Genomic DNA, 120,567 nt, shown 5'->3' with positions numbered 1-120,567 from the left:
TTATTGCTTTCTACAAGAGCACAACACGTGTACATTTCAAGACATCTTTGGAAAGCTAGTCAGGTAAAGAGAATTGTTTTGTCTTAAAGGGGCAGTGTTGTATTTTGAGACAGGCTCGAATAAGCTAAGTAGTCAATATGCAGAGGGTAGCATAACAAGTCTGATTATCTGCAATAATGGTATGGGAATAATCATGCATATTATTATTATATTTATTTATTAAGTGGTTTCTTGCATCAAACAACACAACATTTTCAGTCACCTCCTTGTCTGAAGGACAAGTGGATACACGGGTTAATGTCAAGCCCTGCATCTTTTTTTCAAAAGTATCATGGAATGAAGGCCTATGTTGAACACCACACATTGGCTGCTACTGGAGGCTGAATGACAGAACAGCTATTTCCATGTTAAAATGTTATGGGATACATTTTATGCATTGTTCTTTTATAGTAGGACACTGGTAGGCCTACATTATGATCAAATAGCCACAGTAGCCTACCTGACCACTGTCTGAAACTGTAACTTAATGCACGTACAGCCTCAGTGTTCACAGTAAATACAGTGTTCACAGTAAACTTTCATGTTTGCGCTCAGCAGACCTGAAATTTGCTCAGGGCCTAAAAAAAGAGGGAACATTGTATATGACCCTGGTAAATACGGTGCATTCGGTCTCCCAAGTGACGCAGTGGTCTAAAGCACTGCGTCGCAGTGTGCCATTAGAGATTCTGGGTTACGACTCTGTCTCAGCCGGCCGCTAGCACGATTGGCCCAGCGTCGTCCGGGTTAGGGCAGGGTTTGGCCGGCAGGGATGTCCTTGTCCCATTGTGCACTAGCAACTCATGTGGCGGGCCGGGCGCAGTGCACGCTGACACTGTCACCAGGTGTACAGTGTTTCCCCTGACACATTGGTGCAGTTGATTTCCAGGTTAAGTGGGCATTGTATCAAGAAGCAGTACGGCTTGTTTGGGTTGTGTTTTGGAGGACGAACGGCTCTTGACCTTCGCTTCTCCCGAGTCCGTATGGGAGTTGCAGCGATGAGACAAAACTGCATCTACCAATTGGATACCACGTAACTTGGGAGAAAAAGGGCAAAAAAAATAACTAATGAAAAAAAACGGTGTATTCGGAAAGTATTCAGACCCCTTGACTTTTCCCATATTTTCTTATGTCACAGCCTTATTCTAAAATAAATTAAGTATTGTCTAAGTATTATTAATGAAAAACTGAAATATGAAATTTAAAAAAGTATCCAGACCCCTCAGATTCCTCAGTACTTTGTTGAAGCACCTTTGACAGCAATTACATCTGAGTCGTCTTGGGTATGACACTAGAAGCTTGGCACACCTGTATTTGGAGAGTTTCTCACATTCTTCTCTGCAGATCATCTCAAGCTCTGTCAGGTTGGATGGGGAGCATTGCTGCACAGTTATTTCAAGTCCGGCCTCTGGCTGGGCCACTCAAGCACATTCGGAGACTTTTCCTGAAGCCACTCCTACGTTGTCTTGGCTGTGTGCTTAGGGTCGATGTCCCACTGGAAGGTGAATCTTCGACCCATTCTGAGGTCCTGAGCGCTCTGAAGCAGGTTTTCATCAAGGATCTCTCTGTACTTTGCTCCTTTCATCTTTCCCTCTATCCTGACTAGTCTCCCAGTCCCTGCCGCTGAAAAAAATACCCACAGCATGATGCTGCCACCACCATGCTTCACCGTCTTCCGTCTGCCTACTCTACCATAAAGGCCTGATTGGTGGAGTGCTGCAGAGATGGTTGTCCTTCTGGAAGGTTCTCCCATCTCCACAGAGGAACTCTGGTGCTCTGCCAGAGTGACCATTTGGTTCCTGGTCACCTCCCTAACCAAGGCACTTCTCCCCCGATTGCTCAGTTTTGCCAGGCTTCCAGCTCTAGGAAGAGTCTTGGTGGTTTCAAACTTCTTCCATTTAAGAATGATGGAGGCCAATGTGTTGCTGAGGACCTTCGATGCTACAGACATTTTTTGGTACATTTCCCCAGATCTGTGCTTCGACAAAATCCTGTCTCGGAGCTCTACGGACAATTCCTTCGACCTCATGGCTTTGTTTTTGCTCTGACATGCACTGTCAACTGTGGGACCTTATATAGACAGGTGTAGCCTTTCCAAATAATGTACAATCAATTGAATTTAACACAGCTGGACTCCAATCAAGTTGTATAAACATCTCAAGGATGATCAGTGGAAACAGCATGCACCTGAGCTCAACTTCGAGTCTCATAGCAAAGGATCTGAATACTTACAGTGAAGTCGGAAGTGTACATACACCATAGCCAAAAAACATTTAAACTCAGTTTTTCAAAGTCCTGACATTTAATCCTAGTACAAATTCCCTGTCTTAGGTCAGTTAGGATCACCACGTTATTTTAAGAATGTGAAATGTCAGAATAATAGTAGAGAGAATTATTTATTTCTCTTTTATTTCTTTCATTACATTCCCAGTGGGCCAGAAGTTTACATGGACTCAATTAGTATTTGGTAGTGTTGCCTTTAAATTGTTTAACTTGGGTCAAATGTTTCAGGAAGCCTTCCACAGGCTTCCCACAATAAGTTGGGTGAATTTTGGCTCATTCCTCCTGACAGAGCTGGTGTTACTGAGTCAGGTTTTAGGCCAATACCATTTTGCTCACCACACGCTTCATTTCAGTTCTGCCCACAGTAAAAAATGTTCTATGGCAAAAGGATTGAGGCCAGGGCTTTGTGGAAAATGGTCCAATCCAATTGTTGTCCATTAAGCCATTTTTGCCACAACTTTGGAAGTTTGTTTGGGGTCTTTGCCCATTTGGAAGACCCATTTGCGTTTCTTTTCATTTAATGCATGTTATGGGGATATTTTTAATTTCCTGACTGATGTCTTGAGATGCTGCATCAATATATCCACATCATTTTCATTCCTCATGCTGCATCAATATATCCACATCATTTTCATTCCTCATGACGCCATCTATTTTGTGAAGTGCACCAGCCCCTCCTGCAGCAAAGCACCCACACAACATGATGTTGCCACCCCCGTGCTTCACGGTTGGGATGATGTTCTACGGCTTGCAAGCCTCCCCCTTTTTCCTCCAAACATAATGATGGCCAACCAGTTCTATTTTTGTTTCATCAGACCAATTCTCCAAAAAGTATGATATTTGTCCCCATGTGCAGTTGCAAACCGTGGTCTGGCTTTTTTATGGCGGTTTTGGAGCACTGGCTTCTTCCTTGCTGAGCGGCCTTTCAGGTTATGTCGATATAGGACTGGTTTTACTGTGGATATAGATACTTTTGTACCTGTTTCCTCCAGCATCTTCACAAGATCCTTTGCTGTTTTTCCGAGATTGATTAGCACTTTTCGCACCAAAGAATGTTAATCTTCCTGAGCGGTATGATGGCTGCATGGTCCCATGGCGTTTATACTTACGTACTATTGTTTGTACAGATGAACGTGATACCTTCAGACGTTTGGATATTGCTCCCAAGGATGAAACAGACTTGTGGAGGTCTATAATTTTTTCCTGAGGTCTTGGCTGATTTCTTCTGATTTTCCAATGATGTCAAGCAAAAGAGGCACTGAGTTTGACGGTAGACCTTGAAATACAGTGGGGAGAACAAATATTTGATACACTGCCGATTTGGCAGGTTTTCCTACTTACAAATCATTTAGAGGTCTGTAATTTTTATCATAGGTACACTTCAACTGTGAGAGACAGAATCTAAAACAAAAATCCAGAAAATCACATTGTATGATTTTTAAGTAATTAATTTGCATTTTATTGCATGACACAAGTATTTGATACATCAGAAAAACTTAATATTTGGTACAGAAACCCTTGTATGCAATTACAGAGATCATACATTTCCTGTAGTTCTTGACCAGGTTTGCACACACTGCAGCAGGGATTTTGGCCCACTCCTCCATACAGACTTTCTCCAGATCCTTCAGGTTTCGGGGCTGTCACTGGGCAATACGGACTTTCAGCTCCCTCCAAAGATTTTCTATTGGGTTCAGGTCTGGAGACTGGCTAGGCCACTCCAGGACCTGGAGATGCTTCTTACGGAGCCACTCCTTAGTTGCCCTGGCTGTGTGTTTCGGGTCGTTGTCATGCTGGAAGACCCAGCCACGACCCATCTTCAATGCTCTTACTGAAGGAAGGTTGTTGGCCAAGATATTGCGATACATGGCCCCATCCATCCTCCCCTTAATACGGTGCAGTCGTCCTGTCCCCTTTGCAGAAAAGCATCCCCAAAGAATGATGTTTCCACCTCCATGCTTCACGGTTGGGATGGTGTTCTTGGGGTTGTACTCATCCTTCCTCTTCCTCCAAACACGGCGAGTGGAGTTTAGATCAAAAAGCTCTATTTTTTATTTTTGTCTCATCAGACCACATGACATTCTCCCATTCCTCCTCTGGATCATCCAGATGGTCATTGGCAAACTTCAGATGGGCCTGAACATGCGCTGGCTTGAGCAGGGGGACCTTGCGTGCGCTGCAGGATTTTAATCCATGACGGCGTAGTGTGTTACTAATAGTTTTCTTTGAGACTGTGGTCCCAGCTCTCTTCAGGTCATTGACCAGGTCCTGCCGTGTAGTTCTGGGCTGATCCCTCACCTTCCTCATGATCATTGATGCCTCACGAGGAGCCCCAGACCGAGGGTGATTGACCGTCATCTTGAACTTCTTCCATTTTCTAATAATTGCGCCAACTAGTTGTTGCCTTCTCACCAAGCTGCTTGCCTATTGTCATGTAGCCCATCCCAACCTTGTGCAGGTTTACACTTTTATCCCTGATGTCCTTACACAGCTCTCTGGTCTTGGCCATTGTGGAGAGGTTGGAGTCTGTTTGATTGAGTGTGTCGACAGGTGTCTTTTATACAGGTAACAAGTTCAAACAGGTGCAGTTAATACAGGTAATGAGTGGAGAACAAGACGGCTTCTTAAAGAAAAACTAACAGGTATGTGCGAGACGGAATTCTTACTGGTTGGTAGGGGATCAAATACTTATGTCATGCAATAAAATGCAAATTGAATTACTTAAAAATCATATAATGTGATTTTCTGGATTTTTGTTTTAGATTCCATCTCTCACAGTTGAAGTGTACCTATGATAAAAATTACAGACCTCTACATTTTTTGTAAGTAGGAAAACCTGCAAAATCGTCAGTGTATCAAATACTTGTTCTCCCCACTGTACATCCACAGGTACACCTCGAAGTGACTCAAATTATGTCAATTGGCCTATCAGAAGCTTCTTCATCCATGACATTATTTTCAGGAATTTTCCAAACTGTTTGAAGGCACAGTCAACTTAGTGTATATAAACTTCTGACCCACTGGAATTGTGATACAGTGAAATAATCAGTCTGTAAACAATTGTTGGAAAAATGACTTGTGTCATGCACAAATAGATGTCCTAACTGACTTGCCAAAACTATAGTTTGCTAACAAGAAATTTGTGGAGTGGTTGAAAAACGAGTTTTAAGGACTAAGTGTATGTAAACTTCTGACTTCAACTGTATGTAAATGAAGTATTTCAGTTTTTATTTGTAATACATTTCTAAACATTTCTAAAAACCTGTTTTCACTTTGTCATTATTGTAACGGCCGTTGTTTGTGGAAGAAGGTGAGGACCAAAGCGCAGCATGGTATGTGTTCATGATGTTAATATTTAATGAATCAACCTGAACACTGAAATTAAAAACAACAAAGTGAACGAACGAAACCGAAACAGTTCTTTCTGGTGCAGAATACAAACACTCAACAGAAAATAATCACCCACAACTCAAGGGTGAAAACAGGCTGCCTAAGTATGGTTCTCAATCAGGGACAACGATTGACAGCTGCCTCTGATTGTGAACCATACCAGGCCAAACACAGAAATCCCAAATCATAGAAAAAAAGGACATAGACTGCCCACCCCAACTCACGCCCTGACCATACTAAAACAAAGACAAAACGAAGGAACTAAGGTCAGAACGTGACAATTATGGGGGTATTGTGTGTAGATTGCTGAGTTTTTTTATTTAATCCATTTTAAAATAAGGCTGTAACGTAACAAAATGTGGAAAAACTCTAGGGGTCTGAATACTTTCCGAAGGCAATCAGAGAGCTTAGAGGGGGGGTTATTGAACACACTGTCAGCCTAATGGAGTATATGGGGTATTGGCCCTATATTGATTGTCTAGTTGTGTTATATTCTACACTGAGTGCACAAAACATTAGGAACAACTGCTCTTTCCATGACATAGGCTGACCAAGTGAATCCAGGTGAAAGCTATGATCCCTTATTGATGTCACCTGTTAAATTCACTTCAATCAGTGTTGATGAAGGGGAGGAGACAGGTTAAAGAAGGATTTTTATCCTTGAGACAATTGAGACATGGATGGTGTGTGTGTGCCATTCAGAGGGTGAATGGCCAAGACAAAATATTTAAGTGCCTTTGAATGGGTATGGTAGTAGGTGGCAGGCACACCGGTTTGAGTGCGTCAAGAACTGCAAAGCGGCTGGCTTTTTCATGCTCAACAGTTACCCGTATATAGGACATCCAGCGAACTTGATGTCAATATGGACCAGCATCCCTGTGGAATGCTTTCGACACCTTGTAGAGTCCATGTCCCGACGAATTAAGGCTGTTCTGAGGGCAAAAGGGGGTGCAAATCAATATTAGCAAGGTGTTCCTAATGTTTTGTACACTCCGTGTACATTTACCTTGTAGCCTATACTTCATAAATCTAATAGTGCACAATATGCTGGTGGCATTGTTGTTTTCAGACTAAATATTATGCATTAATATAAGCCTAAATGTGAATAAAACTATGTAAAGGAAAAAGGTTATTCTTGAATGATAATCAGATTGTATTGGAATGCTTGGAATGTGTGATGCATTATTTAAATCATGTAATGTAAAATTATGAGGCTTCATGGGTGTTTCACTATAACATTGGCCGAGTGAAATACCATAAAGTATCAGGAAAATTATAGCCTGAAACATACTCCCATTCATAACCATGTATGGACCCCAATAGGCTGACAGTGTGTTCAATAACCCCCCCTCTATCTCTCTGTCAGGGCTGGGGCCAGGCAGGCAAATGCTATAGTAGAACATTATCCGGACCAGATGGTTGCCATAGCACAACCACTGTAAATTCAATTTAAGGCATTTACATCATGACATCATCCAACCAGCCGTCTATATATACACCCCTCCCCAATCTGAGGGATTGAGAACGTTTGGTGGGTCTGGACAGGTACAATCCTAGATAGGAACCTTTTACGGAGGACGTACAGTTTAGGTGTGTACGAGTTTGTGTGGGAGCCCTTTGGACTTTAGAAAACCCCTTTTGGCCCTGTGTGACTGTTTTGGCTGATAAGGTGAACCATGTGCTCGGGTAGCTTTGCCAAGTCCCTGGGCATCACCTTGATCCCCCTGGCCATCTTGTGTGTGCTCAGTAACATCCTGCTCTTCTTCCCTGGGGGGCTGGTCGCTGACGACAATGACCATATCACTAAAGAGGTGTGGTACTTTGGGGGCATCATGGGATCTGGGGTTCTGGTAAGTCAGCTGTTATGGAAGGGATGGAAAAGGGCTTTTAATAACTCTCTAATAACTCTCTAATGTACACATTTCTAATTTCAATGGTTTTACTTGAATATCTCTATTCAACATGTGGAGAAACATAGAAATGTACCAATATTGTCTTGAGCCTTTCAGATAAACAGTTGAACAGTCAGGCAGACACATACAGTTGTGGCTGTAGCCTATGCGGTGTGTTTAGGAGCCCGTCTCTGCCTACAAGACAGCTTTAGTGAGATGAACGGTCCTTTTGAAAAGCTTTGTTTCCTACTGCGAACTAGACTGTGGATTTTGGTTGAGAGGCTGGGAGTGGGTCAGATGTAAATCATTTATAATGTATTATAACTGTATAATAGTATGAGGTACAATATGAAACGATCAAAATGAAAGACTGAGGTGGGCTTGAGCAACATGCTTGTGTTATTCCAGCATTATTAGAATGTGATGAAATGTTCCCAGTGTTCAAAAGACAGTGCCACGCTGTTTTTGCTTCTTTAAGCCAGCCTGCCGTTGTCCTTCCTGTTGCCGATGACAGACACAGTAGCCTCCCTACTATTCGGATACAAGCCAATATGATTGTCTGTGCTAGAGTGAGCATTTACAAAATGGAGAGCAGTCTTCCTGGTCCTATCTAAATGGTTGTATGATGTCTTTCTGTCCAGATCTTAATCAATAGTTGTGTATCCGAATGGTTGTGCGTATATTGTTGCGGTCTGATCCTAATGATTGTGTGCTGTATATCTTTCTGAACAGATGACCCTCCCAGCACTGGTCTTCATAGGACTCAAAAACAATGACTGCTGCGGTTGCTGTGGCAACGAGAGTTGTGGAAAGAGATTTGCGGTGAGTGACGTTACATGGAGAGAAAAAAACATGCAACTTAATAACATATTTATTTAGTTAAAGCATGGGGCATCCAAAGCAGTACACTAGCAATTCACAGGACTCCTATAGACAAAGCCCTCATTATACTGGTGGCCAGCAGATAAGAGAAGCGTACAGTTATGACTATAATTACTGTTCCCTGAAGAAGGCAATGGGGAGTTTGCACACGACCGCCCTCTACTGAAGAGCATTAGATCACGGCTGACAAGGCCAATCAACATCGTGCCTGTGCCTTGTCTGTGTTTTACAGATATCCAGCCTAAAACCTATAATGAATAGAGGGTGCAAACACTTCAAGACTGTAAGGTCAGGTGGCTTTTCATGCTTTAGGAAGTCAGGGTATGTGGGTGTGATGGTAAGAGACATGGCAGTTAGGGATCAGTTCAGGTCACACCAGGTAGTCAGCAGCACGGGAGAGGCAGCCCAACCAGGTGGATTGGGGACAGGCACAGCCAGGAATCATCAGGCAAGGGTGTCCTCAGGCGTAGAGTGAGATAAATGGGCTAATTAGTGGGGGCATTCAGATCCAATGTTTTATTGATATTCATTCTTTATTGACTATTAATTACACTTCATATTGCACACGTTTATGAACATATCCTTTAATAAATCTCATTAACATAATTTCACTTCATAAATGTAACATTTTTCTTATTAAAAGTTGTGAAAGGCTTTCTAAACAAGTTCATGCCAAGAACTGCATGTTCAGTAAGCAAAACTTTTATTTTGAAACTATCAGACCAGCTGTGAAGAAAAAAAAGACTGCTGCAACCTGATTGGCTGAATGCGATAAGCAACATCCGGGACTAAGCATTAGGCACTCAAGTATGGTGGTGGAAAATTGTGTTTCACAAAGAAAGTATGGATATTTTCCCACCATCTCGCTATTAAATTGATTTAAGGAGGAAATTGACTCCTTTGCAGCCTGAATGGAGAATGTTTTATGTATGAACCTGTGCACGGTGGATAGGAGTGTACAGTAGGCTGCATACATTCACTTTGGACGGTAAAATTATGACCCAATATCGCCATCTGTCGACCTTTGGCTAGATGCCGCCAGACCCCTGGTCGATTGGGCAAGTACACAGTTAGGTATTTCCTGCCTTTCGCTGTCATATGCTGGAGAAACAGCTTCCACAATCCACTGGGAGAGACACTGTTTAGAAAGCGCTCTACCACGAGCCGGATTAGAAAAAAAGAATTTTAAAAATTGGTCACACAAACTGGTCCGCTCAAGTCTGCTTAATGCTTATAGTATGCTTAATGCTCTTACCGGACACAGGGCATGTACCGCTCTGCTCTTTAGAAGAGGGAAAAAGCTCAAAAGCTAGAGACCTGTAGGACATAGTCATGACCTTGGAGGCGAAGGTCACAATGTGACTTTAGAGTTGCCAAAGGAGCACATTATACAGGAGGGGTGAACAGATAACGGGTGGAGATCTCCCACCACCTGTAGCTGAGGCCAAAGCCACGAGTAGAGCGGTCTTGTAGGAGAGGATCTTCAGATCCACAGACTCAAATGGGGCATCAAACAGCACATCCAAAACCCAAGCCATATCCCATATAGCCGCAATAGGTTTAGAAACCGGCCTGAGACAGTGCACACCTTTTAAAACCGCACTGCCAGGGGAAGAGCGCCCCAGGAGTGGCATCATCAATTCTCACATGAAACGCTGAATTAGCTGCCATATACACCTTCAAAGGAATTAATCTGCGTTTCGTGGTTTATCGCTTGTGGAAGGCGTGGCTTCCGGTGAGGCACGGTGTTCATTGGCCTTGTCAGGCGTGATTCTAATGTTCTTCATTAGAGGGAGTTACCACGCGAACACCCAATGTACGGAGTTCACCGACTGAAGGGAAACAAAGAGCAGGCAGTTAGCTACAGCGCTCTCTTACCACCCGACTAATAGTAATTATTGATCTCATACTGGTACCATACTGCAGCATTGTTTAGGACGGTGCCATTGCTTTCAACAGATTTTGGGGCAAAAGGATCAATTGATTGATTGTCCATTGTTGCATTGGTTGGCTCAAGGAAATAATTATTTTGAACTGTTGCTGATATATCAAGCTGATATGCTCACAGAATAAGTAAGACCTAAAGTCCATCCTGACCTAGGATCAGGAGCCCAGACCTGTCCATATAATCTTATCAATTATGGTCTGAAAGCCAAACTGATCCTTACTCAGACGCTGTATGGACACGGGCCCTGAACACTAGTGTTAGTCCACTGAGTTAAAAGTAGGAGGGGCTAACGAAGTCTATTTGAGTCACTTGGATGGCCTGGGTTCAATACCCAGATTGATTGAATTTAACCTCGACCTGTGATCTTTATTTTCATCAGATGTTCACCTCGATCATCTTTGCTGCGGTGGGGGTTCTGGGGGCTGGCTACTCCATCATTGTGTCTGCTGTTGCCATTCATAATGGACCAATGTGCCTCTATACCAATGGTACAACAGAGTTATGGACCAACCCCTTTGTTGACGGGTAAGAACGGTTTTACCACTCAAACACATTGTTGTAACCTCTTGAAGCTAGGGGGCACTATTTTTATGTTTGGAAAAATAACATTCCCAAAGTAAACGGCCTATTTCTCAGGACCAGATGCTAGAATATGCATATAATTAACAGATTAGGATAGAAAACACTAAAGTTTCCAAAACTGTCAAAATTTGGTCAGTGAGTTAAACAGAACTGATATTGCAGGCTAAAACCTGAGGAAAATCCAATCAGGAAGTGCCCCTGTTTTTGAAACCTCTCTGTTCTTATGCATCCCTATTGCCCATTTAAAGGGATATCAACCAGATTCCTTTTTCTATGGCTTCCCTAAGGGGTCAACAGCCTTTAGATGTAGTTTCAGGCTTTTATTTTGAAGAATGAGCGTGAACGACCACATTGAGTAAGTGGATAGGTGGGGGCTCTCAGTGAGTTGTGAGCAAAAGGCGGCCATTGTTACTCCCGGTCCTAGTGAAAAGCCAACTGTCCCGGTCGATATATTATCGAATAGATAACCCTGAGGATTGACTATAAAAAACATTTGTCATGTTTCTGTGGACATTATGGATATAATTTGGAATTTTTGTCTGCGTTGTCGTGACCGCTCTTTCTGGTGGATTCCTGGGCATAACGCACCAAACTAATGGAGGTATTTGGATATAAAAAATATATTTATGGAACAAAAGGAACATTTGTTGTCTAACTGGGAGTCTCTTGAGTGAAAACATCCGAAGACCAAAGGTAAACGATTAATTTGATTGCTTTTCTGATTTTCGTGACCAAGTTACCTGATGCTAAGTGTACTTATTGTTTTGTCGGGCGATCGCTAAACTTACAAACGCTTGTATTGCTTTCGCTGTAAAGCATAATTTCAAAATCTGAGATGACAGGTGGATTAACAAAAAGCTAAGCTGTGTTTTGCAATATTGCACTTGTGATTTCATTAATATTAATATTTTCTAGTAATATTATTTGACTGTGGTGCTATGCTATTTCCCTCATTAAAATGCAAATTAATTTAACATTTTTGGACATACATTTTTTCTGGATTTTTTTGTTGTTATTCTGTCTCACTGTTCAAATAAACCTACCATTAAAATTATAGACAGATCATTTATTTGTCAGTGGGCAAACGTACAAAATCAGCAGGGGATCAAATAATTGTTTCCCCTCACTGTACCTCTGTCACTCAGATAAGATTCAGCACACTGCAATGTATTTTACTTTTTGCTGAACTTCACCATTTTCACCAGTGACTACCTGAATAACCACACCCTGTGGAAGGACTGTACAGCACCTGAGGGCATTGTGACCTGGCACCTGACCTTGTTTTCCATGCTGCTGGTGATGGGCCTGCTACAGGCTGTACTCTGTGCCATCCAGGTCATCAACGGACTCATCGGTGCCATCTGTGGAGACTGCTGTGGCCGCTGTGGGGTAGGAGGACCAACCCTCGTCTTGAAACACCACAATCTTAAATAAACATCTAGCCCATATGCCAAATTGGGGTCACAAATACTTTTGCTCTAGTGGAACATACCTTTTAACTAAATTGCATTCTAATGCCCAGAGCTGGACTGGACCTGCCCACATCTAACGCTCAATAAGGCTAGCCCCCTATTGACATTTTCACCCACCTGTGTCACTGACGTCTCGGGCCATGTGTTGTCTGACCATGAACTCCAGTGAGCTTAGCAACAATTAGCTCATCCATGATTGTCACACTAATACACTGTATAAATATGTTTGTATTTGAGTAAGAGTTGATTTGAAAGTTTTGTCCTGTGTTTGTCTTTCAGAGTACTGATGGTGCAGTCTAAGGATGTTTGAGCCTCTCAGAAGACTTGTTATAACTGGCTTTCTATGAACAATTTCCTACCTACCTAACTTGGCCTTTTGCTATATAGAAAATATTAGATTTATTTAAATGAAGATGATACTTTTCACGTAATCAAATGTATTATTCAATATGTTTAAAACATGAGCAGTTTATTATAATTTCATATTATGCACCGTAAGACATGTCCAACAGAACACTTCAATTAAATATATCAAATATGTATCTTATTTCATTGAAAATCATTTTAGCTATTTAAATACACGAAAACAAAAACTTCATAAAAGTTTGACAGAGTGAGTCGACCACACCTGCGTTGGCCTTATTTTAGTAGGCCTGTGGGTTAAGTTGCGCGGTACCATGGTGTTTATACTTGCGTACTATTGTTTGTACAGATGAACGTGGTAACTTCAGGCATTTGGAAATTGCTCCCAAGGATGAACCAGACTTGTGGAGGTATATACTTTTTTTCCTGAGGTCTAGGCTGATTTCCCCATGATGTCAAGCAAAGAGGCACCGACTTTGAAGGTAGGCCTTGAAATACGTCCACAGGTACACCTCCAATTGACTCAAATTATGTTAATTAGCCTATCAGAAACTTCAAAAGCCCTTACATAATGTTCTGGAATTTTCCAAGCTGTTTAAAGGCACAGTCAACTTAGTGTATGTAAACTTCTGACCCACTGGAATTGTGATACAGAGTGAATTATAATTGAAATAATCGGTCTGTAAACAATTGTTGGAAAAATTACTTGTGTCATGCACAAAGTAGATGTCCCAACCGACTTGCCAAAACTATAGTTCGTAAACAAGAAAATTGTGGAGCGGTTGAAAAATGAGTTTTAATGACTCCAACCTAAGTGTACGTACACTTCCGACTTCAACTGTATATGTGTGTCTGTTTGTATACACTCACTAACTCACAAATTATTTTTTATATTTTCTACATTGTAGAATAATAGTGAACACATCAAAACTATTAAATAACCCATATGGAATCATGTAACCAAAAATGTGTTAAATCAAAATAGATTTTATATTTGAGATTCTTCAAAGTAGCCTCCATTTGCATAGTCTTGGCAGTCTCTCAACCATCTTCACCTGGAATACTTTTCCAACAGTCTTGAAGGAGTTCCCACATATGCTGAGCACCTGTTGGCTGCTTTTCCTTCACTCTGCGGTCCAACTCATCCCAAACCATCTCAGTTGGGTTGAGGTTGGGTGATTGTGGAGGCCAGGTCATCTGATGTAGCACTCCATCACTCTCCTTCTCGGTCAAATAGCCTGTACACAGCCTGGGGTACAGGCTAAAAACAAATGATAGTCCCACTAAGCGCAAACCAGATGGGGTGATGTATCGCTGCAGAATGCTGTGGTAGCCATGCTGGTTAAATGTGCCTTGAATCCTAAATAAATCACTGACAGTGTCACCAACAAAGCACCATCACACCTCCTCCTTCATGCTTGGTGGGAACCACACATGTGGAGATCAACCGTTCACCTACTCTGCGTCTCACACAGACACAGCGGTTGGAACCAAAAATCTCACATTTGAACTCATCAGACCAAAGGACAGATTTCCACCGGTCTAATATCAATCACTCGTGTTTCTTGGCCCAAGCAAGTCTCTTCTTTTTGGTGTCCTTTAGTAGTGGTTTCTTTGCAGAAATTTTTACCATGAAGGCCTGCTGTTTTGGGGGAACTATTTAATGAAGCTGCCAGTTGAGGACTTGCGAGGTGTCTGTTTCTCAAACTAGACAATAATGTACTTGTCCTCTTGCTCAGTTGTGCAACGGGGCCTCCCATTCTTTCTATTCTGTTTAGAGCCAGTTTGCGCTGTTCTGTGAAGGGAGTAGTATACAGCTTTGTACAGTTTCTTGGCAATTTCTCCCAAGGAATAGCCTTCATTTCTCCAAACTATAGACTGACGAGTTTCAGAAGAAAGTGCTTTGTTTCTGGCCATTTTGAGCCTGTAATCAAACCCACAAATGCTGTTGCTCCAGATAGTAAACTAGTCTAAAGGTCAGTTTTCTTGCTTCTTTACCAGAACACCAGTTTTCAGCTGTGCTAACATAATTGCAAAAGGGTTTTCTAATGATCAATTAGCCTTTTAAAATTATAAACTTGGATTAGCTAACACAACCTGCCATTGGAACACAGGAGTGACGGTTGCTGATAATCGGCCTCTGTAAGCCTACAGTACAGCAGCCCATTATCAGCAACCATCCCTCCTATGTAGATATTACATTAAAAACAAAAGTCATTTACAATATTAACAATGTCTACACTGTATTTCTGATCAATTTTAAAAATTGACAAAAGAAAGTGCTTTTCTTTCAAAAACAAGGACAAGTGACCCCAAACTTTTGAACGGTAGTGTGTGTGTGTGTGTGTGTGTGTATATATAAAATATGAGACGTTAGCCAATGTTACCTACAGTGGTTCCTCCTTTAAAAGTTGTGATCTTACACCGCAGAACTTAGAGGTCACGGCTTCATTGCTCCAGACTGCCGCAAGGGGGAGTTAGAGCACTCATTATGCATTAGGGTCCCAAGGTTTTTATATGACCAATCATATTGAGTGGTTCCAATGACGAATATGACAAGAGCCACCCGTCGCTGGTGACTTTCTTCAGCAAAGATGGCTGACAAAACATGATGGAAGCAAATATAAGTAATTATAAACGCCATTACGAGTCAAGCAAAAACTGTACATTTGGAGAGGAATATGTTATTTAATATGGAGACAAACTTTTGTGCACATTTGTTTGTCAGCAAGTTAATTTACAAAAATCGCAACGTGGGTTGTGTTATTAGTGATCAAAAGTGAACTTCTGTATTAAATGACATCAACAAATAAGATCCACGGTTCTGACACCATTTTATTCATTTTTTACATGTTATACAACTTTAAAATGATCAAAGACTCCTTGCCCAGGTTACATTATGTAAAATTGCCTCCACACTGCCAGGATACAGTATACGGCCATTTTGTTGGTGTGTGATTTCCACAACCAATGAGCATTCCAAGAACACTGTACCTACTGACAACATACCCCCGTCTCATCCAACCATGCAGCTGTAGCCTAGCCACTGCGCTATATATTGCTACAGAGTTATCCTTTCCAATCCATGTCATGCCACTCACTATGCACAGCTGTAGTCAAACGTGCTCCACACCAAACCATTTCCTCAAACTCTTTATTCTGTAACACCACCGCTGTGTTCATCCCCTATCTATGGTCTCAAAAGGATCCATCTCTTTATCAGGTCTTGTTAACCCCCAAAGTACAGACTTACAAAAAGACATTCTGATATAAATGCGATTATCCATTTTCTTGAACTTTTAACTTGTGCCCTTCATACTGGTGCAACCTTGATCTTTGTTCCCCCAAACTGGTGCACCCTTGAATTGTGTCCAGTAACAACGCACAAACATCCCTGCCCAGTGTCCCCCCTCAGTGCCCCTCTGGCTTGTGTTATTAGAGCTTGAACAGCAGGCCATTCAACAGAAAACAGACAGGAAACCTCCCTGATGCACACCAGGAGAGGAAGCTGTGCGATTGGACAGTGTTAAGCCTCATCCAATCCCCTTGTCTGATTCTCAAAGGACCTCATCACCTCTCACTGGAGCGGTTTTCATCAGCTAGGCCTGGGCATAAGTTAGCATGTTGCTAGCCCTGTCAGAGCTAGCCTTCTTAGGCCATGCTTGGGTCATAGAGAGGCCTCCAATCTTTGGCACTAATCCACACCATTTCCCCCAATCCACACCTCTCCAATGAGACGTGGTAACTGTGTGCCCCTCTCACCCCCCTCTAGGCCTCTCTTCACCTTGACGTTAGGACGTCATGAGCGCGGTGTTGGCCGCTGCGTTGAAAAGCAGCGGGTTTTGGCGTGCATTTAACCCCCTCTCCTAAACTCAACCCCCCTCCCTCCCATCGATTCATTGCCCCTTCCCAGGATCCATCACTTTCTCGCCTTGTCAGTCCTAACGTTCTACACAGTAACCAGACTCAGTATAGTCACAATATAAGGTCGGGCTATAGAAAACCTAACGCTAAGAATAACAAATATGTCATTCAACATGCAAATACAAAAACTGAGGCAAATGTAGAAAAAAAGATTAGAGCAGATTGTGCTGAGGGGCTGGCATGTTAAAACAAGATCATAATGCCAACCCCATGTCAATCCAATCTCACAATCCAGTAAAAATCCTTTAAAAACGCATTAAAGGCCATATAAAATACTATTGTTGCATATTTCCCCGCAGAACAGATATTAGAAAAGTTATCCTTTGGGTTTTCAAACCGGCCCAACTGAGGACCAAAGACAGAGTTTGCTTATGAAGGATTATCAAGCCTCAACGCACATTGAACCAAAACGTCTAGTGGGAGCTTCTGGTGATCATCTAACTTCAACATTCACTTCATGATCAGATATCTTTGAATCCCTTGCTGATTTGCAGTGCTTTGAAATCTCAATTGCATTAACAAAAAAAAAATCAAAATGTAAGAGACATAGCTCATGATAAATACTAAAAATGCTAACTTTATATTATAGGTCCTACAATGGCACCAGATGCAAAGAACCCATCTGGGCTATTTTACAGTAAAAGAAAAAATAATACTTGTAGCACGATATAAAAAGTACATGGTATAAAACACAATTCTACGTATGCACGTCATCGCATAACCGAGGCATGAGCTTTTAGTGTTATAATAACTATATTGGAATCAGCTTGAGTACAATTAATAAAATGACAAAAAACAAAAAACAATGTTTACAAAAAAAAAAAAATCAAACAATACAATTTTAAAGTTTTAAAGCTTTTGTAGTGACATTGTAGCGAACCACAGGAAACATTATTTGGTATACAACACACTTTGCTCTCATGGCCGCTAACGCTGATATATAAGTGAATCCAAGATGGTTGTCTTTGTGAACAGAAGCAACAGTAACAAAGCCAAATCGGGTTTCTTATTCTAACCCAAACTGACAGTTAGGATACTGTTGGTGATATAGAAGAAGGTTTACAATGCTGTTGCCAAACGAGGTCCACTTTATACAAAGAACCTACAGACTGGACAACCTTGTAGCCAGTAAAGATCCATTTCATAACTGCAGTAAGTTAAGCAATAGCTCCACCTAGTGGTGAAAAAGACTCCCTGCATACATTTTGACAGTCACGTCAAAGCAATACCATTGGAAGCCAAATGTATTGATTTTCACCAAGTACTTGTTCCACATAGAAAGTCACCCCAAGAAAGAAAGGAAAGCTGTGGAATTGCTTTAATCAATTGTGATTCCAAAACCAGAGTGGGTTATCGGAGGATGTCTTATAGAACATACAAAACCAAAAGTACTAACGTTGTTAGTTTACCATACAGTAACTTCAATAGTGAAGTATACTTTAATACGTGTCATGTTTTGATTTGCTTTTGTTCTCTCAAGGCTTTGATTAATATTCGATCTTTGATCCAAAACTGAACTCAGATTGACGATATGTGGTCTGGCAGACAGAGGTTAGACAGACAGAGCATAATATTACTGTACACATGGAGAAGTGGGAAGAAGAGATAATGCTGATTTGAAAAAGTAGCAAAACGTAGTCTTTAGATATGTGGAGTGAGTCTTTCATCCTGCTTGTATGGCTGTGAATATATGTGTATAGAAGTGTGTGTGTGTGTGTGTGTTTACAGCCAAGTGAGGAAGGGCTCGCTCTTGTTGAGGACTGACTCCACGTCGTTGAGGATGGGGATGAGGTCTGCTCCCTCCAAGGTTCCCAGGTCCACGTTGGTGCCTGGCAGCGAGTCCAAGAAGTCCGGGAAGCGGCTGTGCTGGGGCACGTTCATATTGCCCGCCTGAGCCATGCTCTCACCTGGAGGGGGAGATGAAGGTCAGTCGAGGGGGGGGACAGAGAGATAGAGAGAGAGAGAGAGAGAGAGAGAGAGAAAATGTTTGCTTTGGCAATGTATGTGGTAACACTTTCCATGTCAATAAAGCCACGTGGGAGAGAAGGTGAGAGAGAGGGCGAGAGAGAGAGTCCTACCTGTGTCCATCTCCTCCATGTTATTAAGGAAGTCCTCTGGGGTGGTGGGGATGCTGTAACAGCCCAGCCCCAGGCCACTGTCTGTGCTCTGCTCCCGTGAGTGCTGGAAGTGACCACTGTGGATCACATACATGACACAGACATTAATACACTGATCCCTTCTGTCCACAAACTGAATCACACTCTACAGTTTGAAAGCTGAAAGCAGAAGACAGGCGAAGGAGAAGAGAATAGCCAGGGGATAAGAGGGAGAGGGGGTGTTGAGAAAGAAGGGAGAGGAGAAGAGAATAGCCAGGGGATAAGAGGGAGGGGGTGTTGAGAAAGAAGGGAGAGGAGAAGGAGAAAGAGGGGAATAGCCAGGGGGGGATAAGAGGGAGAGAAGGGGTGTAGCCAGGGGATAAGAGGGAGGGAGTGTTGAGAAAAGGAGAGGAGAAGGAGAGAATAGCCAGGGGATAAGAGGGAGAGGGGTGTTGAGAAAGAAGGGAGAGGAGAGAGAGCAAGGAAGGGGGGGGGGGGACTGAGACAAAACAGAAGCAAAAGAGGAGGGATAGGTAATATATGGGAGTCAGGAGTGCACTTGCCTGTTGAGGAAGGGGTCGGATCCATTGGTGGGCATGTTGCCCTGTGTCATGGACTGGGCAGGATTGCCACCGGGGGTGGGCACTGGTGCCATGCTCTCCGAGTCCATGGGCAGCTGTCTACACAGCGCCACCTCCTAGGGGGAAGCAATAGGCAGCAGGGGAAGGGGGAGGAGAAGAGAAGGAGATTGGGAGGAGAGATTCAAGATTACTGAAACTATGTTCATTATTGTTATTATTGAACATGTGCTACAGCACAACGAGGAGAAACATTTGCTGACTCCAGAACAGGGACAGAATCTGCTTCTTACAACTATTACAGAACAATTAACCAAGTAGTGTTTTTCCAGGCCACAGGCATCAGAATAGCATAATATATTAGTGAGTGTGTGAACTTCACAGCAATTATCTGATGTGAAAACACACACACTTAACAGTCTTAAAGAAAGTGGGCCACTGGTTAAGTAATAGGTGTGTGCTTTCTGATGTACAGATAACCCTACCCAAACACACACACAGTTAGGCACTCGCACGGGATGAGTGTCAAAGACAGACCTACACTGGTGGGACTTGGAGGAAGGGAGAGAGAGGGGGCTAACCTTTGCCGGTCCCACTGCCCTGACACGGTTTCTGGGGTTGGATCAGTGCCAGCCTCCATGCCTCAGGCACTACTAACTCCCAGTGCACAGTCACCGGAGAAACACCAGCTTGCCATTCCAATTCACTTTGAATGGCTTCCCCATTCATCTGATGGGCTGTGTGTGTAACAAAATGGCTGTATATCTAAAGGCAAGGGGCTTTCCAGGCTGCTGAATACAGCTTTATAACAGTTGATAGGTGTGAGTGTGACATTGGAGCTGGATGGACTGAACACCACACTGTATGGTAGTGAACAGAACGGTTAGAGGAGGAATACACCAGTCTATATGGATCTATTTGCAGACAGTCAGACCAAAGCAAAGTCTAGGGGACGACAGTGGAAAATAGAGACGCTACTGCTAAGGATGGGCCTTACTGACACACCACACACACCTCCCCTCTCCCAACCCTTGGCCAACCCCAGGCCATTCAGTGCTGCTCAGTGCTCAGGGTGGGCCAAATGTGTGCCAAAGAGTTCTGGGTAAGATAAACACTTTCTGGATGAGGTCACTGGCTGGATGTTGAAGGCAGCCATTTTGTAAACAGACTGGTGTGCACATCTCTGACACACTAAAGGCTTCAGCATGCTTCAGTTCGGCTAGCGCCGAACAAGCGTGCTCGCATACTCCCTGAAAAGACCTTTGCTTCTGAAACAATAGTACTGTTTGTGCATTTTGAGATGCCGTAGCCAGTATACATTTCCTCAAAATAGTCAAGAAAGGAGATCTTAGTCGTAATTTTAGGTGCAGTATTTCTCAATGAAAAGGAGTCGTCTCTCATTGAATGACAACAAGGATTTTATTGAAGAATCCCTACTGTTGACCAATCACTGACAATTGGCTACAGACTTCCGCTTACCTCACTACAATTTTTTGGTGTGCCCGAAAAGCCGAAAATCTGTCGAAGTCCAAAACGTCACAAAATGTTGTCGAACTCCTCTGAATTGTTTCTGCTAGGAAGCATACGGACACCTTAAGAGTTCAGTGTGCTCTCTCTCTCTTTCACTCTCAATGTAAACACGGCTCTTAAACACTACCCTGCCTTCGTGCAAGTGTAGGAGCAGATGGCTTAAAACAGAGAGTAGCTAGTAGCTAACCCTTTTCAGCCACCAGGTGATGCTAATGTTTAACCCCCAACCCCCCCTGCCACACGCCAGCAAAAGGCCCAAAGCATGCGCTCAAAAGAAACTACTGTCGAGGTAAGCGGTCAATTTCCTGTCTTTCTGAGAGTCTGAGGAAACCCCCGAAGACGTGATGCGTTGGCTTGTGGCCAGTGTGTATGTGTATGCGTCCATGCTAATGTGTGTTTAGCTTGAATAAATTGGGTCGAAGTGTCTTTATGAGGAAAAGAGGAGATAATGAGTGATTAGCGATATTGTGAGCAATAAACAAAAGAGTGAGACTTGAAGAGGAAGACCGAGAACAGAGCAGTCTCTCTGTCTGTGAGACCAAGGCCATAGGGGCAGACCAGACTGGGAGGATGAGGGAAGGGGGAATGTAATACATTTGTGTGTTATATGGCTTACTAGAAATAGGGGGCTGTTGCTTATACTGTACTAGGCCGTATCTACTTAACCATGGCCTTTCTCTCATGATTAGAGCTTAGAGGACTCATACGGGCTCATACTTTAGCAGCTGGGGGTTATTTTTGAGGTCCAGACTGCCTCACCTGTCTCATGAGCTCCTCCTGTCGTCTCTGGATCCTCTCCCTCTCCAGCTGGATGCGCTGCAGCCTCATCTTCTGCTGGTGCTGGGAACTGACCCCCACGCCCAGGGGACTGGACAGGCTCATCATCCCAGCCTGGGAGCTCTGCTGCTGGGGGAGTGAGCCAGGTGAGCCCAAGGCTTGGGCCTGTTGGGGCTGCTGCTGCTGGGCGTGTTGCAGTTGCTGCTGGTGATGGTGTTGGGACATCACTGTGGAGGGAGAGACAGAGAGGAGGGCGATAGGAGGGAGAGGGGGGAGTTGTTATTAAGGCTAGAAACAACGAAACACAGTGGAGGACAGAGAAAAAGGGGCGAGAGGGTTATCTTGAAGCTTACAGTACTGTGATAAGAACGACTGCGCTAGTATGTACACAGTACCACTACAGACACTTCTATCAGGTCTATTCAATCAGGTGAACAGCAGCTGATTCGGAACACTTTGAGCTCAGCTCACTTCACTAGTTCCACATCACCTCTTTTCACACCACTGCTCTGGGGTAGGAGACAAGCTCCAGATAGTAAGTTAGGCTGGAAATGGATCACCCACGCATAGGCTACATGTATTCATTTGATTTAACTAGGCAAGTCAGTTGAGAACAAGTTCTTGTTTTACAATGACGTCCTTTTGTACGTGTACAAAAGCACTGTGTGCGCGCGCACTTACACCACACAGGTGTAGACTGTCGGCATAAACACTGCACATGTGATAGAGCTTGGTCAGGTTGTTTCTCACTGTCAACAGAGCCTATGACACATACTTTAAAGCACACCTGCAATATGGATAGAATACTGCTCCTGCTCTTAAGGGAAACCAGATGGCCAGGACAGACTAGACCTCCAGCAATAGCATCTAGACTTGGCTATTCCAGACAACAGCCAAAAGGGGTTGGTAAGGTTGGTTTCAGAAAAATAAAAAACAAAACAAACAAATCAGAGAACATTGTTTTTGGGACTTGTCTACTGTCTCTAGTCAGTTAATCATCAGCTCATTCTTTCGAAGACTGTATCATCATTATCAAGCAGTGACGAGCTGCTTTTCTTTGTTACCAGTGGGCGTTAATAATTAGCTAGCCCCTATGTCTGACTCTGTGATCCCAGCCAGCTCAGTCACACAGAGTGAGAGAAGTGTAGCTTAATGAAGGCCGTTCCGTTTTTCCGGATGCAGTGTTCCGTTTTTTTGTCTCAGGACAGGACAGACACACGGTCACCCTACTCTCACAGGAACAACTAGACTGACAGAAAAAGAGAGAGAGAGAGAGAGGGGGGGGGGTGATCCAAGCACAACAAGCATACAGTATTTAGTTACTGTACTGGACAGAGCCTGCCTTGGGTCTGGACAGGGAGAAATGATGTGATCATGATTTGGTCAGTTCATTCACTTGGTCAACATTATTCACACCTCAATGGAAGTCTTTAACTGCAGCTTCACCACTATTTTTTCAGCAGTATCGAATAAAACCTTGCTCAAACTTTTAATGGATTCTCCAGAGCACAAAGTCATTGTGTGTGTGTGTGTGTGTGTGTGTGTGTGTGTGTGTGTGTGTCGTAAACTAATCACACATGGCATAAATGTAGCAGTAAAGGCCCGATTTGGAGCCGAAAAGGCACATGGCACAAAAAGCAGACAGTCTGGTGGTTTCGGTGTGGACAGTCTGCTCTCTCTCCTTCACCCCATCTCTTTCCTTCTATCTCTCTCAGCACATCTGTTTCTCTTTGCCTCCATCTCTCCCCTTTGCCTCCTCACTCCATCTCCTCCTCCCCTCTCCCCCTTGGCAGTTCAGTGTACCTTTCTCCCCCCCTCATCTGTCAGCTGGACCCGTAGTTTACGTGAAGTCTGGATGAAGAGCAAAGAAGGAACATAGTTTACCCAACCTCCTTTCCCAAATCACAACCAAATGAGTTCAACACAGACTCAGTGTGTGGGGAAAGTTTGACTCACGTAAGAAAAAAATGGTTTTGGCCTAGCTGTCATGCAATGTATGATTTCATCTTTCTATCTATAAAAGCAACACATTTGTGGAGCATAAGGTGTTCCTCAGAGCCCCCTTAACGTACTTCACAATTCGGCAAAAATAACCATCCATAATCGTCCTATTACACTCAATGACGTAATTCCCAGAGGCTCGATGCACGGCCATTTTGGTTCCAAAGCTATTCATTGCAAAAGTCTTCATGTTTGGTGAAGGGGCCAGACAGGAAACCGTCCATTAGACATTCAAACATATCAAATAGATTATGCTGACAGCTATTAAGAGGCCTGGGCTAAAGTACATGACAATAATGGGAACATTTATTTATTATACCCTTGTTCTGTTAGAACCAAATAGCTTGAGCGGAGGCCCTACGTTTGGATTTGGGCCAAACAGACAGAGACACACATGCATACACATGGCATGCATGCATGCATGCATGCAATTGCACACAGAAACACTCAAAGCAGCATGTTTAGGTTTGGGTCTGGGACAAGCTTACAGGGCAGGACACACCCTGTCAGAGTGTGCATATTGGGGCTAGAGAAAACAGACTGCAGGCTTTGCACAGCTCCACACAGCCTCAGTCACAAGTAAAATAACACTCCTCTACTCCCTCCTGTTTTACCCTCTTCTCCCAGGATCTCCCTCGCACTTCCCCACCTCTCTAACCTCTCCGATAGACTAGAGCAACAAGACGACGAGCCAGCACACTACAACCCCTCACAACTCTGTCACAACATCAGGAGAGAAATGGAGACAGAGAGAGATTGAGAGAGAAAGGAGTAGCAGGGAAGTTGGGGTCAAAGTAAAAAGGGAGGAGGTAAGGGCGTTGGGAGAAAAACAGAAAGGAAGAGCGGGAGGATGAGAAACAGGGGGACACGGTAGGTACCGAGTGGCGCTGCTCTGCTAACAAAGACCTTGTTTTGTTTACTTCCCAGAAACAGTGTCAGCTAACACGTGGAAAAACAGAAACTCATTAAAACCTCCACCATCTCCTGTGTGTGCGTTCGTGGGTGTGTTACATTTGATAAGAGACAGCAGAGTGATTTAACTTCTTGGATATAGGGGGCGCTCTTAATTTATGGATTAAAAACGTTCCCATTTTAAACAAGATATTTTGTCACGAAAAGATGCTCAACTATGCATATAATTGACAGCTTTGGAAAGAAAACACTGACGTTTCCAAAACTGCAAAGATATTGTCTGTGAGTGCCACAGAACTAATGCTACAGGCAAAACCAAGATGAAACTTCAAACAGGAAGTGAGCCAGATTTTTGAGGCGCTGTGTTCCAATGTCTCCTTATATGGCTGTGAATGCGCCAGGAACGAGCCTACACTTTCTGTCGTTTCCCCAAGGTGTCTGCAGCATTGTGACGTATTTGTAGGCATATCATTGGAAGATTGACCATAAGAGACTACATTTACCAGATGTCCGTCCGCCTGGTGTCGTCCGTCGAAATTGGTGCGTAATCTCCAGCTGCATGTATTTTCCCATGTGATTCAGAGGAGAAACAAAACTGCCACGAATGACTTATCATTGAATAGATATGTGAAAAACACCTTGAGGATTGATTCTAAACAACGTTTGCCATGTTTGTCGATATTATGGAGTTAATTTGGAAAAAAGTTTGGCGTTTTGATGACTGAATTTTCGGGGGGTTTTCTCAGGCAAACGTGATGAACAAAACGGAGCGATTTCTCCTACACAAATAATATTTTGGGAAAAACTGAACAGTTGCTATCTAACAGTCTCCTCACTGAAAACATCTGAAGTTCTTCAATGGTAAATAATTTTATTTGAATGCTTTTCTTGTTTTTGTGAAAATGTTGCCTGCTGAATGCTATGCTAGCTATCAATACTCTTACACAAATGCTTGTTTTGCTATGGTTGAAAAGCATATTTTGAAAATCTGAGATGACAGTGTTGTTAACAAAAGGCTAAGCTTGAGAGCCAATATATTTATTTCATTTCATTTGCGATTTTCATGAATAGTTAACGTTGCGTTATGGTAATGAGCTTGAGGCTATAATTACAATCCCGGATACGGGAATGCTCGTCGCAACAGGTTAATATCATATAAAAGGATATGTGGAAGTGACACTTGTAAGGATCGAGTTTTGTGTGTGTGTTTGTATGTGCATGCTTGCACGCGAGTGTCTGTGGTCGGGGATCAAGCAGGCCGGCAGCACTCACACACAGCCAGTCTTTGAGGACAGTGCAACAGGACCCGTTTGGGCAACTGGCTGGGGAATGAAAGACTAAAACTCTAAAGTAAATGCATTATTTTAAGGTCAGTGCCAACTAAAGATAAAGCGGACTATAAGTTAATGTTTTCCATATTCAAAGGAATTTTTAACAGAGCAATTTAGTGTTGATATGTTCCTCTCCTGGATATGTTTCTAAACCAGTCCATACTCCAGGCAGAAAACAATTCCCATTTTAAAATCTGACACCAATTAACTCTCCTCTGTCAAAGAAAGCTTCTGTTTTGCCTCGTTGGTCTTACCTCATCCATCTAGGGACCCGACAACATCCATCTAGGGACCCGAAAACATCCATCTAGGGACCCGAAAACATCCATCTAGGGACCCGAAAACATACATCTAGGGACCCGAAAACATCCATCTAGGGACCCGAAAACATCCATCTAGGGACCTGATAGTGCAGAGGTTATCCAGCGCACAGAGCTCCTGGGTACTCTCCTGTTGCTCCCCCAGACACACACCTCATCGACAGGCCAAATCATATACACACCTCGTCCACGCATAAACACATCTCCCACTATTTCACTCGCATCACTAACTAACTAAACAGACTATAGTTGAAATACAAGCACCCAAATGTGTACGTCAAATACACACACAAAATCAAATCATCATGCAAGGATAGGAGAGCACTGTCAGGACAGGAAGTGACACAATCACATGTAGAAATCAGGAGAACCATTGGTCACTGGTGGGAGGGAGAGGCAATCATTTTTATTGGCTTGGCACTGTCATTGGCTATTGGAATCAGACTTGGTATCCAGATAAACATGTGATTGGGTTTCTCAGGAAGATTTAGCTGACTCTAGTCCAAGCAAAGCATTCCTCTAGCTTCTCACAGGCAAAGCTCAGTCCCAGGAGGCAACAGGGGGCAAGGGGTCAATGGCCAGGTATGAGAGATCAAGGGGCATGGTTTGATTAGTTTAATGCTAGTAATTTTGGGGATGATTGGTTGGTTGGAGGTTTGAGCAAGTTGAAAGGGTAGCGATTTGGGGGATTTGCGGTCCACTTGCTGTCCAGGGGGTACTTACTGAGGCGAGCATCCACACGCGGGTCGAGCCAAGACGTTCTGTGTGTTTTGTGGTCAATGAAGTAGGTTTCTCCACTAGGGTTTTCAGCCTGCTCCCAGCCATCAGGTAGCTCTCCTGTTCACAAGCAGCAGCAACACCACATCAGCCAGAGTACTTCACCTTAACCAAGCCTGACTGATGCAAGTTTCTTGTGACCAAATTTCATACCTTACAGTATATGTTCATTTGATTGGACAATAACACTTTTGGGGTATTTGATTCTTTGGAGCGGAAACATACTGGTGAACAGTAATCTAACTAATTACAGTTTAACACATTTTCAATGTTTCTCCCCCAGTCACTCACCTTTTGTTTCATCAGGTGATTTGACTAAGAATAAAGTCAAGGGGTTGAAGTGGAATGGAGAGGAGCAGAGCGCTTTCTCACAAGTTTCATGATGAGTCAACATGTCTAACAGGGGAGATGAGCCTAGTCATGACTAGAGCGAAATCTGAAACTCACTGCGTTGCCATGGGAGATAAAGTGTCAAGGGATGAGTGGGAGGTGAAATTCCACCGAATCTATTCTAGAACTACAGAGACAGTGGTCAAGATCACCAACGTAGTAGTGGAGAGATGCCAGGTAGCTAACAGTATATTTCTAGTCGTTTCTTAGAATCAGGTGTTTTAGTGCTGGTCTGAAACAAAACCCTGCACACCATCACCTCTCCAGAACCAGGATTGGCGATGATAACTCTAGATACCCGTACAAGAATCAAGCACTTCTCATGGAGTAGACAGAATCTACAGTAAGGGATCAAGACCTCTAACTGGCAACCATAGACCTGTGTGTTGTCTGTTAAAACCCCAAAGCAGAGTGTGCTAACATGTCCATCTGAGAGGAGAGAAGAAAACAAAGGGGTAGAACACAGCCATCAGGACAACAAAGACAAAGATAATTCCCCTTCAACAAAAGACTGGGGCGTCCGCAAGCATTGTTCCAGCAAGAAGGGGGGGATTCAAATCCAGTTCTGAGATTTGAACTTGTGAAAACTTTCCATGGAAGATTTGCACAGAAGTTTGAATTAGGCCCACAGGCTCCAGTCGGGATCAGTCCTGATGCGCTTTAGGAACAGCCATCAGAGTTATTTTATAGTCATAGGTTTTAGAGAGTTTGTGTGTGTGTGTGTGACATCACTCCAATAGAGCAGTGGTAAAAACATCCCAGTGATGTTTGAACAAGTCGAGCAGGGCGGTGTATATACAACTACTCAGGTTGAGCGACTCCATTCATACACTCGCACACTAGGCCACACACACACACACACACACACACACACACACACACGCGAGCGATCCCGCTCCATTTCTGTCCGTCCTAAATTTCCTAGGTCTCTTGACATTTTCCACTTGTTTGGCTCTCACTCTTTCTTGAGTTTACCCCTCCACTGCACAACTCAGCCCATCCCTCTCAAACTGCAGACACCTTTTTTCCCCATGTCATCGACTCAAATGGCATAAAGCGCGCACACACCCTGTGCTGAACAAGGCAGTGGTGATGGTCTGCAGGCTGAGCCAGGTGGCTGTGATATGGGTTAGCTAGGTCTATTATTAGGTGCGAGCTAGGCTAATGCCAACGTGAATGAGATTAACCAGTCAATGCCAATCTGTGTTATGAAGGAGCTGTCAGGCTCTGTCAGACTAAGTGGAGCATAAGAGGGTGGGGAGGGTTTCCTTATCTCACCTTCAACACAATAACATGCCTCTCTCAGGCAACACAGATCCTGGCTTTTGGTTGGTTCACACACATTCCTTTGGTGTTATTGTGGAAAGGGACTGCGCATGTTATTGTGGTAGTTCCCCAGGGTGAAACACGTCATTGGTCAGAGTGATAATGGGCAGTGCCTTGTGGCAGATATGTCAGCACATAGGCGTCAAGAAAAGTGGGATATCAGTGTGTTTTGGTAAGCTACTAACTCACGGTGGTTGGCCCAGTTGAGTGTGTCAGGGTTTAAGAGCGGGAATCGGGTTGCCGAGATTCACAGAGATATCCTGCCCAAAGCCACTACCGTTTCCCGGGATAAATAACTGCGAGAAACCAGTAAATGATTATAAATGAACTATATGAACAGCATGATGTGAAATGGAACTGTTAAATGATATGCGACGTCTAAAAATCGGCCTCATCTGTTCTGCTATGTGCACGATCAAGGCAACGTTCAGGGTGGGGACAGACCGCGCAGTTCACAGTGCATGTATCACCTCATCAGCCGGTAACTTTTGTCTTCTTCTTGTGACTGGTACATTTGCTGCAGCATAGCCTACTGTATGCTACAGTAATATTATAACCAATATATCTGAATGCTCGTCTAATTTAATCTCCATCTGGCTTTCGGGAGTCATACGCACTATACACACACACCAGTACACATGGGTTTTGTGTTGTAGATATGTGGTAGTGGAGTATGGGCCTGAGGGCACACACTTATTGTGAATTCTGTAATGAATGTATTGTAATGTTTTTAAATCGTGTAACTGCCTTAATTCTGCCGGTCCTTGGAGCAGCTAATGGGATCCGTAATTTATACAAATTAAATACCTTATTTTGTGTGTGTGTGTGTATGGGGGGGGGGGGGGGGTGTGTGACTTCATTAAAATTGCAGCTGCACTCGAATATTGTTGCTTTAAGTTAGTGCTTACGCGAGCATGGTCTTTCTCTCACCGTCAATTCCATTCAAATTGTATCCAAAAAACGATACAGTATCGATACATCGATGTTGACGATACAGTATCGATATAGATATACTGTAGATAGATGTCCTAGCCTAGGTAATAAATTCAATGCAGCATTAGCCCTTATATTTAGCTAATTCATTATGGGGTTGGGTTCTACTAAGTTAACATATGGAATTGTTTTAAGGTGTTCGTACCATGGATCATTTAGCTATTTGATTTAGGAAGGTATAAAAAATAAAAATAAATGATTTGAGAAAATTACTACTAAAGCCCATAGAAACACATTGAATAACACTTTCGTAAATGGTAAAACAGACTATCAAAAAAATGTATAATAAGAAATACGTTTTTTATATAGGAGATAAGAAAGCTCAAATATATTTTGGGGGACAAATATTTAACATTTTTTGTTGGCACAAAATGACTTCTATACTTCCATTCATTTTTTAAACAGGTACTAGGTTACCTTCAGACCAAGGTAAGAGGGATGCAAGCTTGCTCTTGTTTGCTGAAAGTTAAATACAGCAGCCAAAAGAACCCCAAGGAAAGGAGAAGACGCGCTATGGCACAGGGGTACTCAACTACTATTTGAGAAGGTCCAGTGACACAAATTTCCTAGGTGGCAAAGGTCCGGAGGGATATCGTCGTTTATCGGCGCTATGGTACAGCGTAGTAGCAAACATAGTCGTCTACGACTTAGGAAACATGTTATAGAAAATGTACATTAAATACATTGAGACTAAGAACTTTAATTACTTTAATAACTCCTTTAGCATGTAAACGTGGAACATTGCTGAAGAACAAAAGTGGTTGCATAATTGTCTATAAACAAAGTGCACTCTGAACCGTTGTACACGGGCCTTGAATTAACTTTTTACAATTATTATTATTAAATAAAGTGCATGTTTTCTGGAGAACAAAGAAAAATAATCTGAATGCACAGAGTGTCACTGTGGGCCATGCAATATTCATGTATAAGTCACTCTGGGCCTTGCCGTCGCATCAATGAGAGAAATTAAACTTGGTCTCCCGGCCAATGCTTTGAACTTTGGCACTGAGAATAACTCCGAGACACTGGTGCAGGTGTTCATTGGTGAGCCTGGTGCGGTATTTGTTTTTAATTAAGTTGATTGTGGAGAAGGCTGATTCACAGCTGTATGTGGAGCCAAACATGGTCAGGATGTATAATGCCAGTCTCATGAGAACAGGAAAAATCAGTTGCAGGCACCATCTTTCCCCAGAAAGTGACAGCGTCACAATCACCAGCCTGCTCCTTCAAAGACACATTTGCTTGCAGCTCAAAATCAACATCATTTCAGTAATGTAACATCTACCCATCTGAAGATCTGGTTAGCTTCTTCTGACAACTTGGTTGCAGTGTTATCTGATGAATCATCCACAGCTAATGAAATGCATGCTGCATTCTGAATGGCCTCATCAAGTTGTGAAGTTAAATCTTCAGCTAATGTGTTTCAGTTCTCTTCATTACAGTGGGATCTGGTTGATCTTTCCCTGAGCTCATCTTTTTGTTGACCTTCAAGGAAGGTGTCAGCAACTTCACACATGCATCCTTTTACCACTTCAGCATCTGGATTTTCTTGTGCGTGTTTTCCCAAAACCAAAGCTATCCTCAGTGAACACTCCATTGCACGCTGTTGGGCTGTCAGGGAATTGACAAGGACTTTGATGGACCACTCGTATTGGGATTTGTGTTGGTTAATCTGGTTTGTTATCACCTCCGTGTTCAGGGGCTACATCTAATCAAATGTACTATGCCTGGTGTCATAATGGCGCTTAACATTGGCACTTTTCAGGAGAGTTATGGACTCGCTGCATATCAGGCACATTGGTTTTGTGTTAGTTGCGGCAGAATGAATAAATACTGTTCCTTCCATTCGTCTTTGAATATACGGTTTTCAGAGTAAACTTTTTTAACAAGCCATTTAACAAAGATACTGGTAACTAAGCTTCTTCTATGATACTGGTAACTAAGCTTCTTCTATGATACTGGTAACTAAGTTTCTTCTATGATACTGGTAACTAAGCTTCTTCTATGATACTGGTAACTAAGCTTCTTCTATGATACTGGTAACTAAGCTTCTTCTATGATACTGGTAACTAAGCTTCTTCTATGATACTGGTAACTAAGCTTCTTCTATGATACTGGTAACTAAGCTTCTTCTATGATACTGGTAACTAAGTTTCTTCTATGATACTGGTAACTAAGCTTCTTCTATGATACTGGTAACTAAGCTTCTTCTATGATACTGGTAACTAAGTTTCTTCTATGATAATGGTAACTAAGCTTCTTCTATGATACTGGTAACTAAGTTTCTTCTATGATAATGGTAACTAAAGCTTCTTCTATGTGTGATATTACCAGTTGAACCGCACTTTATTTCTGCCTTCTTGTCCCAAGGTCCCGCAGAGGATATTTGGATTGGTGTGATTGGGTAAGCGGCCTCTTGTATTTGCATATAACCACGCGATTGTATTAGACGGGGCACTAATAGGTGGGCGTTGCTTCGAGAGAGAGCGCGAGAAAGAGGATGCTGAGAGGCCGCTGAGCCCAGTTGATGTTTTTTTTAAAGCTGTCTAAATATAAATTGATTGACATTTTATATAACAAATGTTGTCCGGTCCGGATTGACCCTTCTCTGGGTTCGGACCCAGACCACGGTCCGCCAGTTAAGTTTGGCTGCTATAGCAGTTATTTATTCAGACCCATAAACATTCAATCTTCGTGAAGAGAAAAAGCCGTACGCATCTTATTTTAGTCCTGTATTATTCAAGCATGTCATTACAATGAAGATAAGGACAACGAAACTAATTCATATGTACCTGTTGAGGAAGGAATGAAGGTAATACACACGTCGCACAACATGAGGGGAAATATTGTGAAAGGTGAGTCAGCCTACTAATTATCACCTTTTGAAATAGGCCTATTATATTTCAGAATGAAACTAATTCACTAGCCTATAACTGTAACTTTGTAGGCCGCATGTCCTGCACCAGCATTGCATGTTCCCTCCCAGCTTCATGGTTTGAACGAGGTGCGTAAATCCAGTCCATATAATACAGAATAATAAAATCCACATCCAAAAAGACTACAGGAGGCCGTTTGATTTATTTACCTAAGAGAGCATACAATCGATGAGCTTTCATGTTATTCTGTTGTGCGTAATGTGCGGTGGCCTATAGCCTGTCAGAAGTACGCCTATTGAATAACGGCACAATCATTGGAGCTTTATGTAGGGCTCATCTGGCTTTTAGGTGGCATCGGCCTTGAATTTTTATGCCGATCAAAGCTCTGATCAAAGCTCTAATCAAATCCAGAAATTTGCGTATGTTTTAGAATTAAACTTCCAGTTTTGGTGGGAAATACCAGGTTACCCAGGAGAAAAGTGATTTATTCTTCTCAGAGTGGAATATTTGTAATATACCAGGAAAGTATTCAACCCTAGGGTGTGTGTGCGCGACACTAACCGAGGTTGGGCTGGGACAGGGCCATGTTGCGTTGCTGTGGGGTGGCGGAGGGTGGGGAGCGTGGAGGCTCATCTGATTCATGGCGGCCGTCATGGTCTTACGAGGGTCATGCCAAGTAGTGATCTTCTCCACGTGACTACAGAGAGACAAAGAGAAGAGAACATCAGGTTAGACAGGAGAAGAAAAAAAACATGTCAGAGATGGTTTCCAGGGTAACAGTCTTCAATTCCTTCCTCTACTCGTCTCCCTTTCAGATTCCCTGTCCCACATCCACATAGTGATTGGGGGGACAAAGACACAGAATATAGCAATATCATATCGATTCTATGACTCCAAGTATGGCTTCTCAAAATAAAACAAAAAACATTAGCTGGTTCTAGTCAGTTGTACACCTGCACCAAACCTCGTATTTCTCCATCTCTAGTTCGTTATCAATCTTCTTTTTAAATGGTGAACCTACATGGTTTTCAGCACTTTTAATTCCATGACTGATCAAATTCATTTTCTCGCGGCACTCTCTTGTCCCTCTGCAGCAGCGTAATATGTTCGGAACACCGAATTGCAATGCATATAGAATCGTGAGAATCTCCATGCATATTGTATCGGCACCGTGATAATATTGTATTGTGAGCTCACTGGCATTTCCCAGCCCTACACCCATAGCTAGCCTGACGGTAGATAAGCTACTGTACACGATATTCCAGCCCTGCTGCATTCTTCCATAGGACCACATAAGAAGCAGCAGGCCTAACAGGTGGTTAGTTACCGCAGCTCAGTGGCTCATAACTATCACTGATCATTATATCATCAGGGATTACGCAAGTTTCAGTTCCTACAGACCTGCCCTAATGCAAGTGTAATACACTACATGATCAAAAGTAAGGACACCTGCACATCGAACATATGGAGTTGGTTTCTCTTTTGCTGCTATAACAGCCTCCACTCTTTTGGGAATGCTTTCCACCAGATGTTGGAACATTGGCAGCAAGTTCCCACAGAATTCAGCCACAAGAGCATTAGTGAAGTCGGGCACTGATGTTTGGCGATTAGGCCTGGCTCGCAGTCTGCGTTCCAATTCATCCCAAAGTGGTTCGAAGGGGTTGAGGTCAGGTCTCTGTGCAGACCAGTCAAGTTCTTCCACACAGGTCTCGACAAACCATTTCTGTATGGACCTCGCTTTGTGCATGGGGACATTGTCATGCTGAAACAGGTAAGGGCCTTCCTCAAACTGTTGCCACAAAGTTGGAAGCACAGAATTGTCTAGAATGTCGTCGTATGCTGTAGCATTCAGATATTTTTGTATATATAGTGTACTGTACGTTGATAAGAACATGTTTCTGGTGTAATGTTTTTTGTATCATTGCTAGGCTTTTGTCTTAAAAAGGAGAACAACAGTTTTCAGCTGTGCTAACAATTGCAAAAGGGTTTTCTAATGATCAATTAGCCTTTTAAAATTATAAACTTGGATTAGCTAACACAACGTGGCATTGGAAAACAGGAGTGATGGTTGCTGGTAATGGGCCTCCGTACGCCTATTTAATTATTCCCATAAAAAAAATCTGCCATTTCCAGCTACAATAGTCATTTACAACATTAATGTCGACACTATTTCTGATCAATGTGATGTTGTTATTTACATGGACAAAAAACAAGGATATTTCTAAGTGACCACAAACTTTTGAACGGTAGTGTATGTATGTATGTATGTATGTATGTATGTATGTATGTACACACATACATACATATACAAGATCAACAGATTCATATCTGTATTCCCAGTCATTTCATATCCATAGATTAGAGCCTAATGAATTTATTTAAATTGACTGATTTCCTAAAATGAACTGTAACTCAGTAAAGTCTTTGAAATTGTTGCTTTTATATTTTTGTTCAGTTGCAAATGATAACAGTTCCTCTCTCAATTAAAAAAAATCTTGCCAAGACTTCTCTTTCGATAACCACCAAGCCTCGGTGTGAAATAACATTTTCATGCTCTTATCCCATATCGCTATAAGGTTTTGCGAACAGGCGTACATGATGTGGTTTACGATCCAAGTTACCTGCTGCATAACTCTGAGTTCCGCGCGCACATCTTTTGCCACCATTTGCCGCCAGTGTATTCATTATAGCTCAGTGGGTGTATTATACAATGTGTCCATATGGCAGAGGGAGACACATTCATAACAAGAGTGCAGTTGCCTGCCTGCCATTCCGTGAGAGATTGTGTGCAAAAGCCAACCATTCGTTCCCATGGAATCAGTTTTTTTTATCAATATAGCCACGCAGCACATAGAACATACCCTGTGCAGTTTCATGCTTGGGAATTGTGAGATAGCGCAATATGTCCTCGTGAAGAACATCCGACAAGAAGAACATCCGGCGAGCAAGAGTCAATGCATGGGCATCTCGGCCCTCGCAGCTAACGTTCATTTGGAGAAAATAAGGTGGGGAGATTTAGAGTTTCCTCTTGATTGCGAAAAATAGCATCAATTTTTAGTTTCACGGAGTTATCTGACAAAAGGTATTGATGTGAGTTTCTGTGCCTCAGCCTCCCCACACATTGTTTTCACATTATCAATTGCGGGCTGGTAAAACCAAAGTCTCTGCAATCGGTGTGGTTTCATAGCGTAGCGGGCTTAGCCATTCACCGTGGAATGATTGAAGTGCAAAGGTCAAGTGAGGCCTTTCCCATGATCTAAGGGTGCTCTCTGGTTGAATTTGAACTTTTAGATTTGAATCATTTAAAATTGAGAGGTTAACCACATTCCAATGATTTGAGAGACAAAGACGATATTATAATATACATTTTCGTAGTTTTTTTTAACCAGGATTTTGGAAATTCTCCTATCAGGTGACCCCTAGCTTGGAAAACACTGCTCTACACTACACATAGCTTAATTTCAGTTTGTGACAAAACAAGCAAACTATTAGAATTTTAGCAACCAGGAAATGGAAGAGCGATTTCTGCATATTGCACCTTGAAGACATTCATGACCTGTAGCTAGTTACATTGTCACTCACGAGATCAGCCAGGCTGGAACATGAAAGTACACGCAGGCACGCCAATATGCACACACAGGAAATTGTTGAGTTCCACAAAATGGAAGATATCGTTGCGGATAAAGTTCGGAATGACAATTTCATGTGTACAGCATCTAAAAGACCTGCATCACAATGCTGAGACCTTTGGGTGTTTTTGGAGCCTTTGTTCGTGTTTTTGGACACCCTGGAACTCCAGAATGACGCTCAGGATGTCAATCGCTGCAGAGGTAAGTTTGTCAAAAAATATATATCTACACCAAGCCATTTACATCAAAAATACAGATTAAGTTCCAAATTTTTAAAATTCTCCTTCAAAATGTTCAAGACTAACCATTTCCCTTAAAGAGCAATAAAAGTTATATATATGTATCCATCTATTATACTGCCATCTCAGTGCGAGAGATGTCATACTAGTTTGTTTAAAATACAAGGGCCAGGAAGAAGTCTTGACGGCACTGTCACATCACTGCATGGGACAAGAGACCTGTTCATAGTCTCGCTCATTCCACATTTATATACACCCATAAATGCAGCACAAATGAACTTTTGCATGATGTGAAAAAGAACTGGAGTGTACTTACAGTACCAGTCAAACATTTGGACACAAGGGTTTTTATTTCTACCCTGTAGATTAATAGTGAGGACATGAAAATGATGAAATGACACATATGGAACCATGTAGTAACCAAAAAAAGTGTTAAACAAATCAAAATGTATTTTATATTTGAGATTCTTCAAATAGCCACCCTTTGCCTTGACAGATTTGCACACTCTTGGCATTCTCAAAACGAGCATTATGAGGTAGTCACCTGAAATGCATTTAGATTAACAGGTGTGCCTTGTTAAAAGTTCATTTGTGGAATGTCTTACCTTCTTAATGCATTTGAGCAAATCAAGAACAGCTCAAATAAGCAAAGAGAAATGACAGTCCATCATTACTTTAAGACCTGAAGGTCAGTCAATTCGGAAACATTTTAAGAACTTTGAAATTTTAAGTGCAGTCGTAAAACCCATCAAGAGCTATGATGAAACTGGCTCTCATTAGGACCATCACAGGAAATAAGACCCAGAGTTACCTCTGCTGCAGAGGATTGCAGCCCAAATAGCTGCTACACAGTTCAAGTAACAGACATCTCAACATCAACTGCTCAGATGAGACTGTGAATCAGGCCTTCATGGTCGAAATGATGCTAAGAAACCACTACTAAAGGACACCAATAAGGAGATATGTATTGGGCCAAGAAACACAAGCAATGGACATTAGACAGGTGGAAATCTGTCCTTTAGTCTGAGGAGTCCAAATTTTAGATTTTTGGTTCAAACTGCTGGGTCTTTGAGACGCAGAGTAGGTGAACGGATGATCTCCGCATGTGTGGTTGCCACCGTGAAACATGGAGGTGGTGTGATGGTGCTTTGCTGGTGACACGGATTTATTTAGAATTCAAGGCACACTTAACCAGCATGGCTAACACTGCATTCTTCAGCGATACGCTATCCCATCTCGTTTGTGCTTAGTGGGACTAACATTTGTTTTTCAACAGGACAATGACCCAACACACCTCCAGGCTGTGTAAAGGCTATTTGACCAAGGAGAGTGATTGAGATGGCTGAGATGGTTTGAGATGAGTTGGACCGCAGAGTGAAGGAAAAGCAGCCAACAAGTGCTCAGCGTATGTGGGAACTTTTGGAAAAGCATTCCAGGTGAAGCTGGTTGAGAGAATGCCAAGAGTGTGCAAAGCTGTAATCAAGGGAGGCTACTTTGAAGAATCTCAAATATAAAATATATTTTGATTTGTTTAACACTTTTGTTGATTACTACATGATTCCATCTATTATTTCATAATTTTGATGTCTTCACTATTATTCTACAATGTAGAAAATTGTAAAAAAGAAAAGAAAAACCCTAGAATGTGTAGGTGTGTCCAAACTTTTGGCAGGTACTGTAGATATATACAATCAAGAGAATAACACTAAAAAGCTAGGTTTAATAAACTGTTTACAATGGACACTAAATAGTCAGTCAGAGTGGTGCGGTGTGAGGGCATAAAGGGCTTCCCACACCATGTTGTGACTCACAGAGGCACACTGGGAAGGTAAAAGCCACTTCCTGTTACTCTAACCCAGTCAGGAAGAATCCACTGTGGGGTTAGTCACCAGAAGCAACAGGGCCCCAAAAAAACAACACCGAGCTGAGATGTAGATTACCAGACATTGCTCTGTGATTTACTGCAACAGTGTGAAACATTTTGTTGAGTCAGTATAACTATGTTTACTCTGAAAAAAACAGTGCTCAAAAGCCTTTGCTAATGTAGAGAGAATACCAACAGACATGCTTCCAAAAAGTGAAAGCGTATTTCAATATCAAACCTCAGCTGCAGACACTCCAGATGCTCCATCATAACACAGAGATGGAGGCTAAACACCAAACATGGTAATAGGCCCTAATCTGGGTCAGGCTCTAAATAATTATTGTGGCCTGCAGCTCTAAGTAACCACAAGACTCCAGTAAGACAACCAGCTGCGGTGCCGAGTGTGTGTGTGTGTGTGTGTGTGTGTGTGTGTGAGAGAGAGACATCAGAGGAAAGGCTGATTAACGTTTTTAAGACTTGGGGCGGCAGAGCGTCGCTCTTCAGGGCAGATTTATGAAAGGTCTGTGGGAGAGTTGGATGAAGTTGCCTCTAGACACTGATCAAAGGTCAGTTTGTGTTTCCTCTAAATAGATAAGGGTAGAACTTGGAGAGGGTAAGCTTATCCTAGATCTGTGCCTGGGGTGGGGGTTGCCTGGTGGACGTCAGATCACCGCAGGGCCTCCGGCTGTGTGGAGTGGATGGGATTGACCCCTGAATTAAGGCCCATGCCCAAGCCTTTTAACTAGGTCTCACTCTGGAGGAGTTATCGTCATCTACTCATTGGTTTCCACATGGGTGATTGAAAGCTCTACGAGGAGAAATTAATTAAAGTAATCAAACTAGGTTTTTATCTGTGGATGAATTGTCAGAGTAGAGAACACACAATTTTGTACGACTCAAAATTCTACAAAGATCAAGCAAAAAAAGCACCATATGCATTTCAGGTAAAATAAGAACCCAATGTTTATCTCCCAGGACAAATTAACTAACAACATCAAGCTAGATAAATGTCCATGAATGCTCCATGTGTTTTAACCTGTCCCCAAATGAATATAGTTGGTTCACAGTTGGTTTTGGTATTTTAACCTGCGTGTCATGAACGCGTCTGGGTGGGAATAGACTAAATCAACATGCGCACGATTGTGCACTCGCAGTGCCGGTTTCGTTAAGGTGTTAGTGGGAATATCTCACCAGGGGAGGACCATCATAAAAACTATAAACTACTATTTATCCTTTATGGGATAAAACTATACTAAAAAAATTAAATATTCAAGGCCACCAAATCATTTATTAAAACACACTGTTTTGCAATGAAGGTCTACAGTAACCTCAACAGCACTCTGTAGGGTAACACTATGGTGTAGCTGGAGGATAGCTAGTTTCCGTCCTCCTCTGGTTACCTTTACATCAATACAAAAACCTGGAGGCTTGTGGTACTCACCCCCTTCCATAGACTTACACAGTAATTATTAGAACATCCGGAGGACCTCCCCAACACATCAGAGCTCTTAGGGGATAGACATTGTCCACCCAATCAAAGGATCAGAGAATTAATCTTGTACTGAAAGCACAAGCTACTTCTAGCTAGCACTAGAGTGCATAATATGTGGCGAGTAGTTGATTCAAAGAGAGAGAGAAAAGACAATAGTATAACAAATTCATTCATGAAAAAAATGGAGAAGCGACCGAGAAAGAGCGATCTAGATTTCATAATTTTTTAAAACTTTCACATGCAGCTAGCTAGTTTAGCCTACTCAAACAGCCGGCTCAAACAGAGAGGGATGCTATGTTAGCTAGCTGGTTATGGCTAACCAACATTGGAACTGTTCTAAGTCAAGGAAAACATTTGGTTTTATTAAACCGCGGCACAACTGTGTAACTGCTCAACTGCTTGCTGACTGTACACTGTACTGCATGTTTGTAGCGTGTTTACTCCAACCATGTTAGTTCTAGTAGCTATGTTGACTATGACGTTAGCTAATATGTAGGCTTATGATATGAAGGTTTGGTTTGGAAAGGCTTTTTCACCTGGTCATAGACAGCTGATGTGTTGTGCACTGAAGTCCACAAGTGAATGGAAAAGGTGAAAGTAGGAGAGCTCAATGAAAGGAATCATGCTGTTTGTATGTGGCTGCTATGAAAGCCAACCGTGTTTGTGTATGATCAGGATTGTATTCATTCTGACGATTCTGTTGAAAAACATTTCTTAAAAAGGAAGCAAACAGAACGAAAGCCTGAATTTGTCTAATAGAAACTCTTGTTTGCAACTGTTGGACCAATGATTACACCCTAGATCAGCTAGATGCAGGCAAGATGGTATTGAATGTGTCAATGTGTGTAAACTTTCATTTAAAGGCTAGGATGTAGCAACCTCATGATGGGTACAGGGAACATTTGAATATGAAATCAAATATGAATGACAGTCATCCAATATGCTCTAAAAGAAATAAGGCCACGCTCATTAAAAAACAAACATTGTCCTCTCTCATCTTAAACAGCACCAACCACCACTGCTCCTCACCTCTGAACAGCAGTGGATCAGCTCTCTTTTCCCTTTTCTTTCAAAGCAGAAAGCAGGTGATCCTGTCCTCTTGCCAAGTTGAACTGGAAGATCCGGCATTAAAGCCATCACCAGGATGGCACAGTGTCAGAATCAGGAAAACACATATACAGGGGCTTGCATAAGTCTGCAGGGGGCTGAGATGTTGGGTAGGCCTAGGGGGCTTCGTGTGGCGGTGTTTGGGAAAGAGAAGCACATTGTTTACAGAGGAAATGGGAACAATGGCTGGAGCAAAGGTAAGGGACGGCCTTGCAGGCTGAAACAACAGTCCCCATCTGTTGCACGCCACCACACACAAACTATCCCACTGCACTCTGCACTGTCTCTAGCACACCTCATAACTCACAAGACTTCAGCATAAACAGTCTCTCCGTCCTCTTCTCCCCCTAGCCTCCCTGTTTACGCCAGCGCTACACAGACCAACAGGGCCTTGTGTGTACGTGACCCACTGAGGGGCTGGATCTACACGTAACAGCAACACACTATGGTACTCATCTTACCCATTCATTTGAAATTGACGCCTGCAATGCATTTGAATCTCTACCTGCATAACAATGTATGAGAATGTGAGGAAAGCCAGAGTGGTTAAGGGCTAAATCACAGCAGAAAAATGGCGGAGCTCACTATTTACTTTGGGAAAAGTGGGGCGGGGGGGGGGATCCTAGCTCCTCTTCTGAGTTGTTGTTGCTGAGTGTTGTCCTTTTGTGTTTCATATTTACGGTATGGGAGGGAGGAGGGAATGAGGGACTTGAGAGGTGCTGGGTTGTCCCGTCCGGCTGCCCCTCACATGCTGGAGAGCCAGCAGTGTCTCTATAAATACACTGCCTACGCGGCTGGCAAGCAGGCAGCTGCTGCTCACACAGACACACACACTTATTGTGCATTCATGGTACACACACACACACACACACACACACATTAGGCCATACAAGGCCAGTGATCCAAGTTATGTAAGTGATTAATGTGATGGCTCTATGATTGCCACCATGTAGTGTTATGGGAGGTGGAGTACATATTGTAGGTGGTCTAACTGCTACATGGCTCAACATCAGACACAGTTCAGACACTGTTAACAACTCAACCTGAGCTCAGGGAATTTGTCCGACTTGGAGCCATGGAGACATCAATAGACACCAGACATTGTTTGGTTCCCTCCACGACATTGCCAGACAGGCACTGTAACTACAGTGATACACACTGGGCAATATGGAGAGCCTTTAGATTTACACAGTTAGGCAAACTATCCTCCATACTGGTGCCAAATGTTTAATCAATCAGCACAATACCATTCTGATTCACATTCTCACTAGAATGTAACCAGTCTTAGAACGTTTAATGTCAACATGGAACCTGAAACCCCAAAACATGGTTTACCATTGTTTCCTTGTGTAGGCGTTATCTAGGTCTCGTCTGGTGTTATGTTATGTGTACATGTTAATCCATCCTTTGCCTCTTACATGGACATGAACAAACCCACTGGTTCATCAGGTTAAGCCTAAAAGTTGGCTTTTCTCTCAGTATACAACCAGAACCTGCTCTGATTGTTAGACAAGAAATTAGCAGAAGGCAGAGCAGAGAGCTTTACAGGCCTTCTCCATATCACATTCAACTTTCATTAAGGCAAAACACTAAAGTTTCTCTATGGCTGCATGAACACAATAGCAGAATGAGTGCAGGGGTTATGATAAGAGACCCCTATGGGGCCTTGTTGAAGACCATGATAATGCAATGTAAGGTAAAATGGTGGAGAAATGGTTACAGTAGAAGTATGTGTAAATATGTAATATGGAGATTGGGTGGCAGCCTACATTATAGACCTATAGCTGAATTCTAAGGGCTGTTTTGTGTGAAACCACACTGGATTGTGTCTGATTGTGATGTTGTACGCTGATAAACCCAGAGGCACAGATTGTGCTGCTTTCTGAGATTCAGTGATAAGAGAAATACTGAGATGGACATACAAAAATGGTACAATAACTGCCCTGCCATAGAGACTGCACTACATCCTACACCCTCTCTATTATACAAGAACAGACACGGGACGACGGTTTAACACAACATCAGATTTGGAGTTTAGGAAGGCGAATGGTTACAACAACAACACACACACACACACACACACACACATTATGGTGAAACAATGTCCTATATGTAATTAAAAGGTTGTCTGAATCACTGAACCACACCAGAAAGTGACCGGGCCTTGTTGGACTGAACAGCATTCCCGTTCCCTCCCTGTAACCTTAAGAGGCCGGGAAAAAAAAGGAGAGGATTGCTTTCCCATTCTGCCCAGGCTCTAGAGCTCTGGTTACAAGGAGAATCCCCCAAGTCATCCACACAATGGAAACCCAACACTGACTGTAGAGGACTGGGTCTCAATGGGAATAGGAGTCTCTCTGTCTATCTATGGCTAAACACTGTATTTCAGGGGCTGAAGACTTGCCCAAACTATTAGGAAACCATAGAATTCTAACAAGAATAGCATTAGCTATAGATCTATGGCAGTGTTTCCCAAACTCAATCCTGTGGACCCCAAGGTGTGCATGTTTGGGTTTTTGCCCAAGCACTATAGCAGATTAAAATTACAAAAGTTTGATGAGTTGATTATTTGAGTCAGCTGTGTAGTGCTAGGCCAAAAACCAAAATGTGCATTCCTTGGTGTCCCCTAGGCCAAAAGAAGCAGATCTTACGGTCGCTTTAATTCTCTGTAAGGTCTGGTCGGCAGGCTGCCATGATCAGGACACCGCGGAGCCGCTTGGAGATATGGCTTGGAAAACATACCTCGAACCAGAGATGGGAGAGTGCACTGTACTCTTAATTATCCCATTATCCAAAATGATACATTGAGAAGATTGAAATACTGAGTTTTTAATTAAACTGCAGTTTTTGTCAGCATGCTAGGCTAGCTAATGCTAAATCAACCCATTGGATTCGACAACACTTCCAGCAGCAACTCACCCCAATGCAAGATGTTGCATTTTCTTGGAATCCAAAGGGCTGCTATTGCATAAGATGACAAAAACGGCATTTTAATTTGAAACCAGCAGTACTCCAATCTTCGAGTCACCATTCTGGGATAATTAGGAGTACAGAGACACATTCCATCCCTGGATTTTCCCAGCCATATACCGCGCCGGACTAGAGTTGTCCACATTGTGGCATAGCACCATTTTGACTAGAGAGAAGAAACTAACGAAAGTCACATTCTGGCTAGCGGTCCCCAGAACCAAGTTTGGGAAAAGCTGATCTCCGGGTTTCTAAGGGAAAACATCCACAGATAGATAGCCTTAATGGCCTTTCATCAATTGGAGGGTTTCTTGAATTCCAACAACCCAAAAATGACAATGTCAGAAGGGCTCGGATTCAGAGTTCTCCGGGTTTGTTGTGGAATGTTACACGGGACAGCAGCTGGAAATCGTATTCAATTAAGTTAGAACAAAGAGGAGAGGAGTGGCAAGGGAGGAAGTGGAATGTGACTTGCTAATAATAGGCCTTCCCAATCGCCAGGCCTGCCTGCCAGCAGGGAAGAATAGTGCTAGCTGGCTTGACACAGGAAGAGACCAGACTGCCATTTTCCCTGAGACATGTTAGGGCTAGCAGTGACTAGCCCCGACTGACCACAGTCAGAGATGCACAGTAGGTTAGCACAAAAACCTCTGACGCTCTAGAGAATGACCAATATGGATTTTGTTTTAGGGCTGATGCCAAAACCTATTTTTGGGGGTCAAGATCGATATTTTAGGCCGATATTCAATATCATTACATTTGAAAATTTGGATGACAACATTTCCCAGAGACAGCCATGTCATTAATGCATCAATATGAAAATCAAATAATACATTTGACTTTGTTTGTACCAATCTAACTACATGTCTTGAATGTCTTGACAAACTGGGTAAATTAAGATGGCATAGGCCTACTCTAAACACAGACGAAGGCATTTTCAATAGGAGTGTGTGCATGCATTGAGTTATTGGATTTTCCTGGCTGATCAGTGGAGTCTATGGTGCTACAGATGACAATCTGTTTGCCTTCCATATGCATTGAAGCATCACATTATGATGTTCTTCCAAACAGGCGTGACGTGCTGGAGTGATGCTTCAATGCAAATGTTGTTGACCATAGGCTCTGCTGATAAGATTGAAAATATAAAATAACATCTACTCAATGCAAATGGTTCCAACGTAACGTCATGACTTGTGTTCACGGATGCTTATGAAACTAGTATATGTTGTCATTTTCCATGATCGGGATTTTTTTTCTCTCTCCAGCTGTCACGACGCAGCTCTAAACAACTCAGCTGCCAGGACGAAATTCGAAATAACTCAATTGGCTAGTTCAGCTATCTGTCAAGAAATGGGTGGGCTGTAACTAGGGCTGTGGCGGTCGTGAAATTCCGTCAGCCGGTCTCATGAAATAGCAGTCGGTCTCACGGTAATTAACAGTAAATTAACAAAAACACACTTAGCATCTCCTGGCTTCCACACATGATGGATGATGATTTGAGGGAGTGCGCGCATGTGGCTATTCTGTGTTGAGAGGTTAACAAAGAAATAGGTACTCCTATATGCTCAATTTAGAGTTAATGTAACTTTAGTTGTTCTATAAGTTTAGATTTGTAATACATTGTAAGGCTGCATCATGCAGTGATGATTTGAAAAAAGTTGCTTGAAGGCATGAGCTCTGCTTTGTTTTTTTGTGCAGGCTGTACACACTTGATTAGTCTCTCATTCACAATTTCACAAACACTTGATCACTTTTATTTAACCTTTAGACAGTTAAGAACAAATTCTTATTTTACAGTGACGGCCTACCCCAGCCAAATCTTCCCCTAACCCGAATGACGCTGGGCCAATTGTGTGCCGCCCTATGGGACACGGCCATTTGTGAAACAGCACGGGATCGAACCAGGGTCTGTAGTAACGCCTCTACCACTGAGATGTAGTGCCAAGTGCCACTCGGGAGCCCCCAATAATTCCTTGTCTTTACATATACACCATTGTTCAAAAGTTTAGGGTCACTTAGAAATGTGCTTGTTTTTGTCCATTAAAATAATATCAAATTGATCAGAAATACAGTGTAGACCTTGTTAATGTTGTAAATTACTATTGTAGCTGGAAACGGCTGATTTTTTTATGGAATCTGGCACGTTGTGTTAGCTAATGCATATTTATCATTTTAAAAAGGCTAATTGATCATTAGAAAACCCGAGGTGCGTTCTGTCTGAATGACTCCAATCTACCCATAGTTTGAGAAGTGAGAACACACACGAGCGCTGATCTACAGATTTTTGGTCCATAAACATGCAGGAAGATTCTTTAGGTAGCTAACCCTATTGCCAACCTTTATTTAAGCATTTTAAAAAACACTTCCATCTTTCCCTATTATGACAATCGTCTAATCTGACTATCAACTGTCGATTTACGGATACGATTGCGGCTGGTCAGATCAGCACACTAGTAAATAGCTAGCATTACACCGCAAGTCAGATGGCTTTGTTGCCAAAAACGGTGCATGTTCAAAATGATAACTATCTAAGGGTAGCTAGCTATGTTAGCTATTAGATCCTATCTGATAGCTTAGTACCATGTTTACCAAGACAGCTAGCTAGCATAGTAGCTAATATAGCTAGCTAACACCACATAAAAAGGTTAGTTATCGTAATCTTTGCTAACCGGTCACATAGCTCTCTGCTTAGCTATCTTGTTAGTGAATGAACTAAACAAATATTTGCAACAGGAGGAGTTTGAATTTGGTCACTGTCAATTCATCCATTTCTCAATAATGCACCTTTCTGTTGGAGAATGAGCTAGCTTGCTGCTCCTGCTGATTTTCTCACCTAGACATTCCTCAACAATGTGCAGTGCTCGTAGCTCAGGCGGTGAGTGAAAGCTGTCATAGTAGCAGCTTAACTATGTACATGGACTATGAGAAGGGCCGATAGCCAAGAATACAAAAGGCCAATATATCGGACAATTACAGTCGTTCTCTAGTTAGCACCAAATGTGATGAAAGAATGGTAATTTATGGTTAGTTGGGGCAGTTCTCTTATTGGAGCTTTGGTGCCAACATGGCGCCCGAGAGAATTCTACATCTCAAACAAAGTCTGCCAATGTTTGAAACAACAAATTAAAATGGGAGGAAAAGCCTTATGTTGGGCAGCAACAGTCATTTGTGTATCAAGGTCAATATTATGGTGATATTAGTTGGAAATTATATTCATAAATATCATTGGTCGAGTGGAAAGTTTAACCAGTTCCCCCTCATCTGTGGCAAAGCACTATGGGTGGCGCCTCCTTGTTACTGCTGGGGACAACTGGTGGTTTGGGAGAGGTGAGAGGGGAAAGAGGGGTTGAGTGTGGAGGGGTAGGGGGCGAGTGGGCGCAATATAATGGCAGCTGTTGATGGGCCGTCTAACTATAGACCTGTAGCTGGCTAGGCTTGGTAGTGCATGGGCGCAAGACACACTCTCTCTCTCACACAAACACACCCCATGGAGGAAGGGGGACCAGACCTACCTTCACCTGAAAATAACAGTATTTAACTGTCCACCTACACACCCCTACCCTGTATAAACACTCATATATCATCACAACTTAAGAGAGCAAAGTTGTGACTTCAAGGCTGTTGAGTCAAGGCTCTAAAACACAGACAGGCAGACAGACGGAGAGCGATCAAGAGTGAGAGAGGACCTTTGCTGGATGACAGATGGATGTCCTCAGAGAAGGCCAATTTGGTCTTTCAAACCTAATAATATGAATTACAGTAGTTTGTTTTCCACTAGGGCAGAGGACATCCAGACATGACAAGTTCTTCTGGTGCTACGATCTCCCTGGTCAAAATCTGAAAGAAGTACAAGCAAAAAAGTTCAGCTAAAATTATTCTAGTGGTTTCAAAAGATATGTTGATAACTGCACTGTGATTTAAAATGTATGTTAATGACTCAATTTTGTTTAAAAGATATGTCACATGGCAGATTTTTGTTTACGAAAATGTCTGTCGCTTCCAATGTCCAAAATCACCACATCCCAAACCGCTACATCAACCCTTCCGCTCATTCTCGCCTTGACCAATCACAACAAAGATCAGAGCAGCATGGGTCTCTATGTTCCCTGGCTGTGGTTGATGTGATCCTGATTTATCCTGTACTGAACAGCAGGAGACAAACAACATTCAGACTGGTCTGGGACAGGCTTCATTAGGCCTTCATGTGCCAGGCCTGGCCCACATCCCAGTATGTTAAACCAGTAACCAGAACCCACACTGGAGTCCAACAACAGACATACTGTGATGGAGGGCAGCGATACTGGATGTAAGAGTCTCTCTCTCTCCTACGCCTGTAGCGCGCACACACACACGCACAGCTTCCTCAAAGAACTCCATTAGAGGAGAGAACTCATGCATATCAAGAACGCTGCACTCGGACGAAGGCCTGGGTCTATACAATTACCTCTGTATGTGTTAGTGTGAATGTTTTAAACGTTAACACGTTTAAAATGAAATTGAGTCATTAACATTTCATTTTAAAATCACAGTGCAGTTATCAAAACGATCACTGATCATCATCATAAAAGGGAGAAAAAAAATTCAACAAATAGGCCTACCTAGTTAGTAAGAGGGGATTTACATCTTTCAAATGATTTGCCACGGATATAAAGCGCTCTGCACCTCATTGTCATCAACAGTTGATTTTTTTTTTTTTTTTTAAGTGCTGGTTACAGAAATTATTGCAGTTGATAGGCAGCCATTATCAACGGTCTACTTTAGTTGAGGTAATTTGCTAAATGAAAGACAAAGCGCCATTTGAGCCGTGACTCGCGCTACTGAAACAGGTGCATCTTTCATCCATCTCCCTGTTCACCTTTTACAACCCATTTCAAGAGGTGTTATTTCTTTATTATGGGAGTTGAGACACTTAACAGCATTAGAAAGCAAAAATGAGGGCCTCTCGGGTGGTTAAGGGTGCTGTACTGCAGCGCCAGCTGTGCCATCAGAGTCCCTGGGTTTGCGCCCAGGCTCTGTCGTAACCGGCCGCGACCGGGAGGTCCGTGGGGCGACACACAATTGGCCTAGCGTCGCCCGGGTTAGGGAGGGCTTGGTCGGTAGGGGTGTCCTTGTCTCATCGCGCGCCAGCGACTCCTGTGGCGGGCTGGGCGCAGTGTGCGCTAGCCAAGGTGGCCGGGTGCACGGTGTTTCCTCCGGCACATTGGTGCGGCTGGCTTCCGGGTTGGATGCACGCTGTGTTAAGAAGCATTGCGGCTTGGTTGGGTTGTGTATCGGAGGACGCATGACTTTCAACCTTCGTCTCTCCCGAGCGCGTACGGGAGTTGTAGCGATGAGACAAGATAGTAGCTACTACAACAATTGGATACCACGAAATTGGGGCGAAAAAGGGGTAAAATTTTTAAAAAAGAAAAAGAAAGCAAAAATGATTCCCTTTTTAAACAGTATATACCCGCATTTGACGTGTTTTCTTCAGCCCTGTTTTTTGTTTGTGAGTTTATACTAGGTGGGCAGGCTTTTATTAAACATAAAACAAATAGTCCCCTACACTAGGGCCCTATGATTTCTGCAATGCGAAAAACGCGGACGGAATCGCAGAATTTGGTAATAAAAATGGAATCAACTGTAAAACGTGGAATATTTCAGAATGTTCCATAATTCCAGAATTTATTTTTTTTTATCATCAAAAGTAGGCCTAATTATTGTAGTAACCTAAATTATTTCATGATTGTAAAACTACAGACGAGTAGGCCTAGAGAAATAATTCAGTTTTTGATTGGGGTGTTTTGAGAGGGGGCGGGGGGATTCGTTCGTGGGACCATTACGTCACTTTGAGAAACATGAAGAGTTGTCAAAAAAATGTTTTAAAGACCCCTAAATTCAGAGCAGAGCAATATCCAAAGGACTTACGAGTCAGGCGATAAGCTGTTTTGCAAATTCTGTCAACATACTATTGATTGGACCGTAAAAATACTTGTGATGACCACTTAAAGTCTAAATCCCATGTGAAGAACAAGGAAAAGCACTGTGTTAGCCAGAGCATGCCTCTTCAAAACGGCCATTACTAGTGCAAGCGCATCAGCAGATTCAAGACAAGAATTTATTCAGGACTTTGTGGCTGTGCGCACCGAGTCTGGGATCCCCTTAGAAAAGCTAAGAAAGCTACGGCCGTTTCTAGTGAAGCATTGCAAAACAGTGAGGAGTGTTGGCCAAAAATGAGAGCAGCCTTCAAACTCACCTGCCCCATGTGTTCGACCAACATATGACTGCCGTTCTACAAAAGATCCATGGGAAGAAGTTTGCGGTGGTTGTTGACAAGACAACAGATCCAAGGGATTTCAGCGTTCTAAACATGGTCATTGGGGAGTTAACAGCCTATTAATATACCGTTGCAATAGCCTACATTTACATTCTGCAATGTGAATTGTCCACATGCAAATTGTGATATTCCAAACGACGAGCTATCGTGGTGAAATATAGCGATGCATAATGTCAGCAGTTGTCTGCCTCTCCATCTAGCTAACTATCGCTGTATCTATATTGTTAACACTTGGAAAAAAAGTGACAAAATAAGTGTTAGGTTAAAACATAATAGAAGTTTTCCCATGTCTTTCATTGCAGGTATTGAAAACCACCAGAACGTACTGCTTGTTGTCATTTTCATGGACAGAGTTCAAAGTTTTCCCAAGCTATACTAGCCTCCCTCCACAGCAAATATCTGAACCTGAATGATGCCTGGGCAGTCATAGATAATGACTCCTACTGCCTGAAGGCATACAAGGAGATTCTGAAAGGAGTGATGCCCAACAGTGTCCATGTAACCCGTCTCTGCCATGTCATCAATCTGGTGGGTGAGACCTGGCAACACTACAAACACCTCTCTGAAGTTGCAACACTTGTGAAATGGATGAGATCGGTCTCCTTCAAGAAGCCTGCCAGAAAGAGAAGATGGGTGAGCTGCCTTATTATGAAGGAGTGTGTGCAGGCCAAGGCTCCTCCTGAAGCAGTGAGCTCCAGAGGAAATAGCTGGTTTGAGGCAGTGAAATACCATGCTGAGCATGTTCATCTGTACAGAGAGTTTTGGTTGGCAGAAAAGTCAACATCCCAGGCAGTCCAAACATTCTCAGCCAGCTGAAAACAGAGGTGGTGCAGGCCCTCACTGTTACACTAACCTTCATCTCGGAGGGCTGCTCTAAACTGATGACAGCTCTGTCAATCCTGGAAGGAACCCACCGTCCCACAACAGTGTCTGCATACAATGTCATGGAGGATCTGGGCTCTTACCAAATGAATGGAAGAGCAAAAACATGTGGGTGTGGTACCAAGACAGATGAGCTATTGAGAAAGATTGGGATTGGAGAGAGAAGGGTGCGTGACCATCTCCACGATGCATTCCACTTGGCCTTCAAAGTTGTCAAAGCACTGGGACACCCATCCAGCCAGAGGTCTACAGGCCGGCTAGGGTGTTTGATCCTAGGCAGGCTCCAGCCATGGAAAAGCAGATTAAATGCAACGTTTAGTTGTTGTTGTTTTTTACATAAGTAGAACTCTAGGTTTTGCCTATTGCTTGCTGCATTGTTGCCTAGATTCTTGCATTACTTTTTTTCTCCATTTATAATCAAAACACTTAGTAGAACTCCGTATTGAAGCACTTGCCTTGATAAAAAAAAATTGTGCAATGTTGTTGCATCATTACAAATTTACTGTCATATCGTATTAAATTGTAGCCGTTTTATTCGTTCACATTAAACACTCATAAAATTAGCGTAAATCGCAAAACACAGAATTCAGAACATGTATGGAAAAAAATGCAACGATGCAGGCCATGGTTGGAACACATACTGTACTTCCCTACTTTAATTCAACCAGTCCATTTTGAACGTGTGATAAAGCGGTCATGAATTGGCAAGGAATATAGCTTGTCTACATTTTTTTGTGTATCCTATCAGTTAGATACGTTTTAATAGGCCGTCATTTCTGTAGGCCTAATGGGACCTTGGTTGCGTAGCACGTGTGTGTAGAGGGAGCTGTCAGATTCTAAATTTAGTGAGAGACACGTAGGGAAAAGAGAATGTCGGGAAAATAACTTATCACTTGGCTAGGGGTCTTTGTTGTGAGTCGCTAATGCACATAAGATATGGAAGGAACACTAGAGTCAACGTGAATTAACAGTTGCCTTTGGGACAACATTTCACCTGCACAAAGCAGATTCCAGATGCCTAAACGCCTGTTGCACGCTTTCCAGCTGAAACAGTTTGTGCATATATTGGTGAAGACATTTTGTGATGTTTTTGTTCGTTTTAGTGTTTGGCAGGTTTTGTTTTTTCCTTCAGCTGTTCGAACCCATAAAAGGATTGAGGCAAGTCGAAGTTTGGTAGCCGAAGTCTACACCTTTCGTCAGTGATTGGTCAATGGTACTACTAACACCTTCCTAATTGTGTCTTACAGATCCTTCTTTAACCCGTCTCCCCCCCCTTCATCTACACCGACTGAAGTGGATTTAACAAGTGACATGAATAAGGGATCATACCTTTCACCTGGAAACACCTGTCCAGAAGCGGGCAACTGAACAGTGTCCTGTCTATACTCGGTTTGTTGTTTTTATGAAATAGTTTTTCATTAAATCCTTTTTAAAAATCATAGCTAAAGTTAGTATTGCTACGGATTCCGCAATGTGGTCAGCCTTTACAGCTGGGACCACAATTTTGTGTCCTGGATTCCTGTTAAGTACCAGTTAGCTGCTAGCCCACTGGTGTTTTTACCCACGGCTGGGCACAAATGCGTCAGGTGCGAGATGTTTTAGAGACTGACAAGGTCTGGTAGTGCTCCAATTCTCTTTGTCACAATAAGCAACAGAGGACATAGAAAGCATATCAACTCCTGTAGAAATGGCACAATGGTTATTGTGAGTAACCTCATTTCTGTTCTTTTAACTCAGTCTCTGAGTTTATACAAACAGTAGATTAGAGACGGTCAGAAAACATTGTTGTAATGTTAATAATTTGGTTGTTATTCCCATTGGTTACCTTGAGGCAGATGCTCCAGGGGCAGAATGGCCCACACTCATGGAATATGGAGATGTTAAATGTTAGAGCAATCACTAGTAAAACCTTTCTCGTTAATTACATCATTACTGAGCGCAAAGTTGATTGCATGTTTCTCACGGAAACATGGCTGTCATTAGATTGTAGTACCACTCTACAGCTTTTCATACTCAATCAGAAAAGGGCTTTTTTCTTTTACTAATGCTGTAAGGACATTTCGTTTGGCAACTTTTAGTATTCTTATCATCATGCTATATACTGTTTAAATGTCAGCCACCAGTGCAGGCCATAACCCTGATTTACCTGAACTATTGTCGATTGTCCTTGAGAACTATGATAAAATCCTTGCGTTGGGCGATTTTAATATTCATGTTGACAAAGAGAATGAATTCAAGGCCATTGAATTTATGAATCTTTTGACTTTATCCAACATGTTACTGGGCCCACCCATAACCGCGGCCATACTCTGGACCAGGTTATCACCAAGGGGCTTTCTATCATTTCCTCTATTGTTGATGTTGCTTTATCTGATCACCACTGAATATGTTTACTACCTTGTTACCCATAGTATAGGATAATACGTAACGCAGTATTAAACACTATCCTACCTCTGAAGTTGCTTCAGATTTTGAGTGTATGACTTTTTCCACATTTTGTAACATTACAGCCTTATTCTAAAAATAGACAAAAAAAAGTTTATCTAAAAAGAAAAATGGAAATATCACATTTATATAAGTATTCAGACCCTTTACTCAGTACTTTGTTGAAGCACCTTTGGCAGCGATTACAGCCTCGGGTCTTCTTGGGTATGACGCTACAAGCTTGCAGGCCTGTATTTGAGGAGTTTGTCCCATTCTTCTCTGAAAGTCCTCTCAAGCTCCGTCAGGTTGGATGGGGAGCATAGCTGCACAGTTATTTACAGGTCTCTCCAGAGATGTTAGATCGAGTTCAAGTCCGGGCTCTGGCTGGGCCACTCAAGGACTTTAGGAGACTTGTCCCGAAGCCACTCCTACGTTGTCTAGGCTGTGTACTTAGGGTCATTGTCCTGTTGGAAGGTGAACCTTTGCCCCAGTCTGAGGTCCTGAGCAGGTTTTCAACAAGGATCTCTCTGTACTTTGCCCCGTTCATCTTTCTCTCGATCTGGGTTAGTTTCCCAGTCCCTGCCGCTGAAAAATATCACCACAGTATGACCACCACAGTATGATGCTGCCACCACCATGCTTCACCGTAGGGATGACGCTTGGCATTCAGGCCAAAGAGTTCAATCTTGGTTTCATCAGACCACAGAATGTTGTTTCTCATGGTCTGAGAGTCTTTAGGTGCCGTTTGGCAAACACCAAGCGGGTTGTATTGTGCCTTTTACTGAGGAGTGGCTTCCGTCTAGCCACCCTACCATAAAGGCCTAATTGGTGGAGTGCTGCAAAGATGGTTGAACTTTCCAGAAAGACAACCATCTCCACAGAGAACTCTGGAGCGGTGTCAGGGTGACCATCAGGTTCTTGGTCACCTCCCTGACCAAGACCCTTCTCCCCCGATTGGATGGGCAGCCAGCTCTAGGAAGAGTGTTGGTGGTTGCAAACGTATTCCATTTAAGAATGATGGAAGCCACTGTGTTCTTGGGGACCTTCAATGCTGCAGACATTTTTTGGTACCCTTCCCCAGATCTGTGCATCGACACAATCCTGTCTCGGAGCCCTACAGACAATTCCTTAGACCTCATGGTTTGGTTTTTGCTCTGACATGCACTGTCAACTCTGGGACCTTATATAGACAGGTGTGTACCTTTCCAAATCATGTCCAATCAATTGAATTTACCACCGGTGGACTCCAATAAATTGTAGAAACATCTCAAGGATGATCAATTGAAACAGGATGCACCTTAGCTCAATTTCAAGTAGTTCATTATTATTTTTAACTTGTAATAAATTTGCAAACATTTCTTAACCTGTTTTCGGTTTGTCATTATGGGGTATGCATGTGTCTGTAGATTGATGAGGAAAAACAAAACGTAATAATGTTAGAATAAGGCTGTAACATAAAAGGTAGAGAAAGGGAAGGGGTCTGAATACTTTCCGAATGCACTGTATTCAATATACAGCACCAACTACATAAATATATTTTAGGGTCCATTATCTGCTACCTGGACTTTAACTGAAGTATGTAGCACAATAGTAGACAGTGATTTAACTGTCCCTGACAGCTGGGTGCATGTCCACGTCTAGGGTTTGGGGGTGAACGAGAGACAGAGATACAGTGAGAGACCCAGACAGACAGAGTGTAGGCTGGAAAAGCACTCTGCCTGCCATGGAAAACAGGAAAAGGAGAGAGAGAGAGAGAGAAAAAGGGGGCTGAAAGGGCTTGAGTAGGAGAGAGAGAGAGAGAGAGAGAGAAGAGGCTGTAGAGGGAGAGAGAGATGGCAGGCAAGGAGGGAGATGGCTGGCACAGTGGCCCACGCAGGCTCTCCTCTGCCTGGATAAAGAGCCCAGTGTCTGGTGGATGACCCTGGACCAGAGAACAAGGACTAGGACCAGAAAACCAGGAGTGACTTAATACAAAACCTTAAAGTGTAGTACTTTTTGGCCAAAATGATCAGTATGAAGCTAGATATCCTGTAACGGTTATGTAATCCAGTGAAGCAGCAACACCTTGCTGTTGATAGGAAGTCTCCTCCAGCAGAGTAGCAGTCCAACATGGGCTGAGGCTGGAGGTCACGCCTTCGCAAAGTTCTGTGCGTTGCCAACTCACTTAAGACGACCTCTTCGCCGTGCTTCAAGCTATACATCACAGCAACACTGAAGCGTCAAATAAACATTTCACCCCTCTCGCTGGCCCAATAATAGACTGGTGGTAGGACAAACAAAGCTCTTTCTCTGTGTCTGTCCAGTGAAAAAAAGAAATCAGTGGACAGATATTAGCGTAATGCCCTACTGTACAAAGCAGCCATTGTTATTAATCCTAAAGCAGACGTCGGAATGAACTCTGGCTCCACCATACTAGCCTCACTACCCTCCACTCCCCACGCCTCACTCCCTCTACAGGCACTTTTACAAGTTATATTTTGGCATGCGGAAGGAGGGGAGGGTGTATATATGTGTGTGTGTGTGGGGGGTTACACCCAACTATCACCCCTTTATATATTATCTTTATCTTGATAGCCCTCTGTGGAACAGACTGTCCTGTGCTTGGCCTGTCAGTGTTTACCGCACAAGGAACGAAAACAAATCTATTTCCTCTCCCCTCATCCCTCTTGCATCTGCTCGCTACAACAGCCCCTTGACAACAGCTTGCTTTTGGATGGTTATGGAACTCATTATAATAATATCAGTAAAAATAATGAATGGTTGCTGTCAAACCTGCACTCCGCCACCGCCTACACGTGACAGGGAGCAGTCAAACTTCACCACAGGAAGAACAAGCTGGAGACAAACACGGGGGGGGCAGCTGAATGGGAAAACATTCCTTCAACATTGTGGCAACGAACACTGTTTTGGCAGGAGAGATTGTTTAAGAATGTTGAATTCCTCAGCTGGGGATGAAGAGAGCTGTCTCTCTCAAGCTGGCCTTGAGGAGAGGAGAACCAAGGAACAGAGAGGGGAAGTTGTAACTGCAGAGGTGGTGGTTAAGAAAGAGAAGAAAGAACAGAGGATGAAAGAATGGCACTGCAATGGATAGCTGCCGTTTTACGGGCTTCTGACCCTAAAAACGAACGTTTCTGCCATTGTTTCTTATGACCAAAAAGAGCTTCTAGACATCTGAACAGCTCACCTAGATTTAGATGAAGATTTCTACTACAACGAGTTGGTAGCGCAGGACATACTGCTCACCCCGGACCAGGCCCTAATCCTGAGACTTGGAAAAGGAAGAGACGGCGTAAAAGAGGCCGACGTGCAGGCAACCCGATGAAATGACATTGGCGGGTAAATAAACCGCCTCTACCATCCGTTCTATTGGTGAACGTACAATCACTGGAGAACAAACTGGACGAGACTATTCTATCAATGGGACCTGAACAACTGTAATATCCTATGTGTCTTGGAGTAGTGGCTGAACAAGGACATGGATAATATACATCTCACTGGTTTTTATATTCATTGACAGGACAGAACCTCAGCCTCGGGTAAGCTCAAGGATGGAGGTGTGTCTGTTGACAACAGCTGGTGTGCAATCTCTAATATTAAGGAAGTCTCAAGGTTCTGCTCGCCTTCGTTAGAATACCTAATGAAAAGCTGTAGACCATACTATTTACCAAGAGAGTTTATCTATATTTTAAGTAGCTGTCCATTTACCACCACAAACCAATACCGACACTAAGACCGCATTCAACAAGTTTTAGAGGGCCATAAGGAAACAAGAAAACACTCATCCAAAAGGCAGTGCTGCTAGTGGCTGCTGATTTTAATGCAGGGAAACTGAAATCCATGTGTCACCTGTTCAACTAGAGGCGAGACAAAACTTGAGATCACCTTTACACCACATACAGAAATGCATTAAAAGCGCTCGCTCGTCCTCCAATGTGGCAAATCTGACCATAACGCTATCCTCCTGATTCATGCATACAAGCAAAAACTCAAAACAGGAAGCACCAGTTACGCGCTCAATACGGAAGTGGTCCGATTAGCGGATGCTAAGCTACAGGACTGGTTCACTATCACATACTGGAATATGAATGAGAATGAATTCGATGGCATTGAGGAATTTTCCACATCGGTCACCACTAAATGAATCGACAACGTCTCCCCCCCACAGAGACCATATATAAATATACCAACCGGAAGCCATTGATTACAGGCTAAATCTGCTCTTGGCTAAGGGCTACAGCTGCCGCCTTCAAGGAACCATCAAACAGGCAAAGTGTCAATACAGGACTAAGATTTAATCCTACTACGCTGGCTCTGACACTCGTCGGATGCAAACTATTACCGATTGCAAATGGAAACCCAACTGCGAGCGGCCCAGTGACGTGAGCCTAACAGATGGGCTAAATGCCTTCTATGCTCGTTCGAGGCAAGCAATACTGAACCATGCATGAGAGCACCAGCTGCTCCAGACGACAGTGTGATCACGCTGTTCGTAGCCGATGTGAGTTAGACCCTTAAACAGGTTAAGATTCACAAGGCCACAGGGCCAGACGGATTACCAGGACACATACTCAGAGCATGTGCTCACCAGCTGTCTTCACTGACATTTTCAGTCTCTCATATTTCAAGCAGATCACCATAGTTCATTTGGCCAAGAACCCCAAGGTAACCTGTCTAAATTACTATCACCGAAGCACTTTGAAAGGCTGGTCATTGCTCGCATCAATACCATCGTCACAGACAGCCTGGACCCACTCCAATTCGTACAGGGCCCCAACAGATGACACAATCTATATTGCACTCCACACTGCCACCTCCCACCTTGACAAGAGGAACACTTACAGTGCTTTCATAAAGCATTCATACCCCTTGACTTATTCCACATTTTGTTGCGTTACAGTCTGAATTCAAAATTGATTAAATAGAATAAACAAATTCTCACCCATTCATACACAATACCTTATAATGACAAAGCAAAACATGTTTTAGAAAAGTTACTGAAAATTAAATAGAGAAATGTAATTTACATGGGGGGGGTTTACTTGGCTCATCGCGCTCTAGCGACTCCTCGTGGTGGGCCGATTGCCCACAGCCTGACTTTGGTTGTCAGTCGAACAGTGTTTCTTCTGACACATTGGTACAGCTGGCCTCAGCTGGTGGATGTTAAGGAGCGCGGTTTGGCGGGTCATTTTTCGGAGAACGCATGACTCGAACTTCACCTCTGCCGAACCCGTTGGGGAGTTGCAGCGATGAGACAAAATTGTAAATGAAATTGGGAGAAAAAGGGTAAATATGAAAAATAAATATGGAGATTGGGGCAAATAAATACAACAATGAGTAGCAAACAGAACACGGTGTATTGAGGACAAAAAGTGAATTGGTTTGCCACCTTTTTTGCAGTATTACTGTAGTACCTTGATGCAAACAGGATGCATGTTTTGGAATATTTTTATTCTGTACAGGCTTCCTTATTTGCTGGTAACACTTATTTATTTAGAATTCAAGGCACACTTAACCAGCATAGCTAACACAGCATTCTGCCGTGATACGCCATCCATCTGGTTTGTGTTTAGTGGAACTATCATTTGTTTTTCAACAGGACAATGACCCAACACAACTCCAGGCTGTGTAAGGGCAATTTGACCAAGAAGAAGAGTGCTGCTTCAGATGACCTGGCCTCCAAATACCCGACCTCAACCCAATTGAGATGGTTTGGGATGAGTTGGACAGCCGAGTAAAGGAAGAGCAGCTAACAAGTACTCAGCATGTGGGAACTCCTTCAAGACTGTTGGAAAAGCCTTCCAGGTGAAGGTGGTTGAGAGAATGCCAAGAGTGTGCAAAGCAGTCATCAAGGCAAAGAGTAGCTACTTTGAAGAACCTAAAAATAAATATTTGGATTTGTATAACATTTTCTGGGTTACTACATGATTCCATGTGTATTATTTTATATGTTTGATGTGATCACTATTATTGTACAATGTAGAAAATTGTAAAAAATAAAGAAAAACCCTTAAATGAGTAGGTGTGTCCAAAGATCTGACTGGTACTGTAAGTATTCAGACCCATGCTATGAGACTTGAAATTGAGCTCAAGTGCATCCTGTTTCCATTGATCATCCTTGAGATGTTTCTACAACTTGGTTAGAGTCCACCAGTGGAAAATTCAATTGATTGGACATGATTTGGAAAGGCACACACCTGTCTATATAAGGTCCCACAGTTGACAGTGCATGTCAGAGCAAAACCAAGCCATGAGGTCGAAGGAATTGTCTGTAGAGCTCCGAGACAGGATTGTGCCGAGGCACAGATCTGGGGAAGGGTGCCAAAATATGTCTGCAGCATTGAAGGTCCCCAGGAACACAGTGGCCTCCATTCTTAAATGGAAGTTTGGAACCACCAAGACTCTTCCTTGAGCTGGCCGTCCGGACAAACTGAGCAATCGAGGAAGAAGGCCTTGGACAGGGAGTTGACCAAGAATACGATGGTCACTCTGACAGAGCTCTAGAGTTCCTCTGTGGAGATGGGAGAAACTTCCAGAAGGACAACCATCTCTGCAGCACTCCACCAATCAGGTCTTTATCCACTAAATCAGGCCTTTATGGTAGAGTGGCCAGGCGGAGGCACTCCTCAGTAAAAGGCACATTACAGCCCACTTGGGGTTTGCCTAAAGGCACCTGAAGTCTCTCAGACCATGAGACAAGATTCTCTAGTCTGATGAAACCAAGATTGAACTCTTTGGCCTGAATGCCAAGCGTCACATCTGGAGGAAATCTGGCACCATTCCTAAGGCAAAGCATGGTGGTGGCAGCATCATGCTGTGGGGATGTTTTTCAGCGGCAGGGACTGGGAGACTAGTCAGGATCTAGGGAAAAATGAACAGCGCAAAGTACAGAGAGATCCTTGACGACAACCTGCTCCAAAGCACTCAGTAGCGCAATTAACTCTTACCCCTGCACATCGACTCAGTACTGGTACCCCATGTATATAGCAAAGTTACTCATTGTCTATTTATTGTTATCACTTTTCTATTATTTCTTCATTTCTCTTTCTCTGAATTGTTGGGAAGAGACAATAGGTAAGCATTTCAAGGGTTAGTCTACACCTGTTGTTTACAAAGCATGTGAGAAATAAAATTTGGTTTGATGAGAAAGACGAGTTATTGGTAAAGGCGATGGGTGCAATCAGTGTCTGGGATCAGTGTGGTAAGGAGGAAGGGTGGATGGAAGGCCTAACCTGCAGGCTGGCTGCTATGTGATCATACCTGTTCTTACTTCACACCCAGGCAGGTAGCAGTAGGCCTCCGTCATTATGGATGTGAAGGACATTGATCGCATCTGAAGGCTACAGGTACTTCCAGCATTACATCATGAGGTTTTAAAGGTGCAGCAAAACAATTCTAATTCATCAATGTCTATTGATTGACTTAATGCATTCATTCACTGTAGGGAGGATACCTCTCACAAACTATATTGATAAAGCAGCAGCGCTGGACCGGAATAGAACATCTGTCTAGTACAGGTATTCCCAATCTGGGGCAATGCCTTCGGGGGTACGCCAAATAAAAACGTGATTCACTTTTTATATATATATATATATATTTTTATACATTTGGGTGAGGTTTTTTCCCCCCACCCGAGTAGCCTCGTTTCACTGCCAAAATTTTGCGAACACCACAACGTCAAATACAGGTAGCCTAGTCAAATAATTCACATCCAATCACATTAAAAATTAGTCTCTCGCGGGAATTCCACTAATGCCAAATGTCGCTGCTGCTCATTCCACTTGATAAATGTTTTTTTTTTAAAGGCCCGCGTCCATGTTACACTGGCAATACTAAAGTGCCTATAAGAACATCCAATAGTCAAAGGTTAATGAAATACAAATGGTAGAGAGGGAAATAGTCCCATAATTCCTATAATAACTACAACCTAAAACTCAACTGGGAATATTGAAGTACTGGGAATATTGAACCACCAGCTTTCATATGTTCTCCTGTTCTGATCAAGGAACTTAAACATTAGCTTTTTTACATGGCACATATTGCACTTTTACTTTCTTCCCCAACACTGTTTTTGCATTATTTAAACCAAATTGAACATGTTTCATTATTTACTTGAGGCTAAATTGATTTGATTTATGTATTATATTAAGTTAAAATAAAAGTGTTCATTGTTAATTCGGTATTGTTGTAATTGTCATTATTACACACAATTTTTATTTATTTTTATAACTAAATAATCAAATACATTTTTTTAAATATATTTTTTGGTCTTTCAATAACTGGTATCGGTGTTGAAAAATCATAATTGGTCGACCTCTAAATTGGGAGTAGTGCCTTTCCTCAGCCACAGTGTGTTGTGTGCAAAAGTACCATCTCACAACTCGATGAAACCTTCACTCTTGCGCAGACATTGAGAAACAAAACATTAACCTCTTACTTCTACCTGGGACGCTTGCGTCCCAACTAGAGCTCTGGAAATGCAAATGCGCTACGCTAAATGCTAATAGTATTAGTTAAAACTCAAAAGTTCATTATAATACACATGCAGGGTATCAAATTAAAGCTACACTCGTTGTGAATCCAGGCAACAAGTCAGATTTTTAAAATGCTTTTCGGCGACAGCATGAGAAGCTATTATCTGATAGCATGCACCAATACACTACAACAGAAAAGCACAGCAGGGGACGTCAACAAAATAATTAGCATTTCGGCGTTACACAAACCGCACAATAAAATAGAAAACAGTCATTACCTTTCACCATCTTCTTTGTTGGCACTCCTAGATGTCCCATAAACACTATTGGGTCTTTATTTCGATTAAATCGGGCCATATAAAGCCAAGATCTCGTTATATGTAGACTGTGTGATAAACGAAAAAAACAGCGATTTCACAACGTAACGTCATTTTTTAAAATTCAAAAAGTAGACGATAAACTTTCACAAAACACTTCGAAATACGTTTGTAATGCTACTTTAGGTATTAGTAAACGTTAATAAGCGATAAAAATCATCCGTAGGCGATGTACATATCATTAGCTGTCGTCTTGGAAAAAATTTCAGGAGAGAGCTCTTCCGGAATGATCTGGGCGGAGACCGGAGGTACGTTGTGCCCCTCTTTCGGTTCAACCAAGAATCAAAGAGGATTAAATTCACAAGATACTCGACTGCATGGGGATGCTGTGGGAGTTGAATGCTCGGTCTTATCTAATTCGGCTCACTGTTAACAATTGCTGGAAGTGGCGCAAGGATATTTATTTCCATTTTCTGTGATCAGGTTTTCCTGCGCTTTCCGATGTAACGCACGTTATGTAATAGCCACAGTCGTGATTTAACCTCATAGTCCGACCAAACCCGTATGCGGTAGCGTAACTACAGCCTCAAGCTCATTAGCATAACGCAACGTTAGCGATTTCTAAAAATAAATATGCCTGTTCTCAAGCTTATCCTTTTCTTAACAATCCTGTCGTCTCAGATTTTCAAAATATGCTTTAGAACCAGAGAAAATCACTAATTTGTGTAAGAGTGGTGTTAGCTAGCTTAGCATTAGCGTTAGCATTTAGCACGCAACATATTCACAAAAACCAGCCAAGGAATCAAATAAAATAATTTACCTTTGAAGAACTTCAGATGTTTCAATGAGGAGACTCTCAGTTACATAGCAGATGTCCAGTTTTTCCTGAAAGATTCTTGTGTAGGACACATCGTTACCTTTTGTTACTATGCATATGGCTACCGAAACTAACCGAAAATTCAGTCACCTACATGTCGAACTTTTTTCCGAATTAACTCCATAATATCGACTGAAACATGGAAAACGTTGTTTGAATCAATCCTGAAGGTGGTTTGTCATATTTCTCTCCATTGAAAGCACCGTCCTTGTAGCCTGGTTTGTTCTGAGATTTGAATGGAAAAATACCGGGACCTGACTTTTGCGCACCGATTGCCACGCAGACACCAAGCGGGACACCTGGTAAATGTAGTCCCTTATGGTCAATCTTCCAATGATATGCCTACAAATACGTCACAATGCTGCAAAGACCTTGGGGAAACAAGAGAAAGAGTCCGTTCATTCCTGTCGCATTCACAGCCATATAAGGTGATCATGGAAAACGTAGCCTCAGAAATCCTGTGCATTTCCTGGTCGGTCATACATCTTGGTTTTGCCCGAAGCATTTGTTCTAAGGGACTCACAGTGAAAATCTTTGCATTTCTGGAAACGTAAGACTGTCTTCTTTCCAAAACTATCAATTCCAAGCATATTCGAGCATCTTTTCGTGACAAAATATTGCGCTTAAAACGGGCACGTCTTTTTATCCAAAAATGAAATACTGCCCCTAGAGTCTTAACAGGTTAACCAGTTTTAAAAACGTCCGAGGGTTTCCTATACACACATTCTAACCATATCAACGTACTATATTCCTGGCATGAGTAGCAGGGCGCTGAAATGTTGCGCGATTTTTAACAAAATGTTCAAAAAAGTAGAGGGTAGGAGCAACTAGTTAAGACGACTTTCGAGTAGTAAGACATGTATAAAAGCAACAGATACCATTAATGAGAAGGGGCTAGAAGCGTCTTATATGGTGAGCTACCGAGTGGCTAGGACAGGTAAACCCCATACTATTGTGGAGGACTTAATTCTTCCTGCTGCCACAGATATGGCAGGGACAATGCTGGGGGAATGTGATGTTTTTTCTCACCTTATGATCTGAATCTAGGATTACAGGAACTCTCCGCAACTATATTCAATGTGCGGGATAAAATTGAAGCTATGATTAAGAAGTTGGAGCTCTTCTCTGTCTGCATTAACAAGGACAACACACAGGTCTTTCCATCATTGTATGATTTTTTGTGTGCAAATTAACAAGCTGACAGACAATGTCAAATGTGATATAGCGAAGCACCAGAGTGAGTTGGGTGCGCAATTACGCAGGTACTTTCCCCGAAATGGATGACGCAAACAACTGGATTCATTAACCCTTTCATGCTCTGCCTCCAGTCCACTTACCGATATCTGAACAAGAGAGCCTCATTGAAATTGCAACAGGCGGTTCTGTGAAAATGTAATTTAATCAGAAGCCACTGCCAGATTTCTGGATTGGGCTGCATTTATAGTATCCCGCCTAGGCAAATCGCGCTGTTAAGACACTGACGCCCTTTGCAACCACGTACCTATGTGAGAGTGGATTCTCGGCCCTCACTAGCATGAAAACAAAATACAGGCACAGACAGGCACAGACTGTGTGGGAAATGATTTAAGACAGAGACTCTCTCCAATACAACACAATGTTGCAGAGTTATGTGCATCCTTTCAAGCACACCCTTCTAATTAACCTATGGTGAGTTATTCAACATTTTCGATGAACAAATAAGGTTTTATATGTAAGATGCTTAAATAACAGCAAAATTATTGATTATTATTTGTGCCCTGGCCCTATAAGAGCTCTTTGTCACTTCCCACGAGCCGGGGTTGTGACAAAAACTCACACTCATTCGTATTTTTAATAAATGTATCGTATGGTGTGTGTGGAGCAGGCTTACAATGATGGCAACAACAACAACAAGCATTTGAGAGTGCGCTGACCCTGATGCTAGAGGGGGTACAGCTGACCCTGGTGCTAGAGGAGGTACAGCTGACCCTGGTGCTAGAGGGGGTACGCAGTTAGAGGTTGAATGTTTTACAGGACTATAAAAAGTTTGAGAACCACTGGTCAACCACCAGGACCACCACTATTGGCATCAGAATGGGCAGCCTTGGTTCTGATATATTAAATAATGTGGTGTGAAAATCCACAAGATGCAACACAAGGCTTATCCTTAGCTGGCATTTCAGATGGGCATGAGAGATGCGTGTGAAATTCCATTAATTTTCCCTCCCTCATTCCCGCTCTCTGGGGCAGTGGTCAAATAGTGTGTGTGTGTGTGGGGGGGGGTCATCCACCCTCTATTTGGGCCGCCACCACCGCTCCCGAGTGAGTGACCAGCGCCATTCATAACTCCAGCCTGTCACAGAGTGGAATGCGGTGGAATTCATTCTGCTTGACTGAGATCAGACATGCAGCAAATTCCTTTCCAGAAGCCACTGTGTCTGAGGGACAATGGGGATTTGCTTGGCCCCTATCAAGTGGCCCAAAGATTACGCAATGCATCAAGATGATGCCATACTGTATGGCTGCTGTCTTGAAAGGTTCTACTCAACTTTGCCATTTTGGCGTTCATTTTTACGAAATGCATCCGCTATAAATTCCTAATAAATCTGCAAAAAAATTGGAACATCAGATCGGCAGTTACTAACCTCAATTACGTCGTCAACTTTGACCGATTCATCCGCTCTGGGCTCTTTATTTACCTCTGATCCAATCTTCCAAAAGGAATCACTGGCAAAAAAAGAGGCTATCAACGGGACTCTAGTAACTGCAATATCCGTTTTTCTGAAACATGGTGAGTATCTTGTCTGAAATCCATAGCTACTCAACTCGATACTCCATTCTCCAAGCAGACAGTTGATTGGATTCAGGGAAATCCAGCAGGGTGGTATGTCTCTTCATCAACAACAGATGATGTGCAGTGGAAGTCGACCTATTGTTCACCCTTTTTGGAATACCTGATGGTCAAATGATGACATTTCTAGCTCCCAAGATAAAAACTCTTATCGTGACTGCTTATTCCACCTCAGGACAACAACAAGCTGGCACTTAACGAACTGTTCGAGGCTATAATCAAGCAGAAAACCATGCACCATGCTTTTCTAGTTGCCTGTGATTTCAATTCCACGTCACTAAGACACCTGATGCCTAACTTCTATCAACACATCTCCCTCACCACTAGGGGCGATAAAGTCCTAGACCACTGTTACTCAACCCACAAGCAAGCACACAAGGCCCTCCCTCATTTCCCCCTCTGCAAATGAGCTCATGTCTCTATACTCCTGATTTCTGTTTACAAACAGATGCTCAAAACAGGAAGTACCCGTGATGTGCTCTGTAGAGAAATGGTCCTCCAAATCGGAGGTCGTGTTGCAGGACTGCTTGGCAAGCACTGACTGGAATATGTGGTTTCATTTTAGCAGCAGCGTAGGGGTTACAGTAGCCTTCGCTAAAAACAGTGAAAAGTCTGCTGTTCGCCATCATAAAACTGATTTCAGATTATTCTTTCTTTACGTACGTTTACGTACGTATGCTATAGTGACAACTGCAAAATAGATGAGACACAATTATTCCAAAACTGCAGCTTGTTGTTGGAAGACATCTTTCCCCAACAAGTCCATTTTGAATTTGTGATAAAACTGTCGTCATTTGGCAAGGAATGCAGCTTGTGTATCTGATCAGTTAAAGTTTATATAGGCATTTATTTATGTTGGCCTAACAGAGCACACGTGTAGAGGGAGAGGTCGGAACCCGAGTGAGTGAGACACGGAGGGGAAAGGGAATTTAGGGAAAAGAACTGTGTGATGCTTTGTTTCTTTTTTTGTTCTGCAAATGCACATGTACAAATTTAACACGAGAGTCAACACACACATACGCCTAGTTTCCTGAAACAAGTCATATATCGTGCATCACTACTTCACAGGTGAGCCATTTGAATGTAAACCTTTTTTTAAATATATAAATGTATTTTTGGGGGGCAGAAATGCCTTCTGGAACATGTCAACTTTCATGTGCCTTAATAACAAACATGTTTGCCATCTGTAAATACGAATACAATTGTTAAATTACAAGCCTATTTGGTTTAGTCACGGAAAAAGCCAGCAACCTTCCTGCTAGCCATGATTTGCTGAGATTTTGGATTGGTCTGCCATGTAGCATGCTTCTGTCTCTAACATGACCTGGTCAGTATGTGTAGGTCATCCTTTCAAACGCAGCTTTTTTGAAAGATATTACGTAGTAAAACTGCAGAAGTGTTGATCTACACTTTCTGAAGGACAAAGTTTTGAAATCAGTGGAATTAGAGTATGATTGCTAAGGAGATGGAGAAAAGTCTGGCGTTTGGTGAATGCACCAATTTGTAAGTCGCTCTGGATAAGAGCGTCTGCTAAATGACTTAAATGTAAATGTAAATGTTTGCAAATATGCAGACGAGTCAAAAAGAGAACACAGAAGGCTGTTGTATAAAACACTTGTCTCCAGAATACATCTTAAAACTAAGGGCAACCATGGCATCCGTGACATCCATGTAGTCTAGCTAGCTACGTTGAGATATTACATGTTTCTAATTGTCAAAATGTCATTGTCATTTCAAGAGTAATGTTGGCTAGCTAACTGGCTCGCTAGCTAACGTTAAGTGTTAAGTGTATGACCTGTGAAATAAAATGATTCGTTTCTCAGAGCCATTTGCATTGCTAGTTATAGCCTAAAGTTCGATAGCTAACATTGAACCTGGTTGGTTAGTTACCTGCAAATTCATACAGGATAGTAACGCTATGAGTTGGTATTATGGTTAATTGTTTAGCTAGCTAGCTATATGTCTAAACAAAAGACTCCACTAGTAACCATTTCAATAGAATGTTAATGTCACTGCAACAACTGTCAAGATGTAGCTGGTAAATTCTGCCAGAGCGCAGAATAACTGACTAATTTAAGAACGCTTAACACCCGTTGAATAAGGCCAGTGTCAGTAAAATGTTGGGGAAAAAGCGGAATTAAAATTGTTGCCTACACTCTGGATAACATAAAAACAGCCTAACCAGCTCTGATAGGGCAAATAGAATGGTCAGAGTGAGCTGTTCTCACATGTGTCTGGAAGTAGCTAGCAAGCTAGCCCACATTAGCCAGTTAGCTTGGGTGCTTTACTGCTGTTAGGTCAAACCGCTTGGATTAACCCTACTCCTCGGCCAGAACGTCCAGTGTGCGGTCTGAACACTCAGAGTGAAACACTCTGAATTTACGTACGCCCAGAGCACACTCTGGCACTCCAGATTAAACGTATAAACACACCCCTAGTATAAACCAGCCTTTAGTCTTGAAATATTTGGTTGTTTAGTACATGGCCTCACATATCAACCCTTAAAGAGATGGGTGGGGCTAAAGGTTAAGATTGTGTGAACGATGCTGAATGGGTGTAGACAAAGGGCTCTCCAGTATTAGTACCAAAACATTCAAAGGCCATTTTCTTAAAAGTGAGTTTACAAGTTAATCAACTTTCAAAGCATTTCCCATTGTAGTGTATGCTACACTATTTTGTAGCTCTGAGTCTCTACTTTTATCCAATGTAAAAAAGCACCTTTTCAAATTTTTATTCATAAGACCAAATCAAGCCGGTTGGTCACATATGTCATGACTGCCCTGTGAGGATCCCAATGGGTTAGATCAGCTTTGCAATGGATAACTTCAACCAGACCTTCTCTCACCCACAGAGGGGGGGGGAAGGAGTTGACAACCCACGCCCTATTGTAAATCAAGGAGAAAACATCCCTCTCCAAATTCACACAGGAATGTGCCTTTGTTTCACAGACATTTTCCAGCTGAAACTAACATATTATTAAGCGAATACTGGAACAATATTTCTAACATAGAGCGTGGGGAATCGTCAGAGGCGACCTAAAAGAACAATGTCATATGGGTTGTTATTTTAAGAGGGATGTGATCTTAGAACCTGTAAGAGGATATTGCTTCTAGAACCTTGTACAAGTAAGTAGTCACTGCCCCCTTGAGTGAGGTCAGAGAGCGTGTCAGCCTCACAAACCGCCCCTTTTGAACAAACTGTATAAAACAATGGGTTAAGAATTAACATATCAGACCAGAAAGGTGTCGAGCTGCAGCTCACATCTAAAGTGGTTTGAACTCTGAAATCAACACAAGGTAGAGACAATAGTCACGTAAAGTATCTAGAAAAGCTAATATAAGTGGGACCATTCTACTATTCTCAAATCACTGTAGTACTCTACTCTCATCATCCCACTGAGAACCATATTCAAATAATCAGCTACAGGAGCGAATGGAAGGGAAATCAACTCTGGAGTTCTGTTAAGTCACCGGATACCGGACGACAGCATAGGAGAATAGAATACGAGTGGGGACCCCTTTTGGACAATCAGAGCCTTACAAGCGTGCCGCGGAAAGGCCCAACCAACACCCTTTCCAAGAAGGACTGGTTCCAACAGAAATACACGAAGAACCAAGACATTTACACGTAAATACATTCATGATTTCTTCCTCCAAAACGAGCGGTGGTTAGTGTGCTAAGTATATGATTACTGTGAGAGTAGTTTCTAAATATACCAAAGTATCTCTTCTCTCTCTGCTGCCATATTGTGTCAGTCTGCTAGGGACCCGTTTAAAATGTATTACCGTTTAGTTAGCTAGTAAATAAATAATTAAACCAATTTGTGCAGTACTGAATCATAAGTAAGGCTGGGGTTTTTGCAGATGCAGGAGGTTACGACTGTTCAGAATGATGATATTATACAAGGTTATGATTAATGACTGTTTATGGATGTGGTAGGTAAAGACCTTGAGTTTAATTCGGGAGATGGTAACTCCTTAAACAACCACTCTCATGGTGCCCCAATTCCTAATTAGTTAATTGTTACATGATTATAATAACCTCTTCCTCCGGGAAGAGCTGGGGCTGATATCCCAGGGAGCACCCAAAAGGCAAGAGACCAGTGGCTGAGCAAGGGAAGGTGTTGCGGGCGTACTCTACCCACACGAGCTGCTGGCTCCAGGTGGTGGGATTAGCAGAGACCAGGCAGCGAAGAGTTGTGTCCAGGACCTGATTGGCTCACTCCCACTGGAGTTGGAGGTGGCAAGCTGGAGTCTTATTCACATCGTAGTTCTTATGTGGTTTCTATTATTAGTATTACTGCATTGTTGGGAATGAGCTATCAAGGTAAGAATGTCACCATACTGTTTTACACCTGTGGCAAATAAACTTTGTAACTTGAAACACCCCAATGAAGTAGGGCAACCCCCTCGTGCCAATACAAACTCCCCATCCTCACCACCGCACCAGTCCAATGAGCTGCTAGCACAATGCTGTGGCACAAAGTAGCAGTGTAGTAGTCTGGGCATGGTAACTGGTGAATGAAATGCCAGTGGTATGGGATAGAGGCGCAGAGAGGGCTGTTAAAGCCTCTGCTCTGCCTGGGGAACAATACACCAACATAGCTACTGCTCACATTCCTGGGGCCATAAACAGACTGCAGTGGAGAGAGAAAGTGGGGGGGAGGGGTCCTGAGGAACTGAGGGAGTCGGGTGGGTGGGTTAGAGAGAAAGAGTTGATTTTTTTTGCTTATCTAGTATTGTAGTTCACTTGCTTTGGCAATGTTAACATGTGTTTCACATGCCAATAAAGCCCATACACACAGAGAGACCGAGAGCATGAGAGAGACAGAGAGCATGAGAGAGACAGAGAGCATGAGAGAGACAGAGAGCATGAGAGAGAGAGAGCATGAGAGAGAGAGAGCATGAGAGAGAGAGAGCATGAGAGAGAGCATGTGTAGACTAACTTGTCCAAGCTAAACCCAGATACAGACACTCATTCTGAGAGACTGCAGTCAGTGACACTACAGCTCTCACACTCTGTCTTACACAGAAAACAGTGTTTCTTTAGTGAAAGACCCGACATCACTATCCTTTAAAAAAACATTTATTTTTATTTTTCAACAGAATACAGCAAAAGTACTACGACAAAAAGTTCATTCAACCCCCAAAATAATTTTATTTTGGTTTTGAGCATTTGGACATTGGTGCATTAGCCATGAGTACACTATAAATCTATGGGTCATGGTTATTATGAAGTAGTTGTTGATAGATTTGGTAAAGTCATATCTCCAAGAGTGCTTCTGAGAAATTTTCTTAACTGTAAATAAACAAAGAAATGATTGGATAACTGGTATTTCTCTTTGTTGCTCAAATGACATACACCTTAACCAAATACATTTAAACTCAGTTTTCCACAATTCCTGACATTTAATCCTAGTAAAAATTCCCTGTCGTAGGTCAGTTAGGATCAACACTTTATTTTAAGAATGTGAAATGTCTGAATAATAGTTGAGAGAATGATTTATTTCATCACATTCCCATTGGGTCAGAAGTTCACATACACTCAATTAGTATTTGACAGCATTGCCGTTAAATTGTTTAACTGGGATAAACATTTTGGGTAGCCTTCCACAAGCTTCCCACAATAAATTGGGTGACATTTGGCCCATTCCTCCTCACAGAGATGGTGTAACTGAGTCAGGTTTGTAAGCCTCCTTGCTCACACACGCTTTTTCAGTTCTGCCCACACATTTTCTATAGGATTGAGGTCGGGGCTTTGTGATGGCCACTCCAATACATTGACTTTGTTGTCCTTAAGCCATTTTGCCACAACTTTGGAAGTATGCTTGGTGTCATTGTCCTTTTGGAAAACCCATTTGCGACCAAGCTTAACTTCCTGACTGATGTCTTGAGATGTTGCTTCAATATATCCACACAATTTTCCCTCCTCATGATGCCATCCATTTTGTGAAGTGCACCAGTCCCTCCTGCAGCAAAGCAACCCGACAACATGACGCTGCCACCCCCGTGCTTCACGGTTGAGATGGTGTTCTTCGGCTTGCAAGCCTCCCCCTTTTTCCTTCAAACATAACAATGGTCATTATGGCTAAACAGGTCTATTTTTCTTTCATCAGACCAGAGGACAGTTCTCCAAAAAGTATTATCTTTGCCGTCACAGTAAAAACGAGTCCTATATCGTCATAACCTGAAAGGCCGCTCAGCAAGGAAGAAGCCACTGCTCCAAAACCACCATAAAAAAGTCAAGCTACGGGTTTGCAACTGCACATGGGGACAAAGATTGTACTTTTTGGAGAAATGTCTTCTGGTTTGATGATTTTATTGACTCCAACCTAAGTGTATGTAAACTTCTGACATCAACTGCAAATACATTCATAAAAAATCCTACAATGTGATTTTCTGGATTTTTTTTTTCTCATTTCATCTGTCATAGTTGAAGTGTACCTATGATGAAAATTACAGGCCTCTCATCTTTTTCAGTGGGAGAACTTGCACAATTGGTGGCTGACAATTCTTTTTTGCCCCACTGTATGTATGTATGTATGTGTGTATGTATGTATTTGTTAAATGTATAACTTATAATAATGCTGCTGCTCCAGACCTGAGCCCTAGGACCGTGCCCCAGGACTACCTGACATGATGACTCCTTGCTGTCCCCAGTCCACCTGACTGTGCTGCTGCTCCAGTTTCAACTGTTCTGCCTTATTATTATTCGACCATGCTGGTCATTTATGAACATTTGAACATCTTGGCCATGTTCTGTTATAATCTCTACCCGGCACAGCCAGAAGAGGACTGGCCACCCCACATAGCCTGGTTCCTCTCTAGGTTTCTTCCTAGGTTTTGGCCTTTCTAGGGAGTTTTTCCTAGCCACCGTGCTTTTACACCTGCATTGCTTGCTGTTTGGGGTTTTAGGCTGGGTTTCTGTACAGTACTTTGAGATATCAGCTGATGTACGAAGGGCTATATAAATAAATTTGATTTGATTTGATTTAATAGCCGTGGAAAAGGAGTCCGGTGGGTTCTGCGTCACAGCAGTTGAATTTAGAACATCCATCAAGAGAAAAATAAGCAAATCCTTAAACTCCTTATAAAACTCTGGGGGAAAGCCATCGTCCCCTGGTGATTTGCTGGATTGTAGAGAGGAAATTGCCTTTTCGATTTCTGTTTTTGTAAAGGGGCGATCTAGTTAATTTTGGTCTTCCTGTGTGAGGTAGCTCAATTAGTAGACAGAAATGTGTCCATCATTGCTGGTTCTGTTCCATCAGAAGTGTTTCACTTAGAATAGTATTGTTTAAATGAATCATTCATCTCTTCCGGGTTGTGAGATACTTGACCGTTTTGTGTTTCAATAGAGTTGATGGTTCGCCTCAGCTTTTATCTGCCAGGCTAAGCCTGTGTTTTCTCCCCCAATTCATAATATATCTTTGCCTAGTTCTAAGAATAGCCTTTTCAATGAGGTTGCTTTAGTTGAGGATCTATCCAGATACGGATCCAGACAAAGTCGCCCCCAACTAAGAGTGTTCCCTGAAATTCCACTACCTTGAGGAATATATACTGAATAAAAATATGCTCATCTTAGTTAGGTGCATATATATTAAGGTTCAAGATTCAGAATACATTCTGCCATGGACCAACTACATAACTTCCCAGGGGATCAATAACTGTTTTCGTTACAAAGAAGGGTAAATTATTATTAAATCAACAGTTACTCCCCATGTCTTTGTGTTATATGAAGAAGCAAAGACCTGTCCTACCCATTCCCTCTAAGATTTTATGTTCTACCCCTGTTTGATGTGTTTCTTGTATAAAACGCAACATCATTCTTTAGTTTTATCAAGTACATAAGGACTCGCTTTCGTTTAAAAAGGACCATTCAGTCCATTAACGTTTAATGATGTATGATTTACTAGCCATATTGTTCACTCAATATATTAATGCAAATGTCAAAAGTATGTTCAATAAGGGTATCTATTACCTATTTTCAGTGAGCCTGTAGTCAAACTCATACTATAAAGTGAAAGTCGCTCACAAAACAGTACTGTAATATAAAATAAAGCAAACAAACAACCCCCCCCCCCTCTCCCCCCCAGCACAGTTCTTGAACGCGCCCAGCACAAATCCCGCCTGTATCTCTATTCCTAAATTCTGTTTCTAACATGGAGGCAAACGTGAACCTGGAGCTCGAGCCCAGTAAAAATGAACAAAAATAGAGAATTCTTCACCCATCATTGTGTGATGCAAGTCAAAAACAAAACCAATAACAGGGAGCAAAATAAGACGTCATGGCTTAGCCGTATAAAAATGTCCAACAAATCATATTTGATGCCTCCGAGGACCATGCTTGTCCCAAATAACTTAAAAACCAATGTCACTCTGGTAAAAACAAAGCAGTTTTTTTATGGATATTGGGATCTTACCTCATTGATCTGCCAGTAAACTATAGTATAATCCAGCAAAGCAGTCCTACCGGTTATGCAAGCAATAAGACAGGCTAGTGGAACACAGCCCAGCAAGCAGTGAAATGAACCCAATGCGCTATCCAATCAACAATGTCCTGAGCTGGTAGCCTGCAGTCCGCGGAGAAAAACTTGTTTGGACGTTTTGAAGGATCTTCTCTATCCGCCTTGTTTGAGTCTCATCGTTGCAGGTTGAAAGCATAGCAAAGGGAATGTTCTTGGAGCTAAGTTATTTTTTCACCTGGTCGAATTCCTTCTTGCGTTCGACCATCCCAGGAAATAATTTAAATCGCCTCCTCTCCGATGTAAGATCACTCCTATCTCCTTGAAATATTTGGCCACGGTTCTGAGAAATTTCTCTGTTCTGGTACCTCAGAAACCGAACGAGGAAGGGTCATGGGTTCTGATCAAGGGATGGGCGAGTGACCCGTGTGCCCGTTTGATAGCCAGAGGTTCAGGTAAAATGTTTGTTTTTTTGCCCAGTAGGGAGGGGATAACGGCAGCAGAGAAATCAATGGGGTTGCTTCGCCTACTGTAGTCTTCCAAATGGTCGACATTATTCATCAGGTATTTTTTGTTTTTGCACAGATTCTGTAGTTCTGTCCCCATTCCCTCTAGCTTATCCTCAGCAGTGCTAATGCGCACTTCAGCTTCTTCCATTCGTGATCCAAGGGTGTTGGTAGTCGTTGTCAAACCTGAGATGACGTTTTGGATTTCAGCCTACTGAGATGGAGTAGCTGAAATCAGACGTTTTCAACTTAAAATGTGTTGAGGGAGTCATTGCCTTCGTTGATCACTTTGAGGATGTGAGAAAGCCTTGGGTTTCCGAGGAGGCCATGGTCAGAGGTTCTTTCTCTATCGTCTCTTGGTCAGTTTCGGTGCTACCCTTGCCTTTTTTTTTTGTCTTGTAGTCATATCACTACTCTTGGCTACAGTGTAGTAATAAGTATGGGTGAAGTTTAAGGATAGCACTGCTATCGGGAGCTCTCGCCACACTTCTTCTTAGCTTTGCTGTATCATGTGACCCCACATCACTGTCCTTAAGTAGCCTTAGAGGGGGACATTTATAGGGCAGACATGTTGACAAGGAACACCGTGCTATCGGGTTGTTAGTGTCAATGTCCTAGGTCAGTCATTTTGAACTCCTGAGGAATGCAGATTTTTTTTCTGGATAATTAGGCTGATTTAGTATCTCAGAGCTGCCAAAGCTCCTTCCATAACTAGCTATTCTCTGGCTCTTCACACTCTTTGGCTTAGAAAAGAAGACAGGCACAGAGTATACAATGTGAATTGTTGTCTCACAAACCGTTTATACCAAATTAAACAAGATAAAACAGACAAAATAAGTCAAATCAATTTAACCAAACCAATCTCCCCATCTATCTTAACTAAAATGTTGTCATCATATTGGGGGAAAATGGATTCCTGATGACTCATCATGAATTTAATTCCATCTTCTGTATTGATTGCTCAATACCTTATAAAATCAAATTGTATGTCACATGCACCTAATACAACAGGTGAAGAGCTTACAATGAAATGCTTACTTACAAGTCCTTAACACAGTTAAGAAAATACCCAAAAAATTATATACAGGGGGTACCGGTACAGAGTCAATGTGCGGCTGCACCGGTAGAGGTAATATGTACGTGTAGATAGAGTTATTAAAGTGACTATGTATAGATAATAACAGAGAGTAACAGTAGCATAGAAGAGGGGGGGGGGGCAATGCAAAAAGTCTGGGTGGCCATTTGATTAGCTGTTTGGGATTATTATGGCTTGGGGGTAGAAGCTGTTTAGAAGTCTCTTGGACCTAGACTTGGTGCTCCGGTACCGCTTGCCGTGCGGTAGCAGAGAGAACAGTCTATGACTAGGGTGGCCGCCTGGTATAGAGGTCCTGGATGGCAGGAAGCTTGGCCCCGGTGATGTACTGGGCCGTACGCACTACCCTCTGTAGTGCCTAGCGGTCGGAGGCCGAACAGTTGCCATACCAGGCAGTGATGCAACCCGTCAGGATGCTGTCGTTGGTGCAGCTGTAAAACCTTTTGAGGATCTGAGGACCCATACAACATCTTTTCAGTCTCCTGAGGGAGAATAGGTTTTGTTGTGCCCTCTTCACGACTGTCTTGGTGTGCTTGGACCATGTTAGTTTGTTGGTGATGTGGACACCAATGAACTTGAACTCTCAACCTGCTCCACTACAGCTCCGTCGATGAGAATGGTGGCGTGCTTGGTCCTCCTTTTCCTGTAGTCCACAATCATCTCCTTTGTCTTGATCACGTTGAGGTAGAGGTTGTTGTCCTTGCACCACACAGTCAGGTCTCTGACCTCCTCCCTATAGACTGTCTCATCGTTCTCTGTGATCAGGACTACCACTGTTGTGTCATCAGCAAACTTAATGATGGTGTTGGAGTCGTGCCTGGCCGTGCAGTCATGAGTGAACAGGGAGTACAGGAGGGGACTGAGCACGCACCCCTGTGTTGAGCATCAACGTGGAAGATGGGTTGTTAACCTACCATTACCACCTGGGGGCAGCCTGTCAGAAAGTCCAGGATTCAGTTGCAGAGGGAGGTGTTAAGTCCAAGGATCCTTAGCTTAGTGATGAGCTTTGAGGGCACTATGGTGTTGAACACTGAGATGTAGTCAATGAAAAGCATTCTCACATAGGAGTTCCTTTTGTCCAGATGGGAAAGGGCAGTGTGGAGTGCAATAGAGATTGCATCATCTATGGATCTGTTGGTGCAGTATGCAAATTGGAATGGGACTAGAGTTTCTGGGATAATGGTGTTGATGTGAGCCAAAGCTCAGCCTTTCAAATCATTTCATGGCTACAGACGCGAGTGCTATGGTCCGATAATAACCGAGGCAGGTTACCGTCGTGTTCTTGGGCACAGGGACTATGGTGGTCTGCTTGAAACATGTTGGTATTACAGACTCAGTCAGGGAGAGGTTTCGAAATGTTAGTGAAGACACTTGCCAGTTGGTCAGCGCATGCATGGAGTACACATCCTGGTAATCCGTCTGAAGAACTGCTAGTGGGCGTGGCGTTAGACCAAATCGATGTGGATGGCTCGTCAAGCTAGTAAAATGGTTGTTCAGTTTTAAGACACTGCGACTGCACTGCAACCCCTTTTTCACGCTACTGCTGCTCTCTGTTCATCATATATGCATAGTCACTTAAACATATCTACATGTACATACTTCCTCACTCAATGTTTGTATGTAGCCTTGCCTCTTTTATAGCCTCGCTACTGTATATAGCCTGCCTTTTTACTGTTGTTTTATTTCTTTACCTACCTATTGTTCACCTAATACCTTTTTTGCACAATTGGTTAGAGCCTGTAAGTAAGCATTTCACTGTAAGGTCTACACCTGTTGTATTCGGCACACGTGACAAATAAACCTTGATTTGATTTGCCATTCCAGCTCGACAGCCATCTGCCCAGTCAGACAGGAAGTAATGTGGAAAGAGGCAAACATTTCATTTTTTATGAGTTAAGTGTGTCAGGGAGTTCTTGTCCATTTCTTCCCCTGCTGCATGTGCCTTTGAAGTGAGTGAGTCATGATCATTGTTTTACTTTGTCAGAGCCCAGAGAGAGAGCCTTATGAGTCCCCTGTAGCCATTCTCTCTCCCTCCAAAACAATAGGAAATTACCAGCTCTATATCCTGTGGACTTCACCATCTCTTTCAACTGCTTATTGGGGGGTGTGAGGTAGTCTATGGAAAATACCACTTTTCCATTAAAAACAGCCCATCTCCATCGCCATGTGGAAAACCCTGGCACTAGCTCTTTATTTCCTTTCATCACTGTAAAAAGGAGACATACATCAACAAGAACAAATAAGGCTTGTTATGCAACAGAAACAGGCCAAAGACAACATACTGTACATGTTGTAATGGAAAGGGAGCGAGAGAAGCAGAAGGACAGCGAACGAGGGGAAAAAGTAAAAAGCAATGAACAACTACATGGAGGACATGGTGTCATTGAAGACCACCCGTTGGAATTGAAGGGGGGAAAGGGGGGGGGGGGGGTCAATATCACATATGTGCGCATGCTCTGACAATGACCTGCTTCTTTATTTAAACACCATTAAAAAAAACACATACACTGCTGCGCTCAGAACTCCCAGCCAGGACAGCACACATCACACACACAAACACTAGTCTAGAACTTTCCTGAACTCTCAGCATCAGAAATATTATATTTCAGACTAGAGAATTTGTGTTTGCCAACAAACAGATGTGTTTTTATTTTCTTAGTGTACAGTAAATTTAATCACTGCTGAATATCAGCACATATAAATACACCTTGTGATGTGCAAAAACAGATCTATTTTAAGTTATGATCAACTCAACGCCACAACTCAAAAGGAGCATTGTTTAAGGGTAGTAGACTGATGTGACTAAAGGTGGCAATACATCCAGGTTAAACAAGGAGGGTGTCTGCCCCTCTGTCGCCCCACATACACCATGACGCCTGGCTCCCAGAGGATGTGTCCTTTAGGGAGACCAGGGAAGGTCAGGTATCTCGCAAACACACACACACATCCTGGCAGGCTCGGTCTCTGGCTCTTGGCCCATAAATATCAGGGCTGTTTCCATGGATTAAATAGCAGACGCTAAAGTAGCGACTTCAAGTAGCGAGTGCATAAAATGTTCATACTTTTTTCTTACTGTGTGTTAGGGAATGGGGCTGGAGACTGGGTGAGGGCTGGACGGGGGCACCACAGGAGAGAGAGCTGTGCCCTCAGCTGTTGTGTGGAGGAGACCGGAAGGGAACTACAACAAGACTGTAGTAGACCTTAGTGAGATTATCATACATTCTCACACACAAAAACTTTGTGCTGGCAGACCCCATTCGCCTCAACACCTCGCTTTCAAATTTGTTCTCTTTTTCTCTGTTGTGGCTAACTTCCTTACTATCATCCAAAGACCACTGTCTCTGTAGCGCTCCTCCTCTCCCTCCACTGACACACATTATAATGTATGAATTTACAATCCAATGGGTAAAAAAGTACATGTGAAAGTAATATTCTCGTGAATAGTTTTAGCGAACATCTTGAGCGCCTTACTCTTGGCTAACACTTCAAACCAACAGTTAAGTGAACATATGTTTCGTTACTGCAGTTTAAGTCTGTATGCCTCCCCTTGTTAGGACTCAATATCGAGGACAAACTAAAGTACTGCCTTATTCTCCACTCTGCTCTGTGTTATTGGGCTGCTTCAAAGCGGCCATTTTGTTGTCCCTTTAAAACCGAGAGCCCTGGAGCTGTGGAGGATTTTCCTCTAGCCCCAAGCTCAGACCACTCCAACTCACTAACCTCTGCCGCCAGCCCTGCTCCTATTCAAGGCCAGAGAGAAAAACAGACTCGGACCACAAACTCCATAGGTTTTAAATTCAGCTCACATGACATTTCCTTCAACTTGAATTGCTTTCATACCATTTAAATCTGTGATGCACACAAGGACCTGGAGCTGTGCAACTCTCTTGCTGTACAAAGCCCCTCTTGTCCTGTTTAGCCCCCCCATCAGTAGGAGAGGAGAGTGGCCCAGACGGCCAAACAAGCATGTCTTCATGCTCTTCCAACTAACATATCAGGACAGAAAGTGGATCCGGCGTGGCCGCAGTGCCCAGGCCCCAGCCAGGAAAATACAGAACTAGCCTCAGAGTCTGCCTGTCTAGAAAGGAGAGGCAGAGGTATCCAGCATGTCTGCCTGGTTGCTTGGCTAGCTGCTTCACTGCCTGGCAAACTGATTGGCTGCCAGTCTTGACAAACATCTGTTCTTGCTGTTCCAGATAGGCCCAGAGGCTTCAGATCTGTCTGTGTTGCAGACAGGGCTATTTCTTTGCAGCAGTAAAGGCTATTGTTTTTATCATGCCCCTTGTGGGTTTCGAATTTCCACTCCCTCACTTTCCCTGTGTACAACTCCCTAACAATTACCCCTCTGCCCCCTCCTTCCTTTGGCCTAGAGCACTGTATGAGGCAGCAGATCAAGAAAGGGAGGGGGAACCTCATGTCCCCTGATTTTGGGCCTTTACTTCTAGCCTAGTCTTAGAGGAAGAGGAAGGAGTCTTTTCAATTATTCCCAAAAAACAGTATGGCCCTAATATATATATATATATATATATATATTCAGTTTTATATATCTGATTCCATTTAGTTTTTTTTAACCAAATACTGTTTTGTTTTTCCTTGTTCCGTCAGGTTTTCACTCTTAAAAAAAAAAGAGATAAAAAGCACACTAATAATTTTTATTTTTACAAAAACCACATTAGGAGACCACTCATGATATTCTGCCAGGCATAGGCTACTTTGTAGTTCGCATTTAATTGATAAGGTTTTGGGAAAGCCTTTCCATCTCTACCAGAAGAAGCTTATTTTTTAGCATCATCGTTAACCACAACACAAAGGGCATGCTCACACACACACACACACTGGCATTCCTGTTTCTTTTCAGAACGTTGCAGGAAAATACAAAATCACTGATGCATTTTCTTCATGTCTTATGATTAAATTGGGCAAGTGAATGCAAGTTCAATACATTTAGTTGATTTCGTACTAAGTTCAATACATGTTTTTTATGTTGTTGAATTCCACTTCAATGTCTGGATTCTGTGATTTTATATGGCCCTTACAACTGCTCAAGCAGTGACCAGAGAGAGAACATGTGCCTTTGCCCAGCAGATGTAACATGTCACAGCTAGGTGGCTCACAGCTTATAGAGACCCAGTGAAACTGGGTAGTAAAACTAAAATGTTACTGACCAACCAAAACACTGGTGGTTGGGATTGGCCAACTGGCAGAAAATAAAGACACTCAAATCAAAATGTACTCTACCTGGCTACCTACTGTAAGTTTGGGTCCTACTAGTACAAACTGTTGCCACACTAATCATTCATTCTTCTTCTGCCATTGGTCAAGAGTGCTCTGGCCCAAGCCATAGAACGTCTGGCACCAAGCATTCCAGAACAATGACACTCTCTAGGAAGAATCCAAATTAGAACGTTGTTGGCATGGAACACATTGTGCCAACACAGAGGACAGTTCTCTGAGAATATCTGCCTCTGCTCTGACCTGGTCTTGCCCTTAAGATGAAGCTGTGACCTTAATCAAAACATTTACCAGTCACTTAGACTTAACCAAATTTTTATTGGTGGTCTGGTGCTATTTTCAGCCACTTCCCCACCCTACCTTTCGGGTAGAGCCCCACCACCACAATCCACCTGGCGCTTAGCCACCAGTCCACCAGTCCAACCAACTCTGCATCCCTGTCTAGCCTGGCAAAAGTGGCCCGAAAAGCGTAACCCCAGTGGCTCTGCAAACACAGAGAGGATAATCTCAGCTGCTGGCCTGCTCTCCAGACACCATCGCATGAGCCTGAAGCCACAGACTCTGACCAAACCAGTGTTTCTAAAAGTGAATTCAAAAAGGCACTGTAGACAGAGCCTAATAAGACATTTTTCGTAAAATGTTTATTTAATTCTAAGTCAGTCACAGCCTATAAGCGCAATTTCCAGAATATAATGACTTAATACAATGAAACGTAGTTTAAATGCTGGGCGCTTAATGTTCCTACCAGCCTAGTGTCACACTCGCAAATACGTCACAATTGATTTATTTGTAGGCTACAGCCTTGAAATAATAACAATAATATAGCCTAAATAATTCATTTTCGTAGGCCACCCGTCTGGCTCCTGACCTATTTAGAGTGTTTATATGCCGTTTAATACAACATGTAGCCTATTTTAAATGAGCGCTTCTTACCATCACCTTTTCATGTCGTTTCTTAAAATACTTTTTATTCAAATCATATGGTTAAGTTTCAATAATTCAAAAGTAAATGGAATGTCCAGGTACACACAAAAATAGATGGGTGTTGGTTAAATGGTGATTTCAAAATGGAGTGAATTTTGAGCAGGAGTTCTGGAGCTTAAAATTATAGATTTTTTTAACACGTATTATTTATTTTTTTACCCGTTTTTCTCCCCAATTTCATGAGATCCAATTTGTAGTTAGTCTTGTCCCATCGCTGCAACTCCTGTACGAACTCGGGAGAGGCGAAGGTCATAAGCCATGCGTCCTCTGAAACAACCTCGCCAAGCCGCACTGCTTCTTGACACACTGCTTGCTTAACCCGGAAGCCAGCCACCCCAATATGTCGGAGGAAACACCATACAACTGGCGAGCGAAGTCAGCGTGCCTGCGCCTGGCCCACCACAAGGAGTCGCAACAGGACAAGGACATCCCGGCCAGCCAAACCCTCCCCTAAGCCAGACGAAACTGGGCCAAATTGTGCGCCGCTTCATGAGTCTCCTGGTCGTGGCCGGCTGCAATACAGCCCGGGATCGAACCCGGGTCTGTAGTAACGCCTCTAGCACCGTGATGCAGTGCCTTAAACCGCTGCGCCACTCGGGAGGCCGCAAGGAGCGTTTTTTTAGCAGAGAAGTTGGAAAGGACTTGAGCTGGAGCAGTGTGCAAGCATACATACTCTGCTCTCAGCAGACTGCCCATTAGGCCTACCCTACTCTCAGCATAAACACCCAGGGGACTAGCCAGGCCATGATTACACCCCCACCCCCTGGGATCTAGGACCGCTATAACAGAAGGCAAGGTTCATGCTCAAGTGACTATCAGATCATTCCCCTCTCTCACATTCCCCTACTGGTTTGATATCAAAGAGGGCTTCAAACAGATTGTTTAATCCAAGCCTGCAGTGGTAGTGCTGTAGTAAGTGGTAATCACATCCCTTTGTGCGGTGAGGACCCAGAGATTAAAATCAGCCTTTTCTCCCAACTGAGCCACTCACATTAAATGATTCAAATGCACTGGATGCTTTCAAGTTGGCAATACACTGTTCAAGGGCCATCCAGGCATGTTTGTGGTTTGCACCTGGTAATCACTGGGCAAATCGCTTGCCTTTTCAAAGACCCTGTGGATCAAACAAGCTGTTCATAAACATTCCTCAAACACCTTAATCTTAAAGTAGCTACTATAACATTGATCAAATAGTGATCAGATGAGAACAGTGGGTAAAAGTAAATCTTTCAATGTGCTGGTCCCGCTTTACCAAAAGCATCTTAAGGCAAAGTTTATCGTTAGAACATTCATAGGAGCGTCGCTAAATCTTTGAGCTGTTTCCCAAAAACCATCGTTATTGTCACACTTGAAAACGTTCATAACGCCAGCCTCAGGCCACTCGTACAACAGCTAAGTGTGTTGGATTTTTTTGATCAACGCTACACATAGAAAATCATGGTTTATTTGTCTATACATGTGACCGCCGACAACGTTAGGACATGTTTTACAAAAAATTTAATTTGCCAATGTCTTTGCAACAAACAAGCAATGTTTAAAAATATGCTTCAAAAGAAAATCAAGACGACTGCATGAAAATATAAATAGTAGGACCAAAAATCAAATCAAATTGTATTGGTCGCATACACATGGTTAGCAGATGTTAATGTGTGTAGTGAAATACTTGTGCTTCTAGTTCCAACAGTGCAGTAATATCTAACAAGTAATCTAACAATTCCCAACAACTACCTAACACACACAAACCTAAAGGGGTGAATGAGAATATGTACAAAAGTGTGTGGATGAGCGATGGCCGAGCGGCATAGGCAAGGTGCAGTAGATGGTATAAAATTCAGTATATACATATGATGAGTAATGTAAGATATGTAAACATTTTTAAAGTGGCATTATTTAAAGTGACTCGTGATCCATTTATTAAAGTGTCCAGTGATTATGTCTCAATGTAGGCAGCAGCCTCTCGGAGTTAGTGATTGCTGTTTATCAGTCTGATGGCTTTGAGATAGATGTTTTTCATTCTTTCGGTCCCAGCTTTGATGCACCTGTACTGACCTCGCCTTCTGGATGATAGCGGTGTGAACAAGCAGTGGCTCGGGTGGTTGTTGTCCTTGATCTTTTTGGCCTTCCTGTGACATCGGGTGCTGTAGGTGTCCTGGAGGGCAGGTAGTTTGCCCCTGGTAATGCGTTGTGCAGACCGCACCACCCTCTGGAGAGTCTTGCAGTTGAGGTCGGTACAGTTGCCGTGCCAGGCTGTGATACAGCCCGACAGGATGCTCTCGATTGTGCATCTGTAAACGTTTGTCAGGGTTTTGGGTGACAAGCCAAATTTCTTCAGCCTCCTGAGGTTGAAGAGGCGATGTTGTGGCTTCTTCACCACACTGTCTGTGTGGGTGGACCATTTCAGTTTGTATGTGATATGTATGCCAAGGAATGTGAAACTTTCCACCTTCTCCACTGTTGTCCTTTTGATGTGGATACGAGAGTTCACCCTCTGCTGTTTCCAGAAGGCCACGTTCATCTCCTTTGGTTTTGTTGATGTTGAGTGAGAGGTTGTTGTGTACACATCTGTGACTATAACTGACGAGAATTCTCGTGGTAAGTAGAATGGCCGACATTTGATTGTAAGGAATTCTAGGTTGGTTGAGCAGACTGAATAGAGTTCCTTTGTGTTATGATCACACCATGAGATGTTAATCATAAAGCATACACCCCGCACTTCCTCTTCCCAGAGGTGTTTATCGGCGCCATGCATGGAGAAGCCCGGTGGCTGGACCGATTCCGACAACATATCCTGAGAGAGCCATGTTTCCATGAAACAGAGAATGTTACAATGTCTGATGTCTCTCTGGAAGGCAACCTTTGCTCGAATTTCATCTACCTTGTTGTCAAAAGACAGGACATTGGCGAGTAGTATGCTCGGGAGTGGTGAGCGATGTGCCCGTTTACGAAGCCTGACCAGAAGATCTTTCCGCCTGCCCCTTCTGCGTCGCCGTTGTTTTCAGTCAGCTGCGGGATTAGATCCATTGTCCTGGGTGGTGGTCCGAAGAGAGGATCTGCTTCGGGAACGTCGTATTCCTGGTCGTAATGTTGGTAAATTGACATTGCTCTTATATCCAATAGTTCTTCCCGGCTGTATGTCAATAAGACTAAAGATTTTCTGGGGTAACAATGTAAGAAATAATACATTAAAAAAAACAAAATACTGCATAGTTTACGAAGAACGCGAAGCGACCATCTCTGTCAGCGCCGACAGAGATGGCCTATTTCAATCATACTGAAATACATTTCATGTTCAATAAATCGAGTTCCATTTTGCTACTTGTAGGCTACAGTGTTTCGATCCCATCAGTAGACACATGACGCCCTTAGCGACTGTTCTCTCTGCGTGGAGTTTTGGGAAATGCATAATACATCTCTACATCTGATGTGGAAAAGCTGCATAGTTAAAAAACACTCGTAAGCCTAAGTTCCATTGTTACTGGGAAACCAGGCCATGGTTAGTCTAACTCCTGTGTGTCTGTGCTCGTTTGAGTGTTTATTATAAACAAGCGTCTGGCAACAACTTCCCAGTCGGAACCTTGATAAGACCAGGACACAAACACAGGCAGCACTACAGATACGGCTGGTCTGTGATAGGTCAGATTCCACAAACGGAAACAATCACACCTAATATGCTGTTATACATTACATATAAAATCTGCCATGGAATTTCAGCTACACAGAATTCAACTTACAAGATATTTAGGTCTGATTCATGTGGGTCTGTATGAAGCACTTTGAAGATACTGACTGCCATCTAACATCAAACGCATGCTTAATTACAGACTACCCTTATTCATAGATTTTTGTTACAAAAAAACATCCATACATTGAGGAATTTTGGGCTTTCCAAGTAAAGCAGACACCCTGGTATGCCGTGTGTGAGACAGCCTTGTGTGACACACATACAGCTTGGAGTCTGCAGCCCAGATGAAAGCACTACGCTAGGCATAAACTAGACAGAAGACATGTAGGGATTTATGAAGGGCTCCAAGCAGAAGATTAAGTTTTGTTTATCTCCTCCATTCTCTCCGGTGTCATGACTTTCACCTCCGCCTCAATGTATCAGGACAGACTGTCCAGATCTCAGTCCTAACTCAAACCCCTGTACTAACTCAACCCAGCCAGAGAACAGGACATTGGTTAGCTAAACACTGATTGACCTCTCTGCTCCTCTGCCTCAGCATTAATCACCTACCTCCTCCAGTCCTGAATCCAGGGATGTCAAAGCCACCCACGCAGATCTCCCTCTCTCCATTATCACTCTTTCTATCCCCCTCACCATCATTCCCCATCACACAGACCAGTAACACTTTACAGTAAGTTATACTGTGCACACACCTTTATCAGGCCTACTGAAGCGAGCTAGGCAGCTACTATTCAGTCCAGCTTGGGAACGCAGGGTTAAGCTCTCCACTCACTTTACTCTGTTATTATACTGGTGCGTGTGCGCTTCGGGGGAGTCAGATTTTTTGAGCAACGCGCACCTTTTGGTAACATATTATTTTACTTGCCAGTGTAACCTACAAAAGGTATTCAAAAGGTATTCCAGTTTGAGATGGTGTTGTAATGTAATACGGATGTCATAAGGTGAATGCACCAATTTGTAAGTCGCTCTGGATAAGAGCGTCTGCTAAATGACTTAAATGTAAATGTAATAGCTCCCCCGTCTCAGCTAAAAATAGAATGTCATATTTTTTTTATTGACATAAAAGTATCACAAGGCAAGCAGCGGTCTAAATAAAATACATTTTCGGGGGATTCTAATCATTTAATAAGGCTACCATGTTGTTTGGTTTAGTCACTGAGATTATATTTATCAATGCAAAAATAGTGTACATAGCCTAAAGACCGATCATTTGTTCGTTTGACATAGTTAATTTTAGACACAAAAAGATCCCACTAAGCGAGAAATGGTGGTGGAAACACCTTTCTGCACAAATATTGACATAATAACCATCATATCAAAGTACTCTTGGAGTCATGTGATATGGTGTGTGGTCCACTACGATTCGGGAAGCCATGTAGTTTATTAGGCTACAGATTAACTTCACAGGGTGGTGAAAGTACACAGTGATCTTGTTGCTCCTGTTCAATAAATATTGATGGTCTTATTCTGGTGACAGGATGATTGATGCTTGACTGCCATTTGACAAATACAGTGGGGCAAAAAATAACAATACTTATTTTCACCATAATTTGCAAATAAATTCATTAAAAATCCTACAATGTGATTTTCTGGATTCTGTTTCTAATTTGGTCTGTTATAGTTGAAGTGTACCTATGATGAAAATTACAGGCCTCTCATCTTTTTAAGTGGGAGAACTTGCACAATTGGTGGATGACTAAATACTTTTTGCCCAACTGTAAATATCATTCTTATCATGTAAACTAGCCTACCTGCATAGCTTACGCCCACTGTTTCTGCGAGCTGTTGGCTAGAGTGCACGTGCAAAGACCAGAGCAGAAACATTTGCTATTTTATTGAAAATGCAAATAGAAACACATTGAACTTTTGATTTTTTTTAGTCGGTACATGACCCGAAAAAGTACATTGGGTGCACTACGTCCTCATGCACTGACTTTTATCCGCAGCAAGTCCGTTTGGTGGAAACACTGTCCTCTTTGTAACTAGAACAGTAGTTGCTTTGAAAACTGTATTTTTCCCGCAATTGCATTTTGAGCAACGGTCATGTGAGACCCTTTACAGATAGCCGAGCATATGACGCACGTCACTACTTTACAGGAGAGGCATTTGAACCAAAAACCTTTTTTCAACCAAATACATGTTTTGGGGGGGGGGGGGGGGGGGCAAAAAGTGTGAGCTTTGATGTGCCTTAATAACAAACTCTTATGTAATCAGTAAATGTAAATAAAATGTGAAATCACAAAGTTGTTAAGACACTGAGAAAATACAGAATCTTGCCAAGCCATGATTGGTTGAGATGAGGGGGCTGGGACATTCATGAGAAACAGAGTCCATTCTGTCACTCAAGGCTTCTCTGTAAAATGGCAGATCTTGCTCTATGCTACCGCAGATATTTGAAAGATCCATTGTATTAACTAATATTTTAAATCATGGACTACATGCAAAGTGTAGCTACAGCTTTAAATGCCAGTGGTGTCCTGAATAAAGCTGCTGGCATCGACAAAGCTCTGTCTTCTGTGGCTAAAGCAGTCTGGACTGGTTGAAGCCGAGTGGGAAGGATTATTTTGAAAGTGTTTCAGTCTGCCATGAATCATTATAATCCATAGACCGGTAAGAGTCCACAGTTAAAATGCCAAGATAACTACTTTGAGACAATAACGCATGTAGCTTTCATTGAACATCTTCATTGAACAACATTTGAACATCTTGGCCATGTTCTGCTATAATCGCCACCTGGCACAGCCAGAAGAGGACTGGCCACCCCTCATAGCCTGGTTCCTCTCTAGGTGTCTTCCTAGGTTGTGGCCTTTCTAGGGAATTTTTCCTAGCCACCGTGCTTCTACACCTGCATTGCTTGCTGTTTAGGGTTTTAGGCTGGGTTTCTGTACAGCACTTTGATATATCAGCTGATGTAAGAAGGGCTATATAAATAACTTTGATTTGATTGCTAGCTATTGTTAGCTATATTGCTAGCTAGATAGACAATGGCATACTTGTGCCGTTGTAGCTTGCCTCATCCCGCAATGAGCCATTGTTTACAAATGGCCACTGTGGTCCGAAATAATCAAACACCATGTTACGTTATAGGGACACATGCTAAGTTGGCTAACCACGATGAAATGATAGCTAAATAGCTATTGGATTATAGATGAAGGTAGTTTTTTTGCATGCTCTACTAACATAAACTCACTCACTTTTGTACATCGCCTTGGTCCGTACAACTGACCTTATTTTAGCGCCCCAAAAACATAATACTTCCAGATCAACTGTAATGTCAATATCATTGTAAAGCACAATTTCTCCCCTTTCCAACAGAATCAATTACATGACCTAAACGCTGCCCGTTTCTGCATGATTCAAGCATGCAATGAGCCCCGTCGGGTCTTTTTAAAAATGGCGGGTGGGGAAGCGAAACTAATGCGTGATAGTGAGAAGGAGAGGTGTGGGAAAATTGCTTTTTTTCCACTCGATCTGTCCAACTTATCACCTTATCGCCTCTAAAACGTAAATAAAACACTATAAAGAGTTTATATAATGTGTCATTACATACCTATTTGAAGGTTTGTGTCGAATTTGAATCGGATTTTTAGGGCGGTGCTAAAGTGATCTTCAGAAGTAAACAGCAAGGGGCTTTGAGAATGATGATCGCATGCAATGACGACGCAAAAAATGACTAGGTATCCCCCCTTAGTTGCTTTATGCGTGCTGTACATTACGACATGACACGTCACGATGTAACGGAGGGTCCGTTTTTTCAACTTTTCTCCAATACTATAGATCCATTACCATGTCGATCAACACTTGAATAGAAACCTAGTTCACACCCCAGATGTTGAAGTCAACACAGTCGCTACAGTCCCATTAGTTCTTTGTAGCCTCGTTTGAATGTTACGGTTGCGCACATTTGTACGGAATGGGTTGAGTTTACTTTAGCTGGTTAGCCAGATGAATACTATTTACATCTAACCAGCTGGTAATTATGAAGCTAAATGTTTGCTAAATCTAGCTAGCAGGCGTGTACAGGGCATTTTAGTACAGCTGTAGCAGTCAACAGGCAAGCTATAGGACTTCAATTCATGTTTTATCCAATTTTTCTGGAATTTGTCTTTCAGCATAAACCACCGGTACAAGATGATCAAGGGTGAACAAGCAACAATTCTGCTATTTTTTTCTTTGTACTTGGAGTTTATTGCTTGGACGTTATTGAATGAATGTTATTGCTGGTATGCAAGGTTAATATCTTGTCTATTTTTGTCTGCTTTCCTCCTTCACAGCTTTAATTGCCTGGAGCCTTGTGTTGTTGTGGCCTTTCACTCAGATGGAACCAGGTTTCAGCTGCTGTACAATGTTGACGTCCTTCCTCCCAGAGATGTGAAAGCATTCCCCCGGGCTGGACACAACTCGGCAAACATATATTTTCAAGAAGACAAGGAGTTTTGCAATGAAAAGGCTATGGACATTCCATGTCCTGCTCCAAAGGATAGGACAGAAATATGCTCTCAGGCTAGATTTCTTTGTTCATATCATAACCTGCAGTTACTTTTAAGTTACTTAAAAAGGATCTTATGATATAGGCCTAGATATTGTTTTTATCTAAACCTTTAGCTGTGTTCCAATACTCATACTGACATACTAAATCACTTAATGAGTATTTACTACTATTCGAACACAGCTTTTGGTGTTTGTGTGTGTTACATTTTTCGTAATTATAGGCTACTACCTTTAGCACTTGAAATTAATAAAGTATTTAATTGTTGAAATATTTTGTTTTTTTAAGCACTACCTCACTGCTTTAGCACATGGCCACATTCGCATGTGTTCCAATGTGGATTATTGAAGAGATGGGTGGGTCTAAGGCTTTAGAGGGTGTGAACGATACTAAATGGCAGTAAACAATGAACAGCACTGTAGCTAAAATGGCGCCGGAAGAAATGGCAGCAGTTTTACAGGCGCCTAACCAATTGTGCTATTATGTGGGGTTTTTTGCGTTATTTGTAACTTATTTTGTACATAATGTTTCTGCAACCGTATCTACAGCAAAAAAAGAGCTTCTGGATATCAGGACAGCGATCACTCACCTCGGATTAGACAAAGATTTTTTCTAAAACAAAGATGACGCACAAGACAATCTCCAAACACACCACAGGACCGACATCCCCGTTATTTGCAAAAGGAAGCGACGCAGGTACAGAGGACAAAGAGCCGGATGCCTGGTCAGGACCCGGAGAAGGCGACTGGGAAAGCTGCCGTTACAGTCAATACTACTCGCCAACGTGCAATCATTGGACAATAAATTAGACGAGGTACGATCACGAATATCCTACCAATGGGACATCAAAACTGTAATATCCTATGTTTCACGGAATCGTGGCTGAATGACGACATGGATATTCAGCTAGCGGGATATACGTTGCACTGTTCATCATATATGCATAGTCTCTTTAACCATATCTACATACTTCCTCAATCAGCCCGACTAACCGGTGTCTGTATGTAGCCTCGCTACTGTATATAGCCTGTCTTTTTACTGTCGTTTTATTTCTTTACCTACCTATTGTTCACCTAACACCTTTTTTGCACTACTGGTTAGAGCCTGTAAGTAAGCATTTCACTGTAAGGTCGACACCTGTTGTATTCGGCGCACGTGACAAATAAACTTTGATTTGATCAATGGGAAAGGTTCTTTATTATACTACAATAGGCAATTTAATACTGTAAATGGTTTGCCTAATGGGGTAACTTGGTGAGATAATGTTCAGAGAATCCATTTAGGAAATTTGGTGAAAGTATTCCTTTTCTCTGTTTCCCCAAGGATTCGATTAATGTAAGAGCAAGTGTGAAAATCACAGCAAAATGTTTGAATGCCTTTTGCTTCTAAATGGGATTATACATTTATGAACTTTTAAAGCAGCATTACTTCCCCATGTTTCCTCCAACTACATATGCTTGTGCTTCTCTGAATGCATATCTCCCTCCTCCATGTGCACAGTGGGGAGAGGGAGTAAGTGGCTAGCTCACACAACAGCTGACAGCAAAACAGGGACAGGCATTTACTTTTTTTTTGTTGCAGGAATCAACATAACGCATCGGCTATTACTGTAATGGTTTTAGTAAATAATGGTTTCAGTACAATCTACAGGAACGTTTTGTCGCATAATCAGAGAAAATTACAGACTTATGCTAAATGCTTTGGTGAGAGGAAGGCAATGTCGATGTCAGTAATTCTCTGTTTATTGTCCCAGCTCTACATGTCTGACCTATTACCAGGTACTACCACAGGACTCAAAAAAAATGTCAGGCCTTAACCCTATTATTTTTCATTTGAGTAGTACACAGTGTATCCCATCCTTTTTTGGGACATTCAACTGTACAGTAAAAGTCTGCAATAGAACAAAGAAAAAGTTCTGAAAAAAGCGAATGCCTTACCCAAGGGCTTTAAAGGTAGACAGGACAGGAGACATGATGGAGCAGCAGTGGCATCCTTAACAAAGAGCTCAGAGTGAAACTAAAAAGATCCAGCAGCTTCGGGACAAGCAGGCAGACTTTGTTATCCTGCCTAGTTAATTGCAGGGTGCGGTGAGGCCGGGGCTCCCAGCTTTGTTGGTGGTGACAGAGCCAACTGTGAAAACCTCTGCATGAGCAGGCATGTTCTCACCCCCGGCCGGGAACCAGAGAAAGGAGAGGGAGAGGAGACACCTCCTTGAGCCTGGGGTTAGACTGCAGTCGTTCCCTCCCTTTCCTTTCCTCCTCTCCACAGGTGCCAACAAGAGAGCTCACAAAAAAACAGCCTCTGCAGCTCCGTCTTTCCATCCCTCCCCTCAAACTATTTCCTTGCCTCTCACTCCCACTTGTTCTCCTTCCACTCTTACCCCCTTCTACTTCTCTCGTTCTCTCCCTCCCACCTGTCCACCCCCTCTCGCTCTTTCCCATCTCTCAGTCTCTCCTCCCATTACAAAATCGTTACATGCAAGCACAGCCAACCCCCTCTCCTTTTTCTGTGGAAAGTTATCTAGCTAATGAACAGCCAGACCTACTGATCAGTGTTCTTTCTGTTCCGTGGTTGTTCTCCTGACGTGGCTAGTTCTCCTGAGGGTCAGCATGCAGCCAGCCAGCCATAGAGTCAGGCAGTACGGACCAGCCATGTCGCTCTGCTTCTCACATCAACTCACACTATTGTGTTTACATTTCAACCTGCCTGTTTTTCTGGGAAAAACACCCCCTCTGTATTGTTATTCATTATTTCACCTGGTCAACTGGCGTTTAAGCTAATGTTGAACTGATATGGATTACTCTTGGAGACAATGAGCATCTAGGTAAGTGTGTAAAAAAAAAAAAGAAGGTGTATGAAGTGAGTGTATGTTTTAGCAGAGAGGCCTCTGCTGCAGTGAGACTTGGTGGAGACCAGGGTGTGTTCACACCTTTATAATTACTGTCCCTATAGAGGACATCCTGCTGAGCTGACCCCTACCACACAGCCCTAACCTCTGCCTAGTCAGATAGCCATGGTGACCCCTGGGGCAGGGAAGAAAGGGTCTGCCTGGTCATCTTGTTCCACCGAGTCAAGAGTCACAACACTAATTTGCATTAAGACTGACTGTCTCCAGCAGGAGAGGTATGAGCGAGCAGAGGAAGGCTCTTCACTGATAAGGTAATCCCTTTCTTATCAAGGTGAACAAGAACAGGGATCACAGGTGTGTGTGTGTGTGTGTGTGTTTGAAAACAGGTTACAAAACAGTGATAGTTTGGATTCACATTGATAGTCAAACACACACACACATTTCGTTTCAGTTTACCTTGGGCATGTGCTAAAGTGAGAGGTGAAAGGTCACTTATTCTGAAAAGATGGCGCTGGATGGAATAGCAGCTGTTTTACGGTCTCCTGACCAATTGTGCTCTTTTTTTTTTATCTGATCCTAACTTTTTTTGTACATAATGTTTCTGCCATGATTTCCTTATGACCGAAAAGAGCTTCTGGACATCTGAACAGCGATCACTAACCTCGATGTGGATGAGGATTTCTACTTCAATGACACTGAGGCGAATTACATACTGCACATTCCGAACCAGTCCCAAATCGGTCTTACCTCATTTCTATCAGAATGTCACCTGTGCAACTGGAGGCAACAAACAAAAACCTCTACATCACTTTTATTCCACACACAGAGACGCAAACAAAGCTCTCCCTCGCCCTCCATTTGACAAATCTGACCATAACTCTATCCTTCCGATTCCTGCTTAGAAGCAAAAACTCAAACAGGAATTACCAGTGATGTGCTCAATAAAGAAGTGGGCCAATGAAGCGGCTGCTCAGCTAAAGGACTGGTTTGCTAGCACAGACTGGAATATGTTCCAGGACTCATCTGATGGCATTGAGGAATTTACCATATCGGTTATTAATAAGTGCATCTACGATGTCATCCCTACAGTGACCGGACGTACATATCACCACCAGAAGCAAAATATTACAGGCAACATCCACACTGAGCTAAAGGCTAGAGCTGTTAATTTCAAGGAGCAGGACACTAATCCGGACATTTAAGAAATCTGGCTCCACCCTCAGATGAACCATCAAACAGGCAAAGTGTTAGGACTAAGATTGAATCCTACTACAACAGCTCTGACGCTCGTAGGATGTGGCAGGGCGTGCAAGCTATCACGGATTACAAAGGGAAACCCAGCCGCAAGTTACCCAGTGACACGAGCCTACCAGACAAACTAAATGCCTTCTATACTCGCTTCGAGGCTAGCTAAACTGAACCATGCATGAGAGCTCCAGCTATTCCGGGCGACTGTCTGATTATGCTCTCCATAGAAAATTTGAGTATGACCTTTAAACAGGTTAACAGGGCCAGACAGATTACCATACTCAGAGCACATGCTGACCAGCTGGCAAGTGGCTTGACTGATATTTTCAACCTCTCCCTGACCCAGTCCGTAATACCTACATGTTTCAAGCAGATCCTTGTGCCCAAGAACACCCAGGTAACCTGTCCTAATATTTAAATATATTTCTTAATTCATTTATTTTACTTTGAGATGTGTATTGTTAGATACTACTGCACTGTTGGAGCTAGGAACACAAGCACTACTCTACAACCGCAATAACATTTGTTAAATATGTGTATGTGACCAATATCATTTGATTTGAAATGACTATCGCGCCGTAGCACTCACATCTGTAGCCATGAAATGCTGGTCATGGCTCACATCAACGCCATCATCCCAGACCCACTCCAATTCGCATACTGCCCCAACATATTCACATATGACATAATCCGTGTTGCACTCCACACCTTCCTTACCCACTTGGACAAAAGGAACACCTACGTGACAATGCATTTCCTTGACTACAGCTCAGAGTTCAACACCATATTGCCTTCTAAGCTCATCGCTAACCTAAGAACACTGGGACTAAACACCTCCATCTAACTAGATCCTGGACTTCCTTACGGGCCGCGCCCAGGTGATGAGGGTAGGCAACTACACACGGGGGCCCTTCAGGGGTGCATGCCTCGTCCCTTCCTGTACTCCCTGTTCACCCACGAATGCTTGGTCGTGCACGAGTCCAACACCACCATTAAGTGTGGGCTCCTGAGTGGCGCAGCGTTCTAAGGCACTGCATCGCAGTGCTAGAGGCATCACTATAGACCCTGGTTCAATTCCAACCGGCCGTGATTGGGAGTCCCTTAGGGCAGCGTATAATTGGCCCAGGGTCGTCCGGGTTAGTTCGTGGGTAAATAAGAATTTCTTAACTTACTTGCCTAGTTAAATAAAGGTTAAATAAATACAAGTTTGCAGACAACACAACGGTGGTAGGCCTGATCACTGATTACGATGAAACAGCCTATAGGGAGGAGGTCAGAGACCTGGCAGTGTGGTGCCAGGCCAACAACTTCTCCCTCAGTGTCAGCAAAACAAAGGAAGGGAGGTGATCATGGACTACAAGAAACGGAGAGCGGAGCATGCCCCCATTCAGACGGCTGTAGTGGAGCGGGTCGAGAGCTTCAGGTACCTCTGTGTCCACATCACTAAGTACCTGTCATGGTCCAAACACATCAACACAGTCGTGAAGAGGGCACGACAATGCCTCTTCCCCCTCAGGAGGCTGAAAAGATTTGGCATGGGTCCCCAGATCTGCAAAAAGCTATACAGCTGAACCATTGAGAGCATCTTGACAGGCTGCATCACCTCTTGGTATGGAAACTCCTTGGCATCGGATCGTAAGGTGCTACAGAGGGTAGTGCATACAGCCCAGTACATCACTGTGGCTGAGCTCCCTGCCATCCAGGACCTCTATACCAGGCGGTGTCAGAGGAAGGCCCTAAAAATGGTCAAAGACTCCAGCCCCCCAAGTCATCGACTGTTCTTTCAGCTACTGCATGGCAACCGGTACCGGAGCGCCATGTCTGGGACCAAATTGCTCCTGAACAGCTTTTACCCCCAAGCCATAAGACTGAACAGATAATCAAATGGCTACCCTGACTATTTGCATTGACCCATTTTTTATTTGCACCAGCTCTAAGCACACTCACTGGACTCTACCCACACACTCAAAATATACTACACTGACACTCCAACACACACACACACAACCTACGGTCGCTCACACACACGCATATTGATGCCACACGAAAACACACACATTCACACGGTGCTGCTACTGTGTTTATTATCTATCCTGATTGCCAAGGACTTTTACCTCTACCTACATGTACATAATACCGCGTACCCCTGCACATTGACCCAGTACCCCTTGTATATAGTGAAATTATTGCTATTTTATTGTGTTAACATTTCCTTTATTTCTACGCTAATATCTTACTTTGCATTGTTGAGAAAGAGATGGTAATTAAGCATTTCACAGTAAAGTCTACACTTGTAGTATTTGACGCATGTGACAAATAAAATATGATTTATCCCAGTGCGTGGGCGGGGATTAGAAACACTACAGCCATTGTGGTTTAACCGGCTGGGGCTCAGAGAACGAAACCAAAGACAACTTCACTGCTGTTGCACAATACACTAGAGGTGGTCTGTGATCAAGTTGCACAGGGAGATACTTCACTAATGAATGGGGAAACTTTCCATTGAGTTTACTAGGGCCAGGTGCTCGTTTATATTATAATATAGGTCTAGCACAACACTGACTAATTCTAGCAATGAGATTAACCTACCAGCCTGCATGAAAAAAAATGACAGTGTTCACTGCATGCACAGACAGGTAGGCTACGTCTCACGCAAAATATGAGGCTACGCGCCGTATTGGGTTCGACTTGTGTGAACAATGCCGCATTCAAAACAATTGGGAACTCTGAAAAATACGAGGTCTAATCATGACTTCGGTGATGTTCAGGTTGGAAAGTAAAGTTTGAATTCCGAGTTGGATGATCGAGTTCCCAGTAGTTTTGAACGCACTGAAGTCGTAAGTGGGAGATTTCCGAGTTTCCAGTTGTTTTGAACGCGGCATAAGTGGTGGCATTATAGAGTCTTAGCTGACAGCGCCAAACAAAGACACAAAAACAGTGTACTAAGTCAAACTGGCCGCACAGCGCTCAAAGGGGCCACTTGTTCCGCACAGTGATCCAAAACTATTGTTGTTGGGATTTACACTCAAATTACACAGATTTTCCACAACCCATTTAGGCCCATCACTTGAGATGAACCAAAGTTACCTGAAGTGAGGCTTGCACTGACTGAACCTGGTGTTTTTTTTTTTTAAGGGACTGGAGACATTTGTGTGTTTTCTGTATAAAAAAATAAAAAAAACTTACTTGAGAAAGTACTTCTGTCCAGTTGACGTGTAGGCCATTTCCCATCCAGGAGGCAGGGGCAACTCTTCGGCAACATCGAAAGACTGGTGCCGGATGTGCGAGTGATGTACTGGGCTTGGAGTTGAATTGGCTCCCAATCCAAGCTGTAAGGACGCGGGCGAGGAATGTGACCGTACGTGTTGTACGGTGAGCCTGGGCGGGTGGCTGCCCGAATCAGTGCTCGACTGTCGGGAGTGAGATCCAGAATCTGGCTCCTTGAAAAAAGACTCGGGTAACATTTTTTTCCTCCATGAACTGGGTTTCGGGTTCATAACCGAATTAAAAAGCGCCTCAAGATCCGTATCAGAGTCCTGAGCGACATGGATAACTTGTTGTCCTGGCATTGGCTGCAGTGGGTTGCTCATTTTGGCTTCGTAGAAAAGTTACAACGCAATACAGAAAATATAAAACGAAAACGTTTCGAGGCGAAGAGAGATATCAAACCTTGAGCTCTCTTTAAACGGTCATAAACCCTGTGTGGAAAAACAAAATAGTTATCACCTTGCTGCGGTCAAACTCGCGTTAAAACAATTCTGAAAGAGTTAGATTTGTTTTTTAAACACTAAAATGTATCCTTACATTAGAAAAGTAATAAGAACTGTACTTTCTCTTTGCCTCGGCCAGTTCGATAGCTCTTGTTGGTGCTGCCCGAACTTCACTCCCGTCCCAAAGTTTAACTCAACTTTTTACGACGCCTGTGTCAGCAGTTGTTCATGAATTATTCATGAGCTCCGGGGCGAGAGGGGTTTAGTACAGTTTCGTGATTACAAAACAATCTCTCAAATGACAAGCTATTGATGGCGGGTGTAACAATTTTGAAAATGTTTAAATAACTCAACGCCACAAAGTTGCGGAATAGATTTGAGAGTTTGTTTTAGCAATAAATCATGGCTGCTTCGTTCTGTTACATTTGGAGATCATTTGGGGATGGTCTATAGGCCTAGAGACTATGAACTAAAACAATGTTAAGAATAGTTCAAGTTAGTGGAAAACTGTCCACAGAGCCTATCTGTCGATTGGACAAGTGAAATCATTTTGAATGTAAGGTAGTGAAAAAATTACACATCTGTTGAATAATAACTTGAAACTTGTGAGGTTCTGAGATGTTTTGTCATTGCCCATATATAGTATGAAAGATGAAAGATAGGCTGCGCCCATGCCTGTCAGATGTAGGCTACCCTACTTTTCCCCCTTCATAGTGCATTTTCACTCCCACTTATTCAACCCAGGTCAATTCTATATAGTGTGTCCAGAAGCCTACATTAGAAAAAAATGACAAAAACACTGTGCTTGCTATCATTTCATTACTATGTCAACAATGTACTTCCAGACATTCTGAAATTCACTAAAGCATCCCATGTAATGTAACTTTAGTCTTTCACTTTTCCATGATTCATGACAGTCTCAAGCTAATCTTTTTTTTATGTTCAGAGCTTTCTCTGTGCACTTCTGTATCAGTTCTGCCCCACATTTTGATGTAATTAATTAAGACATTAGACTACTCATGGTGAATTCTATCCAAAGTTGTTTTTTTTAATCTAAAATATCCACTAATGAGTTATTCCTCGCAAAACCCAGACAAAAATAAAGACCATGATTTTGGAAAATGTCACGAAATTTAAACTATTGAATAGTCTTTTTGGCAAAGGATTGTTGACATATATTTGAGATTTGTATCTAAAAGCATGAGAAATAATTGATCAAAGTTGGCATATTCATTACATTTTGTCCTCACCCAGGCCTCATTTAAGACTCCATAGAGCTTCATCTATAGGTGCTAAAAAGCTAATATTGGTTTCTTAAGAAGCTTTACCACTTGCTCTGTACGATGAGTAGTATTTCGTTTTTTTTTTAAAGTTTTACATTCATTTATGAATATAGAAAAATCAACATTTAGAAAAGGCATTTGTTTAAATATATTGTTTAACATATTATATTCTATAAGCATATCAAAGTTCAAGAGTGAGATCTCTGCTACTTTTATAGTTATGATCCCATTTGTAAGCATTCCCAACAGTGTGAATGTGAAAATGGAGTCACCCTCTGCTGGTTATTTGTAGGATGCTATGTTCAACTATATACAGTGCATTCAAAAATTGTTCAGACCCCTTGTTACTTTACAGCCTTATTCTAAAATGGATTCAATTGTTTTTCCCACTCATCAATCTATACAAAATACCAAATAATGACAAAGCAAAAACAGCTTTTACATTATTTTAGCAAATTTATTCAAAACAAAAAACTGAAATTTCAAATTTACATAAGGATTCAGAGCCTTTCTTCGGTACTTTTCAGTACTTTGTTGAAGTACCTTTGGCAGTGACTACAGCTTTGAGTCTTCTTGGATAAAACGCTACAAGCTTAGCACACCTGTATTTGGGGAGTTTCTCCCATTCTCTGCGGATCAACTCAAGCTCTGTCAGGTTGGATGGGGAGCGTTGCTGGACAGCTATTTCCAGGTCTCCAGAGATGTTCGATCGGCTTCAAGTTCGGGCTCTGGCTGTGCTACTCAAGGACATTCAGAGACTTGTCCCGAAGCCACTCCTGCGTTGTCTTGGCTGTGTGCTTAGGGTTGGCTGTTGGTAGGTGAACCTTTGCCCCAGTCTGAGGTCCTGAGCAGGTTTTCAACAAGGATCTCTCTGTACTTTGCCCCGTTCATCTTTCCCTCGATCCTGACTAGTCTCCCAGTCCCTGCCACTGAATAACATCACCACAGCATAATGCTGCCACCACCATGCTTTACCGTAGGGATGGTGCAAGGTTTCCTCCAGACGTGACGCTTGGCATTCAGGCCAAAGGGTTCAATCTTGGTTTCATCAGACCAGAGAATCTTGTTTCTCTGAGTCTCTAGGTGCCTTTTGGCAAACTCCAAGCGGGCTGTCATGAGCCTTTTACTGAGGAGTGGCTTCTGTCTGGCCACTCTACCATAAAGGCCTGATTGGTGGAGTGCTGCAGAGATGGTTGTCCTATTGGAAGGTTCTCACATCTCCACAGAGGAACTCTGGAGCTCTGTCACATTCGTGTTCTTTGGTCACCTCCCTGAGCAAGGCCCTTCTCCCCCGATTGCTCAGTTTGACTGGGCGGCCAGCTCTGGGAAGAGTCTTCGTGGTTCCAAACTTCTTCAATTTGAGCATGATGGAGGCCAATGTGTTTTTGAGGACCTTCAATGCTGCAGTACATTTGTACCCTTCCCCAGATCTGTGCCTCGACACAATCCTGTCTCGGGAGCTCTACGGACACTTCCTTCGACCTCATGACTTGATTTTTGCTATGATATAGACTGTCAACTGTGGGACCTTTATATAAACAGGTATGTACCTTTCCAAATCATGTCCAATCAATTGAATGTACTACAAGTGGTCTCCAATCAAGTTGTAGAAACATCTCAAGGATGGTCAATGCAAACAGGATGCACCTGAGCTCAATTTTTATTCTCATAGCAAAGGGTCTGAATACTTATGTACAGTAAACACAATTTCTAAAACCTGTGTTCACTTTGTCATTATGGGGTGTGTGTAGATTAAATAAAAATGTCATCAATCTATTTTAAAATAATGCTGTAATGTAACAAAATGTGGAAAAAGTCAAAGGGTCTAAATACTTTCTGAATTCACACATATACAGTACCAGTCAAATGTGTGGACACACCTACTCATTACATGATAGCATGTAGAATAATAGTGAAGACATCAAAACGATTAAATAACACATATGGAATCATGTAGTAACCAAAAAAAAAGTGTTAAACAAATATATATTATAAATATTTAAAAAAATATAAAATATATTTTATATTTGACATTCTTCAAAGTAGCCACCCTGCATTGATGACAGCTTTGCATACTCTTGGCAATATTTATATAATTTGGGCTGCAATACGAGATGCAGTCACGACTTCCACCGAAGTTGGCTCCCCTGCCTGTTCGGGCGGTGCTCGGCAGTCGTCGTCACCGTCCTACTAGCCACCACCGATCCCTTTTCGTTTGTCTGTTTGTTTTGTCTTATTCGTTTCACCTGTATTCTGTTGTATGGCTTAATGAGCTTCCCTATTTTAAGCACGTGTACCCGCCCTTGTTTTGTGCGGGATTGTCTTTATGTTACGTGTGCTCCTTTTAGGTAGAGGTGGATATATTTTCGGAACTTGGCACCCTGTGTTTTTGGGTAGTCACTGTGTTGTTGGGCTTATCATTTTTGTGTGCCGAATTAAAGAGCACTTTTCACAACTGTAACTCTCTGCGCCTGATTCCTTCACCCACCTAGTCCCGCGTGACAGAATCCCGCACCCTGACAAATGGAATCAGCAGGAGCAACCACACCTCCTCTCCCATCGATGGAGGAAAGGGTCCTCCATCATACCAGTGTTCTCCACAGGATTGGTTCAGCGATGGATCTAATGATGGAGAGGATGGATCGATGGGAGAGGAGTGGCCTTCCCACCTCATCTCCAGCACCCCCTCCTCCAGCACCTCCTGTCCCTGCTACAGCATCCGGCTCCGGGGCTATTCGGCTGGCCCTCCCACGGGAGTATGATGGAACGGCGGCTGGGTGTCAGGGTTGCCTCCTATAACTAGAACTTTAAAAGGTGACCGTTCATCCTACTCCCTCCGGAGAGGAGAGCGTGAGCGCCCTCATCTCCTGTCTGACTGGACGAGCCCTAGAGTGGGCAAACGCAGTGTGGAATGGCCCAGACTCGGCGAGGGATCACTACCCAGAGTTCACCCGCCGATTCCGAGCTGTATTTGACCACCCACCAGAGGGTCGTGCGGCGGGTGAACGGCTATTCCACCTGCGTCAGGAGACAAGGAGCACGCAGGACTTTGCCCTGGAGTTCAGGACCTTGGCCGCAGGAGCAGGGTGGAACGACAGGGCCTTGATAGACCATTTCCGATGTAGCCTCAGGGAGGACGTCCGCAGGGAGCTAGCGTGTCGGGACACCACCCTCACGCTGGATGAGCTCATCGACATGGCCATCCGTCTTGAAAATCTGCTGGCTGCCCGCGGACGTTCGGAACAGGTCCCGTCGTTTCCACCTCCCAGCCCTCCTGCTCCTATCCCTATGGAGTTAACCTCTTTCCCTGGTTTTTCTCCCTCTACAGCATAAGGCGCTATTCGATTCAGGCGCAGCTGGGAATTTCATGGATCGGGGGCTCACGTTAAGGCTAGGGATTCCCCTTGTGTCGTTAGACCTACCTTTCCCCGTGCACTCCCCAGATAGCCGACCATTAGGGTCAGAGTGGTCAGGGAGGCCACGGTGCCGCTGGACATGGTAACGCAGGGGGGTCATAAGGAGCAGATTAGTCTGTTCCTTATCGATTCATCTGCGTTTCCAGTGGTGTTGGGAATTCCCTGGCTAGCTCAGCACAACCCGGTGATTTCCTGGCGACAGGGGGCTCTTAAGGGGTGGTTAGAGGAGTGTTCAGGCAGGTGTATGGGCGTTGCCGTCTGTGCGACTACGGACTATCCAGACCAGGTTTCCACCGTGCGCATTCCCTCTGAATATGCCGATTTGGTAATCGCCTTCAGTAAAAGGAAGGCGACCCAATTACCACCCTATCATAGAGAGGACTGCGTGACCTTCTGGAGAACGCTGCACTTCCTAGGAGTCGCGTGTACCCATTGTCCCAGGAGGAGACAGTAGCTATGGAGACATGTGTTGCTGAAGCGCTGGGACAGGGGTACATTCGGCCCTCCGCATCATCCGTCTCCTCAAGCTTCTTTTTTTGTGAAGAAGGAGGGAGGTCTGCGTCCGTGCATTGATTATCTAGGCCTAAATTCCATCACAGTGTAGTTTAGTTACCCACTACCTCTCATCACTACTGCGGTGAAATCATTTCACGGGTGTGCTTCTTCACAAAACTGGACCTGAGGAGTGCGTATAATCTGGTGCGTATCCGGGGAGGAGATGAGTGGAAAACCGCATTTAGTACTACATCTTGCCATTATGAGTACGGCGTCATGCCATATGGGTTGAAAAATGCTCCAGCTGTCTTCCAATCATTCGTAGATGAGATTCTCCGAGACCTGCTCAGGCAGGGAGTGGTAGTGTACATCGATGACATCTTGATCTATTCTGCCACACGTGCGGCGCATGTGTCTCTGGTGCGTTAGGTACTTGGGCGACTGCTGGAGCATGACCTGTATTGCAAGGCGGAGAAATGTGTGTTCTTCAAACAAGCCGTTTCCTTCCTGTGTTAGCGTATTTCCACCTCTGGGGTGGTGATGGAGTGTGACCGCTTACAGCCGTGCGTAATTGGCCGACTCCGACCACGGTGAAAGAGGTGCAGCGGTTTTTAGGGTTTGCCCCGGGTTCAGGTGGCTGCTCCCATTACCTCACTGCTGAAGGGAGGACCGGTGCGCTTGCGTTGGTCAGCAGAGGCAGGCAGAGCTTTCAGTCGTCTGAAGGAGCTTTTAGGATGAAGGATGCAGTTAACGCTAATGAACTTATCCTCTGCAGCAGAGGTAACTTTGGGTCTTCCTTTCCTGTGGCATTCCTCATGAGAGCCAGTTTCATCACAGCGCTTGATGGTTTTTGCGACTGCACTTGAAGAAACTTTCAAAGTTCTTGAAATTTTCCAGATTGACTGACCTTCATGTCTTAAAGTAATGAAGGACTTTCATTTCTCTGCTTATTTGAGCTGTTCTTGCCATAATATGGACGTGATCTTTTACAAATAGGGCTACCTTCTGTATACCACCACTACCTTATCACAACACAACTGATTGGCTCAAACGAATTAAGAAGCAAAGAAAATCCATAAGTGAACTGTTAAATAACAGGTGTGCCTTGTTGAAATGCATGAAGCTCGTTGAGAGAATGCCAAAAGTTTCCAAAGCTGTCATCAAGGCAAAGGGTGGCTACTTTGAAGAACCTCAAATATAAAATATATTTTGATTTGTTTCATATGTTTTTGGTTACTACATGATACCATATGTGTTATTTCATAGTGTTGATATCTTCACTATTATTCAACAATGTAGAAAGTAGTAAAAATAAAGAAAAACCCTGGAATGAGTAGGTGTGTCTAAACTTCAGACCCCTTGACTTTTTCCACATTTTGTTATGTTCCAATGTTACAGCCTTATTCTAAAATTGATTACATAAATGCTTTTCCTCATCATTTTACACACAATAACCCATAATGACAAAGTGAAAGCAGGTTTGTTGACATTTTTTGCAAACATATTAAAAATAAAAACCAGAAATAGCTTATTTACATAAGCATTCAGACCCTTTGCTATGAGACTCCAAATGTAGATCGGGTGCATTCTGTTTCCATTGATCATCCTTGAGATGTTTATACAACTTCATTGGAGTCCGTCTGTGGTAAATTCAATTGATTGGACATGATTTGGACAGGCACACACCTGTCTATATAAGGTCCCACAGTTGACAGTGCAGTTCAGATCAAAAACCAAACCATGAGGTTGAAGGAATTGTCCGTAGAGCTCAGAGACAGGACTGTGCCAAGACACAGATCTGGGGAAGGGTATCAAAACATTTCTGCAGCATTGAAAGTCCCCAAGAACACAGTGGCCTCCATCATTTTTAAATGGAAGACGTTTGGAACCACCAAGACTCTTCCTAGAGCTGACCGCCCGACCAAACGGGGAGAAGGGCCTTGGTTAGGGAGTTGACCGAGAACCCAATGGTCACTCTGACAGAGCTCTAGATTTCCTCTGTGGAGATAGAACCTTCCAGAAGGACAACCATCTTTGCAGCACTTCACCAATCAGGCTTTTATGGTAGAGTGGCCAAGTGGAAGCCACTCCTCAGTATAAGGCACATGATAGCCCGCTTTGAGTTTTCCAAAAGGCACCTAAAGACTCTCAGACCATGAGAAACAATATTCTCTGGTCTGAAGAAACCAAGATTGAACTTTTGTCCTGAATGCATGAAGCATGGAGGTGAAGCATGGAGGTGGCAGCATCATGCTGTGGGGATGTTTTTCAGAGGCAGGGACTGGGAGACTAGTCAGGGTAGAGGCAAAGATGAACGGAGCAATGTACAGAGAGATCCTTGATGAAAACCTGTTCTAGCACGCTTAGGACCTCAGACTGGGATGAAGATTCACCTTCCAACAGAACAATGAACTGAAGCACACAGCCAAGACAATGCAGGAGTGGCTTCGGGACAAGTCTCTGAATGTCCTTAAACCCAGCCAGAGCTCAAACTTGAACCCTATCTAACATCTCTGGCGAGACCTGAAAATAGCTGTGCAACAACGCTCCCCATCCAACCTGACAGAGCTTGAGAGGATCTGCAGAGAAGGACAGGAGAAACTCCCCAAATACAGGTGTGCCAAGCTTGTAGGGTCATACCCAAGAAGACTCTAGTCTGTAATTGCTGACAAAGGTGCTTCAACAAAGTACTGAGTAAAGGGTCTCAATACTTATGTAAATGTGGTATCAGTTTTTAATTTCTAATAATTTAGCAAAAAAAAAAAAAGACCCTTTGTGTTATGGGGTGTTTTGTGTAGATTGATGAATGGGAAAAAAATGATTTAATCAATTTTATAATAAGGCTGTAACCTAACAATGTGTGGAAAAAGTCAAGGGGTCTGAATACTTTCCCAAAGGCACTGTATATAATATTCATCAATATATATAGAATAATTAGTCAAACATTTTATATTTCAATATTCATAATTGAATGTAAAAATATGTCATTGAAATCCAAAATACTATTTATATTACAGAGCAAGGGGTAAAGCTTCCTATGACACCAGTTTTTGCTTTGTAGAGTAACTACAGATTCTGTGTTCTCCATTCTGGAGTCTTAAAGGAGGCCTTGGCAAGATCAAAATGTCATAAATATGCCAACTTTGATTCATTATTTCTCAATTCAGATTTGAGATACAAATGTGAAATATATGTCAACAATCCTTCCTCCAAAGGATTATTCTACGTATTAAATTTCATGGAAATTACCCAAATTATGGTATTTTTTGTCTGTGTTTTGTAAGTAATCACTAATGTTATGCACAGCGTAAATATGCCTTTGGCTCACTCAGTTGATGAAAATATCAACATTAGGCTGAATTATGCTCCATGTTCATGAATGGTTAAGAGATTTCTTACATTTTAAAAATAAATTAATAGAATTATGCTACCCAGGTGGTGGCTCTTCAGGGTTGGAACCACAGTGTGAATCTGTAACACAGCCCATAATAAAAGCAACCATAAGTCCCTTGTACTCCACAGAGGGTGCAGCTGTCCTTTGTAATATGAAATTCTGAGATGGCACCGATTTAAACCAATTTCTTTGGACAATTACTCTGTCCTCAACAATGTACCAACCAAGCAGCCAATCCACTCTTCAGCCTGGATGGCCTGGCCTGTTGTTACGATAAACTATGAGTGGTGGGTGGAATCAGGCGCAGAGAGCAGTGTTCTGTCGTTTATCAAACATTTATTCACCGGTGCAACCAAAATGAATGACGCCAACACACAAGGCGTATAAGTTGCCAGTCCAAAAACAACAGGACAAAATAGACCGGATAAATAAAGAACACGAAAAGCAAAACACCATCAAACACAGAGTAACAATAAACAAGCCCGCACAAAATACCCAGCAGGCCTAGTGCCCTTAAATACCCTACAAACAAACCCTAATACAAAACAGGTGTACCCAATAAACCAATAACAACCACAAACGGAAAAAGAATCGATGGCAGCTAATAGGCCGGTGACGACGACCGCCGAGCCCCGCCCGAACAGGAAGAGGCACCCTCTTCAGCGAGGTTCGTGACACCTGTGTTGCTGTGGTGGGTCTTATATGGTCTGGTCTGTGTTCACTGGCACATGTCCAGCCTCAGACCACCAACCCCATAATGTTACAGAGGTTGCGCACCTACAACAGCCTCAGACCAACAACCCCATATTGTAGCATCTTCTCCAAGACCAAAAAGTAAACACTTTCCTCTGGATTGGAAGTTTTTTGGTCAAGAGGTAGACTATGTATGGGTGCAGAACGTTGATGTAACACAAAATAAATGATATGTATATTTGTATTGCCACAGCCTGACTAGTACAGTACAGCCACAACGTACGAGTCATTCTGATGTAACATTTGGGTAACACTGCATGCCCAAGCCCGAACCCAAAGCTGTCTGACATGCCAGGGAAAGCCCCGATCAGATAGTGAACAGGGATCGTATTCAACCACACAACATTGACTACATTTACAGTGGAGACAGCATATGAATTGAAGGTCAATATAGAATAAAAATGATTATGCAAGAGTCAGTTTCTCATTAAAGGATTAGGATGAATCCACTTGTTCACATTGCTCATTCTCATTTGTAGCTGTGCCTGAGATTCTGATTCACACACACAGCTCTAACTGTCGCCGAGGTAGGCTCTCTGGCGATGTGCACCTGTCTCTGAGACCAGCTGATGTCTGACAGAGAACCCCCTGCCCCCTCCATACACTCCGTACCCTGGGAAACCCACCTGTCACTAAAGATACCCTGACCTCTACACCAGCCCCATCGCCCTTCAATAGTCTGGGGTAGAGGCAGACCTATGGGATACAGTCAGTAAAGGTTTACTTACGCTGATATTTCAGTAGAGCAATTTTAGTTTTTTTTGGTGTTGTGTTGAAGTTGTTTGTGTCATGCCTCTAATTAGCACTACATCTTATGCTCTTTCATCATGTTCTATAACAATGATCATACGTTGATTACAAGCTTGTAATTGTATCATTTTAGCCTTGTAACATTGTTTTAAATACCGGTATGTAATATGTTATTTTGAAAGGCTTTATGAATGACTACATTCGACTGACCTAGAAACGTTCTTATACACATCCGTTTTCTTTTAATGCGCTGATCCAATAACTTTTAGTATTCAACCACAAATAGCCATTAAAGTGCAGATGGTTCCAGGAAGTGTAGCAGTAAGTTGATGTACAGGAAGCACCTGTGTTATATCCTCTGCTGATCTGTAACAATGACTTCACACCTGGGTGACCTCTAACCTTATTAGAGGACTTTAAAGTTTAGAGGTTTTCCTATAGACAAATGGTAGAATTCCTCCCCCACTACATTGTAGACGTATGCCAGATCTTACAAAGCCTGGATAGGTATTTAATACATCACATCAGCTACTGTTATGATATGGGGGGAGGTTAGCGTTAGGACATAAACAAGCACTTCCACACCTCATCCCCAGGTGGCAGCACCAAACATTAAGGGCATTGCTCTGCCAGGAAGGCTTGATAAGCACATCAGGTGCAGGCAAATAAGGTGATCGTCAGTTGGTGTCTCAGCTTGCAGAGTCGTGAGGCTTTCGTTTGGGCATGCCTGTTTGTAGTTTTCTGTTTTGTATGCTTATTTTCGTCACCATCTGAACAAAGGGACTTCCGAAAATCACGGATTATAAAAGGGGAAACCAGCCACTATCCCACCTGGACAAAAATAATACCTATGGTAGAACGCTGTTCATCGATTACAGCTCTGCTTTCAACACCATCGTTGCTGAGGTCTAAAGCCTTGTTCACACTGCAGGCCTTAATGCTCAAATCAGTTTTGTTTTTCAAATCTGTTTTGGAATACAGGCTGTCCAAACAGCATGTTATACAAGTGACAATCAGATTTGCGTGTGTTCAGACAGCAGTCATTTGCTGATAAACCTACGCTAGTCGCTGTAGTAACGACGGGTGTGTGCACAGTGGTCTAGGCTGATTGGTGGTGGTACTCGTGCTTCCTATCACTCAGAAGATCTGTAACAAGCTAGGGTGACAACGGTGCCTGCCATGGACGTTTCCCAGTTGTTTAGAATGTTTCCAATTAGAAGTGTAAGAACTTTTAAGGCCTCAAAGGATAAGATGATCCAACTTTCAAAATGAATCCTAACTAGCTAGCTATGTATACTGTAGTTGTTTAGCTTTTTTAACCCATTCACTAATTTGTTTGTAAACAATTAACAAGCTAGTTAGCCATCATGGGACCATACTTGTGAACATAAGCAACCGTTTAAATCTAAATGGGTTTTCCAGCACAAAATGCATATCAGCCAATGAAAAGCGTCTATTTACTTGTATGTGACAGAACACCAAATTGTAGCTGGTCCCATCAGATCAAATCAAATTATACTTGTCACATGCCCGGAATACAAGAGGTGTAGACCTAACCGTGAAATGCTTACTTGCAAGCTCTTAACCAACAATGCAGTTCAAGAAATAGTTTAGTTTATTCAGTAAATATTTTCTTAAGTAAAAAATAAAATAGCAATACAGAGGCTATATACAGGGGGTACCAGTGCTGAGTCAATGTGCGAGGTTACAGGTTAGTCGAGGTCATTTGTACATGTAGGTAGGGGTAAAGTGACTATGCATATAGATAATAAATAGGGAGTAGCAGCAGTGTAAAAAAAGGGGTGTGTGAATGTAAATACTCTGGGTGGCCACATGGCACACATTAGCCCTTTGCTAACCTCAACGGGTGGTACTGAACATCTTTATCAGCCTATGAAAGATCTTAGACTTTATATCCACCAACCAATGGCATTTCTTAAAATGGGTCTACCCTGGGCACAGAGGTATATTGTAAACCTACAAAATCAATTTTTGTTGTTCTGTTGGTCTGTAACAAGACGTAGTGTGCCAATATTGCAGTGATGCATCCTTGACTAGGCTACTAGCTACTATTTACGTTAAAGACGTTTTTGTTACTGACCAAATACTTATTTTCCACCATAATTTGCAAATAAATTCATAAAAAATCCTACAGTGATTTTCTGGATTTTTTTTCTCATTTTGTCTGTCATAGTTGAAGTGTACCTATGATGAGAATTACAAGCCTCTCTCATCTTTTTAAGTGGGAGAACTTGCACAACTGGTGGCTGACTAAATACTTTTTTGCCCCACTGTAAATATAAACAGTACCGGCACCCAAAATGAGTACCGGCACCTATAGTGCTTTCAGAAAGTTGTTATATACCTCCTTGACTTATTCCACATTTTGTTGTTACAGCCTGAATTCAAAATGAATTAAACATATTTATTTTCCCCCACCCATCTACACACATTGTGTACCAATGCCTAGAGGTGGCTGTCCAACCAAACTGAGTAACCGGTCAGGAAGGTGACCAAGAATTCCACTCGTCCCCTTCCCGTATCTGCACCAGGTGGTAGGCAGTCCATAGGTCCAGCTTGGAGAACACGGTGGCCCCCTGGAGCTGCTTGAAGGCCAAGGAGATGAGAGGTAGCGGGTAGCAGTTCTTCACCGTGATGTCGTTGAGACCCCGGTAGTCAATGCACGGGGGCAGGATTGTTGTCCACAAAGATGAACCCTGCAACAAGGGAGTCCTCAATGTAGGTCTCCATAACCTTGAAATGTAGAGTCAGAGTTCTGGCAAAAGGGGGTGCCTAATGATGTTTGACCCATATGTTATGTCTCATCAACCAGAAAGACTTGATGTCTACCCCAGTATTGTAGAGTTTGCCAGCAGGAGAGTCAACATTTGTGAAAATCAAAGTGCAAAATTCATCACAACATGATATCTGGCTTGCATCAAGATCATGTCAAGGCAGTACTGAGTCCGTAGTTGATAGTCCCTGTGCCCGTTTACCTTACCCCTCAGGGAGACCAGAAGGCTACACTCTTTACCATGCAGACAGACCCAGGAGCAAGTGATGGCACCAATGACAAATCCAACAGACCCCAAATGCAACGTATGAAATGGCATCCCCCAGTGAACTTCAGTCATCTAGATGCAAGGAAATAGAGGAAATAGTGAGACAAATGTTGGAGGAATCAGGTGTGTTTTCTGAGAATGATGGAGATATAGATTGTGTGCCATAGTTACAACTTGAAAGTGAACCTACACCTGTACAGAAATCATACAACTCCATTCCAAAACCATCATACAGGGAAGTGAAGGAGTATTTGCACGCACTATTTGAAAGAGGGTGGATAAGAAAGTCGAAGTCGTCACTCATCACCTGTTGGGTCTCAGGATGTGCATTGATTTCAGAGGACTGAACAAGAAAACAATTCCCGACATACACCCACTGCCAAGAATTCAAGACTTGCTGGATAAACTTGGGAGGTTTCTCATGGTTCTCTATTGTTGACCAAGACTTTGATGCATATCATCAAGGACTTGTTGCAGAAGAGTCAAGACACCTCACAGCATTTAGTACACCATGGGTATGAATGGGTCAGGATCCCATTAGGCTTGATGAATGCCCCAGTGGCATTTCAGAGGTGCATGGAAGAGACACTTCAGGGAATTAGAGATGAATGCTGCTCACCCTATCTGGATGATGTGTTGTGTTACTTCAAATAATCTGAAGAGCATGTGGAAGACCTAAGAAAAGTCCTCAAACAGACGCGTGAACATGGAATCAAGCTTAGGCCTGCTAAGTGTGAGCTCTTCAAAAAGAAAGTGAGACACATTGGCCGCATGGTTTCCAGTGAGGGAGTATGTATCGATCCAAAGAACCTGGAGGCAGTGCAGGTGTTTAAAGAAACATCATCCAGTACAGTGGGAGAGGTGTGGCCTCTTCTCTGATTTATAGGTTACTATTGGTCCTTCATATAAGAGTTCTAGAGACTCGCAAAACCATTGTATGAGCTGCTCCAGACCGACAGAGAAAATACAGTGGAAAGCAAAATGTTCAAAAGAACATCAAAATCCAGAGGATAGTCAAAAACAAAATATTCAGGTCAATTGCCATCAAAGATGCCAATTAGAATGGCCAGAAGCCCACCAGGCCATTGTAGACAGCGTAGTGGATGTAGTTACCCAATCCTATCCTTTCACCCTACATACAGACGCCTCCAATGAGGGTCTTGGTGCAGTACTCTACCAGAGGCAGCAGGGAATGCTATGAAATTTAATGTCGTGGAAATTCTACACAGAGACACTCAAAGTCAATCTTCATGAATCATTGTTTATTCACAGTTAACTGGTAGAGGTTCCAACAAACTTGATGTACCATAGTACACCTTTATCAGGAGCTCTTCCTGGGCAGTCCCGTTAGATCTCTTATATACTGGTTACAGACATGTTACATAGGCATAGTTCATAGGTTTGGTTCCGGCATGTGTCTGGCACCGTCTCCTATCTTAACTTCTAGAACATATTCCGGGAGTTCTGCCCGATGGTCCTAAGGAGGGGGTCATGTCACCCCCCCCTCGTATCTTTACCAAGCACAGGCAGGATCCAAGGATTATTTATGACACTAAGACAATATTAACATTTTCAAAGCTGTCCCTTCACAAGATACAATGTTCCATAACAATAAGTTATGGGTCGAGAACCTTGTCTCCAGCTGAAAATAATGCCCAAGAGGATGATCACGGCATCAAGGAAGTGATGAACTTCAAGTTAAAGGGGCGACAGCAAACAGACACAGAGAAAAGGCAACTGTGTGTGAGAGCCAAACACTTATGCATTTGTGGACAAAACTGCAGACTGAGGATGGAATCATTTACAGAATGGTTGGTGACAGGAAGCAGTTAGTAATCCCTTTAAAAAAACAATTGCTGTTTTGAAACACCTACATAATGACAATGGGGGATGTGGGTGCAGAAAAGAAGTCACTCACCTGGTGAGAGAGCGATTTTACTCTCCATTTATATAACAGGAAGTTGAGGGCGATGTCACAAAGAAATGTAGTTGCATCAAGCAGCAAATATCAAATGCGCCACAGAAAGCTCCAATGGGCAATCTCACAGCAAGTGCTCCCTTTGAGTTGATCTCAGTGGTCTTTTTGCACTTATAACTCCCCTACTAGGTTCTGAGTACATCTTAGTATTAGTCGATCATTTCACTAGGTTTACACAGGCCTACGCCACTCGCAACAAGTCTGCAGACAGCAGAAGAGAATATCTTCATACCCATCTTCGGATATCCTCAGAGGCTCCACCACGATCAAGGCTGTACATTTGAAATACTCTTTGGAGCCTTCAGGAGCTGGCAGGAGCTGGCACAACACCATATCATCCCCAGGGAAACTCAGTGGAATGGATTAATTGCACCCTTCCCAAAGAAAAAAAAATCACAATGAAAAGACCACTTGCCTCATATCGTACGTGCATACAACTGCACTCGTCACGAAGCAACAGACTTCTCACCACACTTCCTTCTCATTGGCCAGCCACCCTGCCTGCCCATTGACCGGTTGTTTGGACTCAATCAGAGTGATGAACAGGTGTCACCCCCTGTCTAGGCTCAGAATTGGGCCACCAAAATGCAGGAAGCTTACCAAGTTGCATCTGAAAACATTAAAAAGTCCTCAGCTAAAGGCAAAAGACACTACGATCATGGTGCAAAGGCAGTGGCCCTCCAACCTGGAGACCGAGTGAAGAATATGTCAGAGAGAGGAGGGCCGGGTAAGAAGCGGGCCATACATAGGGTGGTAAGATAAGATTGGGGAAGGACCTGTCTACAAGGTGAAAAGGGAGAATGGTGCTAAGGGCATCAGAGCGATCAATCGCAACATGCTGATGTTAGTGAACGACTTAACTGTAGAACATGAGACCTTGGATGAGAGGAAACAGCCTGCTATAAAAAGAACATCAAACACAGAACATGGAGGAGATGGGGATGACACTTCAGCAGACTCTGATGAAGAAGACTTCTAGACTCCAGGAGTTAATCCAGTTGCAAGCGCAGAAGAACCAAGACCTAAGACAAAATCACTGCCAGAACAGGCCTATGCATTTCATCCCCATATTCAGGATACAGAAAGTAATCAGGATGAGAACATGGAGCAGGAAGAACCAAGCAATGTGGATGGGGACAATGCTGAAGAGAGAGGACCATGTTGAAAGGAGAAATGACGCTCCCGAAACTGAAGTTGGGCCCAATCCAGACAATGGTTCCTCATGTATGAATGACCTCACTGATTCAATTCAGCAGTGCGTAGAGGAAGGGATGGATGTCAGAAGATCCCAACGGATCCAAAAACCAAGGGGCATGCTAACTTATGACACACTTGGGCGGCCAACCAACCAGGTGTGTAAACCTAACGTCCATGCCTCATACCAAACCACCCACTCTGCCAGTATGTATGCCTACTTACCAATGTCAGCAGTGTGGCCAATATCGATACCAGTACCGAAACCTATACAGAACACCAGACATACCTGCTCAGTTATAGACTTAATGAGTAATAGCAGGAGCCACTATTTAAAGAGCAGGAGAGTGTAGCAGATTGAAAATTCTTGAGTTAGAACTAAAAGGGGATACTTTTTTTTATTTTGCTGGACTGAGTCTATCCATTTCTATGCAGTAGTAGATGCAATTACATTCAAGACACAAGAGGGAGCTCTAAGTTTGGTGTTGGACTAGGAATCAAGGGAGTTCTGAGCTGGCTTTGTTATTAAAACGAGTAACTTGGAAAAAGTTTAAACAGTCTCATGCACTTTTTCACCACATTTCAGATTACTATCCTACTGCTCTTAGATCTCCATCTGAGGATAGTAACACATGCAGTGTCAACTGTGGGACCTTGTAAAAACAGGTGTGTTTATTTCTAAATAATGTCCAAGCAATTGAATTGGCCACAGGTAGACTCCAATCAAGTTGTAGTGATGTCTCAAGGATGATCAACGTATACTGAATGCACTTGAGCTCATAGCAAAGGGGTGTGAATACTTATGTAAAATAGATTAGCAAATGTCTAAAAACATGCTTTCACTTTGTCATTATGGAGTATTGTGTGTAGATTGAGAGAAAATCAAATTAATCCATTTCGAATTCAGGCTGTAACAAAATGTGGCTTTAAACAGAGAAATTTGACCAGTCAGTGAAATACACATGATAGTTGCTTTGATGATCAGAACGTGCTGTTGATCCATAAACAAGCGTTGGAATACGTCCAACTACTTCAACAATTTTAATTGGCTAATGCACTTGTGCCAGGATATAATCAGTGCCACCTGTTGAAGTTAGCATTGGGCTAACATATGTCATGTTATCTAATGGGACAAGGTACAATTTCCAATTTAGCGTTCTGTCATGTGCAAGTAAATCGCCAATTTTAATTGGCTGACACACATTTTGAGCTGGAGAATTCATTTAACGAAATGGTTGACTTATGTTCGGAAGTATGGCCCCAGTATGTTCTTGTCAAACTGTCAACAGAGTAGCTAGCAAGCAACAAGATATGCCAAATAACAGTCTAAAAACGACTGATGGCAAATACATCAGATTTGATCGTTCAGACAAGTCGCATGGCCAGGAATCAGATTTGTATCTGATTTCAAACCACCTACAAAAGTGGTTTGTAGGACATTTACAGCACTCGGTGTCAACAGAAGGCCAAGAAGATCCTTAAAGACCTCAGGCATCCAAGCCACAGTCTGTTCACTCTGCTACCATCTAGCAGACAGAGACGGTACTGGTGCATAAGAGCCGGGACAGAGAGACTGAGAAACAGCTTCTACCACCAGGCCATCAGACTGTTGACCAGCCATCACTACTCAGCCCTGCACCTTCAAACTAATGCCCCATATATATAGTCATTGATTATGGTTACATGCACACAACAATACGATTGTGTGGCTAGTCAGATTAATATAATTGTTTGATTAAAACGTTTACATGCTTTGCAAGAAGAATGGTTTCTCTAATAATCCTGTTTACACATCTGAAATCAGGCTACCTGATGGGTCTTTGATAAATGCAGACAATTGCCAATCAAAATAAACGTTGTAACACAATTAATATGTTATTTTAAGGAAGTCTATTTGTTTCCAAATTCGGACATTTAAAGTTTGTATGTGAAAACGACTTTAAGATGCACACTTTCAGTTGTTTTTGCCGAACACATTTCACACATGCTCAAGAGGGAGGCACGCTCAGCTGGTGCTAGCACATGTGCAGATCAAATACACCGCTGGAACTCAGATTAAGGTGTTTAGATGTCCTAATAATGAGAAAGATTGCTCAGAAAATCCCGTGTTTTAATTGGTGTATGCTTACTTCGATTATGATCGTACACTGATTAATTAAGATAGACTAAGATGTATACATGACTAATGCCATACTCTGCCTACTACCATAATCAGTTTAATATCAAATTATTAGTATGCATGTAAACATGCTCATTGAACACTGGTCACCTCATATTCTGTTGTTTACTCACTGTGTATGTACAGTGGGGCAAAAAAGTATTTAGTCAGCCACCAATTGTGCAAGTTCTCCCACTTAAAAAGATGAGAGAGGCCTGTAATTCATCATAGGTACACTTCAACTATGACAGACAAAATGAGAAGAAAAGAAATCCAGAAAATCACATTGTAGGATTTTTAATGAGGGCGGATAACAGAAAAAGCACTAATATAAGAAGTAGACTGTACATGTTTGGTTTTGGGCTAAATGTATACATTATGATTTGCCTCTGAACTGTATGTGAACCCCTCTGCAATCTACTGGCACTAACCATTCAAAACTAGGACTTCAACCAGGCTGTCCCTATGCTATTTGCTTTCTTTCTCTCTTAAACTGCTCTACATAATTCAGCAGGGAGGTGTGCAACTACCACACATTATACCCATTATATCAGTGTAGAAATTACGTAACCTACATAGGTATTACCATATCCCTTTCAATTCACATTCCTTGCAGAAAAAACTATTTGCAAACCTTTTAAAATATCCAGAAAGACAGTGGTCTTTAAAGGGTATTTATACTTTAAAATACATATTTTATGTGAATGGATGTGGATGAAAGCATTCTGCCAGTGTTTTTTCTTTACCTCCAACTCTATGTATCCAAGTGAGCCTATGAGGACCTTGGGGGATCAGATTTACCATTATACCCATTGATCAAACGTATAACAGACAGACACTGCTCAAAAGGAGTTGTTTGTGATATCTACACTCAGTTTCCACTTTATTAGGTTCACCACCATATTCAAGAAAATAAATTGCACCTACATACACCAAGTTCAGTGGTCTTGACCTTCTAGACACTAAAGCATGCAGAGAAATATTCAGGTATTCTGTTACTGTTTGTTTGAACTTTAGAATGTGCAAAATGACAGCACAGTCTGTGATGGTCTTTTGTAACTCAGATAAGTTCCAAAACTGTTTTTTAATAATTCCAACACTCAGCTTGTACTGACTGTAATAAACTCCAACTGCACTTACAAACTTGAACAGTCTATCTCCTTTCCCAGTTTCATCAAGTATTAAATATTTGGCTGTAAGTGATGAAGAGTTGAATCTATTATCTCAGGGGAAAAAGCCTGAAAAAGGAAATACTGATACTAGGAAATACATTTTGGGAGGATTAGTGTACTTTGATGTAGGTTTGATGTACCTACTGTAGTTATTGTAATTCATGTTACATATATTTCTAAGTCCCACATGGAACCTTGGAACCTTTCTGTTTTTGTCTTGGCCACTAGGGGGAGGTGTTATTTTTATTCTGCAGTACATTAGACTAACAGCAAATACAGAAAAAAGGAGGGACATTCTCAGAGTTACAGTAGTTTACAACAAGGTTGACTAGGTGTTTTCGAGGTAAACTTTTGCAGAAAGCAGAAAGACAATCTTTGGGGAATCCTTTGCTATTGGGTGTGGGAAGGGGGCAAAGCACAGACAGTGAGAGAACAATGTAGTATGCAACTGTGAGGGACAGTCTTTGAAGCACAACCTCGAGAACTATGGGTTCCAGAAAGCATCTTTAAATGTGTCAACAATGCATAAAAATGTGGTCCTCTTTTTTTTCCAGTCAAAGCAAGACTGCTCAATGTGTGCTTTGATGACCTGAGGAACTGGGTTTGTCTTTATGTAATATAACAGTAGGCTATGAAAAATCATGTAATTTCATCCTTCAAACTTTTTTTATCAGGGTTATCCTTGTGTTATTTTTGCTCTAATGTTCTATTAATTATCATTACTCTATTTTTATTATTCTACTATGAGAGATACTAGATACATACTATGACAGCAATTCACTGTAATAGGTGAACACGTTGCATCTGGCACGAGAGACGATTAAACTGATTTGAATTTCAAAGCCTACGATAATGGGAATGTTTGATATTACAACATTGACATGTGATAGCTTCTTTAGTAACACATTCGTTTTTGCAAATGTATGCCTTTATTACGATATGATTTATATTGCCTGAATACTCAACGATGATTAACGCCTCGGTTATGTGTGCTTCTATCAGGGTTGTGGTCAAATGCATGTCATTTAAAGTCAATTTAGCCATTGAACAAAAATCCAATTCAATTTGAAAATGTTCCTAATTGCAAAAGCATGTAACAGAATTTGGGTATTCCAGAACTGTAATTTACATGTAAATAAACATAACACTGTTTTATGTTTTTAATACTGCAGATAGAATGCTCTGTGTGCCAGAGATGGTACCATTCAGCTTGTCTGGGGATGACAAAGGACTTCAAAGCCAAAATTATAGAAAGGGGCCACATTGCTGTTAAATTAGAGACCTATAAATAAATGACTGTTGTGCCTTGTAACTACTTTAAAATGTGGAACTGTTGCACTAAAAATGCAAATATTGATTTGGCATACAATTAAATGCATATTTTCACTTTTTTCTGAGACAATCACTGATTTAGATTTATTCATCATTAAATACAATATTTGAGATTTTATGTATTTCTTTCAAATCAAAACTGGAATTTCTACTCAAAGCAAAGGTTGTAAAAGTATACTAGACATGTATAGAATGAATCATAGCTAGTTTGATGATTCTGTCATAATCAGTGAAAACGTTATTGATTTATATAGCTTTAAATGGCATTTTATAGATGTTATGTATTTCTCTCAAGTCATTCTTCCTCAAAACAAAGGTTGTAAAAGTATGCTAGACATTTTTGGAATAAATCATACCTACTTAGATTTTTCTGTGACAAACGATGAATTAGTTATCGATGTATACAGTTTTAAATGACATTTTATAGATGTTATGTATTTATAACATGTGAAACTGGAATTTCTACACAAAACAAAGGTTGTAAAAGTATGCTAGACATTTATAGAATAAATCACATCTAGGTTGATGTTTATGTGACAAATGGTGAATTAGTTATTGAGTTTTACCGGTTTAAATGGCATTTTAAAGATTTTATGTATTTTTATCAAGTCAAAACTGGAATTTCTACTCAAAACAAAAGCTGTAAAAGTATGCTAGACATTTATAGAATAAATCATATCTAGTTTGATGATTCCGTGACACACTGTGATCTAGTTATTGATTTTTACATTTTTAAATGGCTTTTGGCGAATGTCTGTTGAATGTCCATCAATAATTGCAATGCAACGCCTACGCGTCTAGTCGGGCAGAACCTCAACCACACACTGATCTAAGTCCGTTTTGTGTTTCCCCTATGATTATCTAAGATATGCCTTACAGGCAAATTCTAGCATTTAGCCGTTATGGACCCAAGACGAAATTGTTAACCGTTTAAAGTTACAGTTACTTTCCAGACATATTGTCCTAGTTCAATTTTGGCGCGTAGTTAATTGAATGGACTGGATTGGATATATAGCTACATGTATTTTATTCTGGTGACATGGTGATCGATGCTTGGCTGCCATTTGACAAATAAAAATCTTGCTCTTTTGTCTATAATAATCTCATCGTGTAGTAGACTACACCCGCACTGTTTCTGCAAGATATTTGCTAGAGCACACATACTAAAACCATGGGAATAACCACAAGTTATTTTTATGTGCACTACATCATGCGTAGCCTTTAACCCGC

At 42.6% G+C, this 120,567-nt stretch overlaps 2 protein-coding genes across 2 annotated transcripts; one reads left to right on the top strand and one right to left on the bottom strand.

Annotated features, from left to right (window-relative positions):
• The first annotated feature begins 7,247 nt into the window (after window positions 1-7,247).
• Window positions 7,248-13,025, top strand: LOC115145521 (transmembrane 4 L6 family member 4-like). Its single transcript, XM_029687048.1, has 5 exons — window positions 7,248-7,559; window positions 8,334-8,423; window positions 10,811-10,956; window positions 12,219-12,402; window positions 12,765-13,025. The coding sequence occupies exons 1-5, from the start codon at window positions 7,386-7,388 to the stop codon at window positions 12,783-12,785; spliced, it is 615 nt and encodes a 204-aa protein (XP_029542908.1). The 5' UTR covers window positions 7,248-7,385; the 3' UTR covers window positions 12,786-13,025.
• Window positions 13,026-16,737: 3,712 nt separating this feature from the next.
• Window positions 16,738-98,558, bottom strand: LOC115145281 (WW domain-containing transcription regulator protein 1-like). The gene is given in 8 exon segments (XM_029686726.2): window positions 16,738-18,679; window positions 18,851-18,966; window positions 19,432-19,565; window positions 21,736-21,980; window positions 27,041-27,154; window positions 33,241-33,297; window positions 33,300-33,376; window positions 97,827-98,558. Coding segments are annotated over 8 exon segments (1,332 nt in total). The 5' UTR covers window positions 98,231-98,558; the 3' UTR covers window positions 16,738-18,494.
• Window positions 98,559-120,567: the final 22,009 nt, after the last annotated feature.

The sequence above is a fragment of the Oncorhynchus nerka genome, linkage group LG17, assembly GCF_034236695.1.
Source record: "Oncorhynchus nerka isolate Pitt River linkage group LG17, Oner_Uvic_2.0, whole genome shotgun sequence".
In the NCBI taxonomy this organism is placed as follows: Eukaryota; Metazoa; Chordata; class Actinopteri; order Salmoniformes; family Salmonidae; genus Oncorhynchus; species Oncorhynchus nerka.
Note: the sequence above shows the minus strand (reverse complement) of the source record. Positions and strands in the feature narration are given on the sequence as shown.

Excerpts from the sequence above, each read along its gene's own strand:
- LOC115145521 (XM_029687048.1), top strand. The coding sequence starts at position 7,386 with ATGTGCTCGGGTAGCTTTGCCAAGTCCCTGGGCATCACCTTGATCCCC. Across the intron at positions 7,560-8,333 it reads TCATGGGATCTGGGGTTCTG|ATGACCCTCCCAGCACTGGT; the intron begins GTAAGTCAGCTG and ends CTTTCTGAACAG. Across the intron at positions 10,957-12,218 it reads ACCAACCCCTTTGTTGACGG|TGACTACCTGAATAACCACA; the intron begins GTAAGAACGGTT and ends CATTTTCACCAG.